The sequence below is a fragment of the Lagopus muta genome, chromosome 7, assembly GCF_023343835.1.
Source record: "Lagopus muta isolate bLagMut1 chromosome 7, bLagMut1 primary, whole genome shotgun sequence".
Lineage (NCBI taxonomy): Eukaryota > Metazoa > Chordata > Aves > Galliformes > Phasianidae > Lagopus > Lagopus muta.
In genome coordinates this window covers 45,045,638-45,187,725 of record NC_064439.1, presented here as the reverse complement: position 1 = coordinate 45,187,725, position 142,088 = coordinate 45,045,638, and the positions used below count along the sequence as shown (strand labels likewise).

Here is a 142,088-nt window from a genome sequence, read left to right as displayed (position 1 = left end):
TTTCTGCACTGGGCCATTTGCCGAGTCAGATGGAGTGAGATACCGGATACAAGGATGTCAGAAGATAGCAAACTATATTACTCCTTTTTTCTCATGGTTATTTTGCTGGCGGGTTTTTGTGATGTACCTCATTTCAGAAAGAAGGGAGGAAAATAATTCTATGTAAATGTCGATTCTCTGGAAATTGCCCTGTCGTTGAACCAAGGATTAAATACTTCTAATGCCAGATAATTGACTTTTTTTTCCCTGGGAAGGGACTAGATCATCACAGAACCACAGAATGGCCAGGGTTGGAAGGGACCTCAAGGATCATGAATCTCCAACCCCCTGCCACATGCAGGGCCACCAACCTCCACGTTTAATACCAGCCCAGGCTGCCCAGGGCCCCATCCAACCTGGCCTTGAACACCTCCAGGGATGGGGCATCCGCAGCCTCTCTGGGCAGCTGTTCCAGCACCACCTCACTGCTCTCTCTGTAAAGAACTTAATTGAATTCTGCAAAATGAGTTGTGGGCTTATACAGAATTTCTTCTGTTTCTGCTGTACACACTGAAACATATTTGCAATATGCAATATTGAAACACATCTGTCTCAGATCCATTTTCATTTTTGAGTGTGTTTTTTTTTTCTTCACATCTTTAAAATTCCCAAGGCATCTTTTAAAGCAAATCAGAAGAATCTAGTATCAGAGGATATGCAGGCAAACTGATAATTTGGTTCCCTGTTTCAGTAATCTCATCTGTCTGCTATTGATTTCATTTTCTAGCCTAGAAATCCCATAACTCATCCATCTTTCCTGCAGAATATTTGGAGTAGCTTGGTTCTGCAGGCATCTTCATAAAGAATAATTGATTGCTGAAGCAAATTCAGACAATATTAAGGAAGTTAAGTAAACATCATCCCATTGCATTTTCAAAGTCTTTTCAGTTTTTAATGATACTGTTGCACAGCAGTAGCACACTAGTAGGATGAGCAAGGTAGATAGTGATACTCGAGGTATTTGCTGGATTAACTACATCTAGATTTAACTGCTTCGATTCCAGTTGGGTAAAATGATCATAAACATATTCTGCGTAGCTTATATTTCCAATTTGTATTTGTGCAGTTGCTCACGCTTGTAAATTTGAGTCTTGTAGCCATGTGAACGATACAATCATCTCTGTGCTTTAAAAATGGAAAATGATATTGTTTGAAAAAGCAAACCCACCTTCAGATTTGTTTCTTAATAGCAGAGCTGATTGTCCTGTTTTGTTTGTTAGCAGTTCATATTTTTAGCGAGCTGAGAATCTTGTGGTTCTTCTTTGTTCTGAATTAACCAACAAATATTTTTTTCCTTTCTCTGTAGCTACTGGCAGTCTTTCGATTTAAGGTGTTAATACTTGCATATGCAATGTGCAGACTGCGCCATTGGTGGGCAATAGCTGTGAGTAGCAGCCAAGCATAATGGAGTTTCAACTAGAATGGATCCAACAGGCAAATTTTTAGATGCCTCTTAATGTCTATATGTTAAGAATCATCTTGATGGTATATATGGAAATTAATTCAGGTCAAATGCTTAGAAAGTTTTAAAGTCTGAAGACAAGAATTTAATAGCATAGTGTATGTGATCCTTGTTAGGTATCATGTTAATAGAAGTTGGAAACTAACTTTGAATCCGATATGAATGGGTAGTTGTAACCACTTGTACCATCTGACTTACTAATTAATGCTTGAAATATATTTGCACTGGGAATATTGAATGTTATTTCAAAAATAATTGGCATTTGTTGTGCCAAGAATAGCTATGTGTTAATTCCCACATTTTTAGTTGCTAGAATGTTATGTACCAGCCATGAGCATCAGCACTTGTACTGCTCCTTGCTCCAACACAGAGTATTGGTTATGCGTCCCTTCTTAGAAAGGAGGTTCTTGACAACTGTAGTCAACTATATATATATATATGTATATAATCGTGGTGGTAAGCAATAGATCCATAGAGCTTCACTGAATGTTTTGAAGAAGCTGTTGGTCTTAAAATCCTACTTGTGCTTACCAGATGGTAGTTTGGTCCTGCTGTTATTTAAGGAGTTGCTGGACCTAAACACATAGAGTTAGAAGCCAGTTGAAGCGAGTAACACTTGTGCACTGTTCTTCTGTTTTGGTTTCAGGTTTTTTGGTTTTTTTTTTTTTAGGTACTTTTTTGTCACCTCCTATTTTTAAACCATGCCAAGGAGTATCAAATGATTTAATTTTCATAATAGGAAGATGGGAATTAAACTATTAATTCAAGTTTCCTCGTGCAAAGATATTTTGTTATTTGAAATGAAAACTTTGATTTGGATGATAGTGAAAAGCTTTTTGAGCAATTGTTTGCTTTTTCCCAATTAGATTTACTGTCTGATTATTATTTTTTTTTATCTAAGTGAGTTAGTGAGAATACTGCATCTTCCTTGTGGAGTAAGATCACAGTTTATACAGTGTTATCATCTAAACTGCCTATCAGCTGTATGAAAATGAACATTTGGAGCTGTTTGTATTAAAAAGGCTAAGATAACAAGGTTATTTTAATAACACTTGATAAGATTTATTAATCTATGATGCTTCTGTTGATAAATATTTCAAATTGAAGCTGTCAGATAATGGCAGAAATGAGAAAGTAAATACAATTAACTGTTCTTATTCTTTCTTTCAGTTTACAACAGCAGTGACCAGTGCCTTTTTACTAGCAAAAGTAATTATTTCACAGGTATATATATTCTAATCACGTTTGCTTTACTTTGTTGGGATTGGTTGCTTGCTTGCTTTTAAAGCAGGATTCTTCAGGTAGATTTCTATAGTGTTGTAAATGTTTTTTTCTTCTAGCTGTTCTCACAGGGTGCTTTTGGCTACGTGCTGCCCATCATATCATTTATACTTGCATGGATTGAAACCTGGTTCTTGGACTTCAAAGTGTTACCACAAGAAGCTGAAGAAGAAAACAGTAAGTTTCTGTTGTGTCTCCCTCAGTCACTGAAGTTGGCAGTGTTTGCTCCCATACTGTCAGAAGAATGCATCTTTCAGCTTCTAAAAAACATTGAGTTGTTTAAAAAATTTAATACGTGGCATAATTTTTCTAGAAGAGAACATATGCCTTCAATGAAGTGGGATTTTTATTTAGGCACACAAAGTTAAAAGTTGCAAGGGCCAGACCAGTATTTGTCAGGCACTGAAGAGGAGCTTTGATTAATTTGATCGTGCGTGGCAGTTCACTGAGCATTAAAAATACATGTGTCAGAGTTTTAGTTAGATGGTGGATGCTGCTAAGTTCACATATGGCATCCTAACGCGCCTTCTCATGGAGTGGAAGGAAGGATTCCTTAACTTGTGTACAGTATTCTCTTTTGCTGGATTTTGTTGCCCTAGCTGCCTGTAATTACAGAAACTGCACATTAAATCAGCAGTTTTGTAATGTTAATACAGTACCTCAGTCTTGAAGGTGCTTGATCTTGGTATTTAAGCCCAAGATTTAATCTTAAGCTGTGAGATGATGTCTGGATTTATTTTTTTTCCTGTTAGGATTTTTGATAGCACAGGATGCTTCTGAACGAGCAGCTCTCCTTCACCCAGGAGTCCTGTCTGATGGCCAGTTCTATTCTCCTCCTGAATCTGTAGCAGGTAATTATGGTAGCATTTGTGAAGATTTTTCTTAATGGCATTAAACTTCTGCATATTTCTTCCTCTTCGTAGTGTATGGGAGTGGAGGATGAATAGAGACTGTATTTCACAATCCTGAAATAAAAGATTATTTTATTCAGCAATTCATTTTGTTCAAGACCTACCAGATGAATTGCAGTGCAGATAGTTGGTGAGTCTTCTGATTTGTCCCAGGGGCGTTAGAGAAAAGATAGTCTCAAAGAAAATGGGGCAGCAACTGAATGGAGGTGGCTGCTGTTTTTCTGCCCTCTCTCCCTGCTAGCACTTGTATTTATTCAGCATTACATTATTTTATCCAGCCTGAACTTGAAGCTTTGCAGTATTTTAGGGCAGGCAGTGAAACTGCTCAAAAGACCAACTGAAGTTTCAGTTGGAGGCTCCTTTCTCATAATAAAAAGCTTCCTGTGTGAAGTGCTGAGTGTGTTGAACTGAGAGCAAGCATTAATTATACCTTGAGTCTGTGTACCGAGCACTTTGTTCCAGTTGAGCTGTGAGGTGAGTAAGCCAGCAATAAATGGGAATACTGCAATACCGAGGAATGGGTTTGTGGATGTTTCAAGGAAATTAGTACTCTCTACTGTGAACCCAAGATCCCATGTCAGTCTTCTTACCCTAAAATAGAAATCTATTTTGTAAAGCTCTGCTTTACTGTGCATTGTATTTAAAATAATAACATCCACATACAGCTGCAGATGCTTTTGCCCATCTTGCGCTGTAGAAAAATTAATGTTGGTGACTCTTCTCGTTTAGTGGCTGCCTTTGTGGTTGCTGAGTGTCTTAGTGTAATCGGTGACTTAGAGCTCCATCTAGGGATGGCAAAGCATTAAAACAATTCTGAGTGTAATGCTGTGCTATGCCAGCACACTATCAAGAAAATTTCTGTGATTGCATGTAAATTTGCAGTCTTATCCACGTGGAAAGTTAGAATTTGATGTGGTAGCATGACCTCTGGGAGTAATGGGGCTTAAAAATAATGACTAATGATTAACACTGAAAAAGAATTCTAGTTAAAGAAGTGAAGTCTATCTTGAGGTTTATGGGTAGAAGTAGTCTATGGGTAGAAGCAGTAGAATATAGTATAAAAGGAAGTAAAAGTGGAGCCAACATTTATTCCTTGGCAAGATGAGTTATCACCAGTACTTATTTTCTCAACTGAATTGATGACATTCCTCTCTTCTTGTTCAGGATCTGATGAAGACTCTGAAGAAAAACAAGACAGTGAAAAACCAGTTGTATAGCAAATATAGAAAAGCAGGTAAGTTCCTCTGCATATCAACAGAATAATCTTAAATACTTATTTCTTCTTAGCTGCTTCTCAAATTATTTGAATGGTTGGACTGATTCTTAGGAGTTCATCTTGCAGTCTTGACAAAGCTCAAGCAAGGAATCCTCTCATATTCTTGAGAGTTGTTAGGCCCCTCTGCCCTTGAGTTCTGGTTAACCCAAGCGCAGGAGTCTGAGGCACCTCTTCCAGTGCTCAGTGTAAAAGGCTGCAAACTTGGGATGAAGCTCCTCTACCATTTCTTCTCTGGCTTCTTGGAAGAAAAGTGATGGACCAAAAGTGGAAAAGGAGGAGGGAAATGTCTCTGGAGATGGGGATGCAGAAGTACTAGGAAGAGATTTTCTTCCAGTTTGAGTCTAGGACATGACTCTGAAAGATTGTATGGACAAAACTGCTTCAGCATTTCCCCTTTACAGTCTGTTTAGTACCAGTGGGTTGCATTATGCAAGCTGTGTTTTAAGATTTTTTGAGGTGTACTTTGGTTCAATAGATCCATATTTTAGAAATTACTTAGTTACTTCCAGAGTTATCTCACCACATGCTTTCATTTTACCACAAATGGCAAAGCTTGAGCTAGAGAAGGTATTAAATGTTCTGGAGCAGTTGAAGCTTGTGACTTGAGAGTGTCTGTTGCCTGTCTGAAATAGTGGGTGACTTTTTCTTCTGAGCCTTCCTGTTTTCTGTATCTATTGTTTTGACTCATTTTCATCTTAACTTGTATAATCTGTTACAGAAGGAAAATCTCTGAGGGAAGTTGGTGGGGATTTGGAAACCCTGGCAACAGTCTGTGATTGAGTTGCTGGTGGAGCTGCTGACTGGAGAATTTATTCCTTAGAAAGCGAAGGGAATGGTTCCCGTGTACTGTAATACCTCACAAAGATGTACCTTGTGACATATGTACATTAGATTGCCTCCTGGGTGGCATGAAAATATTTGCCCATGATGTATTATTCAGTGATTCCTGAAGTTGATCTTCTAATGACTAGGTAATTACTGGAAAGTGTTGTCTTTGTGTACCTAATCAAGAGACTGGTAATATAATGAAGTAAAACTTCTCTGTGGTGAAGTCTATTTAATGGTTGGGACTCACTAGGTAAAATTATCTTGTTTTTGCAATTTTGTCATTAGTTTTATGTTTTGTTTTGTTTTTTTAACTCCGTGCATTTTCTTTTTTTAATGGATATGTTCACTTTCTAAAATAAAAATGTTAAAACGTGGTTAATGCACTGTGATACTTCGTTGCTTTATCAGATGAAAAATCAGCGCGTAGCACTCCTTGGTTTCTGGTAGGGTTATGAGGATTCTGGTTTACATTGATTTTGTGCAGAATGTCTTAGTCTGGTTAAGTACCTGTAGAGATGCAGTGTCAGTGCCAGCAGAACACCATTGATTTCACTGTTTTGTGTGATATCAGGAGGATGCAAAAAGGTTTTCGAAGTAATTTCGTTCCCATTTCTGTGCTGGTGTTGGATTTTATTCAGGTTCAAGGAGCAAAGTGGAGAAAGTGAGCATTTACAAGCTGTGGTAATATTGCTGTAGTAAAGAGAAGCTTTAATCAGTTGCTGGATATATAAGATGTGGTTTATGTTTATTTTTCACCTACAGAGCTTAAGTATTAACCAACGCTTCATCAAAAAAAGCTTAGGTGACACTTAATTCCTACCTAAAGGAGAATGTAAGTGCTGTCAGTTTCCTTACAAAGCTGTTTTAATACTAGCAACCTGCACAGCACGTGGTAAGTACCCCTGTATTCTTCACGTGTTTACTCCACTGCTGTGCAGTATTTCTGTTCTGTGAAACAGAAGCATAGGGTAGAACACAGAATGTTGTCTAACTGTTAAGTTTTTCCTTGCACCAGTATTTACAGATCTTTTTCCACTAAAAGGCCAATGCTAAAGGAATCCACAAAACTTTAAAATGTGTGGTTTTTTGAGATTGAAGAACAGGGATCCAGTAAGCTGAAAATGGGCTTGTGAGCCACTACAGCTTTCAAACTCCCTGTCACCAAATATGTGAATGGTGAGCTGCCCTTTAGGGCCGTTTGGTTGCAAAGGTTTTTGTTCTGTTCGCAGCTTAAGTTATGCGGTGTTGCAGGTGGTCTGGGTGCTCATGTATCAGTACAGACTGGGGGATGACCTGCTGGGAAGGAGCTCTGTGGAGAAGGACCTGGGAGTGCTGGTGGAGGACAGGTTGGTCCTGAGCCAGCAGTGTGCCCTGGTGGCCAAGAGGGCAAACGGGATCCTGGGGTGCATTAAAAGGACCGTGGCCAGCAGTTCAAGGGAGGTGATCTTCCCCCTTTGCTCTACCCTGGTCAGGCCTCAGCTGGAGTACTGTGTCCAGTTCTGGGCTCCACAGCACAAAAAAAGACAGGGATCTGCTGGGGAGAGTGGAACACACACAAAGAACATTTTGGGGCATTACAAAGGAAAAGGAGAAAGAAGTGTTACTATTAAAGTCTGCAAGAGCTACATTTAAGGTTATTTGAAATAATACCTTCACACCTATTTTATTTTGTTTTATAGTTAAAGCTTGATGGCAACTAAAAACATAACCTGCCTTTTTGCTCCAGTAGCAGTTCTGCAAGTGTGTGTGGCTAAAAATGAGGCATCCCATCTTCCTTCATGTGGAAGACCAGTACACACGGAAGGCAGTGAAAAGGTGCTTTGGGTTCAGTGTGCTGTTGCTGAAGTTCTCCAGTGTCACTACTGAGTAGATCCTAACGTATCTTTTTACCCTTCAGAATATTCAAGATCTGTTTTGGAGGATGCAGGTAAGAATAAATCACTAGAAGAACAAAAATTGAGAAGCTGTGGCTTTATAATGGTGGGGTATTTCTGATCAAAGATTAAATTTAATGAGAAAAATTTATCTAGGCCAGGAGGTGGGCAATTCCTTTATTACTTATAACCTTCATCAAAGCACACTACCTTTTTTCTTTAACACCTCTCTCAATCTATCTGCAGTATGAAATTCTTCTTGAACCACAAGAAATATAACCTTATTCTCAGTGCCAGTTTCTTCTTGCAGTTTAATGTTTGGGGGAAAAACTAGAAAAGGAGGATGGGTTAAAAACAGCTGTAAAGAAAAACAAGACAGATGGAGTAGTGGCAGAAAATCCTTGAGGGGGGAGAGAAATGTATTTTATACCAAACATGAATAATGATATAGCAAACTCAAGGTAAGAATTTGCAAGCATTTCCTAAGCCAGCGTATTTCATAGAATCACAGGTTGAATTAAGGTTGGAAAAGATCATGTAGTTGAACCATCCACCCATCCCTACTATGTCTCCTGACCTTGGGGTCCCTTCCAACCCGGGCCATTCTGTGAAATCACAAGACAAGCAAGCTATAGCAGTGGCAGTATACCAAGGGGAATCATAGTGCACTTCAGGAGCATTTATCACAGCAAGGAGGTTGTAGGACCTTTCTACTCCAGAGCCTTAGCGCTGCTGTTTGTTTTTTTTTAAAGCACACAGCTGAAGCTGGTCAAGGACCAGTGATGTCCTTGCACTGTTCAGAGTTGGGAAGATCTCAAAATGAGGTTTTTTTTCTGCCTGAGCAGCACTAATGGTCTTCTCTCATTCTTGAGCCTGCACACAGTTCATCAACTGCAGCTCTTCTTTGAAGCAGATTTAATGTTTGCAAACTTGTTACCTTGCACCAAATTCCTGTTTCCACTTCCAGACTCCTTGATAAAGGCAAGTGAGCCCCCTTATTTGAAGAGCTCTGAAATACCACATCAGCTAGTCCTGTACTAAAAAGATACTGCACATGCTTTAAGTTGATGTTCATGAAGACTGTTGTTTTTTTTGACAGTACCTGCATCATCAAAACAAAAGGAAGTTGATAATCTTCCCTTTGGGGCTCAAAGCCGTGTTAAAGCACCTGCACTTCAGTTAGCTTCAGCTCAAGCTAGCTTCTCTTCTCCAGCAAACTTGATGCACAGCCCATAAATGAAATCTTATGTTTTATTTTAGGAACATAATCAATTCTTTTTGTTCTCTGATAAACTGAAGAAAAAATATAGCATCTATTTGCTGTCATTCAATCCTCTCTTCCCTTCCCACCGCCTCCAATACTTTATCTGAATATAACAGAATGTAACAAGTTTTTTACATATGCACAAATCTATACAAATAATTTCTTAGCATCTCTCAAAAACTTTATACAAGTCAGGCAGGTTAGCAAGCTGCAAAATATTGCCATCATCTGTGAAGTGTTTAGGAGGTAAAAGATGAGTCCTGAAGGCCTTGTAAACAACATGCTCCACTGTCCATTTCCATGGTGGTGAACCAGAGTCAGAATCCTCATTCTGAAACGTGGAACAGAAAGGATAAACAAATTGAAGTTATTTCACTAACAGAGAGCACTTCAACTTTGTCAGACTACTGAGACTAAAATTCTGCTAGTAAAGTTCGTTCTATACTGCAAAGTTAATTTTAAGCTCTGAAAAATCCATGAGTGATGTCACTTGAACTGGCTAGCTTAACTGAATGATTAAACAGATACACAAGCAAACTACATTTTAGGTTATATGCATCCACCTCTAGAAGCTTACTGTAGCTCAACAGGTTAAAAAAACACTTTCCAAACTGAGGCTAAGTGTATATGTGAAGTGTTACTGCAATCAGAAGTCTGTAGTTTGGAGGAGAAAAAGAACAGTTTGTCTTGTTAATGCTTGTTACATAAGTAGTAACATATTATGGTACCTGAGAGCTTGTCGGGTTGGTTTCATCTATTATATATTGTTTTCTAATGGAGTAGAACATTGACAGTTCTTTACTTAGGCTTTCAAAGCACTCCTTTTCTTCATCCCAGTTTACCTGTTAGAAGAAAGAAGTAATTTAATAAAATCAGGATAAGTGGCCAGAGACTTGGTAACAATTCCTAATATGGGGGAAAAAATAAAAAATAAAAATCAGGAAAGCATAGTAAGGGAACTCTAGGTATCATAGAGCCCAACCCCACTGCTACAGCACGTTCCTTACGGTACAGAATAATGCTCTGGCCATCTTTGTGCTGGTAACGTGAAGGCACTGAACAGAAATGAGTAAAAATGGAGGCAATTCAAATCAAAACATACTCAGTTAGTAGTTATAAATGTAGAGGCAAAGTCTGATTAATCAGTAACTATTGCCTGGAGTACATTACAGTGCATTTAATCTATTTCAGCACCTCCTTTGCAGCTTAACATTAATTCACTTGACTCACTTCATAATTTCCTAAGTTAAAAAAGACATTTGATAACAAATAACTTCCAAAAACATACCTCAGTGGCCAAACGAAGGACAAACATCGGTAGTCCCTCCAGCAGGGGAACGTAGTTGTCTATCAGGAGTGGTAATCCAGTAAGGTTTCCTTCCTGCAGAGGCAATGCTACTGCTTCAGTAAAACATATGGTTTTTCTTGCAGTGGATGCACTACAACTGTTACCTATTTTAAGACTGTTCCTTGCTAAACTTGCTGAGCGTTAGGGGATATCTGAAGTTGCAAGTTTTTGAAGCCCAATTCCAGGTAGCCATTGCAGGAAAAGGATTGGTGGTGGCATTTAACTTATAATGCCTCAGTTTGGAGCTTTCACCTCTGGAAGACCTCAACTGAGCTCCCTCCTCTACCCACTGACTATGCTGATCCTATTTCCACTGAGAATACGAGGTGAGAAGTCAAGGTTACATGACACATTTGCTAAAGCTGTTCAGTTTTGTACAGAATAAAAGACGCAATAGGCCACACACAAATATTAAAAGTGAGGGAGGTCTTGTAGCTCAGCCTCGGCTACAGTGAGGTTGCACACCTTGCTGGACAGGAAAGCTGCAGGCTAGTTACTGAAGCAATGACTCAAGCATTTTATTTGATAATTAATATAATTAAATGTGTAGCCCTCCTTTAAAAGCAGCATAAGTCCTGAGCATTTTTAATGAAAGGGGTAAACCACCCAAGTCTTACCAGAGCTAGCTCTTGCTGAGAGTAAGCGCTGCAAGCAAACTATTGCCATTACCAGCTGTCAAAACAAAGCACTATTTAGTGTGAAGAGTCACCTCATCAATTTCAAGAGAGAAATAGTCTTTCAACATTTCAGTCTTCTTTTTCAGAAACTCAACTATGTACTCAGCAAGGCCTTCTTTTGGGCCATCTTCTTCTGTCCAGCCACTCTCTGGGTCCTCTAAAGCAAGCATAGCAAGCTCATATAAAGGAGCTGGTTCCTAGAAGTCAAAGCAGCAGAAGTGTTGTTAACCATCAGCCCAAACTGCTCCCACCCTTAAAAAAAAAAGAAAAAAAGACAGATTCTTCCTTACATGAGAATTAAATATACAGCTTCTATCCTGCAGAGCACATCAGCTCATCAACCAGTCTACAAAGTGTGAATTTGTGAAAAAAACTCCATGAAGTCCACAATCCTGCAAAGTGTTGTGATATTCATGGGATAAGTGCTATCAAATCCAACAGTATTTCTGCTAAGCACAGGAGGTACGTTACAATTATTTCTACTGATGTATGAGCAAAGCCTGGTGAACAGTCAGAAGCACAACCAGCAGCCAGGATCGCAACCTGCAGCTGCAGCTACAAAATTACTGCAGCTTTGCCACTCTGTATTACTGTAACAGAAACGGCACATCCCTCCCACAGTGGACAAAGAAGAACCTGTAAACATGCAGGTTATTTGAAAGGACAGGGTTCCTGTAAATAATCTCATATAGAACACAATGTAAAGTATACTTACAGAGAGCCTTAGAACGCCAAAGTTTGCAAAGTCATAAATAAGTATCTGGTAGAAGAGTTCTTGGCTAAATTAAAACACAAACGTTTGTTGTATGAACACAATTGTGCATCTCCAAGGTATCCTAATTAAGAGGGGAAAAATGGGCCATGTTGGAAACGCCAGCTTTGTTACCTGAGTTTTGTTGTATTGAGAAGATACAGTTTTGTCCGATGCTGCACCAGAGCCCACTGAGGGCTGACACAGCCAACAAATGAGTGATCGCGCAGCATCTCCTGAAGACCTGCAGTTGGAGAGAGGAAAAGAAGGAAAACAATGAGAGAAAAAGTATGATATCCTGTGTGCTAAGTAAATGTATTCAGCTGAGTCATCTGTGACTTTTAGAGTCTGGTTACTGTTTGGTCACTGGTATGCTACAGCTTCTAATGTAGGCCTGTAATGCTACAATTCATTTTGAAATCTTAATTATTTGCATATGCATATACTCCATGTTAAAGCATAAATGAGAAAGGTTATGAGCTAATCTGCAAATGCAAATTTTTAGAAGTCTCTCCTTTTGACTTGACTTTCTCAAGTTGCTTCAGCCACAGGAGGTTTGCAAGGGAACACAGGCAGGGGGAGAAAAAAAACACCACCACACAAAAACCAACACAGCAGATCACACAGAAGGGAAAGGGTTGGAAAGGACCTCAAGAGATCACTGAACCCAACCCACTGCTAAAGGGAGTTCCCTCCAACAGGTGGCACAGGTAGGCATCCAGATGCATCTTTAATGTCTCCATAGAAGGAGACTCGACAACGTCTCTGGGCAGCCTGTTGCAGTGCTCCATCACCCCTATGGTAAAGAAGTTCTTCCACATGTTTGTGTGGAACTTCCTATGTTCAAGTTTTAGGCCACTGCTCCTTGTCCTGTTACTACTGAGAAGAGCCTGCCTCATCCATTTGCCTCCCACCTCCCTGTGGGTATTTATAAACATTAATCAAATCCCCATCCCCAGCTCCCCCAGTCTTCCTTTCCCCAGGCTGAGCAGCCCCATGTTACTCAGCCTTTCCTCATACACGAGATGCTCCAGGCCCTTTATCATCTTTGTGGCCCTGCACTGGGCTCCTAGCATCTTTCTAGATGCAGAACAAAGTTGCAACAAAATCTAATGCTGTCAGACTGCATTCTGGAAATGCAATAACTTAGGTCTATAATCCCTCCCTTCTCCCCCTTAATAAGTTTCTGGCCTTCTCTTGTATATGAAAACATAAGTATGACAAGTCCAGTTTCCATGTTCATTTTAGGCATTCTGCAAACGTCACTACAACCTGCAGAAGAAACTTGGTTATAGAAGCACAACGTTGCAGTCACAGCAAAACCACACGTAAAAAATGCAAAGCACTATGCTAACAAATCTACTGTTACTTTTTCCAGAATACTGTAATACTGCAGGAGAAGAATTTCTTACATGTGTGGAGATAAGACAACCTCGAGCAGCTGCACAAGGTCTGCCACAAAGTTTAAGGAGAATTTCATGGTACAGGACTACAACTATGTGATTTCAGTAGTTAAACTGTGACAGTCAGCTATGAAACTGCCAGCTCAGAATTACCATCCTACTGCAAAACTTGTAGAGCACAAGTAGTGTCAGAAGGTGCTTTCTAAAAATCCTGATCTTTTGAATTTTTTTTAAACAAGTTATTTATTTCAGAAGTCTGCTAGTTTTGCCATGTTAGCTGTATTGCTGCTCACCAGTAATTTCTTGCTGTTTCTTGCTCACCAGTTTTCTTGCTAGCAGGAAAATCACAGTAACTTCAACAACAAAATTCAACACAGATAAGACATTGAGACTAGCTGAATAATACAGCATTGTGTGACTCAATGTCATGCAACTCTTAAAGCAACTAAAGGAGTGAAGAGGGAATAACCCTAGGAAGAACTGCAAACCTTTCATCTTTTTCCAAACTCTTTCACCAGTCTCTTGTAAACTCCCCTTATATGCATAGGACAGATCCAAATAGAAGAAAACACAATTATCAAGATTGTCCCATTATTATCTTCTCCTTATGAATCTATTTTGGAATCATGCAACTAAGCCAATTTTCTTATAATGACAATATCGTAACTTGGATTTGCTTAAAAATAATAATTAACTCCGTTTTTCAAGCTGTGATTTTATGGCAGTTTGAGGTTTATAACCTATTTAACACGTTTTAAAGAATCTGGGACACCTTTTTAACTTTTTCCCCCTTAGCAGTCCAAACAATCATCTTTATCTGGTAAAACAAACCTGAGAAACAAAACACTCGCTTACTTTCATGTGCCTGGCTGCTAATTTCCTCCTGGAGAGTCAGCACACTGGTCAAATTGATAATTCTTCTTTTAGGGGTGCAGGCAGCAGTCATTTCCTTCCTGGTGTCTTCTTCCATTTGTATGTCTGTGTCTTCCCGTGGTCTCTTTCTGCAGTACAGAAACAAAGAGGAAAGATGTTCTGCTTTTCTGTCACTTAAGCAAAGCACACTCAAACAGACGGGATGCTGAATTCACATTCACTCTATGTTAAGAAAGCAAAGCAGGAAGTTTCCTCAGTTTCCCAGAAAGAAATACTGTTTTACTTTTCTTCCTAGGCATAATTCACTAGAAAAAGGATAATTACTTCTAATTACCTTTTCTACTCTTCTTTCTCTGTAACAGTAGGGAAAAAACTAACCAGATTCCCTCAGAAGGCTCTGGCCTCTCAGAACAGCCCCCAAGGGAGCCGTAAAACACGACAGGGTTTTTATCTTTACTAGGGTAACAGCTGCAAAATGCTGTGATGTAGTTGCTGTCTTTCCAGGGTACCACAAAAGGGTGAAATGAAGTGAGGCAGACTGATATGATCTCTCTGAAGGAAAGTCAGTATCATTAGTTATACTGTTTCCTGCCTTGCAGCATGCACAGAAACTTGTGAAAACTGGAACAGGATTATGTAATTTACAGTTCCCATATGAAATTGGATTTCTCATTAAAATGCTGTAAGGAGATGCTCTAGAGAAGAAAACAACACATCCTTCTGAAAGCAGAAGTCCAAAGAGATGAGAAAAACCTTCGAATTCAGGCTGATGCCATGAAATAAACAGGTAGGACCTCAGGAAAGATGAGACTTACCGAGGAAGTGCTTTCTCAGGAGACAAGTGTCCACTCTTACTCAGCCCTCCAGGCATCACTGCATCCTGCTGAACGTCAGCCATTTCAATTAGATCAGCTGTTTCCAGAAGCTCACTCACGTCTTCCATTTCAGCATCCTGTGGCCTAACAGGACGGTCCTGTTGGCCTCCTGATGTGCCCTCCAGAGCTCCCACGTTAGCCCCTGTTGTCTCTTCGGTGGGGCCTGTACTCAGGGGGTTGTTCACTGGCTGAAGAAAAGCATCCAACTTCTGCTCTCGGGAATCAGTGCGGACCATTTGGTGCGCGTAAACTTTATCACTGGTTCCTTTTGTAGCCGTAGAAGAGCTTGCTGCTGATTTTACCACCTCACTGGAAGAACATTCGGCCCCTGGGAGCAATGTCTTCATTACGATATGAGAAAGAAGAGAGATCGGTCGTAAGCAAGAGCACACAGACAACACAAAGATCATTTCTGTTTCTCACAGCATCTTACTTCTTGAAAGCAAGTAACTTCCAAACCCCACAGAAACCATCTCAGCTGCTTAGACAACCACCAGCCTTGTACTTGCTATTCACATAACATGTGTGTCATCATCTTGGCAACTACAGAGATCATCAGTTAGCATTCCCTTGTCTGAAATGCAAAGTCTTTAAGGAAAAAAAGCACAAAGAAAACTTTTTTTTTTTAAAAAAAAAAGATTACAGTTACAGTTCTTATACTATCCTCTATTTAAAAAGAGATCAGGACATTCTTCCTGCTATTTTTCCAGTTGGGTTAAATTCAGTGTCATCAGATACACAGTTTCCTCAGTCTCGTGTTTCCTGTGAAAAGGGCAGAACAAAAGCTGACCAAGGTTGGAGGGTAATATACTTGCAAAATGAAAAAGATTAAATAACTTTGTGAAGTATCTGTTCAAGATATTTTCTTATCCAGTAAGTTCACTGCCACATTATTATCATTGGCATATTAAGGCAATTTCATCCCCAAAACATTAAAGATCTCAAGCTACCAGTATAACACTGGTGACCAGCCTAGCTTGTGCTTTTGAAGAAAGCAAATAATACATCCACTGCTGTTAAAGTACTTTGTACAGGGCTGTGGTTACCTGAAACATGTATCCTCACCTGAGTAAAGTACATCCTTGAAGAATTAGAACCCAACAGCTTGCTCTCTATGTGTTGTTGCACACGCTCTAGAATGCTGTCTTCATGAAGGAAGTGGACCTCATGTTTTGTAGGGTGCACATTCACATCTACATTTTTAGGGGCTATCTCCAGGCTGGAAAACATTTTAAAAGAAGTTAACAGTTACCCATGGATGGCAGAGAGAGTACAAATTGGTTCAGTATTAAATTTATCAAACCAGGCACCAGTCACCCCAGGAAAAGAAACCATAATGATCCTGAAACTTCAAGTTACACTACAGTCAGTTTTGTTTGGTGTATTAAAATTCTATTCTGATCTCAGCCAAGTCAGCTTGCATAAATAACCTTAAATCAACCTCTCCACTGGACTACTAAAATGTTTTTAGACATGTTTTATATCTTGAGGTCACCAGTCAGTTCATTTGTATTAATGAACAACAGGTCCAGTACTGCATCCCCCTGGTGGAGCTTTCTACTACTTGGCCTAAGAAGTTATCCTTGATGCACTCCAGAAGCCTCCTGAACTGCTACAGCTTGCCATGCTACTTTTCCAGCAGATGTCAGGGTGCTTGAGTCCCACAGCAGGACAAGAGCTTGTGATCGTGGTGCCTCCTGGAGCTGGAGGAAGAAGGTTTCATCATCATCAGGCTCTTCTTGATCAGGCGGCCTGTAGTAAACACCAGCCACAGGGCTCCCGTTGTTGCCTCAGTCTCTTAACTCTCACCCATAGGCTTTTGACTGGCTCATGGCCATTCTTCAGGGACAGTTCTTCTCACTCTACTCCTTTCTTGATGTTGAGGGTAATCCTTCTTGCCCTCCTTTCTCATCTGCCCCTTCTGAAAGCTCATAGCTGCCAACAGCCACATTCCAGTTGCAGGAATTATCCCACCAGGTTTCAGTAACAGCAAATACATCACAGTGTTCTAGTACTAAAGTGACTTCCAACTCCTCCTGCTTTTCCCAAGCTGCATGCATTGGTGTTGAGGCACTTCAGCAGGGCAGCCAGCCTTGTCACCTTGTTGGAGGAGAGCTCCTTAATTCCTTTGAAGTATTTTCCTTGAGTTTCCCTGTTGCCTTCTCTTATAGCCTCAGTGATTCTTGGTCATTGTCCCAAGATTCCAAGTGTGTTGCATTATTGCCAGACTACTTCTTCCCATTACTTTACCTTAAGTATAGGAAGGGATGAGTACTTTTTGGCAAATAAGCAGCATACACAGTCTCTATGGCTTTCCGCAAAGCAGTTGACTCTACCAGCCGATCTGAAACAGAACCAAATGCTATTATCAAAGAATGCCACTGAAATAGATTAGATGGTGCCTAACTAATCCTTCAAACCAATATCTTCAAGCTTTGCATCTGCAAAAGGCATGCATAACCTTGATTTTTTCCACAAGCTTCAGCTACTGTAGTGTGAGCTGCACTCCAGTACTTTCACTGCAAAGCATGACCCACATTAAAAACTGAAAAGCACCTTGAGCTCTACAGGTAAGGTTAATATTAATTCTTTGACATCTTTGAAAAATGTTCATAGTCAGAAGGCAATTCATCAGAAAGCTGTGCTCTACTGATTATTATGTAAGCAGCATGACTGCACAACACGTTGCTTTTTATGTCTTTTAACTTACGGTTTATGAAGAGTAAAAATATACATTTCTTCACAGAGTAGTTGGCATTCGTGATGTAGCCTTTCATCTTAAAGGCCAGATTTACATCTTCACATCCCACTTCTATGAGTTCCCTATTGACAGTTGGACAGAAACACACACATACACACAAAATGTATTCTTCCATTAATGCAAATTTCAAACAGCCCTCACATGTAGCAACATACTGTTCGATACTGTAGTTATGTCATGGTTAAGGATAACATTCAAATTATTTCAGATTTCAAACATTCTTTGCTGAGCTATAAAATTATTTAACCACACAAATAAGAAAATGCAGCTGGCATTTCCTTTCTCTTCTTGTTTTCTTTCTACACCTTCAGGGCCGTGCAAAGGAAAAGCATTATCGAACAAGAATTGGAAGTAGAAAAAAACTAGTACCTGGTAAATAAATACTGCACCTAAAGGTGTTTTCATCTATTAGATGTCTTCCTTAGGCATAATTTGTTGTTTTAGTAATTGAATCAAACTGATATTAGAGAGATCTCAAATGCATTCCCCAGATCTGTGCTGTGAATTTTTCTCAGCTGAACATTTTATGAAGATAGAGTTTTACCTTAAGCAGCAGAACAGATGAGTGGTTTTGTTTTCAGCTTTTCTGGCTGGTTTGCCCAGCCCCAGCCAATGTAGCTTTTGTCAAAATTTTAATATGGAAGACTTCAGAAAAAAAAAAATAATTAAGGACTGAAATTTATCAAATAGCAAAACTGAGGTATGAAGAGGTAAGGTGTAAGAAAAGGACAGAAACTTATAGAGGAAACAGATACAGCTTGGTCTTTTTGGTTTAGCACACAAAAATTAGAAGCAGATTGTTCCCTTCCAGTGAAGGAGTAACTACAACTTCCTTTTTCATTTGATGCAGTTTAAAATAAATTTTTAAAAAGCCTGCAAAACAGAAAAGACTTTTTTTTTCTTAATTACTGCAACCATCACTCTCTGTAATTCACTTTGAAGGACGAACAGAAAGAGTTAGCACAGCCTGTGTTCTTTAAAAGAGAAGAAAGAGGGAGATGTACTGGAATGCTTCACATCCAAATGAAACACGACATCAACGTACCTGCTAACAGCATTTCCAAAGATGGACCTGATGTTGTCCACCGTCGTAGCATTTGCTAAAGTTCTAACATCTGACACAGTATCACCTTGCTGAAGAGACCAGAAAGGACTATGAGTCAATTCACAGTTCCGTCTGAAGTTTCATAAACACATGAAACCTAGCAATAATATCTCTAACAAATGATAAAATGTCATTGGATGTTTTATATCATTTACTTATTTGTGTTTAGAAAAGCAATAAATGTTAAGAGGCACTGCAGAATTTGCTAGACCACATCAGAGCTACTCAGGCTAATACTTCATCTTTGAAACTGAGGAACATAGGCAGTTCTAGAAATAAGTGTCAAGAACATCATATAATGAAGGTACTTCACACAATTCTATTGCATACAGTTATTAGTAACCAGATATTCGAAAAAGGCTGAAGCAGCTCATAAATAGGGGACTTCAGAATCCTTAGGACATAGAGAAAGGTGTACTGCAAGCTTGCTTTGGCAGACCTGAGCCTCTTTGGGAACCTGTGCTGTAGAGTACGACAGAATAAAGCCCTGGAAGGAAGAAGGGCCCAAGAAAGCCAGCTAATATTCAAAGATCACTTCCTCCAAGCTCAGGAGCTATGCATCCCAACAGAGAGGAAGCAAAAACACCAGGATCCCTGATGGACAGATGGATGAACAAGGAGCTCCTGGACGTAGGAGCCTACAGAGATGGAAGCATACCTGTGAGGAATGCAGAGGATTTGTCCAAGCAGACAGGTATCAAGGCTAGGAAAGTTAGGATTAGGTTAGGAAAACAATTAGATCTGACCAGAGATATCGAGGGCACTAAGAAAAGTTTTTATAGGTACACTGGTGGTAAGAGGAAGAAAACGTGGGCTCTCTCCAGAAGGAGTCATGGTTACACAGAATATGGAGGAGGCTGAGGTACTCCAAGACTTATTTTTTTCCTCATTCAAGTGCTCTAGCCATGCTGCCCAAGTCATAGATAGCAAAGGAGGGACTGGCAGAATAATAAACTGCCCATGTAGTAAATTAGGTCTGAAGCCATCTAAGGAACCTGAAGGTGCATGAGTCCATGAGAGCTGATGAGATGCATCCAAAGGTCCTGAGGGAAACGGTAGATAAAGTTGTTAAGCCTCTACTCATATTGGAGTAGTGATGGCAGCCCAGTCAAGTTCCCTGTGACCAGAAAAGGGAAAAACATAATCCTTTTCTAAAAACAGAAAAATAGCAAAACCTGGGGAATTACCAGCCAGTCTGTGGTTGGCAAGATCGTGGAGCAGATCCTTCTGGAAACTAAGCTAAGACACATGGAAAACAGGTCATTGGTGACAGCCAGCATGGCTTTGCTGGGGGCAGATTGCGCCTGAAAAAAATATATTGACCTTCTTTGACAGTGTTGCAGCACTGGTGGAAAAGGGAAGAACAACTGACATCATTTACCTGGACTTCAAATGCAATGCATTTGAAACTATCCCACAAATCCTCATCTCCACACTGGACAGACAGGGATCTGATGGATGGATCATTCAGTGGATAAATAATTGGTTGGATGGTTGCACTCAAGGAGTTGTGATCAACAGCACAGTGATCAGGTAGAGACCAGTGACAGGTGATGTCCTTCAGGGGTAGATATTGGGACTGGCACTTCTTAACATCTTTGTCAGCAACATGGACAGTGGGACTGAGTGCACCTTTACCAAGTTTGCCAACAGCACTGAGCTATGTGGTGGAGTCAACATGCAGGAAGAAAGTGATGCTGTACTGAGGGACTTTGCCAGGCTCAAGGTGTGGGCCTGCGCAAACCTCATGAAGGTCAACAAGGCTACGTGCAAAGTCCTGCCCCTACAACAGGGCAATCTCAAGCAGAAATACAGGCTGGGCAGAGAATGGACTGAGAGCAGCTGTAAGCAGGGCTTGGGGGCATCAGTTGATGAGAAAGAAACTCAGTGTGCTACATGCACTTGCAATCCAGAAAACCAGCTGTATCCTGGGCTGCTTCAAAAGCAGCATGACCAGCAGGGTGAGGGAGGCGATTCTCCCCTTCTGCTCTGCTCTCAGGACCCCACCTGCAGTTCACCTGCATTCAGCTCAGGGGCCACCAACACAAGCAGGACATGAACCTGTTGGAGCAGATCCAGAGGAGGCCATGTGGATGCTCAGAGGGCTGTCATTTTTCTTATGAAAACAGGTTGGAGTTGTCCAGCTCTGGCAAGACCTCAGAATGGCCTTCCAGTACCTAATGGGGGCTGACAGGAAAGCAAGCAAGGGGCTCTAGCAGGGACTGTACTGATAAGAAAAAGGGGAATGGCTTTATACTTAAAAAAAAGTTTAATATTAGATATAAGAATAAAATTGTTCATGAGGGTGGCAAGGCACTGACAAAGGCTGCCTCAAGAAGCTATGGATGCTCCATCCCTGGATGTGTTCAAGGCAAGGCTGGATGGAGCTCTGGGCAGCCTGATCTGATGGCTGGCAGCCCTGCCTACAGCAGGGAGATTGGCACTAGATGATCTTCTGAGATCCTTTCCAACCCAAGTCATTCTATGATTCTGTAATAAAGCTAAAACAAATGAAACATTGACCACAGAGAAAACACCAAACTCCTGAGAAATACATTGTTTTCTTTATTGTTTGCTAAAGTGATTTCTACTCAACTGCAACAAAGTACACTTCAACATTTCAGTACAAGGAAAAGCTCCATATGCCATTCCCTCTGCAAAAGAGGCAGTACAACTATTCTGTTGCTTTCATACCTATGTGTGTGTGAAAGAAAAATATATATAAAACCTTGACCAGATATGTATATGGTGAAACTATAAGGACTTTATTTACATACCTTTTTAACTGAAAAGCTGATACCTGAGTTATGGATGGCATACCTGGAAAAAAAAAAAAAAGAAGAAAGGCAATGTAAGATTGCAGTATGTGGGAGTAAAAGGAATGTAGGGCTCCTGTTTGTGAATGCTGAAAAAGGAGCTAGTAACAGGGCCAGAAATCATTCTCTGCTAGACAGCAATGCAACTTGAGCCAAACTAAGCTTTTTGCAGACCTAACAGATATTAAGAAAATTTGATCTGTTTATAACTGTAACCATGTGGGAGAGGAAAAAAAAAAAAAAAAAAAAATCAGCTTAGTTTGTTTCTCAAGAAAAACTAAAACAATAATTTAAAAAACAACCATAAAAAATAACAACAAACCTAATCAACTTACATAGATCTCATTAGTTCAGTTTCAATACGTAGTTTTAGTACTGAGAACATTCAGCTTTTCTCTTAGGAGAATCCACTCTCAACCTGTATGAAGAAAGGGCTGAGAAATGGCTGGCTTCTACCCTACCCAGACAGTTCAGCTGCCTTTTATCCAAGGCCAACTTATGATACTCACCAGCTGCATAACCTTGGCTTAATGTCAAAGGCCTTCCACAAGTTCACATAGATGACATCAGTTGTTGCCCTTCCTTTGTGCACTGATGCCATCACTGCATCACAGAAGGCTGAGTTGGAAGGCAAACTCAGCAAGACTTCAGATCAGCCCACTCCACATAACAGTCAGACCTGCCTCTTAACTTCGTGGCTGAAGTGTTTCTTCACAGTGAAGACTAAGTAGCGGAATGCTAAAACTTAACACAGTGCCCTGCTATTCTTTGTTATCTTTTGTTTTTACTGAGGGTGCAAAGCAGTTTTATGTGGTTAAATTGCATAGGTCCTGCTTGCAAACTTCTGCACATATCAGATGCAGAAAAGGAACCCAATAAGGAAACATTATATCTGGTAGCTAAAGTGATATGTACATTTTTTTTAAGAAGTCAAATTGCCATTCAGCTTTTTCTTTTTCACATTCAGTTATTCAGTTTTTACTTGGATTCTTTTCAAGTCAAGCTTATTTGATGTTCACTTATTCAAGTCTATCTCCATTTGTTTGCTGGGATTCTTAGTAATAATACACCTGAACTGAGTATAGCTTTTCATCATCTAAATTTTCTCCATCAACACAGACTGTTACCTAACACTGTACAATAAAAGTAAAAAACAAAACAACAGCATCACAATATCACATACACCAATCTCTCTGAAAAACCCATGTTCTTCATGGCAAAAGGAACTAGAGCTGCTTATTTCAGTTTACCTGCCAACAACTTCTAGTATTTTTGCATACTCTTCACTCGGATTTTTTAAAGCTTTCCTCCTTGTATTTACATTGTAAAAAAGATCTTCAACCTACAAGAGACAAAGGTCACAATTAAAGACCATTAATAAAAAATCACTATAGAATTAAACTACTTTCTGAAAAGACAGAACAAAATCTTCTGACAACATTTTAGTTTATAGAATCATAGAATCCTTAGAGTTGGAAGAGACCTCTGAAGGCCACCTACTCCAACTCCCCTGCAATGAACAGGGACATCACAGCTAAATCAGATTGTCTAGGGCCTGATCCAGCCTCGCCTTTAGAGTCTTCAGGGATGGGGCATTATCCACATCACTGGGCAACCTTTTCTGGTGCCCTCCACCCTCAATGTAAAATATTTTGCTTATATCTAACCTAAATTTTCCATCTTTGAGCTTGAAACCATTTCCCTTTGTTCTATCACCACAGGCCCTGCTAAAGAGTCCGTTCTCTCCTGTCCTGTAGCTCCCCTTTAGATACTGAAAGGCCGCTATCAGGTCACCTCACAGCCTTCTCTTCTCCAGGCTGAACAGCCCCAGCTCTCTGTCTCTCCTTATAGGAGAGGTGTTCCATTCTGTGGATCATTTTTGTGGCCCTTCCCTGGATGCATTCCAACAGGTCTGCATCTCTCCTGTACTGAGGACTCCATGTCTGGATGCAGTATTCCAGGTGAGGCCTCAACAGCATCCAGTAGAGAGGCAGGATCGCCTCCCTCAACTTGCTGGCCACGCTTCTTTTGATGCGGCCCAGGACACAGTTAGCTGCCTGGGCTGTGAGGGCACACCGCTGCCTCACGTCCAGCTTCTCATCTACCAGAACCTCCATGTCTTTTTCAGCAGGGCTGCAGTCAATCCTTTCATCCTTCAGCTTTTATTGAATAGGAGTTCCCTCAACCCAGCTGCAAGACCTTGGATTTGTCACACTTCAGGAGGTTCACCTGGGCCCACTGCTCAAGCCTGTCTAGATCCCTCTGGAGGGCATCCCTTCCTTCTGGCATGTCAACTACACCACAGTTTGGCATCTTCTGCAAACTTGGCTGCACTCAGCCCCGCTGTCAGTGTCACTGATGATGATATTAAAGTGTATCGGCCCCACACCAACCTCTGGAGGACATCACTCGTCACTGATCTCCATCCAGACATTGAGCCATTGGCCACCACTCTCTGCACTTGATTATGCAGCCAGTTCTTTGTCTATCAAAACTGTTCACCCATCAGATCCATATCTTTCCAATTTGTAGAGAAGGATGCTGAGAGGTACTGTGGCAAAGGCCTTACTGAAGTCCAGACAGATGACATCAGTGGCTCTTCCCTTGCTTCCATTGATGCAGTGACACCATCAGACAAGGCCACTAGTCGGTCAAGCAGGATTTGCAGTTGGTAAAGCCATGCTGATTCTTCCATATCACCTCCTTGCCTTCCATGTACATTAACACAGCTTCCAGAAGGATCTATTCCATGATCTTAGCACAAAGGTGAGTCTCGTAGGTCAGTAGTTCCTGATGTCATCCTTTTTACCCTTCTTAAAAATGGGTACGATTGTACCCTTTTTTTCCAGTCACCTGGGACTTCACCTGATTGCTACAACTTTTCAAGTATCATAGAGTGTGGCTTGGCAACTATATGAGCCACTTCCCAGAGGACTCTGGGATGCATCTCATTGGGACCCACATGGACTTGTTGATGTTCAGGTTCCTCAGGCAGTTGTGAGCCTGACCTTTGCTTACACTGGAAGGAACATTGCTTCTTCAATCCCCTCTTACCAAACCAAACATGTGAACCTGCTTGGCAAGCAGTTAGCAGGAAAGACCAATGCAAAAAAGTTGTGAAGTACCTCAGCTTTCCCCTTGTCTGTTGTCACCAGCCTGCCTGTGTCACTCTCTAGGAGAGGGTAAACCCTCTTTGACCTTCCTTTTCCGGCTGAGATACCTGTAGAAGCCTTTCTTAATCTTTTTGGCATCAAGCTGTGCTCTGGCTTTCCTGACCCCATCCCTACACAGCCTAGTATGAAGGACCCATTATAAAGGATCAACATTCAGTGTTTCCTTACCTGCTTAGTTTCAGCTAGTAAAATGCAATGTTTAAGTATTTTAGTACATCAGTTCTTTGTTGTTTTTAAACCAACGACCCCATAAACAGCTGCTTTCCATTGAAAGTTGCATTTCTTCCATTGCAGATAGCACTGGATTCTCCAACTAAACTGTTTTAATGAAATGCAAATAAATACTGAAACAGCTGTTGCAATCAAGGCACACAAAAAAAAAACCATTTCAAAAATATTCTAAGTGATGCTGTCATATACCTTGCAATGCAACACGTAGCAATAGGTGGTATAAAGACCTGGGAATAGTAGGAGAATGCGCAAAAACAAATCAACCAACCTACCATGATTTGTGTCCCTTGGTTTCCAGCACAGGGTTTTGGGGGAGCTTTGATTTTTCCATCACTGTAAGAAGCTCTAAGCAGAAAATAAAAAGTTGTCCAACAGTTAATAGAGGTGGGAGAAGGGGGAGAGGAAACAAAAACTAAATGGACAGAAACCCTGTCATCATCATACTCCTACCAGTACAGAACTTAGTTTGCTGAAGCTTAACTGCAACTCCCCACTTTGTGCTAGAGGAAAGTAGTCCTCAATAACCTTTGCACACACAGGAGAAGCAGGAGAGTGAGAATAACAGCGGAGAAAAAGTGCCAGATGAAAGAATACATGTTTTGAAATCGCACTACTCAGACTTTCCTGCAACAGTAGGATTATTGTCCTTTAGTCTCTTTGATATTTACACCTGCACTAATAATAGTTCTTCCCCTAAAATTTATACTTGAGTTACACTGTTAAGACATTCCTGCCTTTACATATAAGGTGTGGCTTTTTTTTGTCCAGAAAAGGATTTTGGCATAAATGATTTCCGATCCATTCAGTTATTTCAGCAGATTATATAGACTAGAATTTCAAAGGGCACTCTTTTTTCTTTTTTTTTTCTTATTTGTTTATAAGCCTTGTTTATAACTATTCTAGAAACAAAATATTCCTTCAGTATCCATTCCCGCCACCAGCAAGCACTGTAAAGAGAATCTGTTCATTATCACCGACAGCATAAGTTACTTGGATAATAACGATCGTACCTGTATGCACACTTTGCATCAGCTGTTTTAGTTGTTACTGTAACATGGGCAACATGACTGATGCTAGCCAACGCCTAGGGAAAGAAAAAGCATCTTTTTAAACTTTGCTCTAGAGATCATTGGTAGCTAAACAAGTGTAAACACTTTAAAGAACATCACAAGGTTTTTATACACTACTTGCAAGCAACTAGCACAAGAAAATAGCAGGTCAGTAGAGCTCTCATGAATGTGGGTTTAGGGAAACCCAAAAAACTGACTTTTATCCGGGACTTTCTTCTGCCTTTAATTATCATATTTAGTCCAATGTCTGTCATCAAGGATTTACATCCTGTCAAGTTTTTCATGGTCTTTCACCTGCAGACTCCTGAAGCAACATGTCACAAGAGGGCCTTGCCTAAATTAAAAGTTTCCTTACTCCAGAAAACAAGAATATATACCTCTCCCTAGGAATCCATTTAGACATGGAGATATATCTTGATTATATTCACAAGACAGACTCTCAGAAAACAGAACCTTCTGTAAAGTGTGTTCAGAATGAGAAATTACACAAACAGCAGTGCAAAAGGATAACTATAAACAGTGAACAATTTCAAAACCTTGATGGAGAGCTTACCTCACCCCTAAAACCATACGTTGAAATACTAGCCAAGTCTTCAAATTTCTGCAGTTTACTGGTAGTAAACCTCTCACAAACCATGTGCAGATCTTCCTTCTGTGTGAAAGAGATAAAAGAATTGTAACAGTTGCTTTCTGTTTTGTAAAAATCACAGACCAGCTTAGGCCAGGCAGGACCTTAAAGCCCACCCAGTTCCAACCCGTAGCTATAGGCAGGGCTGCAGGCTGCACAGGGCTCCATCCAACCCGGCCTCAAGCACCTCCAATTTTTTCCATGTCTACTCAAGAGCATAAATATTTACAAACCAATGTAAGTTTTAAGAGGCATTATGTGTAAAATATCAGTGCACAGCCACCTGCTTTAAACTTTACTCACTCTGATACCACAGCCGTTATCTTGGACCTGGATGAGCTTCAGACCACCTTCTTTGACTACCACCTGGATACTTGTAGATTTAGCATCCAAACTGCAGAAACCAATAAAGCACGTTACAGAACAGCAATTCTAGAGAATAAATATGTATATATCACGTCAGACATCAGGAAACACTTCTCCAGGAGCGGTGACGCAGTGGCACAGGCTGCCCAGGGAGGTGTTGGAATCACCACCCCTGGAGGAGTCCAAGAATCGTGTAGCTGTCGTACCAAGGGACGTGCAGGTGAAACTGAAATTCCACGACTTGTATCCTCGACAGACCTTTCACCTGGCGCTCAGAGCAAACGATTCACATCCAACACGGCAGCAAACTGAGCCAACCCCCGTCCAGGGAGTCATGGGGCGAGCCGTCCCTCCAGGCGTTCAGCACAAGCGTATCTCCTGCCGACCCCCAGCTGGGCACAGGCACAGCCATACGGCCGGCAGCAGCCCCAGCAGTAGCTGCAGCTCCCCTGGCAGCCGGGCGTCACGCCACAGCGGCCAGCAGCGCGACAGCCGTGCCCACAGCCGCCGTACGTCCCCTCAGCGGGCCGCAGGAGCTTACCAGTTCTCTATCATCTCCTTAATGGCGTTTGCCGGTCTCTGGATGACCTCGCCGGCCGCGATGCGGTTCACCACGGCCTCATCCAGCCGCCGGATGACACCAGCTACCAGAGCCATGGCAGGAGCCCGGCCCGCGAGGCAGCGGGGGGCAAGCGGGCGCAGAGCCGGAGAGCGCCGCGCTGCTCTCTCGCGCCAAACAACGGCGTTGCCCCGCACCACCCACACGGCGCTGCGGAGCTCTGCGATCGGACGAAACAAGTGTCCATCAATCGGCCGCCTTCCCGCCCGCGGAGAGAGAAGGGGCCGAGAGGCGGTGGCACGGCGGAGCCGCGCAGCGATTGGCGGAGAGGCGCTACGGAGGCGGGGATTCTAGCTGCCATTGGGCGCCGCCGAGTGTCGGGGGCGCTGTGGAGGAGGTGTCGTGACAGCCGGCTGGGGGCGCTGTGATGGGGCTGGTGTTGCGTGCAGGGTTTGTTCGTAGTGCCGCAGACCCATAGAGTCGTTTAGATTGGAAGAGCGTTGGCTCCAGTAAACAGCGTTATAAACCTCCTGCCTCCTCATGGAGGCAGCACACGCATGTCGAAGCTTTCTCCTGCTTGGCAGCGCACATCCGTCGTAGCGCTCCCTCGTCCGTCCCTCAGTGGCTCCCGCTGGCGGCCGGCGCTGCTGCTGGTGCCCTACGGGCCGTGCTGGCACCGATCAGTCGCAGATCAGTCGCTGAAAATAATTACCAGGAAAGCCTGATGGAGAGGTACGTGAAGTATTGTCATAGAAATAGGCTGCTTTGGATTGTCCTTGGGTGCTGGGAGGATGAGAAGTAGACAAATTCGGTTTTACTGATGTGAATTAAAAGCAAATAATCCAGATTTCGTTTTGAACGTTTTAGGAAGATTTAACCAGTGTGTTTTGATGCCATGGCTCACAAGTGGCAAAGAATTAATGAAAAATGACGATTGGAATCTTACTTTTTTTTTTTTTTTTAAATGACAAATATTTGCTTCTTAGGAGCTGAATCAAAGAAATTGATGCATAGAAACTTAACAGCAAACTTTTGTTACCGCTAAATCAGGTATTCTTTATTAGCAGCGCCAGAAGCACTGGGGATATTTGCACCATAATCGCTTCAAACATCACATGATTCAGAGTCCACTGTATTTCCACAGGTAGTACACAATCATCAATCACACGTGAGACAGTTAACGTATGCACACCTATCTCAGGTAGTGATTTATGAGGTCTTCAGTCTTCTATTCCATGGTCTCTTCTACCATCTAGCATCCTTCCAGCATCATGACAGTCCAACCAACAGTCTTCTATTTCATCAGTTATCTTCCTCCCTTGTCCTTTATGTGAACTTTCTTCATTGAAGCATGCTCAGTAGGGAAATGCCTATTGTAAGTAATTTATAGTTCCAAAATCATAACATCTCCTCACTCAGCACTAGGCCATTATTTCTGGACGTCTGCTTGTCCTTGGATAGAGATAAGTTTGGCAACCCATCTTTTAATGATATATGCTGGGGTGCAGAAGATAAGGAGGATAGAGAGGAGTATCTGGATGCCTGCCTTTTGCATCCCAGCCTAATTCCAGAGTGAGACAATTTGGCCTTGTGTGGAGGCCCTGGCTTTCACTGTTGTGTTTCTTTTGCAAAGGGTCTCGATCAAAACAGAATAGCCTTACAGCATGTTTTCTAGTCTATAGTACTGCATCCATACCATTTGCAACATCTAAAGGCTATTGCAATTTTGCAAGCAAGAATTAATCACGTAATACAACAATTCAACAACTATATTTCTAAAATACACTGCTAAATATATGGTATTTCTACTTTTTCAAATCATCTATTTCTAAAAACAAGTTACAATATACATTGTGCTCTACTTCTTCCAATAAGAACATAAGAAACTTAAACAGTGCCATAGTCACACAGATGCATGGTCAGTTTTTCCCTGGGAGACACAAAAGATAATCTAATTAAAACAGAAAAAAAAAAAAAATCCAGTAGAAAATCAAGAAGATCACAGAGTCATAGGGAGATCCTCCAGTCCAACCCCTGCTGAAGCAGGTCATGTAGAGTAAGTTGCAGGGGAAAGTGTGAGCAAACAGCCTGCAAAAAGCACCCCTGATATAGAGATTGTCATCAATTTGCATCCAAACCAGAACCAGAAAAAAATGTCTCTCAAAGAAGTTTCAGAAAGTGGAAACAGTTCACAGAAGATGGATTAGCGTGGAGATAGTAAACCTGTGGTTTTTATTTTCCCGAATGTATCATCATTTCAAAGGAAAATCACTGAATGATGGAGAGTGATGGAGGCCCAGGCCAGTGCCCGAATACATGCATCAGTGGGCTGTGAGGTCACTGACCAAGGGGTTGTAAGTCAGTGACAGGTGACCGTGATTTCACTGACCCTTGCTTTATACATTCAGGCACCAGCAGAGTCCAGTGTGAATCCATTCCTGGACTCCAATTGAGCACAGCTGTGAGACTTGGAGCACTGAATGAGACCTTGGTTGAGTTATGCTGTAGGAATGCCAACAGCAGTTCTTGGTTCCCATCCCACAGCATCCACCAGCCTTTCCCTGTCCCTGCCTGACTCAGGGAGCTGGGGCTCCGTGGGGTGCACTCACAGCAGTGGAGGTGAGTGGTACAGGTACATCAACCCACGGCAGCTGATGGGGACCAGGAGCCAGGAGAGTTTGTTGCTGATGGGCATTGCTGCTGCCTGTCCCTGGGACAGTGAGTGACCGCAGCCTTTTTCTCTCTGCAACCCTCTCTGCCCACTTCAGTGCCTGTGAGAGGAGCAGCTTCCTGACCTCATCTCTACACAGCCCACCACACCGCCTGGCACCTCAGAGGTGGCATCAGACTTGGACCTGACCCATCTGTGGGTGTAGTTGGGATGATGCAGCTTATGTGATCCCCTGTATCCACAAGCTTTGCCACAGCTATGCACTCTGGTGGGCAAAGAAGAAGCTGAATTGTGCTGTATGCGGTCACAAGATAAAACCATCCAATACTCGGTGAGGTCAGATGACATTTTCTTGAGTGTCCTGTCCTGCAGCCTGCAACATGCTCAGGTTATGGCCTGCAGGTGAGCAGGGGCCTGCAGAGCTAGTGCTCCTGGCTCCTGAGCACAGCTTCCCACCTGAGCTCTGGGCTGCATCAACATCCAAGAGACTTCAGATCCCTGCTCTGATGGCTCCAACAAGAGATCAGGAGGATGTCTGTTGATGGGTGGTAGGAGATGCACACAGGACAGCATAATTCTGGGCTTCCTATGCAAGTATGGCCTTGGTCTGGCTGTGAGAGCTGCAGCCAAGTCTCGGAGGCCCTCAACACAAGAAGTGGCAGAGGTGGCAGCACTGAGCTGGCACACCTCTGCTGGGCAGAGCATGGCTCAGGTGGACTGGGAGGCAAACATCAACCTCTCAGTCTGATTCTGAGAAGAAATTAAAAATAAAAGACAGAAAAAGCAGTTTGTTGTCTCTGAACAGCAAGAATCCTTCTCACTGCTGAGGAGAGGTCGTCCTAGTGCCAGTAAATAATATGGATTTAATCTGCTATGTTGTATAACATTTTCAAGTCTTGCCCAGCAGCATGCACAGTATCCAACTGAAGTGTATTAAGAAGAGCAGAAAGCAGTTTTTAATTTACTTGTAATTTGTCAGTGACCCATTCAAAATCAACATTGCTTTATCTGGCTCGAGCAATTAAAATACAGTATTAAGAAACAGTAAATACAGTTTAAGAAAGAATTTGAACACAGGATTATGGCACAGAGGAAACGAGATCCTGGTTGGCACACTGCTGCCTTCCCTACAAAGCAAGATCCCCAAACTACACAGCGTAACACAAGGCCACAGAAAGGCAGAGGAAGGGCTGAGGAGTGCAGCACTACAGCAGAAATATGGAAGGGGCTGATTTTTCTCTATCTGCAAAACTGCTCCTCTGTTTAAAACGTGCTGAAAGATTATCGTAGATCTGCTGAAGTTGTAACTTGATTAAATCAAGTTAAAGGTTAGAATTAGTAGAATTTTAGGCTGCAGCATAAGCAAAATAGGAAGCTACAGCATGAAGACGTTTCCAGCAAAAAAAGCTTGGGTTTTTCTCCTTCTAAAAGAGAAACAAGCTCAGCAGCATTCCACCGTTTTTTGTTGGTTGGTTTTTTTTTTTTCCCCATGTGCCAGGAGTTTTATCAAATTCATGCAATTCAAGCTGTCTTCATAGGTGATATTCCAACCTATGGAAATGTCTTCTTAATTGCCCTTCTAACTATTATTTAGTGGGAAATTGTATTTTTTAGCCTTCTTACGGTGTTTACTGCCAAGCAGAGGCAACATTTATGACGGCTTCTTAAAACTGCCTCCAATTAGCTAAAAAGAGATAGCTGAAAGAATGCAAACCGAACAGCCTTGATTCACAGTACTGTTTCTTTTCAGCTTGTCTTGACAAATGTCCAGCACATCCACACAGTTCTTTTAACTCTCCGCATTGCTGAATACAGATCCACTGTCCTGCAGAGAATTTCATGCAGCTTTAGGATCCAGGCTAAAATATTAATGCAAATTTCTTTTAAAATGATTGACTATCTAAACTGAAAAGCTAGCCATGCAATAGTACTGCAGCTACTGATGACTTGTTATGTATTACTACACACTGCTGCAGAGAATGAAATGTTTGATGTTAACTCAGAAAGAAAGAGAGAAAGCGAAAGAGAGATAGAAAGAGAAAGAAGGGAGGGAAGGGAAGGGAAGGGAAGGGAAGGGAAGGGAAGGGAAGGGAAGGGAAGGGAAGGGAAGGGAAGGGAAGGGAAGGGAAGGGAAGGGAAGGGAAGGGAAGGGAAGGGAAGGGAAGGGAAGGGAAGGGAAGGGAAGGGAAGGGAAGGGAAGGGAAGGGAAGGGAAGGGAAGGGAAGGGAAGGGAAGAAGGGAAGAAGGGAAGAAGGGAAGAAGGGAAGGGAAGGGAAGGGAAGGGAAGGGAAGGGAAGGGAAGGGAAGGGAAGGGAAGGGAAGGGAAGGGAAGGGAAGGGAAGGGAAGGGAAGGGAAGGGAAGGGAAGGGAAGGGAAGGGAAGGGAGGAGAGGAAAGGGAAAGAGGAAAGAAGGAAGGAAGGAAGGAAGCGACAGTTAGTCCATTTTAGTTCTTTTTCTGTCCAAGTTAGTTCTTTTTGTGTTTGCTTGCTTATATGGAACATTTGTACGGACCTTAAAACATTCAGAGTTGCATTTCTTTGAAAAAAACATATCATTCTGCTATAGAAGCTGAAGGCAGACTAATCAACATGCATTAACATTAGCCTGGTAGCAATACTCCTACTGCTTGTACTCCAGAATAATGCAGGAAAGTCTGAGTGATACAGTTAATGTAGTTCCACAGCAGAATTTTCCTGCTACCTGCCCTCTTTCTTTGGCATCGTGCTCCCTCCTGCAGTGTCCCTCTGGGTCCCCATATGGACAGACCCCATTGTGTGAGGCAGGGAGGCTGCAAAGAGTGTCTCACACACACACACACACACACACACACACACACAGTGTCAAGGCTCTTCCCTGGGAGGAGCTGGGTGCTGCTCTTAGAGGTCATTTCCTCCTTTGTCTTAGAGACTGCTTGATTTTGTTTATGTACTCTTTTAGTGTAATCTGTGTAGGTAAACTTTCTCTTCCTTGGTTTTCAATTATTTAGTCTTCCTGTTCTTTCGTTTATAGCTAAACTCATCTAGCAAGACTCTACTCCTGTAATGACCACATGATTTTTGTTTTTGGGCTGGGACCCTGGCAGCATTCCATGTTTTGATTCTTGTAGCTCTCATGTGTTCCAGGACAACAGATAATGCAATCCATTCAAAAAAAAAAGGAAAGCTACACGTTGTCAATACAAACTATAGTAAACTAAACCAACCTGGCCACTGGAGAATTGCTTTCACTGCTAAAATAAAGTAAAATTAACTTAAGCCATCATAACCCAGGAAATTTTGTGACTGAATATATGCAAACTTTATTTTTCTTTCCAGTGGCAGCAATGGCATGATTCCATAGATTTTTCCAAGCTAACGATGATGCTGTTTTTTTTCTATATGATATTCTATTCATCTTCTCCTTTGAAGCAAACAAACAAACAAAAAAACCTGGTCCGGTTGGGAAGTATGAAACACAAGTCCCAGTTTCTTCCTTCCATTTTGTAACTTATTTTCTGTGTGACTGTTTTGCAGAGTATAAAACTTCCCCAGACTTCAGAGAGCATTCTGTGAGCTCTTGGTGCTTAAGTTCTGTACGATGGCATTCTGCTACTGCTCTGTGTGTCCTGGTTTTTTCTTCTGGATCTAGAACTGAAAGACCAGTTTTTCTAGCAGTCTCAGTTAGAAGGTTAAGACAAACATAAAATGACTACATTAACTCTTAAAAAGTGCTATATTAACTACATGGAATTATGATAAGCTACTGAAATTGAAGAATAAAAATATACATGAAATTATAGACAGTTGCCCTTACTGCAGAACTGGACTGCAGGGAGGAAGAATTGCTTTGTGCTTTTCTTTTGCAGCAAGTATTAGGGGTGTTTTAACTTAATTTTGATTGTGATTATTAGAGAATAAAAAAGGCCCAATTTGATTTTTCTCTGTAAGTTAAATACCTCCCAAGAATGGGCAAAATATATCAGAGATTTCAATGCCTTTCCTGTAGTAGAGGAATTAGCTCTTGATGGATATCTGATGCTGGGCCCAAGAGCTCTCTAATTGCCTCTGGAAGCCAACATCACGCTGCTGAACTTTTTAAGATGAAATTTAAATACAGATACATCAAAATGAGATATATCTTTCGTCTCCAGTCAGTGACCTGCATGCTGTAAAATTTAGAAATCCTATTTAAATACTTCTGTAACTGTATTCAATTACTAGGAAGGGCCCAGGGAATTTTTATCACCGCTATTTGCAGGCTGTTTCAATTTCTGTGACGGAAATTGAGATTAGCAGCAGCACAACGGACTTCAACCAGCTGAGAGCACATAGAGAATTTTGGATGCACCGATGTTTGCACCGCTGTGACGATGGTGTTGACAGCAGTATTTGAATAAACATAACATGTGGTTTGCATGCGGTTTACCTGCAGTGCTGTACTCTGCACAGGGTGCGTTGCAAAAGGCAGACATGGTGAAGAGAGCAGGAAGGGGAAAGAGAGGAAGAAGGGGGAAACTGTAAGAAGTGAAAAGAGGCTTTAGTGTGAGTAGAGGGCAAACGGGCTGCTGACGGCAATTTTCACTTTTGAGTTTCACTTTTGCAGAGCCCTTGCTTCAAATGACAAACGGAAACACAAACAAAAACCCCTAAGGTAAACAATGACATGCTCTATCAGAGGGAGCCCACGTGCTGCAGACGTGGCTGCTTTTCAGAGGATTCGTGTAATCAGAAGAGCACGGTGACCAGGGCACGGGCAGAGTTGCGGAAAAATTGCATCACATTTTGCAAAGACTTATGGGCCTTTTAGATAATAATACCCTCAGTTTGTAATTCAGAACTTGTTGCCTGCCTGTGCTATGGCTAAGCAGGTATATAAGCATGGGAGGATTAAAAGTACCGTGGAAAACTTGGTGAGATGTTTGAGTATGTAGTACTCAGGCATTAAAGTGATCCCTTTCACTTTTCAAGGTAATCAGAGTGTAACAGATTTCTTCTGTATAACTATATAAGCAAGGCATGGCTTTTTGCAAGATAAGGCTCTTCCCTTGACAAACTGAAATAGACACAAAACCAGTCTCCTTTTCGTCACTTCCTTCTTGGATTTAACACAACAGACATTTACATGAGTGGGAGAGGGCTGAGTATATCTCTCTATTAGGACTATGAAGGAGAAATCTTGCCAGCAACCACAGACCCAGGCAAAGGTCTAGACACTGCCTGAAGAAACAGTGGCAGCCAGAGGAAGCAACCTGCATGGATGGAGCTGAAGCAGGTGCCCTGGTGGCTGGATGCTTGTGGTTCTGCAGCAGCAGCCATGACAGCTGCACTGTGCCCCTGGGGTGGAGGGCTTGTGCTGGCTCTGTGGGATAGAGCCCTGGAGGATAGGTGGCAGAAGGTGTCCTTCTCCAGCCAGGTAGTAATCAGTGTCAGAAGCTTCTTTCGGAAGGTGGAATTGCTTAAGCGAAAAGGAGAAATTTGGGAAAGTTTATTTGCTTCTCTGCACCCATAACAGTGCCTGCTGTTGGCAGTAAAAACAAACACTTGCTGCTTAAAACTTGGCATGCTCTCATTACAAAAGCAAAGAAAGAAATCCCTGCCAATCTCGTCTGGATTGCAGCCAGGAGAAGAATGTTAGTTCTTAGAACAGAGTTGAGGTAGCTGTCCTGGTCAGCCCGTGCAGTTTCCTGACCATATTCCTGATGCACAAACATCTCTTAGCCTTTGGGCATCTCTTATGGGAGCATTCCTCTTCATCTCTGTCACCCCGGCTCACTCCTCTGTTTTTCATGGAGTAAGGCTCATTGCTTCTCTCTCTTGATAAGACCCCATCCGCTTTATATTCCTGTCCTAGAGTGTGGAATTGCAAAATATGCCAATTCGGAAGGGACTCACGAGGATCACTGAGTCCAACTCCTGGCTCCACGCAGGACTGCCCAAAATTCAAACTCTGTGTCTGAGAGCATTGTCCAAATGCTTCTGGAACTCTGGGGCTTGGGGCTGTGACCACTGCCCTGGGAAGCCTGTTCCAGATCTTGGCCATCCTCTGGTGTAGAACCTTTTTTAATAGCCAACCTGAATAAGGACATGTTCAGCTAGAGATGTGCTTCACCAGCTGATTTCTCACCTCCATGTTCTAAAGCAGCTGGTGGCCCTTTCCTACGGTTTCATGATTGGCTTTATGCAATCTGAGATATCTGTCTGCAAAAAAGGACTTTTTGCATTTCTGCATCACACCATCTGTATGTCTGCACCTTGTAATAACAGAATGGTTTGGAAGCACAGGGACATAAATATAAAATTACCAGAAGTAGAACTGAGGCAAACTTATGATTTACTTCAAAACAAAAGAACACAGAAGTGTGCATCTTTGTTTTGTTTTTCGCAGTATGATTCATCTGTGAGGACAAGCCCCATGTTTTTATTTGCTCTGTTGCCTCTGGCAGGTGACTGCCCTTTCTCCACATTCCTTCAGCTGCTGCTGCTGGGCAACTCAACAGTGCCAGCCTGTGCTATGAGCTCAGGGACTGCCTTTCCCCAGCATTCTCAGTTCTCTACTTTTCTCTCTTCCATTCTTCGCTCCAGTTCCCACTTGCTCAGCTACTTTCCCCCCTCAACATATGGATGGAGAGGACACGTACAGAAGAAGCACACACGTCTGTTGTTCCTCCTGCCCTCTTGTTGTCATCTGTTTCTGTCAGTTCCTCTTAAGTCTCATAGCAGAGAAGGCAGATAACTATTTGCCATACTAAACGAGTTTCATTTTCTTCCGCTATAATTTTAATGCCAGGCTGAAGTCCAGCTGAGATACATCCCTGGACCAGTCTTTCCATGCACAGCAGGCACAGGTGTTAGAGATTACATTGCTTTCCTAGCTGGATACACAGTGCTGGCTGTCACAGGACTCCAGTCCCAGCTAAGGATGTATTGTGCCACAACTGTTTTGCATGTATAAAGAATAACACCAGAAAATGGCTGCAGGCTGTGGAGGGAAAAAAAAACAAAACACCTTTGTATTGCAAAGAGCAGCAAGTATTTTGTGCGTCACAGACAACTGCTTGTACAGTAACACAGACCAGGAGGCCTCGGTGCACTAGCAGGCTTTCAGATGGTTTGCAAAAGGACCAGTCCCCATGATGCTGACGCAGGTAGAATTAAGCAGCCAGGCTTTTAGGAAATGGAGTAGCAGGAAGGGATAATAGGCAAGAAGGATTATACAGGAGAGACGTGAAGGGATTTTTCAGCAGTAGGCCAAGTAGAAGCAAAGTGATGAAATAGGTAGGTGTTTGCCATTGGTTGTATTGCATTATCCTCTACTGATTATGCGCTTAAGATTCCACTGCAATTCTTTTAAAGCTATCACACTGAAGTAATACTGATTCATCTGGGACAAGTTTTTGTCTCAGAAACAAATTAGGGTGCACATGGGTTCATCAGGAGCATCTACTACATCAGTTTGGAGATACCTGTCAAAATCAAACAAGCATCCTAAAGTAATCTCACTGATAGAAGCTGCAGTGTGGATACCTTCATGGAACCACACTCACACTGAAAACTTCAGCCCTTAGAGCTGCTGTAGCTGGAGGCATCACTTGTGAGCAGTGTACTTTCACTGACAGAAATGCAGGTACACAAGAAATGTATGTGTTTCCTGGGATGGTGTCAAGGATGGTGTGAGTGAGATGGGATACCTTGGTGAGCAATGTGTGGAATGATCTGTTTCTCACTTTCCCATCTAAAAAAAAAAATATTTTTCCCTTGGAAACATTTCCCAAGGTGTTTAGGAGCTGGGTAGAAAGTCTTTATGCATCATTATGTGCTGCCTTGCTGGATGTTATGAGCACCTCCACCCAGTACTCCTGTGCTGAAGCACCCATATCACCCCACGTGCCTGGTGGCTGCCCTGCCCTCTGGGCACGCAGATATGCAAAGCTGCCTCTGAAAATAAGCCCACACTTTTCAGTTTCTATTCCTTACATGCCTGTTCATAATCAGGAAATGCCATAATTTGCAGACTCAGACACTCATTGGCAGTGTGTATGTGGCAGGGACACAGCATGGGGAAATTACCTGACCTGCACAGGAGGAAAACACCCCAGGAGGAAGAATTGCAAGCTGCCAAGTTTCATTTGGAGAAACCCAAGTTTCGTTTTCTGTTTGGTGACGAGATTGACAAACAAGTCAGTGTCTAGCAGATAGACGTAGAAGAGGCTGTTGCCTGTGAGTGTTCAGGTCAGAGTCCCCTCTGAACAAAAAGGCAGCAGAACCAGCAGGATTCTTGAAGTGAAGCATCCTGTCAGTGACAACCAGAGGGAGCTTAGGGTTCAGTGGAATGCCAGGTGCATCAGTCCCAGTCAGCCAGTCCTTCCTCAGACATTTCTATCCCACCGACCCTTTTTAAGAACGAGCACTTTTGCTGCATAAGAACTGAAAAATCCCACCTGAGGACTTTTAGACCTGTTAGTAAACAAGTGCATGCAGGGGAGCTGCAGTTCTCCCACTGGGTATCCATGCTGCTCCAAAACAGCATTATTAGCAGTAGTGTTGACCACTTCTTTAAACAGTGGCTTTTCCCAGTATTTTGAGCATTCGGCATGGAGCAAAAGGAGAGCAGTGCCCATGCCAAGGTTGGCATTGCACCTGTTCCCTAGCCACTACATGGGCAGCTGGCAGATGCTTGGTCAGAAATTTGCGTGCAGACTGTGGCCATCGGTGAAATAGACCTGTGTAAGCGTTGTTCAAGGAGAGTAAGTTATTGTATGAACTTCGGTGAGGCCACACCGTAAGCACTGTGTCCACTTCTGGGCCTCACACTGCAAGGAGGGGTTTAATTCCATTCCTGGAATGTGTCCAGGGCACCAAATCTGATGGAGTGGAAAACAAGACCTGTGAGGGGCAGCTGAGGGAAGTGGGGCTGTTCAGTCTAGAGGAGGCTCAGGGCAGCTTACTGTGCTCTATCTGATGGGGCTGCAGCAAGGTGGGCACCAGTCTTTTTTGTCAGGTGACAAAAAGATGTGAGGCACCAGCCTCAGGTCGTGCCAGGAGATGTTTAGATTGGATACTGGGAATCATTTCTTCACAGAAACGGTGGTGAGGGCTTGGAACACACGCTGCCAAGGAGGTGGTGGGTCCCCATCCCTGGAGGTGGTTCAGAGTCATGTGGACGTGGTGTTTAGGGACACGTTTTAGCGGTGGGCTTGGCAGTATCGTGTGCTGGTTGGACGTGGTTATTTGACATTGTTTCATGAAGCGTTAATCATTTGTTTATCGATTTCTTTGCCTGCGTGAGGAGCCCACGAGAACCTCGCGGTAGCGCAGACGAGGCGCGCGGCGCTGGGCTCCCCACACGCAGCCCCGCCGGTTCGCGCCTCAGTGCCGCCCCTCGGCGCTCCGCCAACGTCCGCGCGGCTCGCGAGGCCCGGGCCCGGTGTCTCCCGGTTTCGATTCCCGCGGGCGGCCCCGGGTGACGCGATGCTCAGGGAGGGGCGTGGGGCGGGGCCGCGACACCGCCGTGTTTTGGGGCGGCAGCGGGCTCGCAGCCCGAGGGCTTCGGCGCTCGGCGGCGGGCGGGTAAGTGCCCACGGTCCGCGTCCGCAGCGATGCGGCATCGCCTGCCCCGCGCCCGCACCGTGCGGGGCTGGAGCTCCAGCGGCGGTCGGGGCGGGCGCCGCACGGCTCTGCGTGCGTGGTACGGCCCTGCACCGCTTCGTGCATCGCGTGGCCCTGCGCGGCTTTGCGTGCCTTGCACGGCTCCGCTTGCGTCTCGCGGGGAGAAGCTCCCCGGGGGCGGCGTCGCGCCGCGCTGGGGCCGCCCGAACTCGGCTTGAACCCGCCGGGGGGCTGCCGCGGCCGGAGCGGGGCCGTAGTTCCCGGATGAGGGGTGGCCGTGCGGGGTGGAAGCCTGCCGGGCGGTGCGTGGGGCGGCCGGAGGGGAGGCGGGGTGCGTTCGTGCTGCTCCTGCCCTGCAGCTGGATGTGCCTCCGGCCTTCCTGCAGCAGTCCTGCACGGAGGAGCGGGGGGCGATGCGTGCTGCTGAAAGGGAAGAGCTTCCGTGTGGCCCCCCGGCTGAGCGTTGTCTTCAGTGGTTTTGGATCCTTTCTCCGGAGAGCAGTGCTGTGTTTGAGGTCGTGGAATGGTCACTTAGAAGCAGACTTGTTCATCTGAGAGGGAGCTGGAGCACCGTGTGCGCTTCAGAAGAACAAAACCCAAAAGGTCTGTTACCTTTTTATTTAGTGCCTGATTTACAGAAAATTAACCTCAGGTTGGTGACATGATTTTAGTGCAAATGGGAACAGGCTTTGCATTGTCAAGAAAACATGCAAAGAGGAGTGTTTCTTACCAGAGCTTTTACCTGTGTGCAATTAAACATGCCAAGTGTGAGCTGCAAACTGCACAGGCTTGAAGACTTTGCTGTTAGGGAAATCTTGCTGGTTTTTTTGGTTTGTTTTTTTTTTGGTTAGTTTTCAGTTTTTATTCTCCTTTCCAGATGTTTTGCTATCTTGAACTGATCTAGAGCCCATTTGTTACCATTGCTTTCTTACTGGGTCGTCACTGTTTGATGACAGGAACATCATCAGGCTGAGTAAACAAGAGCAGCAGTGTAAATACCTCCCTCTTGGACTGGGTTAGGGCTGGTGTAGCAGAGCTGGATGGTGGATTTTGCGGTTGTTGTTTCAGGCCATAGGAAGTGAGATTAACTATTTCCACTGCTCTGTGAATTTGTGTTATTGTTTGCAAAACAGTGATGACACCTAGATAGAATGTTGGATGTGTTTTCAGTGTGAGTATATAAAATGGGAGCTGCAGGTCCTGAGTTTGTTAAAGTAGTGCGAGTTTGTAAATATTTGTATGTATTCACTGTGTTTTTCCAGAAAGCACAACTCCGCCTTTGCCGTATTTACCACCCTTTCTCTGAGGTGTAATTTGTTACTGATAGATTACAAAGAGGGGAAGGACCATTTGAAACTGAAAGAAAAAATTCTGTTTTGTTTCACTTAGCAAAACAAGGTTTGCTGGGGAGCAAAGCCAAGCCCAACACCACTGCCAACTGCAAGGCAGCCTTCAAAGAGGGGCATTTCCCATGTGCTAGACTGCAAGGGAAGGAGGAAGAGTGCTGAGAGCACCCTAAATCAAGGATGATAGGGCATGGCTATGTTTGAAGACCTTTGTTGCTGGATTGGCCAGCAACACGTGAAGGTCTTGCCTGCAAGCTGAGAGATGCAGTTCTTCTGTCAGTGGCTTTTTTTCCAGGAGCTTTCCCAAACTGAGATGCAGTCCTGATGATATGAAGATACCGTATGGGATTAAGGATGGACCCAGGAAATTTGGACTGTAGAGAGCCAGCCTGCAAGGACTATGCAGTGCAGCTAATGGATATGAAGCTCTGATTCCACAGAGAGCAGGTGCAGAGCTGCTGTCCTGGTGTGCCTGTCTTGCATCTTGGGACAAAAATTGGAAAATGTTGTCTTGTTCTGGTAGCATGCTTTTGATTGCTGTTGCCTTGCCATGTTTAAATCATAGAATCCTTAGAGCTGGAAGGGACCTCTGAAGGCCACGTATTCCAATTCCTCCGCAGTGAACAGGGTTACCACAGTTAGATCAGGTTGCCGAGAGCCTTATCCAGCCTTGTCTTGAAAGTCTCCAAGGATGGGGCGTCAACATTACTGGGCAACCTGTTTCAGTTCCTCACCACTCTCACTGTATAAGGCTTTTTCCCTATATCTAACCTGAATCTACCCTCTTTGAGCTTGAATATTGCTTCCTGGCATAGTGCCTATCCTGCATGCGTATCAGCCACAAATCTAGCCTCTTGAGGATTCACTGGTAACACTTTAGCAGCAACCTTATGTTTAGATTTTTTAAGTTGCTGCAAGGCAGCAGGCTGACTCTGTGGTTGGGCTGGGCTTGGTCCTTTTTTTGGTGGCCCTGCTGCTGGTTGTGCTTCTGAAGAGAGCTGAGCTGTGAGCAGGGCTGGCTACGTGCGCTTGGTGTGTGAGGAGCTGGAGTTATCAGTCAGCTGGGCTTAGTTATGAGTAATAATTGCTTTATAACAGTGTGCGTAAACAGAAACCGGTGCTCAGCATTATCTGGAAGAAGAGGACCTCAGGAGGTTTTTGTGGCTAGCCCTGCCCAGAGCAGGGCCCTGGAGCAGTGTGTGAGTCTGTCTGCTTGTGTTTGTCTTCAGCTTCCCTCATTTCACCCAGGCCTTGCACACATCTGCTGCTTATCTGCTCTGTACACAGCATTCGAGATAGTAACGGAACATCGAGACGTCTGTGCTAATTGTACCCCAGTATGTGGTGTGCATGTGCCACAGGTCAATAAGTCTGTGCCCTACAGTCAGCAATTTGATCCAGAACCTGGAGAAAGCTCAGTGCAAGCTGGTCAGGGACGTTTCATCTAGCTCAGGCACCAGCAACTGCTTAATATCTCAAGAGCAAAACTGTTGGGGTGAAAAGTCTCACAGCTAACTTTCCAGATACAGGCATAGCACTTGTGTGTGAGACGTGGTGCTAAATGTGGCAATAGCACATGGGTTTGGTGGGTTTGTAGAATTACAGAATGGCTTGGTTTGGAAAGGACCCTAAAACCAGCCCAGTTTCGACCCCTTTCCATAGGCAGGGCTGTCACCCACCAGACCAGGCTGCCCAGGGCCCCATCCAACCTGGACTTCAGCATGTCCAAGGGTGGGGCAGCCACAGTTTCTCTGGGCAGCCTGTGCCACTGTCTCACCACTGTTGTAGTGAAGAATTTCCTCTAGGACTGCTGGTTTTGTCTGGATTCTTGGTACAGACCTAGAAAGGTAACTGTTTGCAAGTTGTTGTTTTGCATTGCAGAGTGAGAAGGTGTTTTACTTTCTGAATGAAACAGTTTGAAAGGAGCAGCTTCTCCAAGATGAGCTGATATTTGGCAAGGGTTAGAAACAGCCCGTATGAGATACTGCCAGAACACTGGATTAAAATGTCTCAGTATCCACAAATATCAGTATGACATTTTCCAGTCCAAATAGATCCTTGAGAATGGCCCTGCCAAAATCTCATCTCTTTCTCTTCTTCCACATGAGTTCTCTTAATATGTCCACTTAGGCCTTGTAACTTCAAACCCGTTCATATTGCTTGCAGAAATCGTGTGTTTTATCTCTGCCACTTTTCCAAGGCTTCCTCTCAAAGCACAGACTGTTTCAAGACTTTTTGTTTGCCATTTCAGTACGAGATGGAAAAGCAAAGCTGCCATATGAAGTATTTTTCTGCTTTTCACTCTGAGAGAGGTAGTGCATGCATTCAAGGTAGACTTCTCTAACCTGGCTACTAGGCAGGTAATGGGTGCCTAGAGGCTGCCTGGTGAGGAAACACGGACTCCTTGAACGTTGGTGAAATGTGCATTATGGAAAGTGGTTGTGCCTCAAGAATAAAAACATTGTAAGACAGGGTAACACCATAGGATTGAGACTTGTAGGCTTGACCTCCAGTACCAACAATAATTAAAAGCCTTGCTGTGTAGAAACTTCCTCTTTTCCTCTATAAACAAGCACTTGCTGCACTGGCTGGGATGGAGTTAATTCACTACCAACGTGGATTCTTGGTAGTGGCTGGCAGGGTGCTGTGTTTTAGGTCTGTGACCAAAACAATGCTGATGGCACACCACTGTTTTAGCTGTTGCTAAAGCAGTGTTTGCACAGCATCAGGGCTTTCTCTGTTCCTCCCTTTGTCCTCCAATGAATAGATTTGGGGGTGCACAAGACTTTGGGAGGGGAAACAAACAGGCAGATAACACCAAGGGGATAAGCTGTGCTGTACCACGTCAAGCTCAATGATAAAATGTGAGAGGAGGGGTTTAGGAGGTTTTGTCTCTTAGAGCATGTAAACTGGATGGAGATGGAACAAGTGAGCTGCTCAGGTTCACTTTCAGATTTATGAAGTTTTCAGAAAGCACAAGGTGGCCTCTTGGAAGCAGTGTAAGGACCACCACATTTTTCAAGGATGAAAAATCAGTTTTGTGGCAGAGCGTTTGGGTTTTGAAGCTTATCTATTGAAGCAAGAGGAATCACACTTAGCTCTGTAAGCCCCCAAACAGTCCCGCTTTTGAGGACAGTCTGATTGAAGCAGTTCAGTGGGGTGTAGAGCACTGTGGTAACTCAAGAGTGGAGTAAATGGGCGTTTTGCACACTGGCAGTATGCTGGGTTTAACCTGGCAGGCAGCTGAATGCCACGCAGCTCACTCCTCCCTCAGAGGGATGGGGGAGAGCACTGAGAAGTGCAAGAACTTGTGGTAGGAGATAAGGACAGTTACTAAACTGAAAAGAAAGAAAGAAGAAAAAAGACCAACCACGCAAACTAAAACTCTAATCACAACAAAAAGTGCCCAAAGGAAGTGATGCACAGTGCAGTTATTCACCGCCCACTGACCAATGCCCAGCCAGCAGCCCCACGGCCAGCTCCCCCAGTTTTGTTACTCAGCACAAGAACATATGGCATAGAATATGCCTTTTGGCCAGTCTGGGTTATTTGTTACAGTCCTGTCCTCTCCCAGCTCCTTGTCCCCCAGCCCCTCACTGGCAGGACAGTACAAATTGCTGGAATGCCCTTGGCTTTGTGCGGTGCTGCTCAGCACCAGCTGAAACATGGCTGTGTTATCTACACCGTTTTTCTCCTCAATCCAAATCACAGCATCATATCAGGCACTATGAAGAAAAATTAACCCTATCCCAGCAAAAAGCAGGGCACAACAGTAGAAGTTGGAGCTGATTGTGATTTAACTCCATAATCTTGTGTTGCAGTTCCTCAAGTGTAAGGGGATGTGCTCCATTTTGCTGCCACAGCCATTCTAGTGGTTTCAGGAGCCGTACAAAAAAGTTAACGGGTGGCAAGTTGTCATTTTTGTTCTTGGTATTCCGTATCATAACGTCATGTAGTGCACTGGAAGTTAAAGAGCCAGTGCTCCAGTTCTGTGGATCATGGATAGTTGTGGGCATACCTGTCTCAGAAGAGAAGAACTACATCTCCCGGAGGACTGTTCACTCTTCTGTTTCTGTTGTCTGTTCAGAGGGAGAGATAAAACTGTAAATCACGAGACACTCCTTTTCCCTTCTTGATCATCTCAGCAGCACGTGTGCTCCCTCGCTGTCTCATCTTTAGCATTAGAGTAAGGCCTTCTGTTTTTGGATGCTCTCTTTCTCATTTTATTTGATTTATTAGCTTCAATTCTAATTATATTGTATCATAGCGTGTTATCTTGCATTCCGAGATCATGTTTAGTGAATCAGTTTGTTTCTCAGATCATTGCCGCTGTTTTGTTTTTAGACCCATCTTCCTACCCTTTCCCCCCTTCCCCTTTCCTGGGTTGTGGGTCCATAGGTCCCCTGCCCCACCACTCACAGAACTGGGCCGAACCAGCCTGTAAACCATTGCTGTTTTGAGAATGCAGGCATAGCCCACGTTGGCTGGGAAAAGACATTCTTTCAGAACAAACCTCTCTCTGCTTTCAGAGAGTTTCATTAGAAATCTTATCAGTACTGCAGGTCCTGTACTGAAAACATGGCCTTGAAAGTGCAGGCAGACTGCCAGTATTCTGGGATATTTGTAAACTTTTTGGGTGCTGCTAGCTTGCTTCTGTAAAGAGAGAAAAAAAAATGCTTTCTCTTCTAAAACTGTTCTTCAAGGGATTGCATTCCATAAGTTTTTCTCTTTTAATGCTCAGAACATGCTGGGCCCTAATTTAAGTTTGCCACTCTGCTCTGTGGAGCCATAGGTATGTAGAGTCTACTGCAAACACTGATGGAAATATGTACCTGGTATCTGCATACAGTGTGGCATACAGCTCTAGAAGGAGTTGCTAATTCCACAGAACTTGTGATTTTTAAGCAGGCTCCTGGTCTGTCCTTTGAATCCTTTATGCAGTTTTTGAATGCTCCTCTGATCACGCTGTCAATCTCCCTAAATTCATCATTCCCTAAGTTCATCATTTCAGTCAGTATTTGTATTTATCGTATTTTGAGGAAGCCCTCCCCAAAACCAGAGGATACTGAATGGCAGGGAGTGTGGAGAGGCTTGGGAGAGACTGTAGAGAGATGGACATCTTTGGTGTCATGGAACCCCTACTTTTGGAAAGGAACCTTTCTTACCAAAGCAAAGTCTTTTATTAGTTATGTTCGGATGCATTTGTGGTCCAGGCATTTCTCTTTCCTTGTGCCAATGGGAGGCATAGGAATGGGTGGCATTTTTGTTCAATGCTAGCCACACTCAACACTGAGCACTAGATGTCAGTCTTCTGTTTTTTGAGTTAAAGCTGTGTATGCTTCAAGAAAATGTTAGGCAATAGCAAGACGTACTGTGTTAGTCAGCACAGCAGTTCTTCTAGGTAATTTACTTACATGTCAGATTTGCATGTCTGTGCATCTCTTGGGTACTGTTGCTAAAGCCTTCAGCAGGCATCCCAGTGATTTAAATGGCCTGTGGTTCGGGGTTTTGGCTGGTGAGCTGGAAAAGCATGGGAATATGTGTTGTGCTGGAAATCTGCTCTGAATGGGGAGGTTCTTATTTAATCTTCTGAGGGTGTAAAAAAAAAAAAAAAGATGGAACTATATTTTAGCATTTGTTTTTTATTTCCTCCTTTTTTATTTTTCCCCTTAAATAATGTTCATACTATGCAGTGTCCAGAAGACCCACATAAGCTATGAGAACACTTGACTTGCTGTCTCGTAAGGAGCGTTTTGAAACTCTATATTATATGCACGTGGTTCAATGAAGTGATGATTTAATTTGCATGGCATAATTGTCATAATTACTCCTCCAGTACTGCCTTGTCATCATACCTCCCCTGACCTTGCATAGATGGAACCTTTTATTAGTCAGTTTATAGTCATTTTAGTCTATATCCAGGAGCTTAATTAGTTCTTCCTGCAGCGTTTGCATTGCATACATCATCACAGAGCATTATTCCTTGAAATAAATAAGGCCTAATTTCTGAGTGGCCTTTCTGCAGCCAGACGGAAGCAGTCTTGCTCTGAGCTTCACTGTAGCACCTGGTTCTCTTGTTGTTGCCTTTGCAGAGTTGTGCACTGCTTCTCCTGTGAGCTCACTGCATTTCACCTGGTGGAGCATCTCCATGCAGACAAGGCACAGTGCCACCCATAGCACGCCTCTTAATCCTCTGGACAGTACAGCAGCCTTTTGGGTTTGCCTTGAGAACCTATGGAGAAGATGTCAGCATTACTTGGTGCTTTGTCTGTGGGCTCATATACTTAAAAATACCTCGTTTGGTCTGCTGTGAAAAGCCTTTACAGCTTCTGTCAGTAGGCTGTGATGTTACAGGTTGTCTCTGGTTCTGTTCCATGCTGGTTAACACCAGGATAATTAGTAAACCTGTGCTTTCTTTCTGGGGTTATTAATCTTGTTTGCTAGTACTGAGATTTGTGAGACTAAAAGAGACTTTCACAGGTAACGGCAATGGCTTTTAAAAGTATCATCCAGTTGTGGAGAATGATTCTGCTCAAGACTTTCTGATTGTTTAGTCTGTGAGCTTGACGTGCTGTCCATGCGTGTGGCTGTTTTTCCCCTTGTATTTGTTTACCTGCTTCTTGAAACGGCGATTACTTTTATGTAAGGAGATTAATTTTACAGCTTTAATTATGAAATGCTTTTTCTACCACTTGCACTTGATGCCTGTTTCAACCTTTGATTTCTCCGAGTGCTGGATGTGTTTATTTTAGCAATGATTTTCAATTTCTTCGAAGGTCTTCAGGCACTGATAATAGACTGACATCACAGCAGTTTCGTGCAGTAATCAAGTTTCAAAGCGATTTTGTGTACATTGGATTATTAAATGTCTTGCTGGAAAGGCTGGATAAAGGAAAAGTCATAAAGGTAAATAAAAAGCAAGTTAATTAGTTTTGTCTTTAACTAATTGAAAAGTGCAGCTTCATGTATTTCTTAACTATATGAGCTGTGTTGTCTCAGATTCATATCCTGCTTTTAAAGAGGGTGAATGCATTTAAATAATTTTAATAATTATAATATTAAAAAAGAAAGTTTGAGACCCAAAGGAAACAATGAGAAAAATGTGATTAAAAAATAGCTGGAAAGTTGATATATCAAAAGCATAGATGAGGTTGGTACCTGAGTTACATTTTACTATTCCAACTGCAACATAGCAAAAAGATGTACTCTTTTGTCCTACTTGTCAAGGAGGTGCAAAACCTAAAATGAAAGTTGAAGTGGATTTTGGGGAATGATGTGTCTCATGAATCTCTGGTTATTGGGTTTTGTTTTTTTTCCTCTTGCAGTTAGCATGGATGCCATGGAATATGCACAGTTTATGAAACAAGATGGGAATCAGGATTTTAAAAATGGAAATTACACCTTGGCCATCAGGAAGTATGATCAAGCTCTGTATATGCTCATTCAGTTAAGGCAATGGGGCCTGTAAGTATTCTTTAATTACAAGCTGTGAGCTTGTAATTAAATGTGTTCAGTTCTGTGGTTAACTCAGAACTGTATTTCTTCCCCTGACACATGATTTTCTTATGTCTGTTGTCACACTCTTTGGTGTATCGGTTTTGTAATTAAGGAGGAATTGCTGTTCTTGATATATAAGTTAGCAACTTTAATCTAAATGTTTTTTTTTATGAGCATTAATAATAACTATAATTAAAGTCCAAATTATTTTTCCAAACATTATGTTGGCTCGTGTTAAATTAGTTCTGCTTTGCAGTTGAGATGTTATGGATTGATGTTGCTGTGCCAGTTACTGGGAGAATGTGGTTGTCTGTTGTTGCATGGATCATTGACTATTTTGAAAGCAATTCGTGCAGGTTACTTTGTTCTTGGTATTTGAGCTTTCCTGGTGTTGTAAAATCTGTTCAAAACTAGCTTCAGCCAAAGAGTTCTGTGGCTATTTCTTTCCAAATGCCAAGTGTTTGTTGTCTTCAGTTAACACCGGTTGCTAATGTGATGGTTAATGGTTAAGTAGCTGAGCATTATGTTAACTTTTAAATATTCATTATTACCATGTATTAGCAACACTATGAACCTGATGTAACACCAGCCATTGATTTAGTTTGACTGTTTGCCATTAGACAAAGGATGGTAAAATGTAGTCTGGAGCTGTGCTGGGAGTGAGACAGAGCCAACAAGGCCATCTCCACCAGGCCCTCATTCTGCCCTTTGCAGGGCTTTCACTTCCCACTGGGATCTGCTCCTGAGCATTCCCTTTCCCCTTGCTGTAGATTGCCTTGGCAAGATTTGCATACATGTGAAAGCGTGCTCTGAACATGTTCAATAAAGTTGAAACAACTTTCTTGAGTGTAAGTTGCTAGGTAGGAATAAGACAGAGGATGCAGCACCATGCCACAAGGTATTTGAGCACAGATGAGACAGACTTTTCAGGCTCCCTGCTACCCTGTGTAGTACTGTAAATTTTGGGAAGCTTTTTCCAGAAATTCTTACATCCAGATGCACGTATTTCAGAATGTTCAGTTCTCTGAAATATGTTTATTTCTTCAGCTGACGTAAATATATATAATTTTGATGGCATCATCAACTGATGAAACAGTAAAACACTTTTTGGTTATGCTTTGATGACTAAAGTCTGTCTAGCATTTGTTTCACCTTTCCTCCCATTCCTGTCCGTTCTCTTCCATTCCTGGCTATTGCCTTTCACTAGATACCCAGATGTCTCTAGGTTTTCTAAACTGTCACTAAACCCTCATAGCATCATAGAACATACTGCATTGGAAGGGATCAAGGATCGTGGAGTTCAGCACTTACTGCACTAGTCCAGTGGGTTAGCCTTCTGCTTCAGAAGGGACTAGAATGTCATTCAGATACCATTAGGGTGCCACTGAGAGATTTTGTAGCTGATGTTCAAATTGCATTCGCTTTCTACAGCTCTGTTTTACCCTCTGAGTTTGTTAGGTGGGTGATGTGTGCACTTTTTCTTGTTACTAACTACAAAGTACCTTACATCCTTTTTTCTTTTTTTTTTAATTGAATAAGCAGTAATGCTGGTAACTTTTTTTCAGGTGTTCTGGGGACATAGCTGTATTATACTGCAACAGATCAACTTGCTTGTACAATCTTGGTAAATGGAGAGAAGCAATGCATTCAGCCTTTGAGAGCTTACGCTGGGATCCAGAGTATGTTAAGGTATTCACATGTTGAAGCTGGCAACTTTTTGCCTGTATTACGTTTTAAACCAAGTGCCAATATCTGCTTTTTGTTGTGTTTTAAGATGTACCATAGCATAAAAATGACAGAATCAATATCTGGCTGTGCACACAAACATCAAAATGACTTCTAATATTATTGTAATACTACTAATAAAATTAAGCAGCTCTCTTTTGCTTGCTTGTTGTTTCTCATCCCAGCAGGAAAGGTACTAATGCTTTCGAGAAGATAACTGACTTTTTAATGTCACAGATGAGGTGATAGCAAGTAATAAAATCTTATGCACTCTTTTGATGCTGGGGACCCAGGGTGATGCAGGATTGACCAGGAAATGTTTTGAGCAAGTTGACTCCACTGTGAGTCTGAGATAGTAAAACCTACTTCAGTGGTGAACATAAATGTGTTTAGGTGCCATTTGCTGAAGAACATCTGCATTGCTTTAAATACTGCACGGTGCTACTGAGCAGTGTCATAATGACTGTATGGGAACTGCTGATCACGGCCTGAACCTCTGACTGACCACCTGAGACAAGCAGTGAGTTGGCTGTGGGAACACAGGTGAAGGCAATTCACCTGTGCTACCGGAAGGGGGGAGCCTGGCTGCACCTCTTCTAGATCCCATTTAAGTGCTGATCATCACTGAGGAAGGATCTCTTGCTGGAGTTCATTCCTTGTGGAGTTTATTGTGAACTTGTGGAGTTTATTGTGAACTTGTGGGCATTTCTATTTATTTTGATTATCTTTCTATCATGATAATCTTACCAAGCCTAACCTCTGTATACCTGTTGATTATACAACTGTATACCTACTGATTGTGCAATGACATGAATATATATTCTGGACCTTGTGACAAGAAACATTTCTGTCCAGGATAGTTGCTAACAGTATGTCTTCTCATCCCTCAGTTATTTTCCAAGATATTTTCTACTGTTTTAGCTATCTTTTCCATATGTATCTGTATCTATTTATTGCTCTTTAATAGCATGCACAATGACATACGTAGCACAGTGTGAATTACAAGGGATTTCGATTGCTTTTTTGGAGGGTGTATGTGTGTGAGAAGCTGTGAAAATAGCACTATGTGGCATTTTATACCATACTTAATGAATTTAAGAGAAAATGATAACTTTTTGTTAACTTTTCTGGAACAGGTTGTCCAGGGGGGTTGTGAAGTCTCCCTCTCTGGATGTATTCAAAACCCACCTGGATGCCTACCTGTGCAGCCTGCTGCAGGGAGCCTTCCTTAGCAGGAGGTTGGATGATCTCTAGAGATCTTTTCTAACCCCTGAGATTCTGTTGTCAGGATCTCTGAATGTTTTCCTAACAGTGGTCTCTTTTGTTTTTCTTTTTTTCCTAGGCTTATTATAGAGCTGGCCACTCGCTGATCATGTTATCAAACGCTTGTAATGCAATTTCTATGTTTCATAGAGGTTTGACTCTTCTGAATGCTTCTGTAGACCAAGCTCAAGTTGCTGATTTTATAGCAGGAATCTTCACGAGTGTCAATGGTAAGCTCAAATTAAAAGCTTAAGTATTTTAAGAACCCCTCAGTGGTGATGGACTCATTTTTTTTCCGTGTTTAAAGAAGACTGGTGATAAAAAGGTGCAGTTTGGTGGCCAACGGTTGTCACACTAAAGAAGTCAGATGTTTGCTCCCTATTAGCATTCTCCTGGGTATTAATACTAAAGCTGTTGCTCTGCAGTGAAGTGATTTAGTTGGAGACCACAACTTTAAAAGCACTGCATATACTACATACTTCTCATAACTGCTTACTCTTGCAGATGAACGAGTCTTGCCACAAACTTTCTACCCTGCATGTGATTATATTTTCAGTGCAAGGTTTGATGCACTGATTTGGCAATCTGTGATGGAAAAGTTGGCTCAGAAAGGGAAGTGGCAGGTAAGTCTGTCCCAGTGAAGAGAAAATGAATGTTACATACTCGCTGCTTAGTCTTTTGGCTAAGATCAAGTATAGTGTGGTACTGCTGCACAAAAACGTAGTCATTGGTACCTGTTCAGGGTAAGCTTGTGTTACCTCTAAGATAAAAAAAGCAATTAATTTTAGTGTTCCTTGATTCAATTGTCTTGATTTTTAGACTTGAAAAATATTCTTAGTTCAAAGTAATTTCCAAAATTCGTTTCTCAAAGGTATACAACAAAGTTAAGATCCCACTTGTCTCCTGCTATTGTCTCTGTTTTGATCCTACCTAGGGGCTCCATTATTCTTGAAAGACGCTGAAGGGATAAAAAAATGTATTTATTTATAATGTCTTTTTCTTTTGGATGAAAGATCCACTCAGTGGAAGCACACAGTTGTTCAATAAAGCCGGATTATTTTGGACAATCAGAAGGAGAATCACCTGAAGTCATACTAACCCTCTTTTTAAACAATAACTGTGTGAAAAATGGTTCATTGCCATAATTACAGTGTGTTGGTGGCAAGGAGCTGGCAGGGGGCTGCGGGGCTACAGTGTGTGGTGAGGCCAAGTCTGCCCCATGCTCGGCAAGCCAATTTCCAGCCTGCTCCAACAGCCACACTGCAGGGCATGGCTGGGTCCAGTGGCCACTGGCAGGAGCCTCAGGGAAACTTGTCTACGAAAAGGCAAAATGCTGCATGGCAAAGTGAGGAAAAAGTGTGAGAAAGCCCTGTGAGCACCAGGATCGAAGAAGAGGAGCATCTGGCAGCCTTACAAGGTCAACTCACAAGAGTGCAATTCAGGATTTGAAAACACACTTAGGTGGATCAATACGTGCCCACTGCCCTCTGGTGAAGAACCTTTCCCTAATGCCCAGCTACCCCTCCCCTGGCACAGCTCCATGCCGTTGCCTTGGGCACTGTCACTGAGAGCAGAGCTCAGCGCTGCCCTTCGCTCCCTGTGAGGAGATGCAGGCCTTGTTTAACTGCATGTGGTTGCTGACTGCTCAGCCCTTACATTTGTTAAGATCTCTCTGCCCTTTAGGAAGTCCACAGCTCCTCCCGATGTAGTGTCATCCTCAAACTTTAGTATACCTTCAAGTCATGTATCCAAGTCATTGATAAAAGCACTGAAGAGAACTGGCCCTGAAATGAAGCTTTACATGAGGAACCCCAGTGATGGCTGGCTGCCAGCCTGATGTAGTCCTGCTTACTGTAACCCTTGGAGCCCAACCTGAGCTCACCCATTGCATCATGAAAAACAGTACTGAAAGCTTTGCTGAAATCCAAAACCATCACATCTACTGGCTTCCCTTGTTCAGCTAGGTGTGTAATCTTGCTGTGAAGGAAGAATTATTCATTAGAAAGGACTTTCCCTTCATGAACCTGTGCTGGCTGTGAGCAGTGAGTGCATTGTCTTTCACATGTTTTTCAGTAACTCCCAGAATGATCTTCTCTGTAATTTTATCAGGCACTGAAATAGAGCTGACAGGCCTGTAATTACGTAGATCTTCTTTCTTATCCTTGAAAAAGAATCACTACCAAAGGTGTACTGGAGATGGTTTTAGGACATGATCCTTTCCATGTGGTTTCTATTTCTGATGAGGTTTTAATTGGTCATAGGTTCCCACAGTCCACTGTAAATACGTTAGCTCAACTGATAAATGAAAAGGAAAATTCAGTGATGTGTTACAATCTTAAAAAAAAGATCTGAAATGTTGTTAGCCCATGTTTCGCTCTCTACAAAGTCTAGTGATGCAGTGAAAAACAAAGTTTCTAAGCACACTTATCACCACTGTTTTGTTTCCTAGTCTTTTCTGTTGTTGTTGTCCAAGAAGAAAGACTTGCCCACCAATCTCAGAGTCAATCAGTTACCGCTGAAAAATCTCTTTGAGGTAAAGTGACAAGCTTTTTAAGTTTTGTGTCTATTTCTTTCTGTTCTCTTCAGTGGAAGATTATCCATCCTGTGGGCAAAGTGAAAGCAGATGAGAGAGAAAAATAAAATGAAAAATAATACGTGGTTATGTTAAATAATATATGATAATGTTAAATAATCTGTTTTGTCTCTTTTCATTGATCATTAAAAGTATCCTTAATTTGTATAGTTTTTGTATGCAATTTAGTATTTCCTTTTTATTGGTCGCCAAAAGATATCTTCCTCTCAAGTGCAGCAAGCTATTCATGTCAGACCTGGAACCTGACACTAAATTTAATGTAGAAAAATGTTTGACATCTGTTAAGCTGAATGTGTTTTCCAAACAGGATGACTTTTAGTATTCCTGGGTTAGGGTGGTATTATGTTTTGTATAGTTTCTGAAAGCAGTACACAGTGCATGTATCTGCTACTATGCAGTGGTTGTCTATTCTGTTTCAATAACAGTTGAGGTAAAGCATTTCTTGTGGACCATTACAAAGCAGGTATGTTTACACAAGCATGCCATGGTTAGCTAGCATTGGACAAGTGTGCCATGGTAATGCCACTCGAGGAGCTTAAGTGGGACTTCATGCTATCCTCTTTCATACTTCATGCATTTGATCAGCTCTTTGCAGGGAGAGAGGTGGGTCAGAGTCCAGGCCCTGAAAGATCAGTGAATGAGCACTGCTTATCTTTTGCAAAAATGAGAGGAAAATGTGGTTTTTGACAGTTGGAACTTCCCCTGCTGCCACCCTGTAGTTTGCTGTATTTTATTTTTGTGACTGTGCACAAACAGTAATACTTGCCAGTCAAAATTTGGCATGAGGTGGTAGAAAGATTTATTTGTGGATGTTGGAAGGCTGTGCAAAGCCTGCTATTTAAAAAATGACTGGCACAAGAGAAGCAATTATGTCAAAACACTGGTTTTGAGCACCCCCTCGTGACCAGACCCTCCTGGCATATTGTCTCAATTTCCCTCTGAGCTTCTTCTGCTCACCTCCAGATTCCTGTGTCAATGTCCCTGTTGCTTGTAGGCTGTGCTTGAAGCTCATTAAGTCCCTGATAAAACATCCTTTTTTGGTTCAAATTTTTCATTCTCAGACTGTGTGCTTTCAGTCCTGGTGTGTAAATTTCCCTGTAAAATTCATACAATTCATAAAATTCATACAGCTTTTCTTTGTGTGAACAGTTTCATTATCATTACTGTCTTAATAATGCCAGATGCTTCCTGGGCTGGATGAGGGAATGAGGCATTGCCCTTCATTCTATTGCTGGGATTCCTGAGCTGTATGAGATGTTACCTGAATTGTCTATACCTCCTTCCCTCAGTCTGTAATTCCTGTTTTCCAATTTAAAACATTTCTTCAGTCTTTTCTTGCTTTAGGATAACTGCTTGCAGAAGCTGCCTCATCTGAGCTTAAACAGTACAATACCTACTTACAGCAACATGTGCATTGGAATGTAGTAACATTTGATAGACTTGTATAGCAGAAAGTTGCCATCAATTACAGGGAAGAAATACAGAAATATGTATTACAAAATAGGCTTCACATTCAGTGCTTTTCAGAGCAGGAGAAGTCTTTCAAAATTCATGAACATCTCATTGGAGAAATGTATTTGCTTTGAACTTCTACTGGATCTGCTATGTTTGTTGTAAATGTTTCATTTTACAACGAATAGGACTTCGTTGTTACTCTTGGTTGTTCCACCAATTCCAGACCAATTCATAAAAAAATGATATTGTGGAATTGTGTTTTTAAAGGAACGTCTTTTGTGAATATAAAATAACATGTCGTAATTCTTTTCTTCATTATCAGACTTTTGAGTTCTATGGATGTGATGAGACGATGCAAAATGTAGCAGAATTAGTCAAATGGCTGATTTCCATTGGGGCAAAAGTTGAATCCATTGGAGTTCATCCCCTTCATGCTGTTATCAGACTGTGTATCAAAGCAAGTAAGTGACATCCTCTGTTAAAATGAGCTAAATGTTGTCGTCTTCAGAGAAAAAAGCTGTCATGGTTTTATGATTTTTGGTTTTTGGTATTCCACATCATAACATCATGTGGGGCACTGGGACTTTAACTGTTAATGCTCAAGTCCTGGGTACCTGCCCTGAAGAGAAGAAGAACTACATTCCCCAGGGGACTTTGCAGTCAGGGAGAGGAGGTTTAACTCCTGGCAAGGTCACCTGATGCGCGCTTTTTTGTCTACTCTTCTTCATTGGCTCTCCTCCCGTCTCCCTGCTGCTCAACCAGACTGCGCATCTCACCTCAGCTTTATGGTGAGGCCTTCCCACCTTTCAGACATTCTCTGTCTCATTTTATTTGATTTATTAGCTTCGATTCTAATTATACTGTATTGTAGTGCGTTATCTTGCATTCCAATACTCTATTTAGTAAATTAGTTTGTTTCTCCTCAGATCTTTGCCACTGTTTTTAATTATTTTGGGGTCCCCTGTTTCCCTTTTTCCGGAGGTGCGGATTTTGCAAAATCCCTCCGTCCTGCTGGTCATGGAACCGGGCCAAACCAGCCCGTAAACTGTTGATATTCTTGGTGGAGAATGCGGGCATAAGCTGCTTTTTAGCTTTTTAGAACGAATCTCTCTCTGCTCTCGGAGAGCTTTGTTAGGAAAGTTTATCTTTTCCACAGGTGCTCACTGGAAACTTGACCTCGAAAGTGCAGGCAGACTGCCAGTGTTCAGGGATATTTGTAAACTTTTTGGGTGCTGCTAGCTTGCTTCTGTAAAGAGAGAAAAAAAAATGCTTTCTCTTCTAAAACTGTTCTTCAAGGGATTGCATTCCATAATTTTTTCTCTTTTAATGCTCAGAACATGCTGGGCCCTAATTTAAGTTTGCCACTCTGCTCTGTGGAGCCATAGGTATGTAGAGTCTACTGCAAACACTGATGGAAATATGTACCTGGTATCTGCATACAGTGTGGCATACAGCTCTAGAAGGAGTTGCTAATTCCACAGAACTTGTGATTTTTAAGCAGGCTCCCAGTCTCTCCTTTGAATCCTTTATGCAGTTTTTGAATGCTCCTCTGATTACGCTGTCCGTCTCCCTAAATGTACTGTTCATCATTTCAGTCAGTATTTGTATTTATCATATTTTGAGGAAGCCCTCCCCAAAACCAGAGGATACTGAATGGCAGGGAGTGTGGAGAGGCTTGGGAGAGACTTTAGAGAGATGGACATCTTCGGTGTCATGGAACTTTACTCCTGAACACCTGAAAGACCCTGAGAGCTTAAACAGCTATTTGAGACAGGAATGTTGCGGCTTGGGCAGATCTGAGGAGGCACAAATGATTTGGGGCCTGGCTAATGCTTATCGGGCCTTATTCAATACTATCTCAGAGAGATATCTCTGAGATCTCAATTCTGAAATTGAGAGAGTGTTTGAGAGCTGAAAGGGAGAGTCTCAGGGAGGCAGTATAAAATGAGCGAGAGAGTCTCCAAGGTGAAAAGGACAGTTTCCAGGACAGACTCTGAGCAGAGAGGGAGAATCTTCAGGCTGAGCAAGAGGGTCTTCTAGTTGAGAGAAAAGACCTCCAATCCAAGAGAGATGATGCCCTTCAAATCGAGAGAAACTCCCTGCAATCCCAAAGAGAAAGTCCCCAAGGCAAGACAGAGAATCTCCAGGTTGAGAAAGAGAGTCTCGAAGAGAGGAGAGAGAATCTCAAAACGTGGCAAGAGTGTCTCCGAGCTGAGAAAGAAGGTCTCCAAGCCGAAGGGGAAAATCTCTGAGCTGAGAGAAGGAATCTCCAATCTTGACAAGATGCCTTTGAATCCGAGCGAGAGTCCCTCCAATCCAAACCTGGCCCCCTCCAATCTGAACAGGACAGCCTCCAAACTGAGCAAGACACCCTCCAGTCTGAACTAAATACTCTCATAATCAAACAAGACAGACTCCAAGCAGAGCTAGAGGGTGAGAGCATCGGAACTGACCAACCTGATCAACCACAGGAGGCTCCACCATTGATGTCAGTTGCTCCTGTAAGAGGATGGAAAATGAAACAAATCTTGACTCAGAACAGAAGAAAGAGGAGGAAAGAGGTCCAGAGGAGTGGCTCCGAGATCTGGGAGAAATACCCCTGAGTCCAGGGGAGGGGCCCTCAATAAGACCACGGTCACCAACGCCTATGAGGGCAACAAGAAGTCCTGGAAGAGTAAAAGGTGAGCAAGATATCGTTACCCTTGTTGATTGATCTCTGAGAATGAATGAAATTCGAAGTCTGAGAAAAGACTTCTCACGTCACCCACATCACATCATAAAACCATGACAAAAGCAAATATAATGAAATCATATCATGTTGGCATGACTTTACATGTATCACTAAAACACAGGAAAGATGTGGAGCTTTTGGAGAGGATGCGAAGGAGGGCCACAAAGATGATTTGAGGGCTGAAGCACCTCTCTTACAAAGACGGGCTGAAAGAACTGGGCTTGTTTGGCCTGGGAAAGAGAAGGATGTGGGGAGGCCTCATTGTCTCCTTGCAGAATTTAAAGGGAGTTTATAAACATGAGGGGAATCAACTTTTTACAAGGGTAGATAGTGAAAGGACAAAGGGGAATGGTTTTAAATTAAAGGTGAGGAGATCTAGATTAGATGTCAGGGGCAGATTTTTTACTGAGGGTGGTGAGGTGCTGGAACAGGTTGCCCAGAGGTGTTGTGGATGCTTCATCCCTGGAGGTTTTTGAGGCCCGGCTGCATGGGGCTCTGGGCAACCTGATTTAGTACTTGATCTAGGGGTTGGCAACCCTCCTGTGGCAGAGGCGTTGGAACTTGATGATCTGTCATGGTTTTGTGATTTTTGGTTTTTGGTATTCCACATCATAACATCATGTGGAGCACTGGGACTTTAACTGTCAATGCTCAAGTCCTGGGTACCTGCCCTGAAGAGAAGAAGAACTACATTCCCCAGGGGACCTTGCGGTCAGGGAGAGGAGGTTTAACTCCTGGCAAGGTCGCCTGATTGCTCTTTCTTGCCTGCCCTTCGTCGTGGGCGCTGCTCCTGTCTCCCTGCTGCTCGACTGGACTGCGCATCTCACCTCAGCGTTGTGGTGAGGCCTTCCCACCTTTCGGACATTCTCTCTCTCGTTATATTTGATTTATTAGCTTCAATTCTGATTATATTGTATTATAGTGCGTCATCTTGCATTCCGATAATATACTTAGTAAATTAGTTTGTTTCTCCTCAGATCGGTGCTGCTTTTTTAAATTATTTTGGGGTCCCCTGTTTCCTTTTTTCCGGAGTCGCAGATCTGCGGATCCCTCCGCCCCGCTCGTCACAGAACCGGGCCGAACCAGCCCTTAAACCGTTGACATTCTTGGTGGAGAATGCGGGCAAAGGCTGTTTTTTAGCTTTTTAGAACGAATCTCTCTCTGCTCTCGGAGAGCTTTGTTGGGAAAGTTTATCTTTTCCACAGGTGCTCACTGAAAACTTGACCTCGAAAGTGCAGGCGGACTGCCAGTGTTCTGGGATATTTGTAAACTTTGAGCACTGCTATCTTGCTCCCGTAAAGAGAGAAAAAAAAATGATTCTGCTTTCTCTTTTAAACCTGTTTGAAGAGGGAGCTGCTAATTTCACAGAACTTGGGATTTTTAAACAGGTTCCCAGTCTCTCCTTTGAATCCTTTATGCAGTTTTTGAATGCTCACCTGATCGCGTTGTTAATCTCCCTAAATGTACTGTTCATTATTTCAGTCAGTATTTGTATTTATTGTATTTTGAGGAAGCCTTCCCCAAAACCAGAGAATACTGAGTGGCAGGGAGTGTGGAGAGGCTTGGGAGAGACTTTAGAGAGATGGCCATCTTTGGTGTCATGGAACTTTACTCCTGAACACCTGAAAGACCCTGAAAGCTTATTTGAGACAGGAATGTTGCGGCTCAGGCAGATCTGAGGAGGCACAAATGATTTGGGGCCTGGCTAATGCTTATCGGGCCTTATTCAATAGTATCCCAAAGAGGGAGAGAGTTTGTGAAATTGAGAGAGAGTGTCTGAGAGCTGAGAGGGAGAATTTACGGGCTGAGCGGGAGAGTCCCCTGGTTGAGAGAAAAGACCTCCAATCTGAGAGGGATATCCTCAAGTCCGAGAGAGATGCCCTCCAAATTGGGAGAGACTCCCTGAAATCCCAAAGAGAGTGTCCAGGCTGAAAAGGAGAGTTTCCAGGAGAGAGTCCGAGCCGAGACAGAGAATCTCCAGGTTGAGAAAGAGAGTCTTCTAGCCAGGAGAGAAAATCTCAAAACCTGGCAAGAGTGTCTCCGAGCTGAGAAAGAAAGTCTCCAAGCCGAAGGGGAGAATCTCCGAGCTGAGAGAAGGAATCTCCAATCTCAATGAGATGCCTTCGAATCCAAGTGAGACTCCCTCCAATCCAAGCTCGATACCCTCCAAACTGAGTGAGACACCCTCCAATCTGAACTAAATACTCTCATAATCAAACAAGACAGACTCCAAGCAGAGCTAGAGGGTGAGGGCATCGGAACTGACCAACCTGATCAACCACAGGAGGCACCACCATTGATGTCAGTCGCCCCTGTAAGAGGATGGAGAATGAAACGAATCTCAACTCAGAACAGAAGAAAGAGGAGGAAAGAGGTCCAGAGGAGTGGCTCCGAGGTCTAGGAGAAGCTCCCCTGAGTCCAGGGGAGGGGCCCTCAATAAGACCACGGTCACCAACGCCTATGAGGGCAACAAGAAGTCCTGGAAGAGTAAGAGGTGAGCAAGATATTGTTACCCTTGTTGATTGATCTCTGAGAATGAATGAAATTCGAAGTCTGAGAAAAGACTTCTCACGTCACCCAAATGAGCCTATTGCTACTTGGTTACTTCGATGCTGGAACAATGGGGCCAACTGTGTGTGGCTAGATAGTAGAGAAGCTCGCCAACTGGGTGGCATTGCTAGGGACTCAGCCATTGACAGAGGCATTAGTACATGCCAGAACCAGCCTGTAAATCTTGACATGATCCTTGAGGTCCTTTCCAACCCAAGCCATTCTATGATTCTGTGATTTTTAAGAATTTTGTAATTATTCGTTATCTGTGCTTGTTAGCAATAAGAACCTTATATGGATATTCTCTTCTGTGTTTTGGAGCTATTGTGTGATTGAGGTTCTTTCAGATCCTGGGCATGCCAACTTTGACAAAAATTAAGTATTTCTTCCTGCCACCTCAGTGTGGAACAACATTTTCTGTATGTGCTGAAGATTCATGAGTCAAGTAAGTGATGCGTGCTGAGAATCAGTGAGAACTTAGTGTCGGGTCTCCCACAATGCAGCTGGCTCATGGTATCATTTCTCTTGCTTACTTTTTTTTACCTCCCTTACTCCCCATGTATGAGAAAAGCTTTCATACAGGTGCATCTTTACTTTCCATAGGGGGAAAAACAGTAACTGTTTCTGCTGCATCTATTTACTATAACAAATGTTTTCTTTTATCATTTCAGAAAAGAACCATATTTTCAGATGGTTACTGTCTCAGAGGCCAGACTTGAAGGATAGAATCAACCAGCAAGACAGAGATGGATGCACTCTCCTGCACATTGTGGCATCTTCCAGTGACTATTCCCGGAAACGCAGTAAATGCAATTCCTTTTTCTTTATTCTTACTCCTGTGTTGTTTTTTTTTTCTTATGGAAAAATGAAGAATGGCAGAAAATTTCAGACCCCAGTGTTTACTACTACATACAAGGAAGAAAATGAGAAAGCCCTGTTATCTGAACATAATAACTTAAATATAAGCATTTCAGTAATTCCCTTATAAGTCTGTATGCTTCATTTTTTAATTTTTGCTTCTTGATTTGATTGGTTATGACTTTCCAGTAAGTACCCTGCAGTTTTTAGTTACCTTTTAAATCTAAACATGCCTTGACCTCCTAGAGACCTATCCTATCTTTCTGTTCTCTTGTTTGCTTCTTATTTTGTTTTGACCAGGTGAAGCTTTAAAACCTAAGTAGCAGTGTATCTTGTCAGAGATGAAAAATGAAATGGTGTCCTTCAAGTTTTCGGTCAGGTGTCTTTTATGTCAACTTAGCCTGGCATTCTTCCTTGTATTTCTTACGCTGCCCACTAGGTGGCCTCAGGAAACAAGCATCAAAGCCAAGATAATTCCACTCTTCGAGGTCGTTGAACACAGTGATATTCTGATGGCTCTCTTTAATAGTATGAATGAGATGCAGGCAGTCCCTATCTAACAAATTTCGTTTCCTGGAAAGAAGTCATACTTCATTTGCAACATCTTTTACTATAAGACTCTTGTGTTTCTAGAAAAGGCCATGTACGTATTTAGAGATATGTTTATAAATATATTAAAACCCTTGCTTCCACCCATTAACAAAAAATAATTCCTAAGGTGGCTTGAATGGTAAGACTTGCACAGGCAAAGCATGGCAGCTGGATTAGTCTGCATCACTCTTTTCTCATCCAGATTTTTTTCTTCAGTGCATGCAATTAAAGAGATTGTGTTCTGTGGAGTTGTGCCTCGGGAAGTGTAACAATCTACCAATTCTTTGCTCAGCGTTTCTTCATCTTCCCTTGCACTGCATGATTTGGTGTCCCTGTGCTCTTCCAGCTGTTCTGTTGGAAGATCAGTACTGCTGCTTGCAGGGCTGTAAAGTGCAGTGGGAAGTTGTAAGAGGAAAGTTTCTCATCTTTGAGAATAATTATTAAACAGTGTGTCGAAACTTTCAGTCACTATTATATTTGTCTTTGTTTGTTCTGTAATTCTGTATAGCATTTCAAAGCACTTGAAGTGACATCTGTTAAAAGCAATGACACCATTAGTTAAACTAGGAATCTTTGTTACAAGGCTTATTACCACAAAAGTGTTTTCTGCTGCACAGGAAAGAAAATCAGTACACAGGTGTACATATTCATGCTTGAATATGTGAAATAGACAGTTTTGTTAAGTCACCTTGTGACTTATAGAATAACAATAATAATAGAAAAATCTCCTGTTTTGCTTTTTCTTTATGTACAGAGCAGTTTGCCTAAAAACTGGAGAAAGGATTGGGGCATAGCAAAGGAGAGGCTTTTGACATACTGCCTCTGATCAGCGGGATGCTCTTGAGGCACCCCATCACTTTGTGTTTCAGTGCTCCCACTGCCCAACTTACAATAACAAAGAGAGTTTATAATTATTTTTTAATAGTTTGTTGAGTTTATTCTGGTATAATAGCTAACAATTCTTAAGACACTGGATGAATTTTATATATGTATATATATGTGTGTGTGTGTGTGTGTGCGCGCTAGAAATTGTGCCACATTTGAAAACAAGAAAACAAAACACAACAGCCCCTGAACAATGAGAATTATTCTCTAATTCTCTAATAATTCTCTAATGCTTTTTCTTATAATGCTTTAGGTCAAACAGAAGATGTGCTCATGCTTCTGAATTTTGGGGCTGATCCTACCATTCCAGACACACGGGCAAGAAGCGTCATAGATATTTTGAAAAAGAATAAAAACTTTGATGCTGTCAAAGCAGTCAGCAGTCACATTGAGAAACACACTTCCTCCTCTGTGGAACTGGAAGGTACTGTATGGACTCGGTGCTTTTTCTGTTTTTAAATTAAAACCTTTGGATGCAAAATTGCTTTATTTGTCATTGGCAATAGTAGGTGGAATTTGTGTAACTTTCTGTATGTGTTGTCACCCTGGTGAGACAACGTTGAACATTTTGTCCTTGCTTGAAGGTGTCTGCTGTCCAGCTAATGTTCTTAATGTACCATGCAGTAAGTAATTACAAATTGCTGGAAGTTATTATAAGCCATTGCTGGATTTTTTTTCCTTAGCACAAGGCTCCCCTCCTGCCATAGAAACTGCGTCTTTTTGATCTTTTTATCAGTTTTGACCACTTAGCTTCACCTTAGTGTTTGGGAAATGAAACATTTAGTAAAAACACCCATGACATATTTAAAATGATTTAAATAAAGAAAAAGCGTTGACCAAAAAGAGAAGGCCTGAAGTGATGAACACGTATGTGAAAAGATAATGACCTATTTTGAAAACAAAATGTTTTAGTGAGAGATCCTCCTCGTTCAGAAAGTGTTAGTCATCATTGCTCCACATGGGTGACATGCAGCTGAAACTCCTGTGTTACATGGAAACTTAAAATCTCTTCACATGAGAAGGGACAAGAACAGCAGAGTGGACTATTGGAGAGCCTCCCATAACCAAAGCAGTGAACCTAAAATTTAGTTGCACTCTTGTAGTAAGGGCAAACTGCAAATTATTTTTAAAACTATTGCTGTTATTTCTGGGCAGTTTGTGAAAGACCAGTTGTCTTATAGAAAGGTGCTGATCTTAATTTTCCCAATGCTAACATTGAGTTTGATGAATTGACAAACTAAACTGGTTTTCAGTCTAGTCTTATAAATGCCCATCAGTTCTGAAAAGGACTCAGTTCTCTGTAACTTCCTGTTCTAGAAACTAGTGCATGATTGCCCAAATAACAGGGAATTCTGCTTTGACATCAATAAATCAGAAAGCGTGCAAATTGTACAATAAGACCTCAGTGTCAAACTATCAATAGTGACTAACCCATAGATAATTTCCTGTCTTTTTCAACAAATGGCATAAGCCTGAGCTGCACCTCTCTCCGAGTACTGCGGTGTACTCAGGGAGATGCTGGGTAGGACATGAGATGGAGAATTGTCTTCCCACGGGACTGAAGGGTTACTGCAGAAAGTGCTGTCTTGGCAGCAAGGCAGCTTGGTTGGTACTTACATTCTAGCTCTGAAGGAGATTGGGGGGGGAGCACAGACACTTCCAGCAGAGGATCCAATTGTAGAAGTCTGTTTGGAGAAGCTCTTCTGTGTGTCCACATGAGAGCTGACTTACAAGTTAGGTAGGATGTTCCTGCAGGACTTAAGAGTTTCAGGAACTGAGGTGGCAAGTGATGGAAAGCTTTAAAAGAAGATTATTAAGCCCCAAACATGGATTTTGCTCTTCTTAAAACCATTTCTTCAGTACAGTCTTTCTGAGTTGGTTTGGTGCCTGATCGTGTTTTCCTAGCCAAGGTAATGTCAGTATTAGTGGCGTTACCATATTAACTCAAAGCATACCCTTTTCAAACCAATACTTACTTGTGTTATGCAGCTCTTAGGGCATACATGAAGGAAAAGACACAGGCAGATCAAACTCAGGAAAAGGTGAAACTTGTAGTCTATATCTCTGGTTTCACGTGTGTATTACGTACAAGTTTACTGGAAGTCTTTGTATTTCATTGCAGTTGCATTTTCTGGCTCCTGGCAAGCAGATTCCCATAGTTCTTTCTTTACTGTAGAGATCTTTTGCCCTTCTCCTAAAGCAGGTCTTAGCTCAGTGGTTCTCAGGTTTACAACGCTGCCCTTATAGAGGTAACCATTTTAGTTGGCATTCCATGTATCTCAGCATGTTTTTGGGGGGTCAGTTTATTTTCCCCAGTGTGCAGCCCCAGGAGTTTTCTAGGCTTAATGTAAAGCAAGAGACTGGAGAGCAAGACACTGCTTTACCCTTGGGGATAATTCTGGTTGCTAAAAAGGTAACTTACCCTTTGCTTTGTCCGAGGGGGGAAAGCTACTGTTTTGTCTATCTTTGATGTACTTAAATTCCCTGAAAATTACAGGAAATTCATGCCAAGTCTTTCATTTAAAAACTGTTATTAGGACATGATTTAAAATCAGCAATTTTGCATTACCCAAGTATCTTAAACCTGTAGGTGTCATTTTGCTGTGATGGGTTTGTTGGTGGTTCTGTTTTTTGGTTTTTTTGGGGGTTTTTTTTTTGGTTTAGTTTTAAAAGGGCAAATTACTCTTCAGCTGTATTCGTTAAATGCCAGTGAAGATTCAGACAAGCTCAGGGCATCTGATTAAAAATGTGTGCTGGAAGTTGTCACTGTTCTTAAGTCATCTACTCTGCAAATTCTTATCATTGCAAGGCAGCAATGTCCTGCCTGCATGTACAGCAGCTCGCCTACTATTGCAATTTTCAGCCTGATGTATTAATGTAAAGAGTGTTTAATGAGTGTATCGGATGTGTTTTGGGATACAAAATATAATAACACGGTGTATTACAACCCTGCCCTGAAAACATGACCATGAAGAACTGGATTTTCAATTCTTGTAATGTTTTGCAGAGGAAGACAGAAGAAAAGCCGTAGTCGATTCTTTCCTGGATGCTCTGGAACAGTTTGTCAAGTTCTGCAGTTTTGAAAATGGGTTACATCATAAAAATATATTGAAGGAAGATGTGTTTCAGAGATTTCTGAAACTGCTTTCCTCTATGAAAGGTACAGTGAGTTCCTGTTTCTCATTTTAATTGTTTTCATGCTAATATACAGCTTTTGCTCTCTTACCCTTCCTTCATTTCCTTGTTTCTACAGTTGATATTACTGGAACTGAGTACTTTTACTTATTTTTACTGCTGTATTTTGCAGTGAAAACCCATAATAATACACACGGAAATTCAGTATGATGAATAAAAGTGTTCAAAATGATTTGTCAGCATGAAGACAAAAGGATACAAGTGCAGAATTTTGCTGTTCTGTGATTTGAATTTGATGAGCTCGTTATTCTGAGATTTGTTTACATTGAGATGGATTTTGCTGCCTGTTTTTGAGTGAGTTATTTTGTTCTGTTTGTCTTGCAGAAGTTCCTGAAGGGGTGCTTTGCAACATCTCCCAGGCCTGTGCTAACAGCATCGTAAAACTGTTGTTGAAGAAGCAAATGTGGCATGAAGTTTTGCTGTTGCTAACAGGGAAAGCCAATGGGGAAAACACATCAGATGGAGGACTCTTAAAAACCTGCAGTCTTTCAGATGTTGACATTGGCAGCATTATCCAGCAGTGTGACAGACTGGATGAGCGAGTCCACCTCATAAGATGTTTGGTAGAAAGAGGAGGTGAAAAAATTAGGATATTACTTTTTTAAAAAGATATCTTCTTTTGCATGTTTGGAGCAGCATAGTTTCAGAAATATGAAAGCATAGTTTTTATGGCTCTGTGTAAGTGCTGAAGCTTGTTGAGGTGTAGTACCTTTTCCTGCACCTGCTAATTGGAAACCTGTTAGGGCTATGTAGGATAGAAGATGTTTTTCAAATGAACTTTGGCTGTCAGAGTTAGATTAGGAGGTAAAAGGCCAAAGATTCTCATTCCCTTGCTTATAGTTTTCTTAAGCTTTAATTCCCCTGTCCTGAGCCTGGTAGAAAATGTGATTCACAGTCTTGGGGTTAAGTCTGTTGTCATGTCACAAGTAATTGGCTACTTCAGTGAATTCAAGGGCATGACCAAGCATCTTTTTTTCAGTAACTGTGAACATGATAATTTTTTTTGTTTTGCATAGGTTCTATTGCTAGAATTACTCTGCCATTTTTCACTTCACATTATAACTTGATACTAGCTATAAATTAGGGACACGTGGTCCTGCTGCAGCCTTGTGACTGGGGTTGCAAAGAGATTTCTTATTTCATTCAGTGACTAACTTACTTGAAGAAGTTCTGGCCTGTGTTTTTCTGCTGTAACAGGAGGACTGGCTGCTTAGATTATTGGGAGATCAGAGGGGATTCTGAAGATTTTCATTCTCAAAAACTCTTTCTGCCTGCTCAGTAATCAATTTGTACATTTCTCTGACAAGCACTTTCTGTAGTTTGCAGATCTGGTTTATCATATTTAACCCCTGTTATTTTCATATCCTTTGCACTAGCATTGCCAGATGGGACCGGAGCCAAATCTGAAACACCACTGCATATCTGCCTGAAGAAGAATTACTTTGAACTGGTGTATTTGCTGCTGACCAAGGGTGCAGATCCTCAAAATGTCTCCTTTGTAAAAGGAGATACTCCTTTGCATGCAGCAGTCCACATCTGTTTAGATAAAAGAGGTAAAGTTTTTGTGTGCTTAAGTCTAGGGGACACAAATATCTCTAGCAGGAAGGCATCGCTCATTTTCACACCAAATGTTGAAAATACCTTAAGGACATAAAACTACTTGAAAGCATCCAAAGGTGTACTAGAAAGATGGTGAAGGATCTAGAGGGGAAGATGTATGAGGAGTGTCTGAAGTCCCTTGGTTTCTTCAGCCCAGAGAAGAAGAGACTGAGGGGAGGCCTCATGGTGGCCTACAGTTTCCTAACAGGGGGAATGCAGGAGCAGGTGTTGATCCCTGCTCTCTGGTGACAGTGACAGGACTCAAAGGAATGACATGAAGCTGCGTCAGGGAAAGTTTATATTGGAAAAGGTTCTGCACTAGAGGGTGGCCAGGCCCTGGAACAGGCTTCCCAAGACAGTGGTCATGACACCGAGCTTGCCAGAGTTCAAGAAGTGTCTGGCAGGGCTCTCAGACATACAGTTTGATTTTTGAGTGATCTCGTGTGGATCCTAGAGTTGGACTCAATCATCCTTATGATGTCCTTTAGACTTGAGTTATTCTGTGATACGATGATTCATGATCTCATTTCTTACCTGTCCAGCTCAGTGCCACTTCCTCTGCTGTTTCTTTCATGTGATAGCAGAGGCAGCAGACCAGGGTGTTTGGCCGTATCTCAGTCCCCAGAGTTTGTAGGCCAAAGGGTATGGACAAAAAACTTTATTAAGCTGATATGTACTGCTTTTAATCTGCAGTGCCTGGAGCTGTGAGGAGGGTTAATGGCTGGTCAATTGATTGATGGGATTGAGGCAGCTGTAACGTTTCCATCACTTTCTGTTTTTTTTTCTGACTGTATTATTGTTTAATCAAGCTGATTTAGAAAGCAAAGCTCCTCTCTGAAAACCTGTAAAATTTGTATTAAATGGGAATGGTTTAAATATGAAGTATGTAAGAAGAAACAAAGAAAAAAGCAGGGCTAATCAGCAGACGTTGAAGGAAATCTGACAATGACATCTGAAATCCATTTGACTGTTTTTGTTCAGTTGTAACTCACAGAGTTTTGTTCAGAGGAGTGAGTGAAAGGACTGTAGTGCTTACATAAACATGTGAGAAAATCTGAAAATCTGTCAAATAAAGCCCCAAATTTAGGTTTAATTTTAAATTAGTAAAAAATGCATTTCTGACTGGAAAGGGTAAAATAATTTAAAGCACTGTATTTATTTATTTATTTATAAAGCATGCACATTTCATTAATAGTTTTAGAGGGATTAAAAACATAGGTCAGTTATAGACTTTAAATCGAGAGTTTAAACCTGGTATCTTCTCTAAGTATTTTCCACTGTGCAAAGTTTTTGAGATGAAATTTCTCTATAATGATTTTGATGAATCACCATTTTCATTAGGAAATAAATGTTTCAGGTAATCTGGATTAAATCATATATATATATACATATTTATTTGGATTAAAACTGGAACGCTGTAGCATTAGCACTCTCTCCTTCTCTCTTTTTCTCTCTCTTTTTTTCCTAAAGAAGCATCAGGCTAATCTTATTCAGTAAGAAACTGCACTAGAACTTCAGGTATCAGGAAATAGTTGGGATTTGCCACAGGTTAGTTACGTAACTCAAGACTATGTGCTGCAGATTCCTTCAGGGTAGTGTAGTAAAATGAACCAGATGACCCTAGTGTTGTATCAGAGCTGCTTGTTTTCTTGATGACCAGAGTCACCATCTTCTGTTTGGTAGCTGTCAGGGCTGATACTGGAAGATGACTTGGAAGTTTAAAAGGAATTAAATTGACTGATGCTCCATAAGCAGCTACAAAACGAGAGATTTTTAAAGCTTTGCTGCCACCATATGATTTCTTCTGAGCTTTAGAAAACCTGTTTTGAGCTATTTCAAACAAACTTGTTTTAAAAACACGAGATGTAAAACTTATCTTTTGAAAGCAAATTGATTTTGCAGAAAAAAAAAAGCATTAAAAATTCTTGGCCTACCATGAATTGTTGAACTGATTTATTTTTTATTTAATGAATGCAACTGATTTATTTTTTTTCTTGCTTTCAGATGGCACTGGCATAAACATCCTGAACTATCTGCTTGATCTCTTTGCTTCAAGACCTTCTGACTTTCCATATCTTAATCCAAATATACAGGATGATAGTGGAAATACAGTGATGCATGTTATTTTTCAGAGAGGATTTTCAAAGCAGACAAAGAGAATAATGGATTCATTGGCAAAATTTGATGTTAACTTTAATATAAAGAACAAATTAGGAAGAGATGTGAGGCACAGAATCAAGAAAAATGACCCACTGCTACTTGCCTGGAATACTGCTGTATCAGAGAAGAAGAAGTACCGGCAGGATATAGCAGGGCAGTCAGTTAAAACACTTAAGCCTACTCCAGCTTCTGATGTGTCACAGACAAAGAATGGAGGACGTTCGTCTTCTGGGTCCTTATTGAAAGTACCATCTGGCAGCACAGCACGTAATGATGTAAAAACTCTGTCTTCTGTAAAGACAAAGAATGATCAGTTGTCAAAGCAAGAAATGGAAAAGATAAACAACCCCTTAACTATGCAGGAAAGTCTAGTGCAGGAAATTGCAACTCTAATTCAGCAGTTGAAATGGGGTGATGCCCCGAGGAAGGATAATTCTGTGGTACAAAAACAATCTTCAGGCCAGACCAATTTGGAAGAGGGAAAAAGTGCATCCTTGCAGTTTGGTGGAAGTATAGTTTATTCTGAAGGAAAAGGAGATGACAGAGAGAAAAAGAAGGGAGTGCAGGAATTTAGTGTGGGCCTGTCTAATGGAGAGAAGGAAGAACCAGAGGAAGAGAAGATTCTGGATGTTGAGGCATATGTGCAGGAGTTTGATAACATGACTTGGGAAATAGAGTGCACTCCTGAAGCACTGAAGACCTTGGGCAGCAAAGATGTACCTCATTACCTAAAAACTAAAACTATAATGACAATTAAGAGGCTTGGCAACGGGGAATGGACTAGGGGTCTTCAGAAGCCACTGAAACATTTAAAAGCTGATATCCAGCTTTATGAAGCCAAACTGGGCAAAGGTGCAAGAATGCTATGGGAACTTGCGATTGACTTTTCTCCTCGTTGCAGTGAGAGTGCAGAAAAGATTATGGAGACAGAACAGACAAAAAGTCTTCTAGAAAAATCAGGAAGAGTTTACACAGAAATGATCAGAATTTGGGCCATTGTTCTCGATCACTGCAAGCTGAACCGTGTTTTGGACAATATATGCTTGTCCTACAATCGTGGGTTATCTTGCATCTTAAGGAAAAAGCTCAAAGGCATAAATGAAGGACATCAGAACTACAATGTGACAACACATAAGCGTGTTCCACGTTGTTATGTTGAAGACTTGGAGAGGGAAAAATCAAAAGAACATACTATCCCTGAGTATTTCCCTCCAGCCAGTGCAGCAGAAATGGAATACAATATAATGAAATTTCACAGCTTCAGTACTAACATGGCACTTAACATTATAAACGACGTACATTCTGCTGTTGAGTACCCTTTCCGAGTTGGGGAATTGGAGTATGCAGTAATTGACCTCAATCCAAAGCCCATGGAACCAATCATTTTAATTGGGCGAAGTGGGACTGGGAAGACGACTTGCTGCTTGTATAGGCTTTGGAAGAAATTTTATTCGTACTGGGAAAAATCCACCATGGCAAATAGTCCTCTGCTGGAGAGGCAAACTTGGCGGCAGAGACAGTGCAGTGATGTTGAAAAACCTAGGTTAGAAAATGAAGAGTGTGAAGAAAAACAGGACAGCGATGATTCAAGTGAGGAGCAGGTGAGCGAGGAGCAAGACCAGGACAGTGAGGATGAAGAAGTTGCTACGGGCACAACTGATACGGAAACAAATCCGTGTGATGACCATGAAGAAGACCAAACGTGTAATTCAGAAGAACCAAACAGACTGGAGCATCTGCACCAGATCTTTGTAACAAAAAATCCCGTCTTGTGCCAAGAAGTTCAGAAGAATTTCATTGAACTCAGCAAGTCTTCTAAGGTAACCAGTCATTTCAAGCCTCTGGAGCCAAATGTTCATAGGCTACAAGACATTAAAGATGAAAATTTCCCACTGTTCGTCACCTCCAAGCAGTTGTTGCTGTTACTGGATGCATCTATGCCTGACCCATTTTTTCCGAGGAATGAAGATGGGAGCCTTAAGAGAACCATTGTTGGTTGGTGTCCCCAGGAAGAGTTGGTGATACCAAATTGGCAAGATGAAGACGAAGAGGGTAATGCTGAAGCTGAAGATGGTGATGAGGAAAGAACTGCTGATGGATACTCTAGGGAGAGTGACCTTCGGACTTTTGTGACTTACGATTTGTTTGCAAATGAAATTTGGCCAAAAATGATAAAAGGTAAAAGCTTGTACAACCCTGCACTTGTTTGGAAAGAAATAAAGTCCTTTCTGAAAGGCTCTTTTGAGGCACTGAGTTGCTTCGGGGGTAAACTTACAGAGGAGCAGTACAAAAAACTGGGCCGGAAGAGATCACCAAACTTCACAGAAGACAGAAGTGAAATCTATCACCTCTTTTGTCTTTATCAACAGATAAGGTCTCAGAGAGGCTACTTTGATGAAGAAGACTTGCTGTATAACTTATCTCAAAGGCTCTCAAAGCTTGGGGAGCTGCCATGGTCCATCCATGAGTTTTATGGTGATGAGATTCAGGATTTCACACAGGCTGAATTAGCACTGTTAATGAAATGCATCAATGACCCTAATTCCATGTTTCTAACTGGTGACACTGCCCAGAGCATAATGAAAGGAGTTGCTTTCCGGTTTAGTGATCTGAGGTCACTGTTCCATTATGCAAGCAAAAACACCATGGACAAGAAGCAGCGTGTTAGAAAACCGAAAAGGATATATCAGTTGTACCAAAACTACAGGTCCCATTCAGGTAGAGTATGAAATTTATCATCTGAGCTTGCGCTTTTCAGGTGACTCTAACGTTTGAGGTTTGCTACTGGCCATTTCAAAGCATCTTCAATCAGCTGGTTTTTTGTTTGTTTTTTAAGAGATCAGATGATCAGCTTTTTTGTTTCGATGTGGCGACTGGAAAAAACACAAACAAATGTTATTAAAAGTGTAATTTTTTGAACAGCCATGGTTAATGTGTGTTTTGTCTGTTTGAAGGTAACTTCTCAAGAGGTAATCAGATGCCCTTGTATGCACTACTTTTCCTTCCTGAAATTGCTAGGTTTTGCAGGATTGATGAGCTGCTTCTACTTGTCATATTAGTTTTGCATTTGACCTTCATTTTGTGAGGAGGGCACTGCTAAGTCTTTGTAGCAAACTTTCTAATCTTTACAGGCTCAAGAATGAGGTCTACTCAAAATATCAGAAACATGAGGTGGGCCTTACAGCTTCTTTCTTCTCTCGCTCATGTTTGTTTTTCTAATTATACTTCTTAAGATCAACATTTTAATAAAATCTTTTAAAAGTGTCTCTTGCAAGTGAGTATGAGACAGTCTGATTGAACTTTATATTCTGCTTATTGTAGGTATTCTCAGCCTTGCATCTGGAGTGGTTGATTTGCTTCAGTACTATTTCCCAGAATCTTTTGATCGGCTTCCAAAGGACTGTGGTCTCTTTGATGGACCAAAGCCTACAGTGTTGGAGTCCTGCAGTTTCAGTGACCTGGCAATTCTGCTGAGGGGCAACAAAAGGAAAACACAGCCTATTGAATTTGGAGCACATCAGGTTTGCTTTTCTTAGGTATACGGCTTTTTGCAGATTGTTCCAGCTGTGCTGCTAAATAGATAATCACTTTATATGGGCTGCCCACAGGGGTTTTTCTTAATCCCTTCCATTTTACTGATAAGTTATGCCTTTAAAACTCTGAAACAGTTGTTTTATCGGTTTCTCTTTCTTTCTTCTTAATGCTTTTCTGGCTCTATCAGCTCTTTATTGCATCATGTGATTCTTGTCCCATTCTTTTCTAACTCCAAATTATCCTACACCAGATCTGCAGCTGTCCCTTCATACCACACATTTGTCAGTCTTCTAGGGGCAGCTTTGTGTAGCGTGCTGGAATGTCTCTGTTAAATGCTGCCTGGTTTTGGGGAACCTCTTGCATTATCTTGACATGTTTGTATGCCTTCTGTCTGTGGCTTTCTAACATGTTATTTTTATTAATATATTTTATTATAGGTAGTATTAGTTGCAAATGAAACAGCAAAGGAGAAGATACCTGAGGAACTCAGTTTGGCACTTGTGCTGACAGTTTATGAAGCAAAGGGCTTGGAATTTGATGATGTGCTCCTTTATAACTTTTTCACAGACTCAGAGGTACTTAATTCTTATCCCTTTTCTGCCTTTTTTCTTAACGTATTGATTTTACATGTGATCTACTTGGCTTTCCAGCTGGGGAAGGATGCACAGTTTCCTCTGAAGACAGGTAGTTTCATCACAATAGAAAACAGACTCGGAGTTTTATGAAATGAGCCTGACTTCCCTTAGTTCTGAATTTTTCTTCAGACTGGCTGTTGCAATTTCAGGGAGAGCCTTAGGGATCACACTTCTGCCACATCCCAAGAATACTGTTAGCTTGCAGCGTGTCCCTCCTTGCCTGTGACCTGTTCAGGTCACAGCAGTTGGAGTGACATTCTACTATCCCTGCATACCTTTCACCTTTTACAAGGCTGCTGAAAAAGCACATTAGATCCCCTACTTTGCATCACTACTGTGTTCACAGAGTGATTTTTTGTGTGTGTGTGATAGCTTACAGACTTGAAATCATTTGTCAGCTGGAGACAAATTAAAACAAATTGAATGCTGTTTTGTTTTGTTTTTGTTTTAATTGAAGGTTTTGTAAAACAACTATGTTCAGAAGGGTGGAAGTGTGTGTGTTAAAAGGGAAGTATGCTCTATAGCAGTCTGTGGATTAACTCCAAAAACTTTGGAAGGTCTAACAGTTTGTAGCAGAGACCATCTTCCCTAGGATGGTCTTGCATGAAGAAGGCTTTCTTTCCTGGAGGTGCTAACAGTTTTGTCTACTCCTGTTTTCCCCTTTGTGGTTCTCCAGGAAGCTCAGACCCTGCCCAGGTTTTCCAGTAGCACCTAGTGGAGATAGAATATCCCGAGCTGAATGGGACCCACAAGGATCGTCAAGTCCAACTCCTGGCTTCACATAGGGCTACCAAAAGTCAAACCATGTGTCTGAGAGAGTTGTCAGTCAGAGGGATGCAACCTCAGGGCTCCCCACGAGGAGCTATTGACCACAGCAGTCTCACTTGTTGCTGAAGCATCACTGAACCTCTGGCCAGGCAGTAGCCAGTATCCTTACTGGAGGTGCCTGCTGGCTCATAAACACCCATGACTGAGTTACCATGCAATTAAATATTCCGTGTGGATATCTCTCTTGCAGATACCCTTTGGGCTAGAGCTCTCAAAACTGTGTTTCAGAGATGGCCAGCAGCAACTGAAAACCACAGGTGTATAAATTAAAACTGAGGGCAGCTTGCTGGTGGTTTTTCATAAAGTAAGCACTATATGGTGAGGGTGAAAAGAGGGAGCTTGAGGTAAATGACTTGAATGTGGCTTACTGAGATTCAGGGACATTGCGATACTGGCTGTCATGACAGATTTCTCGAAGTTGATATGTTTTGAATGATGTGAGCTGAGCTTAGAAAAACAAGAACTAATAGCAGAATACAGAGTTGAATGCTTTGGGCATTTTTAATTTAGTTAGACTGTTCTATGTCAGACCAGGAGAACTGCTTTCATATAAATATTCACTTTTTCGGCAAATCATGAGTATTTGAGTTGAATTGAGTAGTTAAACAAGTAGGGAAGAGAAGTTCACACTGAAGTTTTCTGATTTGAAAAGGTGAATCTCTGAACTGTTGTGAAGAAAGCAAATGTTGCTATGTGCTGTTTATCATTTGCTTGATTTTGTTTTGATGGAGCTTGAAAATGAGATTTGGAATGAGTCCTGTTCCGAGATGCAGATTTAAATGAAGAATCTAAAAGTAAAAATTAGCCAAACTTCTAAAACCCGAAGTTATTCCATTATCTGGCTGTCATTTTATAATCTGTAACAGGCTTAGAAATGGTTTGACTGATAATTTATTGTAAGCAGAATTTCAGGAAGGGTTTTGCAAATGTCCTGCATTTTTGCCAGGTTGCTTAGGGCTCTGGGCTGCAGAAAACAAAGCTGTCTTAGCCATATAAGTGTATTTTTAAGTTTGTGGCACAAACTTAGCACTTTGTAGTCAGCTTTCCTTTAAACACCAAAAAGGAAATAAAATTAACACAACATTTTAGAACATGATTTTCTTTTTATTAGTTTTGTGGGAGATCAGGAACCTGCAAAAAGGTGCTGCTGGGATCTGGCATTTGTTACATGGCATGAGAGGGCCAACAGAAATCTGCTGCCGTGCTGAATCATGATGAATGTATGTTCAAGCAAGTTTGTGCACATTTGCAGGTTCATATTTACTCACATGTACCTGTCTCACAATCCAATACAATCCAACCAGGCTCTTTTAGATGTTCCACATGAGTATTTTTTTGCTCTTCTTTAACCCTTTTTCAAGGAGGGGGATGTGTTGGTGACTTAGGGTCAATCCTGTGGCTCAAACCAGCGCAAGCAATCACCAGCACTGCACACTGAGCCTAAATAAATTCATTGCATGACTGGCCAGATCTCATGAATGTACACAGTGATGGTGAGAACATAAACCTATACACGTTACAGGTGGATCCACCTCCATGACTTCAGCCCCCTTGTTTTGTCCATGGGCTCCAGCCCATCATGATTTAAATCACCACAGATGATTTGTTTGTGAAAGGTCATGTCCCAGATGTCCCTTTTTGTAATCCACAGCCTTTTTCTACTGAGTCAGTGGTTCAGTGAAATGCCTCTTAAGTGCACCATCCAAAGAACAGCAGCTGCTTGTCTTTGCTTGCCTGGATACTGCTTGCTGCAGGTTTCCTTGGTGCTTCTGGGATGAGGTGAGTGAGTTGTGGGCCAGCCTTGTCTGCAACTCACTGATTCACTGAGCTTGTCAGCCCTGTAGTACCACGGAAACTTGGCAGCTGCTCATCCTGCAGGCTTGGATTTATTCAACATTTCTTACATGGCACGTTTTAGCACAGCAGTTTGCAACTTGTCAGCATTCTCCCAGTGTCTTTGAAACCCATCCCAGGCAGGGAGCAGGCACAGTAAGTCTGCCTGCTGCAGTGTTGGGCTTTGTAGAAGAATCCTTGGCCATAGGACCACAGCTTGAGCGTTGTCCATGGTGAGGTTAAGCTGATGTACTCCTTGATGAGCCATCCATTGTAGGGGTGTGTCTGCAGCTTTAGCTGTCCGAGAAGGATTTCATGTTTAATATCAGATGATGACAACTGATACACGTGGTGCTATATGTGATTTGGATTTCGAAGTCTAATTCAGCAGTATGCTGAAATGACAAGAGAAGCATGGTATAACAGTGGCAGTACGCAGAGGAGCCATGTCATACAGACATGATTCCTGTATGTTCCCAAACAGTCCCTGTATGCTCCACTGTCGCAGCCTTAGACGTCCACACTTGCTGGAAAGGAGAATGTAGCTTGAAGCCAGCTCGAGCCAATTACTCTCATCCAGGTTTGCTTTGTTTGTTGCTCTGTTTCTTTATTCTGTGTTCAGCTGAGTTGCTTACCTCCCCTGTGGGCTGTGGGCTGACAAGCTCAGGGAGACATCATTTTGTAATAGCTATGTCAGGAAACCTGATGATGACCTGATACAGACATGTGTCTCGAAGGTTACTCTCTAATATCCCATGTGTTGAGATGGAATTCCACTTTTTCGATTGTCTTTAGGTTCTTCCTTGAGAAAATTGAGAAATTGTCTTCAGTTGTGGGGGTTTATTGTTCACAAAATATGACCTTATCTTTTGCATTTTTTGGCAGTACTGATTGCTGTATACATGTAATCTTTTTTTTTTTTTTTTGATGTTTTAGGCTAGCAAAGAATGGAAAATCATTTCTTCTTACATTCCTGATTCAGAAGTGCAAGTAGGAAGCAAACTGCTAATTGAAATGCCTTTAGAGGATGCTGCTGCTATGCAGAAGAGACCTACTTCTTTTAACGTAGAAATGTACAAGGTGAGTTTTTCATAACATTGCGAATAGCAAGGCTACACTAAACTCTTAAAAGTAGGGAGATTTCTTCAAGAATTACATCAATCTTTTAGTTACATGTTTATTGAGGTTGTGTTATCTTTTTGGTAGTTCCTACTTGTATAATCTAAACTTGATTTTTAAAGATTTTTTTGTGAATGCAATGTGGTAAGAAACAAAAACTAGACTTTCAGGTATATATACAGCGGTTAAAACAAATGGCAAACCATCTTGTCAGTGTTAATTATTACTGTAATCTGGCTTCAGATCATTGTCATTACTTCAAAATTAAGGATGTTTTATTTATACTCACTTGAATCAGATATTTTCAGAATTGTACTGGGGAAAAAAACAAGTAATTGCATGCGCAGTTGATTGGAAACAATACAGACTGTCACACCTGCAGCTACTGGATTCCTGGTAATAGTTGCTTGCATATTGTATGAACAGTTGCTTAGGTATCTAAAAAATCATGTATTTCATATTTAGATTTGCTTAGTTGGAGGTACTTTCTTTGTCATTCTGTGTACATATTCATTGTTTTCTTAAAACTGCAAAGCATGACACTTCATAAAAAATCAGGTAATCTGGCATTTGTTTTATTATTTTTAAACTTTATTCTATTTTATTTGTGTGTGTGTGGTGATTTCTGCTTCAGATGCTGAATGGAGAACTGAAGCAATTGTATACTGCCATTACAAGAGCCAGGGTCAATCTTTGGATCTTTGATGAAAACAGTGATAAACGAGCACCAGCTTTTAAGTATTTCATCAAAAGAGGATTTGTTCAAGTTGTCAAAACAGATGAAAATAAAGGTAAAGTTATACTAAAGCTTCCATAAAAGAGTTTAATACAAGACAACCTACTGAATGCTTTCTTGCTTTCAAGCTGTATAATAAAGAATGTTAATTTCTTTGGTCCCTCTAGGAGGGACCATTGATTTTGCCCTGCTTTGATATTGCCCTTGCAAATGTTCACTGATTTCAGTGGGTCTTACTTGTATGGGCTCTAAAGATCATTTGTATGTGTTAATAAATAACAGAATTGCTAATTCATAGGTATAATTTTTTCCTGCACAGAACTAAAGGTAGTTTGTGGATTAGCATGCTGGCTGAAAGAGATTGACCAAATCACAGAATTTGGTTTCTGTAAATACAGTGGATTTACTTAGTTTTATCCATTAAAAAGCAGAATTTTTATAGGCTTTTCAAAACTATTTGTTTATTTCCAGGACTGACTGGAAGAGACAAAAATTTATTGAACTCACAGTTACCATTACTGATGTGAGCACAAAACATAGAATTTGGAACATTATGAGATATTCGTGCTTAGCTTTCGTGCATAGCAACTGATTTCTGCTATTTATCTCATCTAACACAACAGTTTTTTTTCCCATAATGTTCTAGATTTGGATGATAGCATGTTTGCTAAAACTTCATCTCCAGAAGAATGGATTGCACAGGGAGATTACTATGCTAAACACCAGTTCTGGGAGGTAAGAGCATGTGGTAGCATGTGCTGAAATAAGGATTCTTGCCTATTCTGAAACCTCATTATTATTATTATTTTTTTTACATTTGCAAAATTATTTGTAAACCTTTAGTGGCTCAATTGCAGTGTTTTTCTTATTTGTTGGTTTATGATTCTATAGATGTCTGCAGACAAATTATAAACAACTTGCACGAAATAAGCAAGGAGAGAGCAGCCCATTGTCTGTAAATTACAGACAGAAATGCGCAGGGCAGGGAGGGGGACACTTTTTAATATGCACAAATTGAAGATGATTGGAAACAGTTGTCAGCAACAATACAAAGTGCTGGAGCTTGTGAATCTAAACCACACGCACGGCACTATCATTACACATTGATTCCTGTAGGCACTAATTTGAAGTGTATTGATTTGGGGATGATCTCAGTGCTCTTCTATGTTTGTTTGTTTGTTTTTTTAACAGTAATTAGGGATGGATACAAAATGCATATTGAGGAACAACATATAAGAACTAAGGGAATTTGCTACACCAGGAAATCTGGAAAAAGTGCAGCAAAATTATTGTTATATTCCCTTACTATTTAAAGAACGTGGAGGTTTTACATTTATTTACTTGTTAAATTGTTAGTTTACACAATGCAGATTTGGCGTGACAACTAACAGAGTGCAAAAGCAGTTTTGAATACTTATTTTGGTGATAGAAGAAGGAAAACTTCCACTTTTTGATGATGGCAGCATAGTTTTTTTTCACTGAAAAATAGATACTTGTAAGAAGGCAAAAATTAAAATAATAAACTACCTCTGTATGGATGGTATTTGTCTCTTCTGAGAGGAAAAAAGGCAGTTTTCTAAATGGACAGAAAATTGTTCATTTAAAAAGTTGAAAAAAAAATTAATCTTGAAATCTGAAATATAACACCCATATTATCTGCCATTCTCTTTTTTTCATAACCTTGATTTTTTACTGTTTCTGCTACACAAAAGGAAGTTGTCTGGGCAATACTGTGTCTGTGTGAATGGCTTGCGATGTGGAATTTCCCAACAGAATGAAACACAGAATTAATGGTTTGAATAAAGAAATATGATGTGGGAAAATGAGAAAGGTGATAAATAAGCCAGCCTTGTTAGGTGCATAGTTAACTCTTGATGATCCCCTTTAACTTATCACACAGGGGGACTGGTATGGTAAAAGCATGAATCAACTTTCCACATCGCCTGATTTAACTTTGCACAGGTTGTTTTTCCTAGTTTTTATTAATAGATTTAACGTGGCAGATGCCTAGTGACTTGCCAATTAATGACTTGGATCATCATTCAAAATCACGTGTGCTATTTGTGCCATCAGCCTCTCAGGAATTTTGCTTTTGTTGCTTCCATGTCGATTTTATAAAATGCTTTCATTGTAATTCTAATTGTGACACAGTCTCATGTGAACTGACTTTAAAGCTGTTCCTTTTTCCTATGAATATGCTGTTTTTCACCTTTTCCTTCTTCCATGCACTCTGAGGTCTTTCTGTTTTATGGATCCAAGTTGAAGGAGGGAAGATTTAGGTTGGATGTTAGGAGGAAGTTCTTTACTAGGAGAGTGGTTAGGCCCTGGAACGGGCTGCCCAGGGAGGTTGTGGATGCCCCGTCCTTGGACGTGTTTAAGGCCAGGTTGGACGGGGTCCTGGGCAACCTGATCTGAATGTGTATGTTTGGTGGCCCTGCTAGGCAGGGGGGTTGGAACTACATGATCCTTGGGGTCCCTTCCAACCCGGGTGATTCTGTGATTCTGTTCTGTGATTCTGTTTTCCGTTACAGCGACTGTAAAATTAAGAGTTGCTTTTATGTGATAAGCCACAGGTTGGATCACACAGAATCACACAGAATTGTAGGGGTTGGAAGGGACCTCCAGAGATCATCGAGTCCAACCCCCATGGATGCACATGGGTAAATTCTGTGTGTGATCTCACTCTAGGTAGCAGCCAAATGTTACCAAAAGGGAGGAGCAGCTGAGAAGTCAAAGCTGGCCCTGGCACACGATGCTGTTCTCAAAGTGCACTCGAAGAAAAGCAGCCCCAGGTGAGTGTAACACGGGTGGGCATCATTCTGGGGTGCCAGACTGATGAAAGTGTGCTGGGGAGGATGCCCACCACAGCTGTGAGACCACACTGGAGACCTGGAATAGGCATAGGTGAGGTGTCTGTTACAGCTTTTTGTGAAGAAACTGGAAAGTTCAGCACAGCTGCTGCAGGATCTGAGTTGCTGCCTCCTTTGGGAAGAAGTGAAGGCAGTTGTAAACTGCAGGCTGTCCAAACCAAATGTGACCATTGCAGGATTCTGTGAGAAAAAGCAACAGAATTTGAATTACCAGAAGAGGTTTTTTTTCTCAGATGAAGATATGAAAGCATATACTATCAGCAGTTCTCAATTTCAATTAATCCTACTACTTAACCAAGAAGAAGGGATGGTGTTTTACATTTGGGAAGAAAAGCTGCTAACAAAGAGTGAGCTTTCAAGTAGAATTAGTGTTTGAGTCAGTCTAAATTAAACAACCTGAACTACATCTGAACCAAAGAGCAGTTTTAAAAAGGGGACAGATTTTGAGATGAATCATTTATTTATTCTGTCAGCTGTGCAAAATTGCTCCAGGGCTGGACTGCAGAGAAAGTTTGCAGTTCTCTGAAGTCAAAGGTTGAAAAACTGTTTGAGATTTGACGTGTGTAAGACAGGGGAAAAAGCTTATAGCAGAATGTGACCAGAGCAGAGGAACACAGCACTGAGGGAAGAAGAAGGAAAGTCTGGAAAAATGTTACGACTGGAATTTATTAAGGATTAGCTTTTGTCAAAGGCTCGTTTTATATTAATAGCACTGGCAAGAAGTACAAGCATAGGCATAAAATTCTGTGATCAAAATTTGTTGAGGGGACTGAAATTTTTAGTTGGCTGTAAGCTTGTCAGATGGGCAGAATTTGAGAAGTTAGGTTAACTAGGATAACCTGTAAAATAAATCAACATAGGGTAGGATGACATACAAGATGATACAAAGAAAGTTGATGTAGAACAAGATGTGTTGACAGAGCGTAATAATGAAGCTGTAAACGTGGCTTTCCAAAATTAAAAATGTTAATGCTCTCGCACAAAGCATGAATAAAATTCCTGTGTGCTCTATGGTATGAGATGCTCTGTACAGTTCTGATTCTCTCGACTCAAGAATGGTGAATTCAAAGTAGTTTTGGGAGGAAGATAGGCTGCATGGACACCAAGAAGGCTTAGTCATATAAAACAGACAGAACAAATTTGATTGTTGTCTTTAATGACATAGGGGCTAAGCAGCAGGAAGGATGAAGGAACAAGTTAAGCTCAAGATGAGAAATCAAAACCATACTAGCCTTTACTATACTTGGTTTGAGAATTTAAAAAAAGAGCTTCTTACTGCTCATGAGATTCTGGAAAACAGCCTTCTGGGCAGAGCAGCATTTATCCAAAATCCAGCTAATTGTGAAGTAATGCCTCATCAGTTTAATTATGAAGAGGAATGCATTATGTCAGTGTTGGTTGGATTCTTGTTATAATCTTGTGATCTTAAACTTCATTTAATTTGGATAATTTTCTCTTACTTATTTCTACAGAGAAAAACAGATGGAATATATGACATTGGCTAAAACTTACTTGGAATGTGGAGAACCAAAACTGTCACTGAAATGTCTGTTTCAGTCAAAGGAGTTCCGGCTTTGTGCAGAACTGTGTAAAAAGTTGGGAAAGGTATTGCATCCTTACCCTGCACTCTGCTTTCCTCTTTCATTTTCCTACAGCTTTTTTTCCCCTCCAATTTGGTGCTTGTACGTCCCTATAGAATTTTTAAAGGTGATCTGTTTCAGAGTTCGTAAAGCAACAGTGTCTTTCTGTGACCTGTATTAGCTGAACTAAAACAGCTCCTTATGCTAGGCCATTCAAGATGAGCACATTCACAAGGAAGCATTTGTCACAGAATAGCTTTAAGAGAAATGAAGAGGACAGTGCAGTTATACAGTCTAGATTTATTTCTTTGGCTTTCCTCAAATGTCAGCATCAGTCATTTCTGCTTTGCAGTTGAAAGTTGATTTTTGACTGATTTCACAAAATACAAGCTGCTATTTCTCTCGTATGTTACTGTGATGATGCTGCAGCTTCACTGATTACAGACATCTAAATGGAACATTGAAATTTGCATGGGTTAAGAAATGCACTGAGAACAACAATTTTCTAGGCTTGTGAGGGTTTTTGTTTTTATCTGCAGTGTATTTCCACCAAAATATCTCAAAATGATTGCTCCCAAATATTTAAACTTTAGGATGCGAGGTTAAGGCAGCTGGAACTGTTCTCATTTAATTTACTCCTGTTGATTTTGAGAAGTGTGAAACTCAACAAAAGTGTGTGTGGTATTTTTTAATAACAGGCAGTGGAGAATGGCAAATACTTTGTAAATCCTTAATTTTAAGTTCTAATTTTTCCAGTGTAAGTATTTTGAAGGCTTTTTACATTTTAATTAAAAAAAAAATCTCTTCAGTTTTATTGGTGGCTACTTAGCAAGTACTTGATTAGGTTAAAAGGCTTTGATTACATTTTATTAGAGTGTGCTTGTGTATGAGACGCCCAAGTGATAGAGTTACTAATTTTATTCTATTCATGTAGTTTTGGCTGTTTAGAGCCCTTTGATTTCACTATTGACTTCTGCATTGCAGATGAAAGATGCTGCAGTGTACTATCAGAAAAACCAGTGTTACAAAGAAGCATCTGAATGTTACGAACAAATCGAGGAGTTTGATCTGGCAGTTAAGATGTATTGTCAAGAGGAGCTCTATGAAGAAGCAGCGAAGGCAGTTGAAAGGTATCTTTCAGTAATGTGTTGGAAAATAATTCTCTTTTCCATTTCCAACCTCAGCATAATACAGCTGGCTCTCCATAAGGTTTTAATGAGAATTTTGGTTGGTGACTTTGTTTTATATAAAGTTAAATTCATTAACTGACAGAATTCTCACTGGGGTCATGATAATATGCAAAGCATTCTACTGCATTCACAGTTTGCCCGGAAACTAGTTTGATTTTCCTAGAATTCTTTTCCAGTCCTGTGTTACTGGTCATGTAAATTCTTCTTTGACCAGTCCTCTGAACTAGGTTTCTATGGTAAATATAACAAAAATGTCTAATAATAGTAATAAAGGACTAAAGCTGGTTTAGTGTGTAGAGATAGTTTGGTCCAAAGCTTCAAGCATTAAACTCACCTTACTAACTAATGATTTTTTTTTAAACCAGCCTCCCCAAATCATTTATATGAATTCATCATCAAAAGTACAAAAATCTGCACTCCCACGTTTATCACAATAAGTAATAGCAATGAAAAGCTAATGACAATTTACTCACTGTAAGAGATTTGTATGGAGCATTCTTGTCTCAAAGTTTGTTCAGTGTCACCCATCTGAGACGTATCCTGCTTGGCAAGCCTTTGTGTTCGACAGCTACTCATGGAGTTGAGCAACCAGAAAGAACTGATTTTTGCTACTGCCTACTGAGTTCTAAGGGCAGGTCAGGCTGCAGGGATTACAGGGATTATTGTGGAAAAGACAGCCACCACACAGCCAGTGTGCATACCCAGGTGGCAGGCACTTGATTGCTAAAAGATGCAACAAGAAAAGCAGGCAGTGCAACTGGAGACACTCACTCATCAGGACATTATTCATTCTCAGCATGCAAGAGAGAATCCTTTTGCAAGACTAGCATATAGAGTATCTTAAAAAATTGACATCAGCCACAAGTAATTAATAACTGAATGTTTCAAAGTATGTGTTTTGAAAGGTGCAGCCAGGTACTTTGCTCAGGCACTCAGTAAGCAGCAAAGACTATGCATGACAGACTTGAAACAGTTTTCTACACTGACTGGTGTATGTTCATTTTGCAGAATACTATCTATTTTGGCCTCGTGGAGAACTGATTTATTTTCTAATTTAATACAGTCATTAAGGTTGGAAAAGACCTCTAAGGCCATGTAGTCCAACTGTCAACCCATTCCTGCCATGCCCACTAAACCATGTCACTCAGTGCCACATGTACACAATTCTTGAACACTTCTTGGGGAGGGGGTGACTCTGCCACCTCCCTGGGCATCCTGTTCCAGTGACGTACCACTCTAAGAACAATTCTTTTCTAATATCCAACCTGAGCCTCCCCTGGCACAACTTAAGGCCATTCCTTCTCATGCTACTGGTTACCTCAGAAAAGAGGCCGACCTCCACCTCACCACAACCTCCCTTCCAGGTGGTTGTAGAGAGCAATAAGGTCTCCCGTGAGCCTTCTCCAGACTAAACAATCCCAGTACTGTCAGCTGTTCCTCGTAAGACAATTTTCCTTCTGGTCCCTGTTCATGTAAATAACCACTCTACATCGAGGGTGACTTTAACAAACAGATTATTACTGGTAAAATGTGACTGAAGTAATTTGTCAGTGTGGAGAAAGATTAATTAATGCTGTAAACCTTGTGATCTTGTTCTTACCAGAAGTTTTAATGTTCTTGTTTCAGGCAACCTTCTGTTGTTTTAACTAAATTCTTTTGGGATTACGTGATTGTTTTTTGCATGATAAACAATAGTCATAGTTGAACTAGTTGTCATTTTTCATGGAAGAGAGTCTAGGGGTAGCTAGTTGTTCCTTGTTGGGGCAATTTTTAAAAAGGCAGTGATTTTGTGTCTAGGTTGATCATCCGTAGTAGTAAATTGACATATGTTTTATTTCAGATATGAAGAGATCTTAAGTGCAAGAGGACAAATGGTATCCAAACTCTCATGTACAGCAAACCAGTTGTATTTGGAAGCAGCTGCAAAGTACCTGTGTGTGAACAGAATTGAGGAAATGATGCAGGTCCTCTCAAAACTTGACATAGAGGATCAGCTTGAGTTTCTGAAGTCTCGTGGATGCTTGCACCAGACTGCAGACTTACTGAAAAGAGAAGGTCGACAAGAAGAAGCTGCAAAACTAATGAAACAACATGGGTTTGCTCTTGAAGCAGCTAACCTCACAGCAGTAAAGGAGTTTCGTGCATCTTGTTTGCTTGCTGCAGTTCGTGCTGCTACAACTTGTTCAGAGTCCACCTCTGACCTGGTGGACAGAGAGGTCATGCTAAGAGAAGCCCTTGAGCTTTGTGAACAAACTAATCAGAAGTCAGGCATTGCTGAGGCTTTGTTTTTGCAGGGAGCTCTGAAGGGAGACTTTGAAAAGCTGAGCAACGCATACTGTCAGTTTCTATCTGCGAATCATTCTGCTGGTGCAGTTGAAGTTCTCTTTGTGCTATCTCACTGCAACGCACCAAGCCAGGACATCCTCTGTAAGGCGACACATGGCTTAATGGCTCTCCTGGATCTGGTTAAAAGTTTAAAGAAAGCAACCACCAACGTAGAGAAAGATATGGTAAAGTCATGCTTTGCCTATTTTGGTATCATCCCAACAGGTGACAGTTGTTGCCAGGTGTCTCAAAATGAAGCCGAACCCATCCTCAAGTTTTTGTTAGATAAGGCAAGTCTAAAAGAGAGGAAAACAAAAGGCAATTTCTCAGTAAGCACAGAGGCAGTAAAATCAGCTTTGAAGCAGCACTTGCTGAGCAGGTTGTGCTCTATCACCCATGAGTTACTGAACAAGCATTACCCCGATATTTGTATGAAGTTCATTGTTGGCTTGAACTGTGAGGATACAACCTGTGAGGATTTTCATAAGCCCTTGATGCGCCATGAAGCAAGGATGGTATTTCAGTGTAAAATGCATCTATCAGCAATATATGGACTGCTCTTGGAAGCCACACACACTTTCCCTAAAGAGCTGCTGAGTCATTGCAAAAGCTTTGATGGTCTTTTGACTTCTGACAAGTATGTGTCATGTAAATCCCTTCTTGAAACATTTTTCCCTAATCATTTCCATTTGAGAATACTGTCAGAGAACCCAAAGGCATGTAAAGAAATACTGGGATTTAGTAACATTACTTCCAAACCGTGTCGAGCAATGTTGAATGAATACATCTCATTTAAGTTCAAAAATGAAGATGCTAGAGCCAGAAGAGAATCAAGTGACTTGTGGCTAAGTGCCATGAAAGTTTTTCTCTTATCTTCTGGATATCCTGAAGAATTTGAGAAGCTGCTTTTTAAGGAAGAGGACGATTATAACAGGGAGCTAAGCCTTGCTTTGTCAAAGGCAAAAAACTCCCCAAAAAGTAAAAGCCAAGGAGGAAAGATCAAAGGAATAGATGGCAGGCATGGTATGTTGCAACCTGACAAAAAAACTGAAAATGCAGGAAGAACACACTTGTGCTTCATTCGACTCCTTCAAAGTTCATTTGAGCAATTCTATGTTTATAAGAACCCTGAAAGCTGTAAAAGGCTGTTTTTCCGATTTATGAACGTCCTGGTCAAGAAATGCACAAGGTACCTGATTCCAAGCATAGGAAATACAGTAATGTTGTTGGAATTCCAGTATATTATCTGTTGTGCTGTGCTGATGCGACTCAACAAGAACGTGACTCTGTGCCTTCCCAAGAGTTACATTGCTCTCGTTCATTATTGGGATTTTTTGTTCAGAAACAAAGGCCGTAGCAAAGAATTCACAGAGACATTTTCCATTATACAAGAGTATAGACCAAAAGACATACTTGTAGCTGAACAGAATTTCAGATTTCATCTCTGTTACCTGGCAAAAATTTTGTGTGGAGTTCATGAGAATTTCAGCGTCCTTCTGGATGCTTTTGAGGATCCCGATTGTGTAACTTCAGGAGAGGCTGAGCGAACTGTAGTGCTGAGCTTAGTGATGATACTGAATGCTGATCAGGTGCAGAATTCTATGTGTAAATATCTGCTGAGCCAACTCTTTCCTGAAATAAAGGCGATGCTGAAGTCAATGAGAAAAGACTCTCCCTCAAAAGTGCCTGTAAGATTACTGAAGGTCGTGGAACAAGTGGCTGATGCTTCAAGTGTAAGAGAAGTCGCTGCAAGCTTGCAAGAGCTTCTGATAGAGCGAGATGAGGAGTACTTATTTGACTGCCGATGGAGGTGGGACTGTGTGTATGCTCAGGGGTATGCACCCATCCGGGGTATCCTGTATGAGAACGTAAATTTTGACAGGTTTATAACCTCTTTGGATAAAACAGAATATGCTGATGAGATAGAGAAGGAACTCGAAAGCGATCAGTGCTTAGAGGACCAGAAGGATCCCCTGGAAGTGATTGCATTCAACAAGCAACAGAAGCAAGAGCAGAAAGCATCTGCTCTACGCCAGCTGTATCGCGTCTTCCATTTTGGTTTTGTGTGCATGAGGTGGAAAAGGAAGGCCTGCTGTAAAGCAGAGCCTGTAGCAGTGAAAGGAGAGGAATTTTTATCAGATATCTTCAAAAAAGCAGATATTGACCAAACCCAGTGTGACCTCTGTGGAGTCAGATTTATCCAGAGCTCTGAGAACTATTTCGGCCAGGCTGAAAGCGTGGAGGCAGACACTGCGGAAGCTGTGACACCGACAGAAGAAAAGATGCAGGTGGAAGGAAATGCAATTATTGCAGCCAACGAGGCCTATATTGAGCACAGAAACACAGATGAGCACAGAAATAATAATGCTGCCTACAAAAACTATGCTGACTTTTTCAGAAGAAAGATAGATCCGAAAATACGTTACGGACTGGATGTGGTGGAGGCCATTACAGAAAGGACTTATACTCAAGACCATTTAGCCTATAAAGAAGGTTCCAACTTATGCCAGAGAAAAATCAAAGAGAATATTAAGAAGATTTCAGATGCAGTAGAGGAAATCTATGAGAGAAAAGCCTGGGCTGAAGGTGAGGCTTTTCATTTTTCTTTTAAACAATGAAATATGTCACTTGTGGCCAAACTGCTAGACGTGACAAAGCTCCATTCAAAAATCTTAATGTGGTCAAAAGAAATAAAAAACCCACTACGTGTTTCAGTGCAGAGATCAGTAAGTTCTGGTACTTAGGAGATACATACTTTGATATAGGGTTTCTTTCTCATTGCTTATATCATCATTCTATGATGACTTTTGCAAGCAAAATGGAATCACCAAGTGAGTAGCCTAGAAGCAAAATTGTTTGGGGTACTTGCTCTGCAAAAGTGACATCTTACATCAAAATATTGTTACTGGCTTTAGTGTAGAAATCCAGCAACCTTGTCAAGTTGTCACTGTGATGGCTGGCAGTAATGAAAAACTGTAGTGTTCTATGTGTTCCTCAGCTCTTAGCAGCACAATACGTTAATCTGTAACTAAATGTTAGGTTATGGTCTTCACTGTACTGTAAAAGCTTTATCTTCACTCCTAACTGAAACCTTTTCAATAAGGATAAAATGTGCAAATTTTGCTCGTTAGTTAGGTTTCTGCTCAGTGAACCATGACAGTTGTCCTTGTTGCTTGACACGCAGAATTTCAGAGCGATAATGAAAGCCAGAAATTTTCATTCTCCAAAATAGATAAACCAGAATACGTCCAAGAGTTTCAGGTACAACTTCAAAGGGCCACACAAGGATGGAGAGGTGATCTTCTGCTCTCTTTGTTAGCAGTGTTAGTTGGCTTGGAGATTAATACATACAGCCTCTTCATCCCCAGTAGTGACTTTGGTCTGTACATGAAATCACTGGAGATGAAGACTTCTTGCTTTGCATCATTATTGTACACATGTTTGTGTCAGCATGCTTGGCTTTTAGCTCCTGTCTGTCACTCAGAACACTCAGGTGTTCTTACAGAATGCTAACTGTGCTCCATTCCAGCTGAAGAAATAATAACTGAACATGCCAACAAATTGTCTGCTGTCACTGATGAGGCTTGTAAGTGGCTGAAGAAAATGGATTTACAGAGAATAAAGGAAGAAGGTATGTTTTGAAATTGCACAGATTTCTGTGCCCTCTAGTGGTCTCTGTTTGGTAACGGTCTCTTAGCTTTAGTTGCTTCACTCCCCTGGTCAGCAGTGCTGTGGATATTCACACAACAACACAGAACTTTAGGCAGTGAGAAACAGGCACTTCCACAGGGGATTAGGGAAAGTGTGAGGTATTTGGTCTTCCCTCACAGCTGACTGCAGGGCGACTCAGATTGAGCAGGGCCCTACTGCTGGCACTCAGTTTGTCCCAGCCTGCATGGAGCGTGTGTGTGTGTGTGTGCATACAGCTGTGTGTGTAGCTATGGCTCAGGGGCAGTCCTAGGATAGAAACCTGAGTGAGAGGACAGAAGAGCAGCTGTCTTTGTTTTCACCTATTACACCTGCTTTTAACTGTGCTTTGGCACTGTTTTTATTGGCAGTTAAGTGGTCCCCGAGTACTTGAAAACCAGTGTACTGATAAAACTGATCTTCAGCTTGGTTCTAAGACCTCTGTGAAGTAAAAATATATGCAGTTAGATTTCTTTTGGTTTTGGTCATTTTACTTTGTATTAGATCAAAAGTAATATGCTTGGATGCTATCAATTGCATTAGAGACTTTTAGGCAAGTTTAAGACTTCATTGTGCCTACCCATATGTTTAAGGAAAAGCACATATTCTAATGGTAGAATTGCAAGAACTGTATAAAAAAGCAGAAATAAAGTGCTTACAAGTTGCACGGTATGTAAAGTACCAAAGTGATTCTATTTTAGAGAATTTTATTGTGATAAAGCCTTGTGTTACAATTTTCTATTCCAATAATGACAGAATGATAAGACTGCATGGGAATGCTCTCACGGTCTTACAAGCAACATTATACCCTGTCACTCCCTCTTTAGAAGTCAGTAAGCAAATGTATTTACTGCTGAAACTGAGCCTTGAGAGGGGAAAGACGCTCTTCTTTAAAAAGCCAAAAGCTATAGCATCAAAACAGATGTTGAGTGTAAAAATAACAACTAGAGCAGCAGGGCGCTTTGTCATGTAAAACACAGCACTTAAACGTGACAGTATGTGTATGAAGATATTTTGCTGATATAAAATCCTAGTGGTAGATCTTGTCATACTATGAAGAGAGAAAAGATGTCATGTCTTTCCAATTTCTTGTTGTTTTCTTTTTAAATACAGACTCTGTGCATGATAGAGACTTGGAAAATGAAGTAGAAGATGAAAGCATGGCTTTTGAAGAACTTGCTTATAAAAAACCATCAAGAAAAAAAGGAAGATGTGGGAAATGGTGATCAGAAAAAATATGCAGCTGCTATTCTGTCCTCTGGTAATCTAATGTTAGAATAAAATATTAGGCTTATTAAAAAGAAGAATAGAGTGTTGGGGTCAGAAATTGTAAGAATGTGAAGAAAAAAGCTACTTGTTCAGTTGTTAACACTTCTGTCAGAATAATGATTTGTGCTGATGATGTAGCTGATAGAACCTATGAGAGGACAGATTTCCTTTCACATCTACATTGCTTCTTGAAAGTAACCAAAAGCCAAAGAAACCAGCAAGTAGGAAGAAGCAGTCATGTTTTGGCCTTATCTCAGGGGTATTTTTCTACCAAGTCTTCATTATTTTTTTTTCTTCTCTGTTAATTGACATAATCATTCTTCTGAGCTGGAACACTCAGAAAAAAAGACAGCTTCTCTGATTTTAAGAGGTTTTAATTTCTGTTTTTAGATTACCATTGTAAACTTACTGTCCCTTGAGTCTTGTGCTTGGAAATGCTTAAGTCGCCAGGTGAGGTACTTGGGGTACCTCTCTTCCATATTTTTATAGACAAGAATGATCATTCCTAAGCTTGTTCATGTTTGTTTTTTTTGACAATGTACATACTTCTAATTAGATAAGCAAGGAAATCTTGAAGTTTCTTCTCTTTCATGAAGTTTTGATATAAACTGTTACCTGTACGTATTGAAATATAGATAATCTCTCTTTTAAAAGTATTACATGGTGTTTTATAAATTTCAATCAAAGAAAGCCTTTTGTAATGTTCAATAACATTTTATAAAATTTGTAAGATGGTTAAAACTGTGTGATTTCTGTCTTATTTTTGAATGCTTTGGGAAAGCCACAGCTGACTGACCAACCATATGAGCAGGGCACAATTTGGGCCAGAGTATCAGTTCACGATGACACTGTTTCACTTCTGGGACTTCAGCATCTCCAACGTGCTCTCATCTCCTCATTTTAGATGGATTTCTATGTTACACGTGCGTAATTACAGTGTTATTTAGTTGTTGAAATATTTTATCTTGAAAAGTGAGCTGCTTGTATACTGAACAAATTGTTTTAATAATTACCTTTTGCTGAAAGCTCAGGAGCTGGCTCTTATGCCTGATGTTTTCAAAGTGGGACAATTTCTATGGATCAAAATGAAGTGCTGCTGAAGAATGGAGCAGCGTGAGCAGCAGTGATGGTTTTCTATTGCACTGTAAGTGCTGTTGTGTGCCAGAAGACTCTTTACTAAGTGCTGCTTATTAAAGAAGCCTTGTTGCTTAAGTGTCTAGAAAGTTTAAAAATACTCATGCATGAAATGTAGTGCTGGTCACTTGCACTGTAGAAATCAAGGATTAGGCAAGCTAGAGCATTAATGTAACATCATTGGCTTTATTTTCTATAACAGAATGTATTTTGCATTTGAAATTACTCTTAGAAATTTTGCTGATTAGTTTCTTGACCTGAGTGTTTACTCCAGTATTTACTCATTTGTGGCAGTAGATGTTACCTACACTTTCTAAGGTAATTACAGTTTAAAACTCCTCACTCTTCAGTTTAAAGATCCAGGGATCGTATTTTTTCTTTCCCTTTACAGGAAAAGCGAAGCTTTAAAGTATCTCTGTAAAACACTAAGCAAAAAGAAAGCAAAGAGAAGAAAGAACAGAAATTACATTGTGTTGAGAACTTCATTTGGAGTACATTTCTTTAGTGCAGGGACCCGAGATCCTTGGTCATTGGATTGCTGATAGCCGAAATTACAGGCAATTTAAATTTCAAACTCACAGTTTTAGAGACATATTAGACCAAGACGTGAGCAATATTCAAGCTGAAAAGGGAAATCTAGTTGGATTTCCTGTCTAGTGACAGTGCTTACAATTTTTTTTCCTCCAGTGTCATTGCGCTTAAATAAACACAGACCTCTCTTTTCCACATCAGTCTATTCAGATAATAATTATCTGTGTGTGTTAATCCTGTTTGAGTGTTTAATCAGCAAAAAGGGATACACCCTTGGCTTTTCACTTACTTAAAAATCCTTCTGGCCCCGGGTGGAAGCCACAACATTCTAGACCAGCTAACAGCCTTGACTCTAAGAGGCTTAAGAGCTGTGACAGATGCCTTGGTACATGCAAGATGCATGTTGCACTGAAACCCTTGGAGTTGAGTAGTGGATGCAGGCTGTCAAGCTGATCCACCCACTTCTGCCTGTCTAAACCTTATTGAGCTGAAAAGAATTTAGAGAAGGCTTCAAAAGTACAGAAACTGATGGCTTGAAAATCTCTTTCCCTGGGGATACAAAAATGACATCAAAATGAAAAAGAAGGAACACCCACTTAAAATAGTTGGAAGGTAGCTTTGGGTCTAAAATTCCAAATACCCCAAGAAGTAAAAGATCTCTTATTAATTTGAACCTCATATTAATGCTGGGGGATGTGTGGTAAGTGAGGGGCACTTTTCAACTTTTTCCTGTACACCTCTTAAAAGCATTGTTGTGTAAGTGTGCACATAATTTTATTTCAAAACACTCTTCTGGTAATCATCTGTTAGAAACTCCAACTCAGCAGGACATTCAAGCACTTGCTACGTTTTCAGTATTTGCTTTCATTCTCACAGGGAAACCTATTGCTTTTATGCTCTCAGAAGATGTAGGAGGAAGGAAATTGTCTTAGTGTAAATAAAATAGAAGGTTTTCCTGCCAGCAAACCCTATGAAGTTATTTGCTCAAACCGATTGTGAATCCCCCTTCCTTACAGGAATGGGGACAACAGACATTGCTGCCTGGCTTCCGCCTTGCTTCTGGGAGCATTTAGTTTTTGTGGAAACCTTCACACCCACAATTACTAAAGCATCTGCAGGTCTTGCTGTGTGTTGGATTTATGGCAACTCTGTCACTCAGGCTTTCAGTTAACATGTAATGCAGAAATCTATTAGCAAAGCACAAGGCAACATACATACTCTTCACTTCTTTATCTTGGTATAGTTGATATGTCAGTTCTGCATGTCTCACCTAACACCCATGAAGAAATGCATAGGTGTGTGGAAATGTACTTCTGCAAGAGGTTGTGAGACTACCAGGGGATCTAGCCCAGCCAGCATGGGTTTTAGTCCACTGACACTGCTTTTAGTCCACTCTCCAGAATGTGTTGTGTATATTTAAATAATGTCAGTTTTTCAGACATTCACAAATTACTTTTAATGCAGTTTTCTTTAAATCTTGTAGCAGTTAGAGCTTGCAATTCACTTTTGCAAAGGGATGAATTCAACTTCACTGAAGCTGTGTCATTCAAGTTCAGTGACTTGTGCCTCTCTGCAAGCTATTAATTGTAATATTTGGTTGTCCTGTGCTAGAAATGCATTATGAAATTGTGAGATTAAGGTTTTGTTTTGTTTTGCCTTCAAACTGGGATAGAACGTTTGAGTGGTTTAAAAGTTGGCAGTTTCCATAGAAATAGGTTAGAGCAAAACATTTTAAGGAGATCTGCTACCAAGTAGTCAGTTTAAATAATGCTGAGCTCTGAGATGCTCCAATATCATTAATGACATCCCAGTCAAAGTCACTATAGTTTGGGGCACTTTGCATGCACTGTATTGCCTTTCTCTCGGGAAGTTTACATTTTTAGTAGTCTTAAACAGGGTCCCTAAAAAGAGAGGAGCCCTTGAACATAGAGTTGCCTAAAAGGACACTGAAGCAGAAGTGGATGAAGTCGCTTTTTCCCATTAAGAAGATGCAAGATGCAGAGAAAAAGGGCACTAAGAGGAGAGCTGCTGGCAATCTGAAATGGTGTGTGTCTGCAAGAGGCATGTAGAAAGGAAGATACTGAGTCAAGGTAGGTTTCAGATCCCCTCCCTATCTTTGGAACTGAGAGTGGGGGAATCAGGGAGCCGGGGTGTCTGTAGTGCACAGCCTGGAGGCTTGCATTAGTCTTTCCTTCAAAAGGACAGATCAGAGTTACTTATTTTCACTTAGAGGCAGCCAAATGAGACTTAGAGGACAAAATGATGATGAGTACTTCTGTTTTCTGGGAAGTCAGGTTTTAAACTGGCCTCTGCCAGGAGGATGCTGAGCTACATGCTGATATGCCTTCAGCTACTGCCGAAGATGAGTTAATGAGGGGTATTTTTGGCCGAAGGGAGAGTGAGGAGGGACTCATTTAGGAAAGGAGGATATACACTCTAGTTGCAGATGTCAGCACTAGTAGTCCTGCATTTAAAACAAACCAACAAACTGGACCTTGAAAAGAGATCTTCAGCTCCTGTGTCAGTGGATCGTGTTTGTGAGGGTAAGGTTGAGCCCCTGTTCTCTGATAAGAGACTGCAGAACTTTTTTGTTGTTGCCTCAGGTGGAGATACCAGCAGCCTAGAAGCCAGGCTCATCCTCTGCTAAGCCTGGATCCCCTGTTTCCTGGGAGAGCACTCTGATTCAGGGACTTGTCAATGGTGACCCCTTCCATGCGTTGTAGGGAGACCCTCATTCTACTGCTGCGCACACATTTCTGGGAATGCTTCACAGGGTGGAGGCAGAAGCTGAGAAGGAGCTGCCTGCCTTATGGGCCTGGCTGGACTTACAGGTGGGTAATTTGTTGAGCTACTCAGCCTTGTCATAATATGACATTTCTGCATGTTTAGGAAGAGAAGAACTGGGTCGTACCAATGGTGATGCAGCCCAGTATCTTGGTTTTAGCATTGGATGATGGCTGATTTTACCCATTTTCTTCAAAAGCTCTTTCCATTTCCTCACTCAATTTGCTCCTTGATAGGATCAACTATGATGTGACGTTACTTTCAAGACTAGGAACTCCTGCACTGGGTCCAGTAAATGTGGGTATTTATACTGCTTACACAACTCCATCAGTTCTTGGAACTGTGAAGTTTTAGGACAACTAATCCTTTGCAATCTCTTTTTTTTTCTCCTTTAAAAGTGATGCAATAGCTTATCGGTGCTGTCGTATTCATTTGATCCATGATTGCCAGACAGATAGAAAGCATTTAAATCTTTGAGCAAATCATGCAGAACTATTTTCCACAGTTCATAGATATAATCACAGACAAGTTTCCTTACAGATGTATTTTACGCCGTTACAAAGAACTCTTGGCTTGAGACCTGCATAGAGAGCAGAGGGAATCAAGCTGAAGTGCATAAGGAAGTAATGAAAAAGCTATAAGCTTCCAGTTGCTGAGCTTGTCTTGGTAAATAAAGTGCCTGGGCAGCTCTCACAGCTTTTTGACCCTGTCACTTTGGATGTGTTTCTATTCAGTCTGATGCTGTTCAAATAAGATTAAACACCAGCTAATAGGAAGGACTTTCCCAATACGTTACATTCACAGTTTCTCACCACTCTATTTTGGCTAGAGGAGTCACTGATGCTTAAAGAATGAATAAACTTGTAGTACGATGAGCTGTACCTGTGAGCCAGGGTATTCATAGCTCTGCAGCAGTCTTGTTGCAGTGGGGAAAAGGCTTTGTTGTGTGGAGTAGTTTTGTGATGGCAATTCAAACTTGCTCTCTGTTTCACAGAGCTGTGAACAAGGGTGAAAGGAGAATACCGCCTCTTTCCACTCTTTGCTTTAAGGCTGTAAATCTTTCCTTTTCCCTTCACCTTTCATTTTGTGTTTTATCATTCATAAATTGTTCTCTCTACCTATTTTTGCTGGGGCATCTTCTTGAATCTTTTGTGGCTTCTGAGTTGCCAAGAAGTCAATGATGCTGAAACTTCAGTAAGTAGTGCTTTGGGCGATCCCCTTTGGCCTGGAGGAGCTGTGACTTGAGCAGTGGTAGGATTTGACTCAAGCTTGTCCAAAGCTGGGGTCACCAGTTGTCTGGTCATCATTCCCCAACTGGAAACCATTTCCTTCCAGGTGTAACAAGCTTTAAATAAGAGCTGTAATCATCTGTGCCTTTAATTGGCATCAGTAATACATCTGCTTTCTTGGTTGAAGCCTTTTTATAGGAATTGCTAGAGCATAATATGAAGAAATTGTGTTCTTTGGAAGGAAAGGACACAATCTCTGTCTGACCAAATCTATGGATCTCTCATCTCCATATTCCTGCTAACAAAACTGGGATGAAATTAAGGAAAAAATGCCACTTCTTCTTGACATTTATCTTCCAACAGTCCCCGTTTTGTCCTCTGCTAAGGCTACTATAAAACGAAGAAGAAAAATACGGGATAAAATCTGTCTAGGTTGCTAGAGCGTTATACATGCTGGAGAAGGATCGCTCATTTGGCCAATCACCCTCAAGAAAGTCCCAAATTGTACTTGTGCACTGCTTTCCTTTAAAGGAAGAGGAGGCATTTCATTCCAGGAGGAGTACCTGGAATTAAAGAGGAGTACCAATTTGTCATGAGACTCGGGGCTGCACCTTGAAATTTGGAAATGGTGAGGCGTATGACTGAAATGGACTGTTTGTGATGGGGAAAAAGAAAGCAAAATAACCTTAATTGTCGGATATCCTCTGCTCCTTTCTGTTCCCAAGAGGTAGCATGGAGATGATCAGCGGTGAACAGCATGTGGGATGTTAAAGCCACCTTTTAGTCAGCACCTAATAGAACATCTTTAGAAGTCTCTTCTTCCACTGGGTGTTAGCTAGGAAGCAATGTCATACTTCAAAACGAAGCACTTGAGCAGTGGGTGTGCGTGGAGGAGAGAGTGAGATCACGCTGTAAAAAGTGCTCACATTTTTAGCCAGACAGTACTCCTGCAGCAAATAAAATCTCTCTCTCCGACAGATGGAGGAGAGGAGAGTGGGAGGGAAGTTTGGGAGCGCGCTTTGTCATTTCTGTTCACTCATCGCTTTGCCTGCAGGGGAGGGTGCAGGAAATACCGGGTGATAAAAGGGTGGGTTAAAAAGTGCAACGGCATCAAGGAGATATGTGCAGCTCTTGTAATTATGGAGCAGATCTCACCTGGGGCTATCAACATGCTTTGCAAACATTAGGCAGCTGAGCTTAACGGTGTCCCAGTAGGCATGAATCGATCATTCTGTTTAGAAATAGAGAAATTTGGGAACGATGTGATGAGGTTTAGATGCACAAGGATATTGATTGTAGGGCTGGACCTCATCTGATTGGCTCCCTCTGCTCTCAGTACAGGACCTCACTCTTGATGCATGTTGTTCAGACTCAGACAAGCTGCCTGGCATTAACACAAGCAATTCCACATGTGCCTGACCCAGCCTTCCCCTGGAATACACCGTCACTTATTTTCCCAAATCAAGCTTAATTTATCTGTCACTTTCATTAGAGCTGATGACTTTAAAGCTTTCCTAGAAAATGAGTTTTCAGTAGAGAAAAAATCGCTATGTGAGGGTATCTGTGCTGTTACAACCTGCAAAATCTTATCTTTTCTTCTCAGAATTTGTTTGAACAGGAGGATGGGGGAAAGGGTGGAGGAAGGAAGTATCTCTGATAACTTGTTGCAATATAAATCCATCAGCTTTCCACAGATAGAGCATTAGGAAAAGGTTCCTCACCAGAGGGGGTGGGCATGGCCCCAAGTGCCAGAGTTCAAGGAGCATCTGGACAGAGCTCTCAGATACAGGGTTTGAATTTTGGATGGTCCTGTGTGGAGCCAGGAGTTGGACTTGGTGATCCTAGTGGGTCCCTGCCGACTTGGGCTGCTGCTGCAAAGACGAAAGGTCAGTACCATGACTGTGTGGAGATGTATTTGGGTGAAGTGTTCAAACATGGGCTCAGAAGGATCTGCAAGTTCTGCTGTTCATCTGTGCTTGTGGGAAAGTAATGTTCTCTTGGCATTTTGACTGACGTTGACAGTACAGAACTGCTGGTGAAGGCCTTGGGTCAAGGAACCTCTAACTTTCTCAGTGGCCTTTAGAAGGAATTGATCATAGTGTCTTAGGAGAATGGGTCTCTATATACAGTGATTTCTGAAACAGAGTTCCCCAAACGAGACTTGGCTGTTTTTCTCTGATAGGTGTTTTTATTCCTGTCTCACAACAGCTTGATGTTCTGATTGCTTGATCAGATATCCAAAGTGGAAACAGCTCCTGGGTTGGTGCTTTCTAATGCTTATCTCTAAAAAATCAGTTCTGTTTGTTCCAGCTTCACTCAACTGGGCTACCAAAATACATTCTGCAAATATCTGGCATTCATCATCTTACTAATTTTATAATGGCAAACTATTTGCATCTCAAATGCTGACTCATAAAACAAGGTATTTCACTGGAGCTGAAAGGGAAATGACCCTGCATCTTTTCCAACTTGTCTGTCATTTCATTTTTTCATCCCTCTTTGGGGATCTGTGTCCTACTTTCTGTCACGCATATTAGTGTTGGCTGATTGATATGAAGAGATACAGAGCCTTGAGCCAAAACAGTTTTACAAACAAACATAGATTTTTGTTTTCATCATTTAGAAGAAAAAATAAATAAATCTTCAGCAAAATAAAAAAGTATTAACTGACCGATGTCCAGGCTGACTTGGGAGTAGATTAACAAAGGAACTAAACTTTAAGTTTATTTTTCTGCCTCAGTGAGAAAAGGTAGGCTGAAAAAATGATGGCTTCAAAAAGAAGTGCAATGAATGTTTTCTACTAGAATGTGTTTATAGCTTATGACATATAACAAAGCCTTGAAAGTAAGTAGTTAACCTCCTCTGCTTCTGGGCATCTTGAAGGGCACATGGTCAGAAAGAATTCCTGATTCAAAGTTTTTACTTCAAAATATCATTCAATAAATATTTTGTATTCATAATACTCTGTGTAATTATATTTAACTGATTAAAGCATATTGTAATTGGAATTTCCACCCAGATTACCTTAAATAATGAATAAAAAGCAATCCCCTTAGAAATGAGAAGCATTATCTGCTTTTTTCCTAATAGAATGCAGTCTAAAAATTAAGATACCTAATTATACATTCTCCTAGTTATCAAAGAAAAAGCACCAGATTTAGTAAAAACACCTCACTTACTATCAAAAAAACATGTCTTAATAATTACTAAAAGTGAGAATCGATCTTCAGAAAAAATAAGTAAGTATAACAAATGTGAGCTAAGAATAAAGCCACATTTTGAATCAGGATGTGTTCTTTGCTGAACCGAATAATGTTAAAATTAGCTTCTGCAGCCTTACCCATATGGTACCTTTCTATTTGAGCTCCTGGAGGCTTTGTGTGGATTTGATGATAGCTGCATTGTTGAGTTTAATTTTGTTAGGATTTCTCTCTGATACCAGTTGAGTAATGAAGAATTAACCGCTGGTCTCAAATGATGCGTGACCTCAAGCCTGCTTCTTTCTCTTTTCCATTCAAAGCACACTACAGCTAATATTTCCACCAAATGTGTTAGGCCCTCCAATCCTAAGTGCATGGCTCTGCAGTGAAACCCAGAATCCTCAGTTCAGACATGCACGCAATTCAAATACAGCATAAGGTGCTTCAGGATGTGACCCAGTGCAGCCACTACCCTGACTTATGAGACCACCAGAACACACAGACAGCTGCCTCAAGTGAAATGCGTGGAAATGCTGCAGAGGTGAATGAGGCCCCATTAGATTTGCCTCGGTCTACACAGGATCCATCTCTCTAAAGTTCCATCCTGAGAACAGCATGGAACTGGGGGGAGCATTTGGACAGAAAATGGAAGTACAGTCAAACTCTTCCTTGCCCATATATTCAAAGCAACATTTCCCGTCCTGACACCATGACAGAAAGCCAAGCTGAATGCAAGGTTTCCACTTGGCTCTTTTACATGAAGAGTCACTAAGAAATTTACTAGGTGAGCAGGGGACGGGATGCAGGGAGCAGGACTAGCACTGAGGTCACTTCATGACAAAGCCTGCACACGCTTCTTGATGATTCTGCATCTTACACTTAAAAGGCTACTGGAGAGAATCACGGAATGGCCATGATTGGAAGGGACTTCAAGGATCAATGAATCTCCAACCCCCCTGCCACAGGCAGGGCCACCAACCTCCACATTTAATCCCAGACCAGGCTGCCCAGGTCCCCAGAATGCAGGAGCTGACAGTATTTAGAGGTGGCTGAGGGAAGAGTTGATGTTCAAGAACATCATTTTGGTTCAGTAAATTTAAGCCTTACCTCTGCACCTTTCAGTTCCTGCTTATATCTAGCCCTTGGTCACTCCTCTGAGAGTCTGGGACCAGCACAGTTTTGTTTCTCAGGAGATGGCTACTAATTGTTTCCCTTTGGAGTTAGGCTGTGTTGTTTTAAAAAGTGCTCTGTAAGTAGACACAGCTTTAAGTCATGTGGAAACATCCCTATCCTATATAATAATCCTGTTATTAACAGAACCCACTCGTTGATTTTATAACAGAGAGGTTCAGCTTTCCTTTAAATTATCAGCTCAGCAAATGGTTGCAGGAAAACCCAGCCTCAGACTGACTTTATTCTGAAAGAATTCTGATTGAAAACCTTCAGCATTTACTACAGCGTGATTCTCTCTGGATGAACCTCCATTGAAGCACTCAGCGACTATTCCAAACTGCTCAGGGGATAATGTTGTCTCCAGATGCTCCTATGCTCTCACAATGTAGGTGTATTTAATACTGCAATGTTGAAATTTGAATGAAACATTTTTTTTTAATATCAGAACTAAATGTACATTCATTCCTGCCTTTAAAACAATGTTGAAAATGTAAAGCAAGAATTTGTTCATGTGGTGATGTTCTTTGCCTGATCGGTGTTCTGGGGAGGCAGTTTTGTTGTGAAAGGCTTGACTTTCCAGTGCAATTCATACTTATGGTGGTACATGAAACACTGAGTAAAGTGAAATAATGGCTGTAGCCTCCTTGAATCTTCCCACGAAAGGGCAAAGGAGCAGCTTGCCTAGACCGTATTCAGAACATAATGCTAAAGGCAGCTCTGCATCGACTGCATTCACTTCCTCAGCACTGATTCCTGGCAACTTGTCACACACTGTATGGTGCTGGCATATGGCCCAAGGTGTGCATTCTCACGTGCACGGCCTATGCACTTTATCCAGACAGTATTTAAAAACAGCTGAAACTCCAGGTAGGCTTCATCAAGTACATGAAGTGGGAAGAATGCGTACAGGGAACGCTTGTTTTCTCTTTGGAGAGCAGCATCTCTAGGTTTGTGCCTAAAAAGATCAAAGTTATCCATAAAGGCATCTCATTCAATGGGCAGACTAGGAATTTTCACATCTTGCTCTTTTTGTTCACCTCTGATGGTAGAACTCAAACAGATCATTGCAGATACACCCTTATACATTGATGGTGTTTGGAATCAAATCTTCCATTTCTCTCGAGGGTGTAAGGCACGCCACTTCTCAGCACAAGCTTCACGTAAGGGAACTGCATCCTTTCATAGTCTTATGATGATCTGCAGCACAAACACCAGAGGATAAAGCAACGTCTAACCAGTCTGCTCATGTTTTCATTCTGATCTTCACTACTTTGTGTATAAAAGCCTCCAAACTGACACTGTATTCACATTTTGTTAAGTAAAGAAAAGACAGACAGCTGGGTGAGATGCAGGATTTTTCATTCAAATCAGTTTGCAGATACTGTCCATTGGGCTTTACTTGATGATGTGAATAAGTTGCCTGGGTAGCAAAATACAGTCCCCAGGCTCCTAGGGTATGAGCAAATACTCCACTGTGGGCCAGTTCTTAACAAGTGTAGAGGGATTAGAAACCAGTTGCTTACTTTGATCTGTTTCTCTTCTGCTTCGTTATTCAAGTGAGACTTGCTGGTTGTTTAAGGGAAGGAAAAATGTTTGTTGCAGGGGAAAATTTTGAAGTGAACTCAAGTTTTTGAGTGACTTAGACAAGATAAAGGGACACAGGTTGCACTGCTCTGGTGGGGCATGAAGTGAGGTGCTGTTTGTGGCCTCTGAAGTGGTTTGCAATGGGTTTACACTGGCTTTGTAGACAGTCATTCTCTCAGAGGGAAGAAAATTGCCACCTGTTTTTCCTTTGTCACCTTTTCACCACTGAAATGTCAAGTCAGGTTTTCCGTGGCATAGATGGAGACTGTGAGAAAAGTATAAATAAAAGGTTGTAGCCATCTGTGGCTGTAACGATAAATAGCGTAGACTGTAGATTTAGTACTTCCTCCATGTCTTCTGTCTGAGGAGATTGAAAAAGCAGTCACATCAATGCACTGTTCCTCATTATTCAGCATATAAAGCTCTGGTCTGAACTGAGCTGGGAAGGGGAACAGAGGATTGTGCATGTGAAACATATGTGGGTAGGAGCAGGGAAAGGAGATCATTTCCCCTTTCCCCCATGGGTCTGTTACTGTATCAGAAGGATGCACAGCACAGGAAAAGCTGTATTAGGTACAGTTTTGTCTGGATGGCCTTGGTTTAGAAGACCCCTCAGCCTTTTTTCTCCACTTTCTTTCACTGCACTACAAGGAGAAGGGCAAAAAAAACAGAGGAAAAATGGCATGCTGCCATGTGGCTGTGTGCTGAAACACCACCTGCACCAAGACTCCAGTAAAGCATTTAACAGCCTGCTCTGACCTCTCGAGTCTTTCTCCTTTGCTTGGCTCTGGATAACTTGTCAGCTGTGTAGAAGCACTTTCAGTACTTCAGCTCTGTCCTCTGGGGTTGAGCAAAGTTCAGTAAGGCCAGTGGAAAAGCACATACTTTCTCATGATATTTCACCTCATCCATCTGCATTTCTTGCACTTTTGTTTTCCAAGTCTCAGTCATGAAGGCAAATGAAATGACTGCATAAAAGGCTCAAAAGCTTGTAAATAATGTAACACTGAATATTGACACAGGAAGCAAAGGAAAGTGCTATCCAAAAAGGTGGCGTGGCTTTTAAAGCTTCTTTGTGGTGTTGAAATCAATGCCATGTGCATTATACTGCTTTTGGTCTTCTAAAATTGGAATAGAGTCTGGGCTGTGGAGTGGCCCTTACATTACAACCAATGAGCAAGTTTTGTTTGAGCAGACAGCAGTCATGGTTTCCCTATGAACTTTCTTTGCCTCAGGTTAAGCTTTGCTTCAATTAGAGTAATGTCAGTTTCTACTGCGAGCTGTTAATGCAGCAGCTGTTGGTGCCAGCACTAAAAAACAGGGACAGTGCTTGTGCAAATCTACCCAGGGGTGACTGCATGTGCTCACCCAGCAATCAGGTGGCAGCCATAAGCGAGGAGCAGCAACATCTGGGCTACTTTTCCCTCATGAGAGAAAGTAAATTGGCTTACCGTGTTCCATCTAGCTTCATGTTTTCACAGAATACATGCAAGACAGTTACGTTCCAAATATCTGCCCTCTTGTTAGTTTTGGGTGAGAAGAGGGAAATTCAAAATAAGGCAGGTGGAGAAAATCACAGCCAGGATTTCTTTCTTCCTCAGGAAGTCAAGCTTGAAGCAGTCAATGCCTGTATCGTGTATTTGTCTACTTGTTCTTCTATCTCTAGGGCTCTTATTTTCAAGGTGCTCTTACTCATATAACCATAGCTGAGGCTTCAAAAATCATGGCTGTATTCCTAGATTCATTTTGTTTAAAGTGCTGCCAGAAGTGGTTCTTCTGATTTGAAAAACTCTTGGTGAATTGATGTCTTTCCATCAGAGTCCAGAATAAATAGCTGTTTCTAACCAGAGCTTCCAAGAGATATGGAATATCTGGATATACCAATCATCCTAAGCATGTAGAAAAGCAGCAGCTGGTGATTGATTTTAGACATCTTCCCTAAATATTGAGGGATGCTTTGTAATGCAATATTTTGATCTATAATTGAGTAATGCCAAGAAGTCCTAGCTGAAAGTAGAGACTGAAGATACTATTTTTTGTATCTACGTGCAGCAGGAGATAATCCTTTCTCCAGTTCCCCCCTATCCCTTTCCCCCGAAATATCATAATTGCTAATTAGGCAAAGGGTGGATGAGGAAAGACAGGCACCACAAAGTGACTCGTGCCAGACTCCAAAGCAGCTCAGTGTCTGAGCTGGGAATAGAGCTCAGTCTCTGCCTCTCCGTCAGAATCTCTTCCGTGGACTCTGCCACCCTACCAGGACCCCAGAAAGTGCTGCATTTTGAGCACGGCTTTACAGAACTCAAAAGTTTAGGAAACATAAATACTTAAAAGGTAGAAGGCTGTGTGAAGTGCTTGAAATACACCGTGTCTTAGAATATGGCTCTGCTGCCCTCATTATCTTCTGTGCAGTGTTGTTAAAGTTTCTGTTGAGAGAAGAGAAAAAAAAAGGAAAAAGAAAGAAGATGTAAGTTTATTTCAAGAGTTCAGCTACCTCTCATGCTTTTCAATCATGTCACGCTGCTGTGACATCTCCTGAGAGTAGCAGTCCTGTTAAGTTCATACATTAGCACAAATACATGAACGCTCCATGCATTAACCATGCACAGGCTTGTCTTGTCTCCTGGCCTTGTCAAAGAGATACAACTGCTTTCCCATCACATTATTTTCTTAATAAGCTTTCCTTTCTTGTAGAACTTTTCTTTCTTTGTTATTGACTTGGATTGCAGATGATCTTTATTCCTCTATTCTTCTGAACTAAATAGCTAAATGTAAATTCCTATGGATATGAAAGAGGTTATGAGTCATAAAAACAAATATCTTAACTTCTCCGTGTGTAGGTTGTAAGCCATTAAAAACATTCTTACTCCATGTAGTTTAACACTCTACTTTTTTCCTATCAGAACTGACAAACCATAATTAATTGAAGTGTAATTTTCGTCCCAGCTCATCACACTATCCTCATCACACCACATCCTGTGGGTCTCAATGCATTCATAATAATTTGATGTACAGAGATACTCTAGTTTAAATCACCACCTCTCAGTATTGTACTACGATGAAAAAGAATGGAATAATTAGGACTGCATGACAATCTTTTGGGGGTATTAGGGCAGTACAAGTAAAGGGATGTTTCATGCTCTGAACTCTCTTCCCTGCTGGTTACAAAAGAACAGATTGCCACTTGCTGCAGGCTCTTTGTCTAGAGTCTGTACAAGTTCTGTACAGAGTTCTGGCCATTTTCAGCTCTCATAGGTATATAGTAAGAGCTGGCTGGTCTTAAAATGTCTTCCCTCATGGTTTTCCCAGCCTGAAGTACTTGCTGAGGACTCTCCCTAAGGTCTGTGTCTGGGAGATCACCACCTGTATAGATTTATCTCATGAATTCTCCTTGGGAAGGGGTGGCAAATTGCTGAATCAGTTTGTTTGCCTAAGATTTGGATGGGGCCCTGAGCAGCCTGGTGTAGTATTAAATGTGGAGGTTGGTGGCCCTGCATGTGGCAGGGGGGGTTGGAGATTCGTGATCCTTGAGGTCACTTCCAACTCTGACCATTCCGTGATTCTGTGATTCTATGATCCTTTTGCATCACTTGTGCTTCTTTTGGAGAAGCTGAGAAGGCCACCCTCTGTAGTCTCCTCTATAGTCAGCACTGAAAAAACACGAGGAAGCAACCAGTTCTGTCCTGGAGAAGAAATAGAGAAGGCATGACGCAAACAAGCAGAAAGCAGCGGTGATGGTGCCTCACTCGCTATCTGAATTTTAGGTGCACTGACTGTATTCAAGAGTGAGGAGGAAAATACGGATTACTTATCCATATTTCCTAAGAACCATAAGCATTCTTAATCAGACCGGACCTTTCTCAAAAGATACTTTTCAAACGTTCTTTATGAAGGCACAAGAAATAAGATGTTTCTTAGGATGATGCAAAGGTATTCATCGTACTCGTATGTCATCCCTCATTTCATATAATTTGGGAAATTATTCAGATCAAATCTCCAGTTTTCAAATTCTTGTTTTTCCCACCAAACGTGAGTCAAGACAAGTCCTTGTTTTAAAAGATGTGTTGATTTGAGCAAGAATTACTTCAGGAAGAACCTACAGCTGTGTTACACAGGAGACAAACAGCAATATGTTGGTGCATCCCTTTCTTATACATCTAGGTAGATAACAGGCAGTTGCCACATTTCCCAGAGATGCAACAGAGGCTGGGTGTTTTGAGTCCAATCCACCCACTATTGGAAAGAAATATTTCCTGTTTCAGCCTTTTCAGTCGATAAGGAAGTGAGGAGTTGAATTTCCCATCAAGAACATATACTGCCATCAAGGATCCTGAAGAAGTGCCTACAAAATCAGTGATGACTCTGTAAGTAGCAGCTGTTTAGCTCTGGCAGTGCTCAGAAGTCAGACATCTTCATCAGTGCTGATCCATGCTAGATTAAATGACCTTGAGATGAAACAGTGTGTCATGCCAGCGCTTAGAGTTTACTGATCTGTTTTTCCCGTCTCCTATTTTCTTCATAGTATTCCATTTCTACAGTAAGAATGCAGACGTGATTAAAAACTACACACTAGCTGCTTCCAAATGCTGTAAATTGTGTAATTTACAAATATATGAGTACAAACATTATCTCATGCTGTTTGCAGCTAAATTCTCTGCTGCCTGAGCCATTAGTGGCAACGAAAATCAATATCTCCTATAAGTTAAGGTTCCTCTTTAATTAATATGAGGGCATGAGGTAAACAGATATGTACCAAGTAGAGATATTCATAGCAGGAAGAATGTTCACAACTTCTGAGCAAGGAAGGGAGAATATTTTTAAAGCTATGTTGTCAACCAGGGAATTTGGCTTCTTAAGAATTCACAAGGAGATATCTGTGTATGTAGGTGTCTAAGTACCTTTGAAAATCCAGAGTACTTTCAGAAAAGGCATCCAGGATCAAGTATCTGTAACAGTAATGATAAATACTGAGGCACAGAAAGTCAGGCAGCTTGAGTTCTCTATCTGCTTGTGGCTTGCTGTGTGGCCCCCATCAGGGCTCTTCGTGCCTCAGTCTTCTCTATTCTAATATTCATTCCAGATTAACCTAAATAACGTCCATGAATTGTAACTGTTTTGTTCTACCTCCAAATTATGATCAGGTCACCTGCTAATGAAGATCTTATATGTATTACCTCACTGTATGAGATTTCAGTTGATGTTGATAAGCTTTGAGATCTTTAAGTGAAGGACATCATTAGTATACAAAATGTCTCCTCTGAAAAGTGCCTTAATGAGGATCATGCTACCCTGCAAGTCTTTTTAGAGGGCAAGACTCATAATCCAGCATTTCTTCATTTAGCACAGGAATTACACAAATTCAGGGTGCCAGGGAACGTCAGTCAGTCACGTTTCTACTGATTTGATACCACTAAGTCTGTCTTCCAAAAACATACCAACTGCTTTTGAAAGCAATCTATTGAGAATCACCCCACCACATCAAACTATTGCCTAAATTGCAATATTATCAATACTCCTTCCACTGCAACTTCTAATAATCCGCAATTGATGCTGATATTAGACTTAGAAACTGAAACAAGTCAGTATGTTAGATAACACAGCTTACTTTGTGAAACTAGAGTGCTTTTTTTTTCTGAATACATGCTTTAAACGAAAAGTTAGTTCTGAAAAGTTCTTTACTATGAAAGTTCTTCACATAGAGAGTGGTGAGGTGCTGGAACAGCTGCCCAGAGAGGCTGTGGATGCCCCATCCTGGAGGTGTTCAAGGCCAGGTTGGATGGGGCCCTGGGCAGCCTGGGCTGGTATTAAATGGGGAGGTTGGTGGCCCTGCATGTGGCAGGGGGTTGGAGATTCATGATCCTTGAGGTCCCTTCCAACCCTGGCCATCCTGTGTGATTTTGTAAAAGAAGTACAGGCTTACGTAAATTGCAATTATTCCTGGTTGCACAGTGGTAAGTTGCTAAAGTTGGGGTTTTGCTTCGAGTCTGGTCTACTGTGCATGAATGAAGTTTTGGATGTCTTGATTTTGTGGTTTTTTTCAGTGCTATTGTGTAAATGGCTGTAAAGTCATTGCTTTAGCCAAATGATACCTTTTCTTGGTTCCATTCAGGTACTAGGACTCCGTTTCTATTGGCAGTTATTTTCTTCGTTACATTTGGTGTACATCTATGGAATAGCATAGATGTAAACTCTGATTTTTTAAAATAATTGTTGAGCATGGAGGCTAAAATCCATCCTGTTCCATGTAGTTAGGCATGATTTTATTGCGCTTTAGATAATGCCTCCCTGTTTCACTTTCTTACTGACGTTTTATTCCTTCTTGAGAATGCCTGAAAAAATTGCCTCCAGAGTTCTAACAGCACCTGACTTTCATTGGCCACTCTCACCTTCATCCATATTAATTCCTTCATCTTTTGCCCCTTATATTTCATATATTAAAGCCATAAAACAGGAGATAGAAACATGGTTCAGTGAGATCTCAGTTAAGATATATTTTAGTCTTATTTCCAGCCCTCTGTAAAGGTCAAGTGTTTTGTCTTTATTTTTATATGAAATGCATCGGGTTCTTTTTTTAAAGACAGACATATTAACTGCTGTCTTACTTAAAATACAGACATTTTGCAAATATGAAATCATCTCTGTAGTTCTGCCAATAGCAGCTGTGTCAGGATGCCTGTCACAGATGCCTGCCTTTCAAGTTCTGTGTTGGCTGGAGCCACACGATGGGACAAAGCTTAAAATGCCCAAGGCAGCCACTGGCTCTTGTGTGTTTAGAATACCCCTGTGCCACAGTGCTGAGATTCATCTGAAAAGGAAACTTTTCTTTATGGACTAAGGGCAGCTTATGTTGTAGTGCAGGGTCTCAAGATGTTGAGCTTAATTTGCCTCGTCGAGGACTGTTAGCAAGCTGGAAAGCCATTGTGTACAAATGACTTCCTCACAGAAATGACAAGCTAACATTTTCATTACTGAAAATGTATGATGAAACTGCTACTTTGATGCTGATTTGTTCAATATTCTAGATCAGATGTCTGGACATTTGGAAAACAACTCTCATCAGACACTGAAAATGAAGAAGAAATTAAGCTTAAAGTTGTTGTGTGTGGGTGTTTTTAGTTGTTTGTTTTGTTGTTTTTTGTCTGTGGCAATTGCAATGCCTTTTAATTTACACAGAAAACAGAGGCAAAAAAATATACATAGTTCATTTGTCCCTCAGCTCTTGCTACTTCTTCCAGACTTGATACGTGTAGGGGTGAATTAACATTCTCAAAGTAGTATGCTGTGATATCAGAAAGAATTGTCATATCTAGGGTACAACTTAATGGATCCATTATGAAAAGAAAAATAAGTGGGTTTTAGTTTAATTAAATTTTCCTAAGAGCATGATGAGAAACACGCAAATGCAATGCCAGAGCATGAACATTTAGAGAGAATAATTCCTCCACTGGATCAGCAGGATCTTTTCTTTTACAGATCTCCTTGAATTTAAATACAATCCTTGAAACAGAACAGGTGCCAGCAACAGCCTGGGTCTCAGGGGACAGGAAGAGGACAGGGAAAGAGCAGGTGAATTCTAAGACAGAAAGAAGTCACTGAATTTAGGACAAGGTCAAGACAAAGCAGGTTTTCTTTCTAAAAGAGCTGGACCATATTTTTCTGAGGTTATATCTGCATAAATATATATATACTAATATATATAATAAATAATATATATTACTTTATTCTATTCTGCATCTTGCCACGTTTAGGGACTGCGTATGACCTGGGTGTGGAACACACAGAGAGATGTATTTGACAGCTTTCTGGAAATAGGGCCGTTAGCCTGCAAGTTCAGTTTGTGAACAAACACATGAAGTATTTTCAAAAATTAAAAGCCTACCAGTGAGAAACAAATCTTTTGGTCTCATTTATGCTTATGAAGACAGAGACAGGAAGTTGCAAATGATCCAGTAGTGGGATGGGATGGCTGAGATACTGGCTAGTAGAAAAGTGGATTGAAGAGAGGCTTCATTGTGCATTGAACAGAGGTAAGGATTTTCCAGAAGCTCATAGGAATGAGATGTCTTCAGAAGTTTCTTTTTACCTCTTTTTATTCTGCCATAAGAACGTGCATGTCGCCAAGCAATGCTGACTTTTGAGTGCTTCAGTGTTGCATTCTTAGTTTGGAAACCAGCTGTAGGGAGTAAAACCAGATAATTAGGATTGATACGTAGGTCTTCTAATTGAAGATCTTGATACTAAGATCCTTCTAAGGATTTTGCATCTACAGCAGATCTCGTTAATAGCTGTAATTACCAACATTTTACAGGTGGAAAAGGTCACTTACAAATCTGGAGTAATTTGATGGTAGCATTTAGAAAGCCAGGAATAGATTACAGTCCCTGAATTCTCAAGACAGTGACGTATTCTTGGTCTGCTTTTTTGGACATAGTCACGCTCTTAATAAAGCATAGGAAAGTTGAGGAAGAGAAATCATCTCTTAGAGTGTATTTAAATTTATATTTTGTCTGTATTTTGTTTATAGATTCGGAAAGATGAAATATTTTATTTTACCACTATGGAAATACTTTTGCTATTGTGATCACTATTAAAACATACTGGTGACAGTAATATGCCCCAGTAATATGCCAACAGCGTCACAGTTGCTTCATCCAGAAGGCACCAAGATGCCAAGAACTGCAGAAATTGCTTAAAGATCCAAAGGAAAGATGAGCAGCAGCAGAACCCAACTCCCATTGACTTTATTGGAGCCCAGACTCCGTCAAGCAGTTCTAATCCTGAAGACTTTAATGTAACTTTGGTACTCAAGGCAAAGAAATGATGACTGTAGGCTTAACAAGCTTTAAACTGTGGGGCAAGAGAAACATAAAAAAATAAGCATAGAACAAGAAATAACTTGAAATTTTAATCAAACTGGCAGGTTTTAAATAGAAGTGTAATTATGCTAAGCTTCTAGTTAGCAACATGCTGATTTGGTACCATAACATGATGCAGGTTTTGACAGTCTACTTCTTGACTAGCTTATGTTATAGATTTTATCTAAGACTTTGTTTTACGTGGTTTCCTTTACCAGACAGTCTAGCAAAATGTACACACTTTCTCAAAGAGCCAGAGAGGGTATTTGAGCTTTCTGTCCAGGTCTTCCCACTCGATTCTTTAGAAGTACAGTAAACTACATTTCAGGATAGATACTAATGGAAACTAAAACAAATGTGTGTCAGGTTGCATTGATGAAGTACTTTGGAAGTAAAATCATCGGAGGCAAATTAGTTAAAATGGATAGCAGGACAAATCTTTCAGAAAACAGGAGCATAAAGGATATGTTTCACATGTTCTGCTTTGTCTTGCTTATGCAATTTGAGGCCAGGATGATGGAGTACTAAGTTTTTTAATGTGACCTACTACATGCCCACTAAATGTTATCCAGTTATCCCTGTGCTAAGTCTGATTACTGCTACTGGGATAAAGCGTATTTTCCAGAGATCTTGTTTTAGTTGAAGATCTCAGGAGCGGAAGAAAACACAGCTTCATTCTGTAATTTGTGCCAGCGATTATTCACTCTCACTGATAATATCTGTGATTTGAATTTGACTGACTTCAGCTTCCAGCCATTGACTCTCCTTATTCTTTACAAGATGAAAGGACCTTTCAGCTCCTGGCTTTTTCCCCTGCGAAGACACGTACACACAGCTATAAAATTACACCTCCTTCACCTCAATAACAGACCCGCTCATCCGATACACGCTTTGTTTACACGGTTTAGCGCTCGCCTTCTTCACCCATCCCAAATCAAACGACGCAGAGCCGCCCGCCGGGCCGCCCTCAGGGAGGCAGAGGGGCGTGACCGTCGGTGTGACCGCTGCGTGGCACCGCCTCCCGCCGCCGCTTCTCCTCCCTTCCCCAGCCCTCGCAGCCGGGAGGCGCGGTGTGGCTGGCGAGACGACGAGCCGAAGCTCCGCGCCATGCCGGCCGCCGCGCCGCCCCCGCTGCACCCCGCGGCGGGCTGCTGCCGCCCCTACGGCCACTGCGCGGGTGAGTGCCTTTCCCGCCTCGCCACGGCCCGCGAGGGTCGTGTGGGGAGGTGGGGGAGCGCCGCAGCCGGGCTGCAGGGTAGTGCTGGTGGGCTTGGAAGTCGCCCCCGCGGGCTCCGCGTGGGCTCGGAGGGTGTGGAGGGTCGGGGTGCCCCACATCGGGGTGCTGAGGCGTGAGGCAGCCGAACTGCCCCGGTTGCGTCGCCTTGTGTAGCGGGATCGGTTGTGTTCGTTTCTTAATAACGGTATTTCTAAGAGAGGTGCCCCTTAACTTTGCGCAGCCTTAATTTCTGCCGGGCTCTGGGGGCGTACAGTGAGCAATGCCCCTGAATGTGGCTGGGCTACTGGTTTTGGGCTGGTGGTTTTCATCTTGTGAGATGCTGAGCTTGGAATAACCTCACAGACAGAAACTTCTGCGTACTGAGAAGTTCATTAAAAGGGGAAACCCGGAGATAAGGCAAACCTAACAACAGCGTAACCAAACTCTGAGCCTTTTTGGATTTATTTTGTGAGGGACCAATTTAAGAGTTTAATACTGAATCTGGTAGTGCATCTTGCATGCTTTTGCTTTGGGCTTTATGTAGAAATAAAATCATATGCCTGTGTTTGGTTGCATGTGGGTTTCTTTTCCCACCTCCTTTTTATCTTTTTATTCAGCTCCGCTTTTTCCTCTCAACGTGTTTTTTATGTAGTTGAAATGCAGTTTTGACTCTGAAACGTTGAGAACCAGCAGAGACTGACAGAACAGCAGGCGCAACAAAGCTTACAGCACATGTTAGAGCTGCTTTCTGTGGTGCAAGTGCACTTATTACAGCAACTTTGTCACAGTCTTCTGAAGAAGCAGCTGTGTTTTACAGCTCAGGAAGCGATCCTGCAGCTCTTTGGGTAGGACTGATCCCACAGAATTTCTTTCTTGCAGTGCAGTGGGTGTGGATCTACCAGAATGGCTCAGTACTTGCCATGAAGATGTTCATAGGATGCCGACACATCTCTGCTGAGAGATAGCTTCTGATGAATCTCCATCTGTGGTTCATTAACCTGAATTGGATAATTGGGCTTAAACTGTCGGGGAAGATAACTTGGTTTTAATTCAGCTTATTGGCTACTGTTCAAGACTCTGAATTTGAACTGTGCAGAAGTTGCCTTGTCTTGTTGTTAGCTGTTTTTCAAGGTAATTGCTTTAGGCACCCTAAGCTGCAGTTTGGATGTATCTTTAGCACTGACCCTATCTGCTTTGTAATGGCTGCACCGCTGTTTTTTCTAGTTGCATTCTGTGGAGCTTCACTTTTTTGGCATCTGTGGGGCTTTCAGCACGTGGTGACTGAGGGAAGTTGTGTGGCATTCATTTCCCCATTTCTCAGATCACTAAGCTCAGTGTGTTTTCTGCAGAAATACATGCAGTGTGGTAGGAAACAAGGAAGCTGGTGGTCCTTCCTTCTTTTCCAACAGTTCCAGGGCTAATCGACTTGGTTTCTGTTGCTGCTTTTGCCCTTTTGCTTTGACTTGATTCCTAAACGTTTAAAAACATTTCAAGTCAGCGTCGTATAGATTTTCTTGTACATGCAATTAGCACGAGAACATTATGGTAACTAGCAGTCTCACTTAGCTCTGTTCTTGCTCTTACTGAAGATAATATGGATCTTTTAATTAGCTCCAGTGTAACTTGGATCAGAGCTGAGAACGTGATGGTTGAAAGAGGTGAATGTGACATTTCTTGTATTGTAAAGTCATACTGCTTTCCAGGCTTTTTTTGTTCTCAGAATATGTGCTCCGTTCTCCATTTGGAGAATGTTCATCTGATGATGGAAATACTAACCAAAGGACAGGAGAGCTTCTGCCTCAACTGGTTCTAATGTAAATGTGAGGCTTTGGTAGTATTTGCAAATTGTTCATCTTATCTAGCAGCAATTTACCATCATTGCAAATGAAAGTCAGGTGCATTTACCTGTTTCCCTCTGTTAGTAGTGTAATTTACTTGTCTAATTGTGGTAAGGATTGCAAAACAATTGCCAATGTCATATATTCTTAGAAGCAGCTCTCAATAATCATTCTGAAAACAGTCTCTTATTCTGTCAGTATTGACAGCCTGCACATGAACTCAGATTCCTTTTTTTTCTTAAGTTTTCTTATCACCTCAAATGATACAGTAAATAGAAATGCAGAGAAATGTCCAGCGATGTCCAAATCCCAATCTTTCTGCTTCTTGTTGTGTTTGTAAGTATAATTAATGCAGGCCTGAGAGATTTGCCTAGGAAATCCGTTTTCTTCTAAAAGTATTGCAAAACCATTTGTTTTGCCATGTTTACTTAAGTGTGTGACTCTCCTCTGAAAACACAGTTCTATAACAGTGAGGTTTGTAACATTTGTGAGTTAACCTCTCCTGAATGTGCTGGATTTTCAAGTAAAAAAATCAGGTAAATCACCCTTTCGTAAAGCAGATGGAGAATCAGGCTCTGGCAGGTCTTTCCTTTAGTTATGCAACAAAGTTAGGGGTAATAAAGGATCTGGAAGCCTAATTAAACCCTCAGTGACACCTCTGCATGCTCTCTATTTTTCCACTGGGTCTGCTCAGTTGCAACTGATTAGTCATCAAGTTGAGGTTTAGGAAGCAATGGAAGTAAAATCCCAAACTGAAAGAAATGGATTCCTGCTCATTTGATTGAGACAGAGCTGGCTAAGAGTGTCAGAAAGCAGTGGAAACTTACCTGTGGTGAAACAGCAGCAATTAATTAGAAATACGAGTGCTGCTCCAAAAGTAATGCCTCCCATTTTGTTACGTTGGCCCACGATGTCAGAGGTGCATGGTGGTGGTGTGGCAGTAAGGGTTGAATCTTCCCACCAATACCTCATTATGTTTTGTTGTGATGTGAAAGGTGGCAGCAGAGAGGCAGTCTGACGAATAGGCATCTGACGTGGAAGCTTGTAAGAAGCAAAGATGTGTTACTGAATTCATCTGTATGGAAAATATGGCACCAACTGACATTCACTGCCACTAGCTGAATGTCTATGGAGACCCAACAGTAGATGTGAGCGCAGAAAGGTGGCAAGTGATGTGTTTTAGCAGACAACAGTGGGTCAACTCTGCTGGTGCAGACGTTTATAAGCATGGCATGCAGGCTCTTGTTTGCTGCTGGCGAAAATACATAGCTGATGGTGGTGATGATGTTGAAAAATAGTGCTTTGTAGCTAAGAATTTGCTCTATCAAGTGGTGTCATTGTGCTCCTTGGATCTGTTGTAGTTTCCATGGAAATAAATAGGAGGCACTACTTTCGGAGCAACCTACGTCTGTGGCAGTTTAGAGGTCAGGAGCATCTGTGTGGAAGTGAAACTGCCTGTGCATTGAGCCTTGAGAAACAGATGGAGAATTTTGCCAGCTGGATCCTGGCAAACCTTGCTGTTGTGTAAGATGCTTTTATTTCCCTCCATCAGTTCTGTCCTCTTGTGCTGGAAGGTCCCAGACTGCAGAGCTCGCTTCTCTGCTTACTGAGGCTGACCCTAAACCTGTCAAACTCCAAAAAGCAGGCAAGTCTCTTCCCAGTAAAATATTCTGCCTGTCATCTTTGGGGGGAAAAAAAAAAAAAAAAAAAGAAATAAATGAGCAGTTTCATAATGTTCCTTTTTTGGCATTTTGCAGGGTTATAAGTTAAACAAGCTTTGTGTGTCTGAAAGCATTGATTGATTTCACACGTAGTGCACTTAGTCTTTACAGATTATGCATTTGTATACTTCTTTAAAGGACTTTCTTCATGCTCACTTTTTTGATTTTCTACCCTTAAAATGTCAGAAAGAATATATAATGAAAGTGGAGTTCTACTCTAAAAAAAACCCCATAAAAGTGATGGCACTTGTGACTCATTACCAGACTACATGTAATCTTTACCTTCATCTGCTGATCTGAGTGATTCAGCTCAGTTTAACACTAACATGGCAATAGCCATCTGTGTTTGCTGTAAATATTTTATTTTTTTAATTACAAATGGCTTGGTTTAGCAAATCTCTGTGTGGTGAAGTTGCTGAGGGCCTGCAGGGGGAGCAGATGAGCGGCCAGGAGGGTTATTTTTGCCCAAGCTCCATTGGCAGATGGGGAAGGGGAGTGTGAAACCGTCAGGGCAAATCTGGCCGCCCTGCAGCAGTCTCAGTCTCTGGGGGGAGCCAGATGGGAAAGGAACAGGGCAGCAGCGACTCTGGGCATTTCACAGAAGTGCAGGGAAGATAAGAGGAAAGGAAAACTCTCGAGTTTACCTTCTTTAAGGAGAAAGAAGGAAGGATAGCTGCTAAATGTCATTTATCCCTCATGATTCCTGAATACAGTAAATACGGTCACATGCTCCTGCGTGCTGAGCCTCCTACATGTGTTCCACTGCAGGTTGGCACCCACGCTGGGCTGTGGGTGACACAGAGGCAGCATCAGTCCTCAGAATGGAAGAATCCAGAGATCGTGTAGGTACAGCAAATATCCAGGGTGGGTATCCCTCAGGCTTCCTCCCTTGCCCATAGTGCAGTTGGATACAAGATTCTTCACCCAGGCTGTCCCACCAGACAGTCCTTCCCATCTTAACATCTATACATCTGCCTGCTTTTTGGGTGCTGCTGTCCCACAGCTGGTAGTGAACAGAGAGAGGGAAATGGACAAGAAGGAAGTAAATATGTGAAAGAATGAGAATAGACGTTTTGGGAACAGAAAGATTTGGAGATGTCTAGCTTCTGATTTGCATGCCATAATGTTTATTTCATTCTTAAAATCAAAAGCTTGCTCGGTGCCTGCCTAGGGCTTCTGAGATCAGGGAGTGGGTGCGAATGTGTGTGTTTCCCACTCTTTTGTACTTCATGATCAGTTCTAAGGATGTTGTCTTTCCTCACAGCTGACACGTTAGCTGTCGCTTAATAGGACCAGGCATAATTTGCCCAGCAGAAACTTTAGTTCTGTTGGTGACGTGTGGGAAAGGAGGAACCCAACTTGACACACAGCTGAATTTGCTGGGCTGACAGTTAAGAAATAATACTGCGTGCAAAGTTAAGCATGCTTGATGTGAAATCATGAAATACAATGACCTTGGAAGCCCATCTTACTAATTTTATAGGATCTTTTAGGGCTAAAACTGTATACTTATGAGGCAGATGTATTATTCTAGTTTGTTTCTCCTTTTTGTGGACAAGTTCAGATTAGTTTTTCTTCAGTGAACTTAGAGTGCTGCCTGAGCTGCTGAGGAATTTTAGTTTTCTGTAGATTGGGTTAGACTGGGTCAGCAGTTATCTCTGTTATGCTACTACAAACTGAACACGAATATGCTGGCATGGGCATGATTGGAGATGCCCACTAGGGTAGTAGAAGTGATGCTGTAGAGATTAAACTAAATTCCTTTTTTGATTGTGATAGTATTACAGCTGTTCTTGAAGGTGTCCACGTGATAAGGAGTATTTGGAAGATGGAATGTGTTTTTGTTTTCCTGCTGCGCCAATAGCTAATAGATTGGAATACATGCAAACAGCATGATGGATTGATTTCTGTTGTCATCTGATAAAATACACTTTGTCTACAACTATTTACATCATGCTTATTTTGTTTGTTTTTGTAGATCATGTTTATGATCCAGTATGATTTACAGTAACATTTTATCATGCAGTATGTTTTAGAGCTGTCTTAGCATGAAAGATATTCCAAATGTGCATAGTTACTCAATATACTTCCAGCAGGCCAGGTACTTAGAATCTAACATTATTCAGGTTACAAAGTCAAGCCTTTATGACTATTGATGAGTGGTGCTGCCACCTACTCCTGTTCCTGTGCATTATGATATAACCATTAATTAAATTATCAGAGGCTGCTTTTTTCCCCAGGGTCTCTGGCTCCATCAGTGCATAGGATGGACGAAGCTTTAATAATGGGCGTCTGCTTGCAGTTTACCCTGGCTGTTCATGCCTTTCACTGCATGCTTTTTGAACCCTGCTCTTATTGCTGGTTTATTAACTTGTAGGGTTTTCTGCTGTGGCTTTTGCTCCAGCAGCAAATGTGGGTTGATATCTCTGTGAAAGCGCTAAAGGGACGACATTGACTGTGTTTTGTTCAGCGGAAGATACAAAAATATGAAGTGAAAAAAACTTTAACGTGGGCAGAAACATCACCTGAGATGCACAGGCCGAGGATTTGGGGATGGCTTAGTGTCACATATGTGTTATGTTGTATTACTTGGTGTCTGACATACAGCTTCTAGCAACTTCCCTTACAAGTATGGGCACTGAGCAGTTCTGCAGATCAACTCTCCGGATGTTGTTTGGGTCACCAGAATATAATTCACTCTGAAAAATGTAGATTAAGTTGGTTGCTTTGAAACTGTGTAGAATTGCTTCAGACACTGCCCAGTTCTCCAGGCCTGTGCTCCCTTAGGCAGTATAACTCTTCTTCCTATATTCTTTACTTCTTTTCATCTCTTCGAATTGCAGAGATTAAGTTTCTATAGAGAATGCTTTTTGTCCATGCAGTCCTGATTCCAGTTTATCTACAAAAGAATGAAGTGGCAATAGAAAGAGGTAGATAACCAGAACAGCAGAGAAGCCGGCCAGGGGGTGAGGGCGGTTCTGTTACAGCTCCCAGTCTTGTCCTTTTGCCAAAGTTCAGCACCTAGGTTGACTTGCCAGCCTGCTCATATTCTCATGTTTTATTGCATCCAAATTACAGTCTCCATCTGCTCTCACTGGGTCAGCAAAGTTCCCAGAAATTGCTGCTAGTCAAGATCTAACTATGGGCCTATTTGCCATGTTCTCTGCAGTCTGTCCCAGTCCCCACTTGTGACTTCTTGGTCCTCTCTTTTCTCTTATTATCTCATGGCAAATTTCAGCTAGGTTTCCTTCTTCAGCTACTTGGAGGCTGGCTTTTGAATGGTGATATCAGACAAGCAAGGTCCTTTTCCTACTCCCAATCTTGTTCTCTCCCTACAAACTCTACATCCCATTGCCTTTTGTGGTGATGTGTGTTGTTTTTTTTTTTTTTCTGCATTCCTCCCTTGTCAACTTCCATTTTTAACCCATTTTCCAGGCCTCTTTATCCTCCATTTCACAAATAATTCCTGATCCTGCTAGGGCTAAGGCATGCTTGAGTCCTAAAGGCCTTCATTGGATCTGAGCTGTGTAAGCCTTCAGAGCTTTCTTAGGAGGCAGCTGGGATTGTCCTGCAGTCTTTAACACTGTCTCTGTCCACACCTTGTGAGTTCTGACTTCCTTTTTCTGCATAGGATGTTATTTGGTTATTTGATGCAGGGTAGCAGCCTTTCATTGTTACTATAATAAATTCCTGACTCAAAGAAAATCCCTTCTTCAGATGCTGTAAAGTCTGGCAGGGAGGCACAGTGATCAGGAGGGCAGAAAAGACAGGGAGCTATGGCTATTTTGAGAGAGAGAGAGAGAGAAGAAAAAAAAAAATCAACACCAGTGTTTCCAATTGTAGAGCTGTAAATAATGCCCATGTAAAATTTACTTGCTGTAAAAGGATGCCTGTGATCATATTTTGTTTCCATGTAACTAATTTAGTGCCTTAAGACTGGTCATGCTACTACTTCAGTCTCGGACATTAACGGTGTAGGCTAGCCCTGAAACTTGCAACATTTAATGATATACAGCAAGTAAAGGAGCTCAGGATAGCAGGCTTCCAGGGCATCTGGCTGCTGATGCACGCTGGTAACCTGTTCCGTTATGCACTTTGCTGTTCTGAGTTCAAGGTTGAGGAGATTCTTTGCTCCCAACTACTTGGAGATGCTTTTATTACTTCAGCACAATTGAAGAGTTGGTTCAGATTGAGACTGTTCCCCCACCCTGGCATCTTTGTTTTGTATATCATCAATGGGAATTTCTGGGGCCTAAGGGAAAGGCAGCTTTTAGTGCTATTCTTTCACTTCCTCTTTGAAACAGTGCCTCAAGTGTGCTGTTTTGGGACCAATACATCAAAACCACTCCCAATACACGATTTCTATCGTGTGCAGCTTTATTTGTGTGAGTAATCCTCATAATTTTTTAGGGAGCTTTCATGAGTGAAGACTCTCATGTTGATCCAAAGCCCTCAAAGTAAAATACAGGGCTTAAGTAGCAACATTTTACTCACAGGATGTGATGCCATAACTCAATCTTACCTCAGTATTTCTTTCTGCTTTCAATTGTGTTGTAATACTCCTTGTAAAAATTTAATTGCACGACAACCTGTGCCTTGATAGCAGAATTAGCTGCTGGGTAAACCATTCAGTTAATTACTGAAACTGTGATCTCCAACTGGAGTGCCAAGAAGGAATGTAAGATGAGTGGAAATATTTTAATTAATGAGCAAATCTTGGACTAGTCAAAGGAAGGGGTAACTTTTGAAGGGTAAATAGCAGCAATAAAGTTTTAATTGTCATGATTGGACACCTCTGGCAAACTCTGCTACACATGTTCTTCAGTGCTTAAGTGAACCAAACCCCTATAAGGAGGGGTCTTCTAAAGGAAATTTAATGCTTTTCCATCCTATACTTCACACTCACCTTCCACTCCCATTAGAATTGACTGTGACTTTGCGAATGGGTTTTGAATTGGCTTTTATAAATGAACCCCAGAAGCTGTGCTCCATGCAGCAACCGACATTTTCTCCAGGAAGCACTTGCACCGTGCTCAGCAGACAGCTGAACTCTTCCTGCTACGTACTTGGGTCCTCAAATGCCTCTGTCTCATCCTCCCTTCTCCTTTAAGGACTTGATGTGATCGATTTACCCCCACAAGACCATCATGTCATCTTCATCTGGAATGCTGTATTGCTCTGAGCCCTAGTTTTCTTTTCTCAGTGCCAACATGGATGGCTTAGGTGGGACACGTGGTGCTTCTGCCCTTCCAGCAGCAGTCTCAGCCCTGCTGCTCCCCTACGTCTCTGCCTTCATCTTCTGTATCGCCCTATTTTTTAATACTTAGTGGTTTGCAAGTGTATATAGTTAAAAAGCAAAACAGAATAACCACTGCATTTGCATGCATTTGTGCATATAAAATACACATATTTCTTATAAATTTTAATAACCATTAGCTCTCACAAAGACAGTGAAAAGGAAAACAAGTTTTATTCTCTGATGTATCAGTTGCCAGCACTCAGACTCATTGAAGTGTGTTTCTAGTCCCACCTCCTTCTTCCTTTCTCTCCCACTTCTGTTTAAATATAGAAACGAGGTTTCAAGCAATATGATTTGAAGCTTTAGGATTCAATTAGGGTATTTAAAGGCTTTCTAGAAATGCTTGCTGTTGCTTTGTGTTGTTCTTTCCTGAAAGACTGGGGCTTGCTTCGTATCAGATAATTAAAATTTGCTTAACTAGAAAATGAATAAAATGCATAGCTGCAACAGGCAATTGAAATTATCTTTTAGTTTATGTAATACACAGATTAGTCATTGCAACCGCTTTGACAAAGTTTGGCACTTCCCACTTTCCTCAGGAAACAGTAGGAGATAACTTCGTGTTTATTTAGGCATTCATGTAACTTCTTTTTTTCCTGTTAGAAAAAGATGTGATAATATTCTTACTCCTTCAATGGTTATATATGTGTTTTAACTTATGATTTGTGTCAAGCTGTTTTGGCTAGGAATGAAGGCAGCTTAACAAGCACAAAAGCACATTCCTGGGTTGTTTGTTTTAATTGAATAAAACTGCTCTTGCTCTGTTAGCTATAGAATAAAAAATAAATGTGGTTTCCATTTGAAGCTTAGCTGACTTAGTGAAGAGAGGAAACATTATTGATGTAATTGAAATAATCAACAGTGTAACCAGGCACTTAAAATGAATGGTTTGCAAAAGGCTTGGTAATGCTAGCAGAGCTGGGAGGAAAGTAATCTATGGGAAAAGTCGTTCTTAGTGCAGCATTGTTTGTGTGTTGCATTGAGATAATAAGCTGTAAAAATGTCACGTGCTGTTCCTGTAAGCAAGGTGATGCTTTGACAGTGGGTATACAAGAATCTGAAAGCACTGATTAAATTCAGAGTTTCAGCAGTTCCTGATAGCCAACGTAGCCTGAAATTGATTTATATTTCAAGAACTATTATTATATCTGACTCACCCGCTCTCCCCCATTCACAATTGGCTTTTATTCTGGGTACGATGTAAATACCTGCTTTAAAAATTACTAGCACATGTTATCATCTTTCAGTAACAAGATCATCCTTAAAAACTAGAATGAAGACAGAAATAACTTGTGCCACCACCAAGCGTTAGTCACATAGCTCTTATATAATTGCTTACGTCTTCGATCAGCATACTGGCAGCCGGGTGTCTTCGTAATATTTATCTGGAGAAGAAAATATATATTTGTTTGGCAGAGGGATGAATTGAAGCCAAGAGCTATGGGACGTGCTGAGGGGGCACAACACTTAGGGGTGAGAGCATCACAACGGAGGAATGCCAGCATCATGGCACTAAACAGTAGGCAGTAGCAGAGGGGGGGCCTGCAGCAACATCTCTTGGTTCTCCTAGATGCTTTTCACTCTGTTTTACCTTGAAGAAAGAAAAAATACAGAGCTTGAAATACTGAAAATGGCATTTCAGCAGTTGAAAACCAAAACATGATAGGTTTCGGCTTGCCAGAGCTCTTGAACATGTGTGTCTTACCTGTAGCCCCAAGAGGAGCTGTCAAATGCATGAGTTTTCCTTTGCAGATTGTAACCCTGTCATGTGGCTGTGTAGTCATAATGATGTATTAAAAATGGGTGGGATTCTCTGGGAGGTACGCATGGGAATTTCCTGGTAAATTACAGTAATCACTGTGATTCTGTTCCTTTGGGTTGAGCCTGTTAGTTCAAATTCATTAAATGCTTGTTCCTTACTGAATTATAAGACTATTAAATGGAGTTGGAAGCATTCTGTGATCTCATCATAGAAGTTTATTTCCTGAGACTGAAAAGAATTGCCTGGCAATCAAGTTTTAATAAGTACATGAGATCTGAATACTTACAGTGATATTATTCTTAGCTTGTTCTTGAGTTTATAAACTGAATTATGCGATGACTTGGCCATAACCATGTATCGTGTTTTTAGATCTTCCTTTTCATTAATACTTATGAAGAATGGTGAAGAATTTTCTGTGTTGGTTGGTGTTCAAAGGTGAAATGTTGGAAGAATCATTGTCCTTGAAAGTTATTCAAGACTCTGTAGTTTTACTTATGTTTTTAAAAGAAAATGTCAAACCAAAATATCAAACAGAATTAAGATGGCCTTTCTTTAAGGAAAAAATACAATAAAAGTACTAAAAAAAATAGTATAAAAATAACTATAAAATAACTTAATGTAATTGTTATAGAAGTCTAGAAACTAAGCAAATGGTCCAGGGAACATAGAGGGGAGGTACTTTATAAAGAGTATAAGGTTGCACACACATACTCGTCTGATAGCAATTTGAAAACAAAACTAATTAATATCTTTAAATTCATGCAGTACAACTATAGAACTTGCTGCAGGGTTTAGAGGTGAAAATTGTAATTGGGTTCAGGAAGGAAACTAGTAAGTTTGTGGAAGGTAAGTTTATAAAAGGATGTTAAACAAGTAAGCCTCTTTTTAGGGGGATTTTTAGCAGATGAAGGCATTTAGGCACTGTTTTTTTTCTAAATACAGTCTCTTTGTTGTAAATCCTGTATTTATGTTTTCTCACAAACATAAGTATGTATTTCCTCACAAACAGCACCTGTAGTTGCGTGTGTGTGAAGTTACTTTTTAGTGGCTTCGTTGAAGCACTGAATGCAAGTATCCTGACTTTGAGTTTGTAACCTCAGCACTTACATAGAAAATATTACTCATAAAGATCTAGTGATGCAAAATGAATAACATACCCACTCTTTCTTTGCTTTAGGACACCGAAGCATGTTTGAGCATATGTCACAAAGTGCAAGCTCAAAGGTAACAGAGAGGAAACTGCGTGGGACTTGTCCTCCTGTTGGTCGTGGAAACTGTGGAAAGCAATGTGTGAATGCAAGCAGTTGTAGGTCTTCATGTTTTAATCCCCGGAATGATTTTCACACTGTACATTCAGAGCACAGTCCTGTGAAGCCAAGGATTATTACAGTGGTGAGACCCTGTGGACATATGCTGAGAAAGATAACCTTGCTTCTGAACAGGAGATCAGTGCAGACCTTTGAACAGCTAATGGCTGACATTTCAGAAGCTCTGGGATTTCCACGTTGGAAGAATGATCGTGTGAGAAAGCTTTACAGTCTAAGAGGCAGAGAAATCCAAAGTGTTTCTGACTTCTTCAGAGAAGGTGATGCATTCATAGCTCTGGGCAGGGAGCCCCTTACACTGAAGAACCTGGAAGTGGCAATACAAGAACTTTGTCCTGAAAATCCATATGCTGCCAGTGCAATTCAGCAGAACGAGGAGCAGTCCCAAAAACTGAAGAGCAGGCTGTGTGATAAAGCTTCAAAAGTGGATGGTGGCTTCGATGAGGTGGAAGTTGCCAAGACCTGCAGTGATGCCGTGTCTCCCAAAATGGTAGCTGGAAAAAATCAATCCAAGACGAGGCAAGAAGAAAAAATGAGAACCAAAAAAAAGTGGACCAGAGGGAGTTGGAATGGTGAACAAGGAGTGAGGCCTTCTAGAAAAGCTCGAGAAGATGAGAGGTACCTTAACCAAGATAGGAGTCCTGAGAAAGGGTTAGAAGAGAGTTCAGTGGAGGTACTGAGGTGTGAGAAGTGTGAACGGGAAAGGCAGGCCAGGCAAAAGTTGCAAAGGGAAAGGCAGGCTGAGGCTTCATTTGAGAACATAGACCTGAATGCACGTGCATGTCAGAGGTACCACGTAGAAAGAAATGCAAAAATCAGGAATTGCCAGAAAGCTTCAGAAATTCATCTAGAGGATGAAGATGTTGGCTGGAAAGATAACTGCTGTAGGAGGACCTGGAAGCCTCTACATAGGAATGTTAATGAAGGACTGGAAAAACAAAAAAGGAGCATTGAGAAGGAAAGGGATCTGGAGAAACATGAAAACCGTGAGAAGGAAGTAGTAAAAATAAAGAAGAATGCTGTAGAAGGGCGTCAGATAGCTCATGAAATGAAGGAAGAAAATGGAAGTAGCTGTGTAACAAACCAAAATGGTTGGCTAATAAAAGACACTCCAAGGGATGCTGAGAAATCATCTAAAACGCATAAGGATGGTAGAGAGGGACAAAGGGCTAAAGAAGAAGGTGCCAGGAGAGAGGGAAATGCTGTACATAGGGAGAGTGACATGACACGACGAGAGAAAACAGGAGAGCGTAGATTGAATAAGGAAGAAAACAAGGCTCAGGGACTGGAAATAGCCAGCCGAAGGCATGCTATAAAAAGCAGAACTGATGTAGAAAACCACTATGAGATTGGCAGGACTATTGGGGATGGGAATTTTGCAGTGGTGAAGGAATGTCGCCGCTGTGACTCAAATCAGATATACGCCATGAAAATTGTTGATAAATCCAAGCTGAAGGGGAAGGAGGACATGATGGAAAGTGAAATTCTGATCATTAGGAGTCTTTCTCATCCCAATATAGTAAGCTTAATTGAAGTATATGAGACGGAGGCTGAGATCTATCTAATCCTGGAGTATGTCCCAGGAGGGGACTTATTTGATGCAATCATAGAAAGTGTGAAGTTCACAGAGCACGATGCTGCTGTCATGATCACTGACCTGTGTGAAGCCCTGGTGTATATTCACAGTAAGAACATTGTCCACAGGGACCTCAAACCAGAGAACCTTTTGGTAAGCATTGCCAAACACTGTGCAGGAGTCGCATTTATTTTCCTTTTTATTATGGATGTTTGAATAGTTTTATGCAAAGAATATGCAGAGAGAATACACTGTCGCAGAACTGCTTGGGAAAGTGAATGCAACCTTGAAATGAAATTAGCTTTTCAGATCGTTTTGCATACATCTACATTATGCTGCAGATGATGATGTTTGCAAGTAGAAATTCAAATGAAAATAGCCTGGCTTTCAGGGCTAGTGAATATTTGTATTTTTCTGAAATTCTACCATGCTGTTTGTCATCTGGATTTAGATACCCAAGCTTCAGTGTTTTGCATTCACAAAGCATGTACTGAATCATAAGCTGTTTTCCTTGCGGATCAAAATTAAGAAGTGACATTAGCAATTTTGATACATTTGGTAGAGTTCTTGTCCACTGCAGTCACCCATCCTGAAGAGCACTGTGGTAGTCCTCTACTGTAGTGATTTCTATATGTTTTTCTTCTATCACGTTCTTTGTATCCGTCGCTGAAGTAGGAGACTTACTCTCATGTAAATATGCACGGAAATGTTTTCAATATTGACTCTTGGTATGACACCCATTATAGGAGTGTGAAAATAAACAACTGTTCCTTGCCAGTCATTTGTTACGCTCTTCTCCTAGGTTCCAAATTTCATCGCAGGCAGTCATCAAATATTTGCTTTTCTCTAACAGAGCTAATTTGATCTGCTGATGGAAGATTGTAGTTAGCCAAAAAAGGATAATAGACAATTTAGTCCTATGTGCCAGTCAGTTCCTTAAGGGAATTAATGTTAGCAAGTGTGAATTTCTGGAGAAAGGCAGCAGTGTAGCCTGTAGGCTGTGCAGAGGTGGAACAAAGCTGGGCCTGTAAGGTTTGTATCCAGACCGTTTGATTAACCAATGGTGTCTGTATTTGGTCCTGCTACACATTCTGATTAGTCTGACAAAAATGCTTAAGTGGTGTGTTTGCATAAGTAAAAGGGAGTGCAAGTAGCTGGTTTGCAGAAATAAGTATGGTTCTGGACCCTGCCATCTTCCCTTGTTCTGCTATTAGAGCAAAATTTTACTCACACCTGAAGGAATTTCTTCCAGAAGCTGATTTTCAATTATAAGCCATATTCTGCTCCTTCCTCTTTACTGAAATTAATCTGGTGCATATGAAACATATGAGACCAGATGCTTCTCTGTGTATCATGAGTAATCTTCACAGTGATACAGTAAGTGTAAAGAGAGGCATGGTTCAGGTCTCATCTGATGGTTTTCACTTGTAGTTCACAGCACTGCCATGCAAAGATCCATGGGCAGTGGCACAAAAGTCATTATGTTGCCTGCTCTGGCTGCAAGCACAGAAAATGTGTTTGCAAGGACAGCCTTGCCCCCCACTATTGAGGTATTTTGTCATGTAAGAACTGCATTACAAACAAAACAAGAAAGAACATTTTTCCTCTTCTGGTTTCACCTTGTTTGTTAATTGGTTGAATAGCTGTTTTAGAAACAGCTTTTTTTTTTTTTTTAGTTAGTGTATTCAACAAGTCAAATGAGTCTGTAGATTGTTGGTAATATTGGCTAGCTCATCATGTATCTAACAAGTACCCCTAAAAATACAGGCCATTTGAGCAGGTGTCTGGCTTTCTGAATTTTAGTGTGCTGACTCCTTAGAGTAGAAGGACAGCTCCAGTTGAGCTTAGTGACAGCCAGAGCTGAACCATAACAACCATTTGTGAAGCAAATTTTATCTGCTGTTATTGGGCGAAGGGCTGGAAGCTGTCTGCTGGAAGTGCTGACATCCTGCAATGTCTCCTTTTTGTCCTTGGTTCTGGGATAGCTCTTGCTTCACTTCACATTGTTACACCACAGATTTCTGTCTCAGTTGGTCTCCCTAGGCAATTTGTGCACAGAGGACAGAAATAGGCCCTTACTTTTTCAATGAATAATTTAGGTTGGAAAAGATCTTCAAGATCATAAAGTCTGACCATCTCCTAACTCTAAGAATTCCTCCTCTAAAACCTCTCCCTTAATACCATGTCCACATGGCTCTTAATTACCTACAGGAATGGCAACTGTCATCTCTCTGGGCAGCTTGTTCCAATGCCTCATCACCCTATCTGTGAAGGAGTTCTTCCTAATATCCAATCTAATCTAGTCCAGAGGTTTGATGAAAATAAGCAGCTGGGGAAAGAAGAGAAACTATTTCCCTCCTTACAGAGGAAAAGGTGCAAATACATTTTGATGTCTAGTGAATTGTGAAATTGTTCACACAGGAACTAGAAACCTGATTTTACTGGTTTGCTATGCTATTCCTGTTGCTCTTAGGGCAATATTCTCTGGTTAAAGACTTCTGTGACAGCCCTCCAGTATTCTTTTTGCCTTTCTCTCTCCGTCTTAGAATCATAGAATCATAGAATCACCAAGGTTGGAAAAGACCTAAAAGATCACCCAGTCCAACCGTTCACCTATTCCCAATAGCTCCTACTAAACCATGTCCCTCAACGCAACATCCAGTCTTTCCTTGAACACCCCCAGGCTCGGTGATTCCACCACCTCCCTGGGCATCCATTCCAGTGCCTGACCACCCTTTCTGAAAAGTAATACTTCCTCATGTCCAGCCTGAATTTCCCCTGGCGTAGCTTGAAACCATTCCCCCTGGTCCTATCACTAATGACACGAGAGAAGAGGCCGACCCCCAGCTCACTACAACCTCCCTTCGGGAAGTTATAGAGAGCAATAAGGTCTCCCCTGAGCCTCCTCTTCTCCAGGCTGAACATTCCCAGCTCCTTCAGCCTCTCCTCATATGGCCTGTGTTCCAGACCCCTCACCAGCTTCGTTGCCCTTCTTTGAACACGTTCCAGGGCCTCAATATCTTTCTTGCAGTGAGGGGCCCAAAACTGGACACAGTACTCGAGGTGCGGCCTCACTAATGCTGAATATAGGGGAACAATCACCTCTCTGCTCCTGCTTGCAACACTGTTTCTGATGCAAGCCAGGATGCCATTGGCCTTCTTGGCCACCTGGGCACACTGTTGGCTCGTGTTCAGCCGAGCATCAATCAATACCCCCAGGTCCATTTCCTCTACGCAGTCCTCCAGCCACACCGCCCCAAGCCTGTAGCGTCGCCTGGGGTTGTTGTGGCCGAAGTGCAGGACCCAGCATTTGGCCTTGTTGAAACTCATCCCATTGGCTCCAGCCCAGCTCAAAGTCTTCCAGTCTTCCATTACTGTGTCTGCTCACAGCTTTCAAACTCCTTGCAGCATAGCTGTGAGGCAGAAAGGTGGTGACTTGTGCTACCAAAACAAAATCTGTGTGACAGCTGGTGTGAAGACACCTGCTTTGAAACCCACCCTTTCTACTAACAGAATCACCTGGCATAGGATTAAATGTTCAGCAAGAAAGCCTTTGCTACCAAGCTTCTGCAGTGTGGTGTATTTGGTCTCACAAAATAAGGTGGGCCCTTCTTTAGGGCTAACTGGAAATGCATGGGAGTGAAATTTCCTAACTAGATTTTTAGCTAGGGGCTGCTGTTTAATGTCACAGGTGTCTTGTGGGTCAAAAACTTAGTATAGAGAATCTTTTTCCAGGTTAAAACTGTAGAAAATGTAAAGCCACATCCCTGTCCCCTTTTTTTTGATGTTGGGCATGCATATTTCTGTATTTGTGACTTATATCCTTGTGCCAGTCCCAAGCACACTAATAGTGTTGTAGCTGCTTATGAATTTGAGTTTCTTTCTCTTCCTGCTCCTCCTCTTTTCTTCATATTTTCATGTGTATGACACTGTGAAGTGTAACTGTGAAGTTTTATGAAGTGACTTTGGTTTTGTGACACTATTTACAAATACAAAAAACGCTGTCACAGTTTTCCAAGTGCATTGGAGTTAAAATCCTGTTTAACTGTAGAATCAGAAAATGGCTTGGGTTGGAATGGCCCTTAAAGGTCATCTAGTTCCAATACCATTGCTGTAGGCAGAGTTGCCAACTGCTATCTCAGGATGCCCAGAGCTCCATCCAGCCTGGCATTAAATAGGTTTCATGGATGGGGCATCCACTGGGCAACCTGTTCCAGTGCCTTACCACCCTCTAGAAGATCTCCTAATATCTAAATCTCCACTCTTTTAGTTTAAAGCTGTTCCTCTTTGTCTTTTCACTATCAGACTGTAAAAAGTCAATCTCTCTGCTGCTTATAAGCTCCCTTTAAGTACTGCAAAGCTGCACTGATGTTTTCCCAGAGTCTTCTCATCTCTAAGCTGAACAAGCCCGGCTTTTTTTTTTTGTAGGAGAGTTTCTCCAGCACTCTGATCATCTTCACGGCCTTCTTATGGGCCTGTTGCAAAAGCTCCACATCCGTCCTGTGTTGGTAGCTCCAGCCTGTACACAAGTAGTTTATACAAGGCCTCACAAGGACAGAGCAGAGGGGGGCAGTCACCTCCCTTGCTCTGCTGGCCACCCCTTTTCTGACACAGCCCAGGATACAGTAGTGCAAATGCACAATGTTAGCTCGTGTCAAGCTTCTCATTTACTGGGACCACCAAGTTCTCTGCAGGGCTGCTTTCAATGAGTTCTGTTCCCTGTCTGTGAGCATATCTGGGATTGCCTCGACCAAAGTGCAACATCTTGCACTTGGCCTTGTTGAATCTCATTAACTGCACCACTCAGCTTAGCGTCATCAGCAAACTTGCTGAGGGTATGCTCAGTATGCCTGTCTAAGTCATTGATAAAGACATTAAAAAAAGAAAAAAAAGTGTCCTGCTTTCAGGTGCTTTCAGTATGATAAACCTAGGCAGCTTATTTTCTGAGATATTTCTTCATGAGAGATGGAGAGATTCTTCTGTCTACCAGTGTGGGATGACTGAAAGCTCCAGTGCGTAAGAAGTGCTTTCTCCTTAGCTCTTGTAGTAATATGCAAGAAGTCCCATGGATCAGCTTGATTTCATTATGTTGATGTGAGGAATCTGGACTATGAAACACACATGCATAAAGAGGAATATTAATGTTTTAAATCATCTTTTAAACACCCTGATGGATTTCCCAGTGTAGATACGAAAACAAACAAGAACTTTGGAGTTATCAGCAAACAGAAAAAAAGGAAAAGACCAGATTTATCCCTTTTTGAAAACAAGCTTTGTTTTGTATTAGTATAATGTAATCTTTCAGGTGTATGGCTAGAAATCCACAGACAATATTTAGATATCCTGTGTTCAAGAGAGTAGCAAGCATTTCTGATTCCCTTTGATCTGGGGCTACCACTGCTGGCTTACCTTGCAGCTGAATGGCACAAGTACTTGTTTGGCTTAAGCTGGCCATCTGTTGACAAGGTGTATTTGAATGCTGCTCTTCCTCATCTCAATTAGCTCTTTAGGCAGGTAAGATGAGGCAGCTCTTTTGGAAGAACTTGTGGAACCATTTTTGTGTAGTCTTGAATACAGATGCTGTAACAAGTATCGTGGTAAAGGCAATATGACCCTCTAATGTTAGAGCTTTTGCTTTGCACCATTTCAAGGCATATATGGCAGAAGTCAGGGGTTAGATCTCTTTTGAGAAGAGATTTCTGTGTTACTCTGTAAGTAAACGCTCAAGAGGGAATATCCTGAGAAGCCTTTCTTTGAAAGAAGCATATTTGCCTCAGTTTCTGTTTTGCTGCCAGGTGATGGAAAGGTGAACTGGAGAACACAACATTTGGGATGAAGTGTATGCCCAGTTGGTCTGTGCTGCCCTTGAGTTATTTTGAGTGAGGATGCTGAGGAGTTCTATGCTGAGGTTTCCAGACGTGCTGACAGATTTCATGCTGTCTTAAAAATTATTATCATAAAGCTGTGAAAATATATCTACGTTGCATGGTGTTCCTGGCTGTTCGGTGAAATAAAAGGGAAGTTCAGTGATTTTTGTCCTCACAAACATGTGGTGCAGTATTGCCACCTTGTGCTCTGATGTGAGATTAGGGCTATGGCTTTCTTGTAAAAAGTGTAACTGTATATTTCAAGCAAAATTACTACTGGCTTTTACGGGTTGGACTTCAGACCTGTATATTCTCCCCTTGCTGATTTGATTAAAAGAAACAAGCCAAAAAACTCAATTGTATAAACTTTCCAGGGTTATTAGTCCTGGTGCAGTGCAGGATATTAGTTGAAATTCCATGTGTGACACTATTTCCTTATGTAATTTGAAGATCCTTATATACATGGTCAAAAAGTGTATTTGTGCTCACGTAGCACGTATGAAATTGAGTATTTCAATTGTGATTTTTTTTTCTTGTAACTTTCTACCACTGTTGACCACATTATTAAAATATTGATTTTGTGGATAGATGCTGCTCTAGAAAATAACTGGTATTTGTTTTTCATTTTTGTTAGCTGTGGAGCCTACATTGTGATGACAAAAAAAACCTTCATGAAATTAACAAATTCAATAGAAGAGAAGGTAGCATTTTATCTTTGTCCTACGGAAGCTTTGTCTGCACAGCTCTAGACAACTTCTTCACACTGAGAAACCCTTCATTTTTCTTTAAACAGGAAAAAAACCTCGAAAGTTTTTGTTTAGTTACAACTGGAAGAGTGCTTACAGCTTCTGTAAGGAAGATAAATGGGAATTAATTGGCTGTAATGTAGGGCAGTGCAAATTTTATCGTGTCTGTACTCCTAGTTATAAAAGAGCATCTTGAATTTTTGGCTGCCTCAAGCACTGCCTGATGGCAAAGTATGAGGTGTTAAAGCCTGAAGCATTCCTGTCACATCATATTCTGCTCTGTCTGTTCAAAACCTGAAAACAGATTTTCTTGGTTTTCCTGTAGTCACATGAAGTCCTTTTGCCTCGCAGTTAGAGACAGGTAATTTCTCATTAAAAATGTTTTTGTTTTTTACTTAAAGAATATTTGAGTTTCAGTAACCAGCGTTAAAGAACCGATGTGTTTGATTATCCTGCTACCTTATTCATGACTTGACCTTTCAGTACTTTCTCTCAAAGTAATGTTTCATTAGCTGCATTACAAATTAATGCTAAACACTCATGCACACAGAATTAGAATCTGTGCGGATGCAGGAGGTGGAAACTGCTGGAAAGACGTGCTGGAGAGCATTCTGTTGGATCAATTTTTCCTGCTCTTACTGTGTGATTACGGTGACTCTCATTTTCAGGGCAGCAGGTATTTGCAGAGTAATTTGAAAAGAAAATAAAACACTTCCTTCAACCTCGTTTCTCACTTCAGATCAGCAATGCAGGAAGGCTTTTCAGATGTTTGCATAAAATCTGTGGCATATTTGGAAATACCACTTTAATAAAATCATAGAATGGGGTTGAAAAAGACCTTCAAGATCATCAAGTTCAACCATGGGCCTAACTTAGCAAGTTCCATTACTAAACCGTGTCCTTCAGTGAAGCTTAGATGTATCTCTTAAACCTCTCCAGAGGTGGGGACTCCACCACTTCCCTGAGCAGCCCATTCCAACACCTGACCATTCCTTTTGTAGAGAAATTCTGATGCTCACTCTAAACCTGTCTTGGTACATCTTGAGGCCCACAGTTTTCCTCTTCACTTTCATAAGGGGGAAAAATAAATCTTTGCTTTATTCCCCTTTGATTTCAGTCTTCTTCCTTTTCATTTCTTGGAAATGCGTGCCAGAACTTGTAGAGCAAAGTTGTCCTTTTCCATTAGTGCTTTTCCTCCTAACTACATGTGCCATCTATTTATGTGGAAAGAGAAAAGTTTCTGAATACTGTTTGTCAAAATGTGGTTTCCATTTCATTCTCTTTTACTTGCAGGTACCGTTACTAGAACCTCTTACTCTCTGCTACTAAAGTACTACTTCCTTTATCTACCAGGCAATCTTAAAATGCCTGCAAACTAAATATTTATTTTTTCATTGAGTATAGGTTCAGCACAACGCAGATAAGTCTACTACCCTGAAACTAGCAGATTTTGGCCTTGCAAAGCTGGTTACAAAACCCATATTTACTGTGTGTGGAACACCAACCTATGTTGCCCCTGAGATACTTGCTGAGAAGGGTGAGTGTATAAATCTCTGATTTCTGGCAAGTCATAAAATTACTTCTAACCTTGCAGTCATGGAAATATTCCAGAATGTTTCAACCTACTGGTAGGTTGGCTGGCAGCAAAATCTATGAAAGGATAAAACACTTATTAGCTTTTGAAAAATACAAGCAGGGCATCAGTCATATTTTCTTTATTAAGGTCTATGTGATATATAGCTGTGATTTTTGAAGCAGATAAGGCATTTGAAGCAGACAAAGCATTACAGCATCATAGATAATGATTGCTGAAATTGGGGAAAGAAGCAAAATTTTATCTTGGAACATTAGGATGGTCACCCTTGTTTCGTGTCTGTAACTCAAACAGTTTTTCAAGGCCCTGTAATAGTGCAAAAGGATGTTGAACACATATGTTAAACTTATTTCACGAACCAAAGCATGGTTTACATCAGAGAGAATTTTTGGTATTTAATATCCAGAAAGATTCAGACCTGGAAAGGAGTCAATTTTTATTAATTACTCAAGAAAAGCTATTTCTGCGTCTTGTTCTGTGGAGCTGGGTTGCACATCTCATACTGCGTTACATTTCAGTGGAAACTTGGCACTCTCTTAATTCTTTTTTTTCTTCTTAAAAATAATGAGAGAGCTATTTCGGAAATATATCCTGCATGTTTCTCAATTAGTCCCCAGTTGACTCTGGTCTTGTTAGATAACACTTGTGAAACATGCTGGAGAAGAGAGGCATTGTGTGAGAACTGTGATTATTAACAGGGAGGATCAGCTTGCAAGTGTGGTGTACCAGCCACTTATTCTTCTGCTGACCTCGTCTTTTTTAGAAACTGGGCAAAGCTTCTCTGTTTCTTTGAGGATGGAATGAAAAAAGAAATAGTTCCTTACCAATTATGAGAAGAAGGTTGTTTTTTTTTGACTGTCTTCTTTCCTCTTCCCCACCCTCCCTCAAAAAAGCAAAATAAACCAAACAAAAAAAAACCCCAACCAACTAAAACAACCAAAAAACACCCCAATAAAACACTGAAACTTCCAGTAAAAGATAATTAGCTGTGATTTGTTTTTTCTTCCTTAGGCTATGGGCTTGAAGTAGATATGTGGGCAGCTGGTGTGATCCTTTACATTCTGCTCTGTGGTTTTCCCCCGTTTCGCAGTCAGGAGCGTGATCAAGAAGAGCTGTTTCAAATCATACAGCTGGGTCACTATGAGTTCCTTTCCCCATACTGGGACAATATTTCTGCAGGTAAGATTCATGTATACCAGTTCTGAAAATTGATAAAGTTCTTACCTAGAGTGGCTTGAACGCATTAAACTCCTCTTTTCTTCAGAATAGTGATTTTGGTGGATTTTGGAGTATATTACAAATATACTTGTTTTATATGATTACATGTTTTACGTGTGAATTTAATCCTCTCAAAGTAGCATCTGCTGTGAATATGAATATCAGGTCTGATTTATACAACAGATTGCTCCCTTTCTGAGGCAAGAACAAAGATTTTGCTCTCCTTATTTGTAAGAATTGCCCTTGAAGAACAAAAGGCATCAAAATTATCTCCAGGCTTATGTTGCATTATTGTAAAGATGTGTGTAAAAGAATCTCAAAAGCTGAGAATCAAGTTCTTGCTCTGCAGAACGCAGTGTGAGTTTTCTGTGGAGATCATTTTTGAGGTCGTTTCTTTCCTCTTGCAGGCTAGTAGTGTCTTTTCTGCACTCTTCAAAATCCAACACCCCAAAACCCACCTCTCCTATTATCTTTTAGAAACCGTGCTCAACAGTGCTGTATGACTTCTACGTTCTTTGAGGGACAAGATACCCAATGCTAATTCCTGTGAATTAGAACACCTAGCCATATGCCTTCAGGATGCCTTCACGATTCAATTCCCTTCCCTTTCTTCTGTCATCGTTCAGGGGAGATTGGAATCAGTAAAGAATGTACTGGAGTTCTAACATCTCCTGTCACTAGTTCTAGATCCAGTTGCTACAATACCTCCGGGGGATGGCCATTAAAAAAATATCATTATCACAGAATCACCAAGGTTGGAAAAGACCTACAAGGTCATCCAGTCCAACCATCCGCCTTTTACCAATAGTTCTCACTACACCATGTCCCTCAACACAAAATCTAGATGTTCCTTGAACTCCTCCAGGGTCGGTGACTCCACTGCCTCCCTGTGCAGCCCATTCCAGTGCCTGACCACTCTTTCAGAGGAGTACTATTTCCTAACATTCAACCTGAATCTCCCCTGGTGCAGCTTGAAGCCATTCCCTCTAGTCCTATCACCAGTTACACAAGAGAAGAGGCCGACCCCCAGCTCACTGCAGTCTCCCTTCAGATAGTTATAGAGAGCAGTGAGGTCTCCCCTGAGCCTCCTCTTCTCCAGACTGAACAATCCCAGCTCCTTCAGCTGCTCCTCATAAGACCTGTGCTCCAGACCCCTCACCAGCTTTGTTGCCCTTCTTTGAACACGCGTTATGATAAAACTAATAAGAAAAATGAGGACCTTTTATTAGGCGTAACTCTCAGAGTCATAACATTGCTTTTCTTTTCCGCTCTTTCTTTCATAACAGCAGCAAAAGACCTCATTACCAGGCTGTTGATAGTGGATCCCCAGAAGCGCTACACAGCACGGCAAGTACTTCAGCATCCTTGGATCAGAACAGCTGGAAAAACTAACAACAGAAATTTGCAAAGGGAAGTAACGATAAATATTGAGCGTCATTTCCGGACCCAGCGCCGGAAGGAGGCTGTGGATAAAGACACGTGAAATCAATGAGTTCATCTACCCTTCTTTTTTATTAATTAACAAATTATTTATGTTTTCTAAATGGATTTGGCCTTTAGTTCATGGATTTTGCTGGCAATTGCTAATGCCTCTCTTTTGTTTTTGTTGATTCTGAGATTCTGAAGAAGGACAGAGGTCAAATTTGCATCCACCTCCCTGTATTTTTACTTGCAAGTGTCTCTGACAGCAGTGGGTACTAAATATTTCCCAGAAGGTATCTGTTATTTTTCTTTAAATAATGATTTGAACTTAATGTGTATCTTTTTTAGATTACAAATGTTTCTTTTTGTCTAACTTCAGTGATGACTGTGAAATGCTTTCTCTTGTCTCCTTTCGTATGGCATCTTCTTTCATGAGTTCTTCTTTTTGCTTTGGAGTTGTGTTATGTTTGTAGCATTGTCAAAATAGCTGTCTGCTCACACATTTGGCACTAATACTCTGAACTGATTTCTCACCAGTTCCTGCTAGCAATTTAGAAGGTGAGAGAAATATAAATAAATGAATAAATATTTAGCTATAGGATATGTAAGATAAAAAATACTATTTATTAAGTTGTGAGGGGAAAAAGAAATCATTATAGTTGAAATTAGCTATTCTATGATATCTCCCTTGGCAACATCTTTTCATGGGGTGTTCTCGGGATCAGTGTAATAGTTCTGTTAAACTGCTGTAGTTTGTATAGTATGATAGTTTCAGTTCTTTACAAGAAGAGGTGGGAAGATACTATGGCTGATACAGCTTCAAGACTGTAATACCTTTCACAGTGCTTTTCTTCTGTTCTGGAAAGTGGGAAGTTAATGGTGCTGAGGAAGCATTAGTTCTTTTCCCAAAAGTATATTTGTAGAATTTTAACCCAAGCTTTCTTCTCATACTGAATTCTTTCTTAGGAACCATCCACATGGATCTGTGACTTTCTCAAGTTGATGGAGAATAGAGAGCTGGGAAGCTGCTTCTTTGTCTTAAGTTAGCTCTTACCTTCATGGTTTCCCTGTTATCAACACGATTCACAGTTGAATTGCTTTTATACACTTTTCAGTGTAGTTCAACAAACTTCTTTTTTCCAAGTTATCTTTGAGGACTCTATCTCCTCAATTCCACAAGAATGCACAATGGTATGAAATGACATTACAATTCTACTCAGGAAAAACAATTTGTTAGTCTATGGGAAGGTTTCCCAAGGTATGTGTCAAATGCTTCATTGCTTATGTTACTTATAGTTGGAGTTTTTAAGAAATCTGGTGGGGAAGGTTACCATCCAGAGAAAGACCGTGACCTGGGAGATCTTTTGAATCTCAAAACTTTTGGTTAACTAATCGAATTAAAAAAGCACTTCAGTTGTCTGATAACGCTTTGTCCATGAGTTGTATGGTAGCAAATAACACAATAAAACTACCAATTCTACTAGCATCAAGTTCATAGTCTGTAGAATTGAATGAGGGTATTTCAAAATGACAGACGTCAGAGGCATTTTAGAATCAGTAGAAGACTTCCATAACTATAAGAAAGAATATTTCTGCTGAGTGCTAACATTTGTGAACTTTCTGAATTACTAAGTTGTGTGTGATGCCATCATTGTGTTTCTGTTTCAAGCTTTGACAGTTTTGCCTCAAGATTGTAAAGAGAGCAGAGGCAACAGAACTGCGTTTTCAGTCAAGCTGGCTTATTTTTAATACATGTTGGATTGAGGCTTGTTGGGGAATTCAACAATTTGTAAAACAAACAAATCAAAACTGTACTGTGTGCCCAAGTGGTATTTATATTCCATGTCATACCTCTGCTTTGGAGGCCCTGAGTTAAGAAGACTTCTTGAAAAGAAGAATGAATTTAAGAGCTTTCCTATGTGTAACCTCATATTCTAAATGTGTTGTGTTCTTTGATTGCTAGTAATAACATCTCCTGTGCTAATTTGTCTGTCTGGGATATGAAACTATGGAAAAACAGGTTATGATTTGCAATATTATATTTTGTACTTATTTTTAATATAGTAGTTTAGGAATCAAGTTTGAAGTGGGGAAAAACGGAACTATTATCAACAATTAAGCTTAGGGCTTTGATATTGTGTTACAGGTTTCTTTGTTGCCTTTAAGAACCTGTCCACAGCTTTCTTCATGGTGCTCAAGGTAGAGGAGTTGCATGTGATGAATATGAAAGTAATATTTTTTCAAAGATCTTTTTCTCTCACGTTCTATAGGTCCCAGTCTGACCAAATGCAGACAGCACAGTGCGCTGCCACCAGTGTCTGTAAGCACCAATGCTGCTCTGGCAGCACTGAGGGTCTGCTTTGGTTTTGCTAAACATGTGGCACTAAGCCCTCCTTCTTCAGGTTGGAGGCTCAGAAAGCTTCCGGGTGCTTCTCAGGGCTTTTGCCACCTCCTCTTTCTTTCCTACTGAGAAAAATGCCTCTTCCATTGCTTTTAGTGTCCTTTGACTTCTGAGACACCAACATCCAAATATACACTTCATAGAACTGGGTCATCTGTATTTCATTTCCTAGCAACGCCCATGCTTCCAGTCAGTGTTCCTGTTTTCTTTTCACTGTGCTAACACTTGGAATCAAAGCTTTCAGCCACAGCTGTCACAAAAGTCATAGAATCACATAGTATCCCAAGCTGGAACAGACCCACAAGGATCATCAAGTCCAACCCCTGCCCCTATCACACAAAATTCAAAGCCTGTGTCGAAGAGCATTGTCCAAACACTTCTTGAACTTTGGCAGTTTGGGTTGTGCCCACTGCCTTGGGCAGCCTGTTCCCACCGCCTTCTGCTGCAGACCCTGTCCCTAACCCCCAAGCTTCCCCTCCCCTGGCACAGCTCCATGCCGTTCCCTCAGCCTGTCGCTGTCACACAGAGCTCAGCGCTGCCCTCCGCTCCCTGTGAGGAGCTGCAGCCGCCATCGGGCCTCCCCTCAGCTCCTCTGCTCTGGGCTGAGCAAACCAAGGGCCCTCAGCAGCTCCTCACATGTATTGCCCTCCTGACTCTACACCATCTGTAGCACTAGAATGGGTGATTGTAGGTGTGCACAAAGGTACACATGATGTATAATTAAACTGTCAACCTTTCACAAGATGCACTTCCCAAATAGATAAGGTAAGTGGAGGATTCCACTGTCCCTGTAGCCCACAGCCAAAATGGCAATAACAGATATGGCAGGTACACCTATGATGCCGTTTAGAGCGTTATACAGAGATGCAGATTTAATGGTTTTCTGACATCAGCTATTCTGCAAAACTGCATTCTGTCATAGATTTTTGTTGTTGTTGTTGTTGTTAGATACAAATTTATTTAAAAATAGATTTCATTTGGGGAAACAGGCGTAGTATTTTAAATTGAGTTATTTGAGTGTCTGATTCAAAGGAGAGAGTTTCTTAGTTGCTTGTGTATGACTTCTGTTAAAAATGCTCTTTTCCTGAAGGTCTGTAATCTTGATTGAAACTGTAGAAATAAAAATGTATTTAATCTATCAGTGATGTTGTAGAAGAACCTGCCTTTTCTCTGGATGTGGGCATGTGGAATGAAGTGTGTGCTAGTGAGAACCTGTACATGTTCTCATTTATTATGTATTGGTCATTAAAGAGACCACAGCCACCTCACTACTCTTAGAATGACTGCAGGCTGTTAAGAATGACTGACTTTTATGGTAGCCACATGAATTTATTGCTCTGCATTTTAAATGTTATATATATAGGGGGCTAATTAAAACTGATTTAATGCTTTGATGTTAGGGGTATTTCCCATGTTGCTAATAGCTGAAGTCAGAGTCCAGCAATATTTTATTGAAATGAGCCTTGTCACTGCTATGTGTTGTTTGTTCAGAAAGGATGATCCCTTGTATCATCCAGCCTGCTGATTCACTCTGTGCCTTGCTTCATAAACAGGTGTTGTATTCCTGCACAGTTCTGTCTTTTAAGGTGAGAGCTGTTTTGATAGCATAGCAATTAGAAAAATGGAAAAGTTAACAACCCTGAACTGTTACTGCAAGTAAGTTTTGTTTTCTGAATGTGGAATGTGAAATGAAGAACTGAAACAACAAGAAATGTAGAGAAAAGAAAAAAGT

The 142,088-nt window shown here is 41.4% G+C and overlaps 4 protein-coding genes across 17 annotated transcripts in view; 3 read left to right on the top strand and 1 right to left on the bottom strand.

Annotated features, from left to right (window-relative positions):
• The window catches only part of STARD3NL (STARD3 N-terminal like), a 17,287-nt gene extending 11,116 nt beyond the window's left edge, over nt 1-6,171 (top strand). For all 3 annotated transcript variants that reach the window (XM_048950932.1, XM_048950933.1, XM_048950931.1), the window contains exons 4-9: nt 1,346-1,423; nt 2,672-2,725; nt 2,842-2,959; nt 3,535-3,633; nt 4,858-4,927; nt 5,688-6,171. In XM_048950932.1, coding sequence (XP_048806889.1) covers nt 1,346-1,423; nt 2,672-2,725; nt 2,842-2,959; nt 3,535-3,633; nt 4,858-4,910 — 402 coding nt within the window. In that variant the 3' untranslated portion in view covers nt 4,911-4,927; nt 5,688-6,171. The remainder of the gene's footprint in view (nt 1-1,345; nt 1,424-2,671; nt 2,726-2,841; nt 2,960-3,534; nt 3,634-4,857; nt 4,928-5,687) is intronic.
• A 2,737-nt stretch (nt 6,172-8,908) lies between these two features.
• On the bottom strand, nt 8,909-27,697 carry MLH1 (mutL homolog 1). 2 transcript variants are annotated; one of them, XM_048950930.1, is made up of 19 exons: nt 27,554-27,697; nt 26,950-27,040; nt 26,572-26,670; nt 25,959-26,032; nt 25,221-25,293; nt 22,795-22,886; nt 21,506-21,548; nt 18,669-18,757; nt 17,573-17,685; nt 17,113-17,206; nt 15,928-16,081; nt 14,803-15,203; nt 13,970-14,115; nt 11,847-11,955; nt 11,676-11,739; nt 10,993-11,157; nt 10,224-10,316; nt 9,664-9,777; nt 8,909-9,266 (listed from the first exon to the last, which is right to left on the bottom strand). In XM_048950930.1, exons 1-19 carry the CDS (start codon nt 27,667-27,669, stop codon nt 9,099-9,101), a joined length of 2,298 nt encoding a protein of 765 aa, XP_048806887.1. In that variant the 5' UTR covers nt 27,670-27,697; the 3' UTR covers nt 8,909-9,098. The 2 variants fall into 2 exon arrangements, 1 of the variants encoding a protein (XP_048806887.1); XR_007378078.1 differs by lacking the exons at nt 8,909-9,266; nt 9,664-9,777 and having other exon boundaries at nt 10,901-11,157.
• An 11,959-nt stretch (nt 27,698-39,656) lies between these two features.
• Nucleotides 39,657-91,995, top strand: TRANK1 (tetratricopeptide repeat and ankyrin repeat containing 1). 8 transcript variants are annotated; one of them, XM_048950396.1, is made up of 27 exons: nt 39,772-39,788; nt 40,214-40,430; nt 41,469-41,620; nt 47,950-48,079; nt 48,499-48,637; nt 50,236-50,359; nt 51,738-51,888; nt 52,163-52,281; nt 54,108-54,191; nt 56,029-56,167; nt 61,659-61,790; nt 63,575-63,745; nt 66,329-66,481; nt 66,841-67,092; nt 67,893-68,069; nt 70,120-72,993; nt 73,597-73,796; nt 74,247-74,384; nt 78,042-78,185; nt 78,859-79,015; nt 79,607-79,695; nt 81,649-81,752; nt 83,303-83,435; nt 84,395-84,540; nt 86,441-89,511; nt 90,455-90,556; nt 91,726-91,995. In XM_048950396.1, exons 5-27 carry the CDS (start codon nt 48,504-48,506, stop codon nt 91,836-91,838), a joined length of 8,907 nt encoding a protein of 2,968 aa, XP_048806353.1. In that variant the 5' UTR covers nt 39,772-39,788; nt 40,214-40,430; nt 41,469-41,620; nt 47,950-48,079; nt 48,499-48,503; the 3' UTR covers nt 91,839-91,995. The 8 variants fall into 8 exon arrangements, with proteins under 8 accessions (XP_048806351.1, XP_048806353.1, XP_048806352.1 ...); XM_048950395.1 differs by lacking the exon at nt 41,469-41,620; XM_048950394.1 differs by lacking the exons at nt 40,214-40,430; nt 41,469-41,620 and having other exon boundaries at nt 39,657-39,788.
• Nucleotides 91,996-95,337: 3,342 nt separating this feature from the next.
• On the top strand, nt 95,338-141,497 carry DCLK3 (doublecortin like kinase 3). 4 transcript variants are annotated; one of them, XR_007378034.1, is made up of 6 exons: nt 113,430-113,548; nt 125,385-127,261; nt 135,126-135,258; nt 136,327-136,494; nt 137,820-138,248; nt 138,922-141,497. XR_007378034.1 is itself a non-coding variant. In XM_048950404.1 (5 exons), exons 1-5 carry the CDS (start codon nt 96,356-96,358, stop codon nt 138,014-138,016), a joined length of 2,397 nt encoding a protein of 798 aa, XP_048806361.1. In that variant the 5' UTR covers nt 95,338-96,355; the 3' UTR covers nt 138,017-141,497. The 4 variants fall into 4 exon arrangements, 3 of the variants coding, with proteins under 3 accessions (XP_048806361.1, XP_048806360.1, XP_048806362.1); XM_048950404.1 differs by lacking the exon at nt 113,430-113,548 and adding an exon at nt 95,338-96,377 and having other exon boundaries at nt 137,820-141,497; XM_048950403.1 differs by having other exon boundaries at nt 137,820-141,497.
• The last annotated feature ends 591 nt before the right edge of the window (nt 141,498-142,088 follow it).

What these genes read in the sequence shown, in the direction of transcription:
- MLH1 (XM_048950930.1), bottom strand. Translation starts at nt 27,669, where the DNA reads ATGGCTCTGGTAGCTGGTGTCATCCGGCGGCTGGATGAGGCCGTGGTG. An exon ending in GATGCAAAGTGTGCATACAG is followed by an intron (nt 25,294 to 25,958) that starts GTACGATCGTTA and finishes TTTTCTGCTTAG; the next exon opens with AGCTTCTTACAGTGATGGAA. An exon ending in CAAGGATGTACTTTACTCAG is followed by an intron (nt 15,204 to 15,927) that starts GTGAGGATACAT and finishes ATCGTAATGAAG; the next exon opens with ACATTGCTCCCAGGGGCCGA.
- TRANK1 (XM_048950394.1), top strand. Translation starts at nt 48,504, where the DNA reads ATGGATGCCATGGAATATGCACAGTTTATGAAACAAGATGGGAATCAG. An exon ending in CTCAGAAAGGGAAGTGGCAG is followed by an intron (nt 52,282 to 54,107) that starts GTAAGTCTGTCC and finishes TTTGTTTCCTAG; the next exon opens with TCTTTTCTGTTGTTGTTGTC. An exon ending in CGCTGAAAAATCTCTTTGAG is followed by an intron (nt 54,192 to 56,028) that starts GTAAAGTGACAA and finishes CTTCATTATCAG; the next exon opens with ACTTTTGAGTTCTATGGATG.
- DCLK3 (XM_048950403.1), top strand. Translation starts at nt 113,479, where the DNA reads ATGCCGGCCGCCGCGCCGCCCCCGCTGCACCCCGCGGCGGGCTGCTGC. An exon ending in TCAAACCAGAGAACCTTTTG is followed by an intron (nt 127,262 to 135,125) that starts GTAAGCATTGCC and finishes CATTGAGTATAG; the next exon opens with GTTCAGCACAACGCAGATAA. An exon ending in CTGGGACAATATTTCTGCAG is followed by an intron (nt 136,495 to 137,819) that starts GTAAGATTCATG and finishes CTTTCATAACAG; the next exon opens with CAGCAAAAGACCTCATTACC.